The 144,179-nt window shown below is 37.3% G+C and overlaps 3 protein-coding genes and 6 long non-coding RNA genes across 9 annotated transcripts; 4 read left to right on the top strand and 5 right to left on the bottom strand.

Moving 5' to 3' along the window:
- Nucleotides 1–29,235: 29,235 nt before the first annotated feature.
- On the bottom strand, nucleotides 29,236–30,329 carry LOC131003363 (uncharacterized). The gene is made up of 2 exons (XR_009094609.1): nucleotides 29,981–30,329; nucleotides 29,236–29,466 (listed from the first exon to the last, which is right to left on the bottom strand). It is a non-coding gene; the product is annotated as an uncharacterized LOC131003363 (long non-coding RNA).
- An 18,033-nt stretch (nucleotides 30,330–48,362) lies between these two features.
- On the bottom strand, nucleotides 48,363–51,334 carry LOC131003364 (uncharacterized). The gene is made up of 3 exons (XR_009094610.1): nucleotides 51,065–51,334; nucleotides 49,207–49,288; nucleotides 48,363–48,609 (listed from the first exon to the last, which is right to left on the bottom strand). It is a non-coding gene; the product is annotated as an uncharacterized LOC131003364 (long non-coding RNA).
- A 5,515-nt stretch (nucleotides 51,335–56,849) lies between these two features.
- Nucleotides 56,850–58,076, top strand: LOC131003396 (uncharacterized). Its single transcript, XR_009094634.1, has 2 exons — nucleotides 56,850–57,135; nucleotides 57,729–58,076. It is a non-coding gene; the product is annotated as an uncharacterized LOC131003396 (long non-coding RNA).
- Nucleotides 58,077–67,876: 9,800 nt separating this feature from the next.
- LOC131003395 (uncharacterized) lies at nucleotides 67,877–69,102 on the top strand. The gene is made up of 2 exons (XR_009094633.1): nucleotides 67,877–68,162; nucleotides 68,755–69,102. It is a non-coding gene; the product is annotated as an uncharacterized LOC131003395 (long non-coding RNA).
- A 3,566-nt stretch (nucleotides 69,103–72,668) lies between these two features.
- LOC131003352 (vegetative cell wall protein gp1-like) lies at nucleotides 72,669–79,436 on the top strand. Its single transcript, XM_057929872.1, has 3 exons — nucleotides 72,669–72,836; nucleotides 77,909–78,509; nucleotides 78,778–79,436. The coding sequence occupies exons 1-3, from the start codon at nucleotides 72,669–72,671 to the stop codon at nucleotides 78,876–78,878; spliced, it is 870 nt and encodes a 289-aa protein (XP_057785855.1). The 3' UTR covers nucleotides 78,879–79,436.
- A 3,289-nt stretch (nucleotides 79,437–82,725) lies between these two features.
- On the top strand, nucleotides 82,726–88,151 carry LOC131003351 (uncharacterized). Its single transcript, XM_057929870.1, has 5 exons — nucleotides 82,726–82,908; nucleotides 83,042–83,258; nucleotides 83,607–83,647; nucleotides 86,624–87,224; nucleotides 87,493–88,151. The coding sequence occupies exons 1-5, from the start codon at nucleotides 82,726–82,728 to the stop codon at nucleotides 87,591–87,593; spliced, it is 1,143 nt and encodes a 380-aa protein (XP_057785853.1). The 3' UTR covers nucleotides 87,594–88,151.
- Nucleotides 88,152–99,317: 11,166 nt separating this feature from the next.
- On the bottom strand, nucleotides 99,318–101,866 carry LOC131003362 (endo-1,4-beta-xylanase 5-like). Its single transcript, XM_057929879.1, has 8 exons — nucleotides 101,730–101,866; nucleotides 101,596–101,642; nucleotides 101,260–101,485; nucleotides 101,015–101,178; nucleotides 100,839–100,937; nucleotides 100,559–100,761; nucleotides 99,886–100,471; nucleotides 99,318–99,770 (listed from the first exon to the last, which is right to left on the bottom strand). Exons 1-8 carry the CDS (start codon nucleotides 101,773–101,775, stop codon nucleotides 99,414–99,416), a joined length of 1,728 nt encoding a protein of 575 aa, XP_057785862.1. The 5' UTR covers nucleotides 101,776–101,866; the 3' UTR covers nucleotides 99,318–99,413.
- A 21,360-nt stretch (nucleotides 101,867–123,226) lies between these two features.
- On the bottom strand, nucleotides 123,227–125,920 carry LOC131003349 (uncharacterized). Its single transcript, XR_009094607.1, has 3 exons — nucleotides 125,783–125,920; nucleotides 123,863–123,929; nucleotides 123,227–123,351 (listed from the first exon to the last, which is right to left on the bottom strand). It is a non-coding gene; the product is annotated as an uncharacterized LOC131003349 (long non-coding RNA).
- A 6,974-nt stretch (nucleotides 125,921–132,894) lies between these two features.
- On the bottom strand, nucleotides 132,895–135,609 carry LOC131003394 (uncharacterized). Its single transcript, XR_009094632.1, has 3 exons — nucleotides 135,472–135,609; nucleotides 133,552–133,618; nucleotides 132,895–133,040 (listed from the first exon to the last, which is right to left on the bottom strand). It is a non-coding gene; the product is annotated as an uncharacterized LOC131003394 (long non-coding RNA).
- Between the last annotated feature and the right edge of the window lie 8,570 nt (nucleotides 135,610–144,179).

Genomic DNA, 144,179 nt, shown 5'->3' with positions numbered 1-144,179 from the left:
AGAGCAATTCTTTTGCTCTGAGTACTACTCATTCCTTCTAAGTTGAGTCTAGATTAAGTAAGTAAATACACTTTGAACTAGTTGACAAAAGCTTGGCACTACATCTCGTCACGCTCAACGGAGGTTATGGTAAGTACTTTCAAGTTCTAATTAAGTTAATTTCTTGAAATGTATGAAGCATGAATAAGTATGACTATGGTATGAATCACAAGAACTTAGAACTGTTAAGTTATATATGCTCACTCTCACGACGGAACATAGAAGAGAACTTAGGGAGATGCCTTAACTTTTTCTTCATGTTACGATGACATCGACAATGACGGTCGAAATAGAGAAAGAAGAATTACACGAAGGGTCGCATGATGAAACCACGAGCATGAAGATTGAGCAGCGTAACGAACGCCAATAGTACGTTGATGGCATGGGCATAACTTAAATATTCGAGTGTTTTTCTACGATGAGATCTCGAATTAGCTTGGCCTTTTGAACTTATTTTGTTGAAACTTTTAGTGCTCGTTGCTAGATTTAAGAAAATATCATCATCACATAACAAGCCCTAAGTTCGGGAAACAACGACACTAGAACAATATGATAGTCGAATTGGTAATCTGTGATTAAGTATTAAGAACCTGTATGGCTTGTGAAAATGCTAGATTTAGATGATGAGGTGTTTTTGCACGTTATGGTTATTGAACCAAACTTGTTTTCCGATTTTAGATATTTAGAACCTTATCGCCTTAAGTTACTTGTCGTGTGCTACTTTTGACGATAGAATTTCCTTTGTTAGATGGCGAGAACTGTTTTCACCCGACGACGACCACTGCCCCCATGGGCTAGTCCAGAGGAGGTCGAGCGGTCCTACCGCACCTATGCTCCATGTCACGGGGATAACCTCGGACAGTTCCTCGCAGGTTTTCACAGACACTGGGTCGAGGCGAGTGCACATGGAGTATCAGGGTATGACGGTATCCAGAGGTTGATCTTACTGTTACCTTTCGAGTGGCAAGGATGGGCTAGGCAGATCTCTGCCCATTACATCTTTCGCCGAGAAGATTACCACGACCTCATGGGAGACTTCCCTAGCTTTATTGCGGAGCTTCAGATCTGTTTCACTTTGTGGGGCCGCGCCCCTCTAGGGCCCTACATCCTTCCGGGAGACTACGTACAAGTGGGGACGCCTTTGCCAGCGGAGACACCCGCTACTGCCCCTGAGTCTCCGATGGCCTTGCCACGAGATTCTCCACCACGTGCCTCAGTTCTAGGGCGCCGTGGTAGGCACGATGACGAGACAGGCCCTTCTCGTCCACAGGCTCGTAGGGATTTCCCATCGCCTCCTGACTCAGCGATCCGAGCTACTGCTACTCCACCACCACTGATACCTACGATAGACGCAAGGTTTGAGGCTGCCATGGCAGATGTCGACAGGGTCATGGCCAACATGAGGGAGTTTCTAGATAGGGGCAAATACCCTATGCAGGAGGATGACGATACAACACAGTATGGTACGATGAGGATTATTCGTCCTGAACCCGTGCCACCTCCAGCTCCAACCGAGTCTCGTGCCACGGCCAGGATCAGCACCAGAGACGATCCGATCCGTGAGATTGTGGACGATATCTTCCGCTCAGCCCAGATCATGCAGGAGACAGGCGAGGGCCAGGGAGAGACTCCGTTGCCCAGCTGGGAGCCGGGCGAGGATGAGGAGGAGGACCCCGAGGAGGATGAGGAGGAGGACCCCGAGGAGGATCCAGAAGAGGACCCCCTGGCGTCACCGAGGAGCAGTCGTACCGCAACTCAGGATTCACAAATTTGATAGTTTTAGCTTGTGGATGTACTCCGGAAACGATAATTCGTTCCAATGACTATGTTTTTATTTATGTTGTTTCTAGCTAGCATTAGTACGGAAATGTTGGTCTCTAGGACATTCCGCGAATAAAAACCCTTTTGTGATTGCTTAACTAGTAAGCCGGTACATCATAGGGAGTACTAGATAGACTTTACTTACATTTTGGGTTGACGATGTAAAAGCCCTCGATGAGGCAATATTCCATGATATATATATGACCCTAGCATGGGCTTTCTGCGATGATCTCGTATATGTTTTATGTTTCTCTACGGGTTCTTATTCTTCACGAGTCAGTTAAGAATGTAGTAACTTTGAATAATGTGACTTGTGCATGCAACGGTTCCTGTTATATTTTAGTTTTGGAGTTATGATAAGTTAAATTTGACAAACAGTTCTTTATTAATTACCTTAGAGACTCCTGTATAGAATGCGTTAAAATGGGTGTTTGTATTGTACAGAATGCCGCCTAAACGAGGTCGCCCCGCTAGGAGGAACATTAACAACAATGGAAATCGTGATGAAATACCTGAGGGACGGCGAAACGACAGGGAACCTACCCCACCCCCTCCACCCCCTGCTAGAAGGACTGAAGAACTGTTTCTTCGACAGAATCCGCCCACATTTACTGGGACAGGCGACCCAGCCGAGGAGCGTATCTTCACCTTCCTACACTGCACAGAAGAAGAGCGACTCTCGTGTATGTCTTTCCAACTAGCCGGATCGGCTGACTTTTGGTGGGAAGCCCGCCGAAAGACTCTGACTCCCGAACAATGGGCAGCATACACTTGGGAAGACTTTAAGACGGGATTATATGATAAGTATATTCCCAAAAGCTACAGAAAGAAGAAGGAGGCTGAGTTCTATAGCCTGAAACAAGGGAAAAGGACGGTGACAGAGTATGACAGAGAGTTCTGCGATCTATCGCGTTATGCTCCACAACAGGTGGATACTGATGAGAAAATGGCGGAGAAATTTTGTGCTGGTCTGAGGCACGAGATTCGGATGACTCTAGCTAGCCATGGTGGACTCTCATACACTGAGTCTTTGAACAGGGCACTGGACATCGAAGCTGCGATGCCAGTAGAAAGGTTGGCTCCGCCACAGACCTCAGCGCCAGCCAACCCACCTGCACGCCCTCAGAACTTTAAAGGGAAGCGCAACTGGAACGACCATAGAGGAAATGAAAACCAGACTAACAAGAGGCCATGGCAAGGAAATGCGCCGTTGGGACAATATCAGCAACAAGGACAAGGGAAGCAACAGGGTCCTGCCCCGGCTGGAGGCAGCCAAAGACAAAATGAAGTTCCCCTTTGTCCAAAATGCCACAAACCACATCGTGGTGTCTGTAAGGCTGGAACTGACAGTTGCTACACGTGTGGCCAGAAGGGCCACTACTCCTCACAATGCCCCAACAAACAGCAGGGCGCGGCAATCAGGGCCACTTATGCCCAGCCCCTGCAAGCAGTTCAAGGGCAACACCAGCCCCGCCAACAACAGCCATACCAGCAGCAATACCAATACCAGCCCCGCCAACAACAGCCATACCAGCAGCAATACCAATACCAGCCCCGCCAACAATAGCCATACCAGCAGCAATACCAACACAAGAACCAACAGCGCCAACAGCAACAGAGGCGGCAACAACCATTGCCGCAGCAGGCGAGAGCCTTTGCTCTCACCCAAAACCAGCCCGAGAAAAACCAGGGAAACCTGGCAGGTATGGGCAAGCTTAAAGGTTTTTCCATAATGATTCTGTTCGATACTGGTGCCTCGCATTCTTTTATATCTGCCCCTTGCGTAGATACCGTAGAAATCGAATCAGAACGAGCTAAGTGTGCCTTAAGAATCACTACACCCTCAGGAGAAAGATCTACCACCACACATGTTTGCTCGAACGTAGAATTTGAAATAGGAGAACTTAAGATGGTAGCAAACAATCTTAATATTCTGCTCATGTGGGACGTAGATATGATCTTAGGAATGGACTGGCTAGCTGAGAATCACGCCACCATCCTTTGTAATGAACGAAAAATTTCTCTTCGACCACCTGGAAAGGAACCGACGGAATTTCACGGCATAGGTATGAAGAAAAGAGTACCAGTGATATCCGCATTACAAGCCAGAAAAGAGATGATGAAGGAAGGAAGCACAGCTTATCTCGTCTACCTAAACGGGGAAGCTAGTGAAGACAAGAAGGTGGAAGATGTGGCAATAGTACGAGACTTTCCAGAAGTTTTTCCTGAAATATTGCCAGGACTACCTCCAGACAGGCAACTAGATTTCACCATTGATCTAGAACCTGGATCTGCCCCAGTATCAAAGGCACCGTACAGGATGGCCCCAAAGGAACTACAAGAATTAAAGGTGCAACTACAGGAACTCTTGGACTTGGGTTTCATCAGACCCAGTGTCTCGCCTTGGGGAGCGCCTGTACTCTTTGTCAAAAAGAAAGATGGAACCATGAGAATGTGCATTGATTATCGAGAGTTGAACAAACTGACGCTTAAAAACAAATACCCTCTTCCAAGGATAGATGATTTGTTCGATCAACTCAAAGGAGCCAGTGTATTCTCAAAAATAGATTTAAGGTCTGGGTATCATCAACTGAAGATCAGACCAGAGGATATATCTAAGACCGCTTTCCGCACAAGATATGGTCACTATGAATTCGTTGTCATGCCATTTGGTCTAACCAATGCACCGGCAGTATTCATGGACCTCATGAATCGAGTTTTCCATCCATACTTAGACAAATTTGTCTTAGTGTTTATAGATGATATCCTCATCTATTCTAAGAATGACCAAGAACATGAAAATCATTTGAGAATCATCCTGGAGACATTAAAGACGGAGAAGTTGTTCGCCAAATTCAGCAAGTGCGAATTTTGGCTGAAAGAAGTAATGTTTCTAGGGCACATAGTATCAGCAGATGGAATCAAGGTGGACCCCGCCAAGGTGCAAGCAGTGCGCGAGTGGAAATCACCAACCACACCTAATGAAATCCGAAGTTTCTTAGGTTTGGCAGGATACTACCGGAGATTCATCGAAGGATTCTCTAAAATAGCGAGACCAATGACGCAATTACTTCGCAAAAGAATCAAGTATAAGTGGAACGAAGAGTGTGAAGCCAGCTTCCAAGAGCTGAAGAAGAAATTGACAACTGCACCAGTGCTAGCAGTTCCAGCAGCCGATAAAGAATACGTGATCTTCACGGACGCGTCCAAAAATGGGCTAGGTTATGTGTTGATGCAAGAAGGAAAGGTCATTGCCTACGCCTCGCGACAACTAAGGCCACATGAATTGAACTACCCCACTCATGATCTGGAACTGGCAGCAATTGTGCATGCTTTGAAAATTTGGAGACACCATCTATACGGAGTTAGATGTGAAATCTTCACTGATCACAAGAGCCTTAAGTATTTTTTCGAGCAGAAAGACTTGAATATGAGACAGAGGAGATGGCTCGAACTCGTAAAGGATTACGACTGCGGTATCAACTACCACCCGGGAAAAGCTAATGTAGTAGCTGATGCTTTAAGTCGTAAAACTCAATCCGAGTTAGGACTTCTTCTCACTCAAGAAGACACGCTTGTAAGGGATTTTGACAAATTGAAGATAGAAGTGGTTCAGCCACCGGCAACGACAAGAGCAATTATTGCAACTCTAGTAGCCGTCCCAGACCTCAGAGAAAGGATCGTCAGTGCCCAGAGAGCGGATGAGAGCTTGGAAAAAGTTCGTCTCAAGATCCGAACAGGCACGCCAGGAGGCTACCAAGAGGCAACGGATAACGCAGTTCTTTTTGAAGGAAGATTGTGTGTTCCCCATAACGAGGAACTGAGAAACGAGATCATGAGTGAAGCTCATGACACGCCCTATACCGCTCATCCCGGAAGTACCAAAATGTACCAAGATCTAAAACAGAAATTTTGGTGGGACGGGATGAAACGAGATATAGCCTCGTTTGTAGAGCGTTGCCTTGCATGCCAGCAAGTGAAAGCTTTACATCAACGACCATATGGGAAATTGCAGCCATTGGAAATCCCAGAATGGAAGTGGGAGCACATAGCGATGGATTTCGTGACGGGTTTACCCAAGACAAATAGGGGCAACACAGCTATTTGGGTAATAGTAGACAGTCTCACAAAGAGCGCTCATTTTATACCGATTCCAATTACCCATGGATCGGAGAAACTAGCCCAACTGTACATTCGTGAGATTGTACGGCTACATGGAATACCAATATCCATTACTTCAGATAGAGATTCAAAATTTACTTCTAGATTTTGGATCAGTTTGCAGAAAGAGTTGGGAACGAGATTAAACTTTAGCACCGCCTTTCACCCTCAAACAGATGGACAATCAGAAAGGACAATTCAGACCCTTGAAGATATGTTGAGGACAGTGGTGCTAGACCGAGGAGGAAGTTGGGAATCAGTGCTGCCGTTAATCGAATTCGCCTACAACAATAGTTACCAGGCAACCATTGATATGGCACCTTATGAGGCGCTGTATGGAAGAAAGTGTAGATCACCACTTTACTGGGATGAGGTAGGTGAAAGAAAAATCCTTGGGCCAGATGCAGTAAGCGAGATGATTGAGACCATCCGCCAAATTAGAGCAAGAATTAAAGAGGCTCAGGACAGACAGAAGTCTTATGCTGATACCCGACGAACTGAACTACAATTTCAGATTGGAGACAAGGTTTTCCTTAAAATATCACCCTCGAAAGGGATCATTAGATTCGGTGTTAAGGGTAAGTTGAGACCCCGTTTTGTAGGACCTTATGAGATCCTAGAAAGAATAGGTCCCGTAGCGTATAGGTTGGCACTGCCACCTAGCTTTGGAAACGTCCACAATGTGTTCCACGTGTCACAGCTGAGACGGTACGTGTTTGACCCCAAACACGTGATTCACCAAGATGAAATGATTCTTAACCCAGACTTGACGTACGAGGAAAAACCTGAAGCCATTTTGGACCGAAAGGTGCAAGAGTTGAGGAATAAATCAATCGCGTCAGTCAAAATACTGTGGAGACACCATGGACCGGAAGAAGCAACGTGGGAACTTGAGGACCAGATGAAAGAAAAATACCCAGAACTTTTCACATAGGTATGCAAATTTCGGGACGAAATTTTTGTTAAGAGGGGTAGTATGTAACAACCCGCTCTTTTATTATATTTAAATCCAGTAATACGATAATTATTATTTCATCTTTCAGTAAATCAGGCCCAGTAATTATTTATTATTTAAATTCAGCTTATGACACTAGATTATATTCTAATTAAGCAGGATTATTATTTTATTACCAAGTCAGTAATTTCGCGTAAATAAAATCGCAATGAAAATTATTGAGTAAGCCAATAATTATTTCAGATTCATAACTGACTTAGCGAAGTCATGTTATTTATTAATCACAATAGAATTATTTTTCTATTTTTATTATTATTTCTTGAGTCGTGAATTTATTCCGGTTTATGAAGAATTAAATCTACGGATTTAATTTAGAATTTATTCTAGCTAAGAAAGGAAGCAGATATCGAGTAGTTTCATAAACACGCGATATTAACAAAACCCGGTAGTTGGATTTTATTTAAAAAAAAAATGCAATACAATATTACAGATATAGAAATTCCAAGACAAGAATTATTGCTTCTGTTTATACTTCACTTTACAAACCCCTATTTTTCTATCTATCTACCAATACTTAAAAAAAAAGGAATAGTGTATGTGTGTGAAAAAAATCTGCAGCTATCCCTTAAGCGTATGCTCAGCCATCTATTCTGGACATTTTTTTACTCCAGCTCCACGCCTATGTAATATTCTTTGTTGACTCCAGCTCCAGCAGCATATTTGCAAAATTTTCACACCCGAACACCTTCATTTGGTTTCAGATTTCAGCAGCTATTAATCTTCATTTCATTCCCATTCCACACTGCACTGCTCTTCATTCGGTGCTCTGCCAAGTATCCTCAAGCCATTCCAGTAACACCTTAACACTTGAAGAAGTGAGAGAGAGATCGTTTATTCATTACTCTGCCAAACTGCCAGATTATCTCAGTTCATTCAACAACCAACACAAACATTCAAACATTCAAGGTATTGATTCTATCTCAAATATCCATTCCAGTAAAGCATTCATACCAAAGCATGATCAGTTTCACAATGATAGAAAACCATTGTAAGCATAATGAACTTAGCAAAGTTACACTCTTTATAGTGCAAACACCAATAACTCTTATGCAAAGCAAGAACAGGCTGCACTCTTTCACCACTAGGAAAATAAGAATTGTAGAAGATGTACCCCTAGACTGCCTTTGTTCGTATGTTGCTAAGACAAATACAGTAAAACCCCAAACTCCAAACCACACGCCATTTTCATAGTAGAGAAGAAACTACGCTAAGGATGAAGGAAGAAGAGAGAGCTTAGCTTATGAAGGAGGAAACGGCGGACTCCCCGGCTCGCCATTAACCGAACAGCAGCAACGGAGCCGAGAGGTCAAGGCTCGACCCTTGCCTTCGTCGTGTCGGCACAAACGTGTGCGTCAGAGCAGGGAGCGGCGATGGCCTCACTAATTTCAGAGGCGACAACAGCCAGGCTCGCCCGAGCTAATCGCATCGGATCGAGACCCCCGACTGTTCGCCGGCCTCCCTACAGCAGCAGCGCTCGGTGCTTGGCAGCAGGTTTCAGGCGAGAAGCTCGCCTTGGTGCTCCACGATCTGTTGAGTCGAGAGTGAGAGAGATGTTGATGGCTGAGCTCGTTGCCAGAACCGAGGAGCAAGACGCCAGAGCAGAGGTCGAGAAGACAGACCGATTTCAGGTATCCGAGCAACGACCACTAACCGGATTCTCAGAGACGACGGTGGTGAGTCGCCGGATTTACAGAACCCACGGCCACGGCGGGATTTTCTAGAAGAAGATGAACTAGGGCTAGGGCTCTCCACCGATGCTTCGAATCGAGAGAGAGGAGACGAAGGAGCAGACCGGCGTCGAGGTCCGGAGCGACGCCGACGACTGGAACGGCCAGGACGCGGGGCGGCGACGGCTGGATCGAGCGAGAGAGAGATGTTGGGCAGCAGATCGAGTGAAGAGAGGAAGGGGCGTGAGATTGGGAGAGCTTAGAGAGAGAGACCGAGATGTGAAGGAATGGAGGAATGGGCCTTTTCAATTTATTTTGCTATTGGGCCTGTATTATTAATAAATCCCTTTCATTTTTTTTAAGTGGGCTGAAACAATATATATTCTATCCCCTTGGGCTTTATTTAAATCTTTGGGCTGTAGTATAAACTTGTTGGATCCGGGATTAATTATTCAGTTGGGTTGCTATCTATTAATTTAAGCCCTCATTATTAATCCTAATTATATTTAATTAGTGATTAATTTTAAAACTTACTAATTATTAGGCGGTAAGTGAGTTAGACTAATTCAAGATGAGTGGATTATTAAGATTAATTATCCGATTTCATAAGACGAGCTTTAATCCAATAGTTGGATTAATAATTAAAGGAATATGAGTCATGCATAATCATTTCACGCATCCTCATTTATTGAGATTTTTTCGAGAATTAGAATCTTATTTTATTTTCTCGGATTAAAGGTCAAGCACCAGAGTTAGAGCTAAACCGTGAGTCTGCTATTCAGGTAGGCTTTCTACGTATAAACTAAAATTATATATTAGAATTGTTAAGACTTTATGCTTATGAATTTAAATGATATTGTCAATGCCTAAATGCTTTATGTTTTATTATTAATTGCCTATCTGATGTTAATCGAATTCGGATTCTGGATGGGACCGCAAATCCCTTCGGAATTAGTGTACACCTTGTGATCGTGAGTCATCTAGCGGGTTGGCCGATCATAGTGTCCGTAGAGGGAGGCCTCCCTCTCGGCACGAGTTACTGATATGGTGATTAATGATATAAAATACCTGCGCGGGTTATTGATGAAAGAAATGATATTATGTTTGGTAAATACGAGTCCTTAAAGGAAAACCCTCGTATCTTACTACTGTTGAAAGGCTTGACAATAAAATATTATGCATGTATGTAAATTTCGGCAAGTGTCCACTAAGTACTTTTGTACTTAGCCCTGCATGTATTTTTAAATGTGCAGGTTGAGCTGTGATCGAGGATGTAATGTGCAAGCGGAGCTTTTGTCAATTTAGGACGAGAACCTCAGAGTGGAGTATATGTCTTCATACATATACTCAAGTTATTGTTATTCCGCTGCGAACACTGATTATGTTAAGATATTATGTCATTTGTCAAACAATATGTATTATTTAATAATGTACTAAAACCATTGAGTACCCCGTTTTGGGATAATATTATGTACGGTCCCCTTGTGGCCTTCATTGATATCTAGATATTTCGATTGATTTCTTTATACAAGTCGAGTCATCAAGAAAACGAATATGCCCCTTTCTAACTCCCGCTCCTAAATTCCCTCCCTTAGTCGCGGTTTCCCCGAAATTGCTATCCTTAGCAAGTGCGGTCGTGACATGATTTCTGGTGCTTAATTTCTTGTGAATTATTTAGCCAATAATTTACATGTCTAGCTATTCAGTTTGAGTCTTGAATGCGATAATTGTTCAGCCGAGTCAGGAATGCATGATATAGTGTTAGCCTTGAGTCTTGAATGCGACAAGTGAAGCTATAGGGAGCTATTCTTTATGTGCTATTTGGAGTTAGTTTATTCCTTGGAATCTTGAATGTGAAGGGGGGTAAATTAATCTACTTTCATAGGTGTTCGTTAGAGAAGCTTGTGAATAATTTAGTGATCTTTCATCAGGGTTGGTTGATTAGTAAAAGTACATCCCTAGGGTCAGAGTTTTCCTTATATTTGAGTTAGTTATCATTATTTATATGCTTTAGTTTTTATTTGGTTAATCTTAGTTCGTGATTCACCCTTATTTTTATTTTACCTGCATACTGTGAGAGTCTGTTTAGGAAATAGCTAAAGTAATTTCGGTTTTACAGTCTCTGTGGATACGATACTCGATTGCTTATTATTTGCTACAATTGCCTGTGTTAGTTGCAGTTTTTGTTGCTATAAAAATAGTGATCACCCTCCCCTATATATATATATATATATATATATATATATATATATATATATATATATATATATATATATAGGGGGGGCCGCTCCAATGAGACCCCCTAATTTTAGTGAGATCTACGGCACGATCTGGTGCGTTTATTTTATCAATCATATGGCTGATATTGTATCTGGAGGGTGATTTTTTTTCGCAGGATTCGAATCCTGGAGGGAGCAGAATATTTTAAATTTTGTTATTCATCAGTATATACTGCATTGTTCATCAGTATATACGGCCCTGTTCATTAGTATATATGTCTTATTCATTACGAATTTTTTAAATTTTATTTTTCATCAGTATATACATCTTGTTCATTAGATATACGTTTTGTTCATTAGTATTATATGTCTTATTCATTGTCCTAGTGTTTCACGAAAAATATGGGGTCTCACTGGAGCGCGCCCCTATATATATATATATATATATATATATATATATATAGGCCAAGGTTCAATGAAGAAGGCCTAAATGTAAGAGAGAAGAGAGAAGTAATCTCATCTGTTGATCTTATCTAATCTAACGGACATGATTTATTCACGCCATGTTCAACAGATTTTTTCGTTGAACATATGGGGGGTCGAACCCCAGAACCCCCAAAAATATTGTATATGTTCAATATATTTGATGAATGTTCAACGAAAAAATCCGTTGAACATGGCGTGAATAAATCATGTCCGTTAGATTAGATAAGATCGACGAATGAGATTACTTCTCACTTCTCTCTTACATTTAGGCCTTCTTCATTGAACCTAACCCTATATATATATATATATATATATATATATATATATATATATATATATATATATATATATATATATATATTAATAGTACATATTAATATTGGGCCCAAATTTTGGGGCGCTGAGCCATTGCCCAACCTAATATACGCAAGGCCCGGTCGTGTATCTATCTCACGGCTCGTATTTATAGATAGAGAGCAGAAATATTGAATACCACCTTACTTGAACAATATCTCACTTCCTCTATCTACCAAAAAAATATATATATTTATTATCATTTTAATTTGTTCATAAAAAATATATTAATTTCATATTTTGTTTTCTAATAAGCATACCCCATTAATTATAGTTCTCCATAATATCATATCATTGATGGAACGGATATAACAGTATGTATCTAGCTAATGATTTACCAATTGTATTGTATCACAAACTCATAACTATTAATATCCGTATATATTATCGAACAATGCTACCAAAACTATTAATTCACAAATTATTGACCAATTGTATTGCATCACAAATTCCAACAATTAAAACCTAATCCAACAATGTATGAAAGTCGGCTACCAAAACTATAGATATATACATGTATTTTCACCTGAAAATTGATTATATTCCAATTCTTTTACGTTTTGAGATACGAGAGAGATAATTCTTTTACCTTTTGAGAAACGAGAGAAGATAAAACCAAAAGCAAATTAAAATATGAATACTATTCCGATAGGGTTCCGTTTCGAACCGACGGAAGAAGAGCTGGTTGGAAGTTTCTTGTATGCAAAGATAATGGGTTTTGAGTTACCTTGGGACGGAATCCTCGACAGAGACGTCTACGGCGACGGTGCGGAGCCGTGGAACGTATTCTCCGACGCGGACGACGCCTACTGGCACACCAAGAAAGAAGGCGGCGCCACCAAGAAAACTATCTACGTCTTCACCAAACTCACCAAGGCGACGTCCAAGTCCACCCGGAATTCCAGAATAGCCGGTTGCGGCACGTGGAGCGGCCAAACCGGCCCCAAAGACATCACGCATTCCGACACCGGCGAGATCATCGGATGCATGAGAATGCTGACGTTTAAATGTTCCAAGGCGGCGGACAAGGATTCAGGACATTGGAACATGCACGAGTACGCTCTTACCGACGCCGGATTGACGGCGACCGGGCTAACGAGCACCGATTTGGTGTTGTGCAAGATCACCAAGACTATCAAGAAGGCGTCTGAAGTTCCGGCGCCGTTTTGTTTCCCGTTGATCGACAGTGGAACTCCGACAACGACGGGGAAGAGAGGTGGCGGAGACATAGAGCAAGAAGGTTGCAAGAGACCTAAATGCAGTGGTGACGGGTTTCTAGAGGCAGCGATTATGGACGATTTCAACTTGGACGGCATAGACTTGGACAAGTTATATTTTGATTTTAGTTCAACTGGTTTTGAATCTTTGTTATGAGAGGAGTTTGTATATCATCATTATTTGATCAATCTAATGAGACAATGCGGTTTGATCATTGTATATCATCCACGAAAAATCATTCGAAAGTAGAAATATAATTTAATGTTATTTGGAATGTCGTGGCTGGAAAGAAATAAGAAACAATGGATCTATGAATATAGACGATGCGATTAACTATAGGGTGAAAAAATTCAAAGGCCAGCTAGATATAATGTTTTGATGAAGTTGTCACGAGGTTTGATCATTGTTTAGATTTCTAGGTGATGTAAGTTGCACGATATATATGAATTATATATATTATGCTAGGAGTATGCAAGCACAATTAAAAGAGAGTACTTAACAAATCTTTTATTAATAGACGACCCAACAAATATATTTATTATTACAACGGAATTAAAAAACCAAATTGGAATTGATGAAGAAAACCCTCACCTAGACTAGCTAGTTTAAATACCCTCAAATTAAATTTAGGATGTTAAAGTTGAAGTGGAAACAATTGGCGGCAGTATATAAATACCAACAATCTGATTACTCTCAGAGGTTGCGCCGCCAGGGGCAGAGCTGTTGTTGGACTGAGTGTAGAGTGGCGGAGCCATATGGAGGCTAGGAGGGGCTAAAGCCCACCCCCGAATTTTCATTTTCATTTTATTTTATTTTTAATTAAGAGAAGAAAGAAGAACATGACATAACCTATTTAGTCATGCACATTGAGAGTATATTTTCTCAACAATTGATAATGAAAAGATTTTGCAATATTTTCAATCAAACAGTACATATCGAAATTAAACGTCATTAGTTTCTCAAACAGAAACAATTAATTTTTCAAGTATTTACTCTTAAGTTATTTATAGTGTACTAGATTTATTTAATATGTGAAAATATTGTTTGTTTATATTACTTATATATATATATATTTATATATATATATATATATATATATATATATTTAATAATTATATGGGCTAACCAAAAATTTTGGCTCGAAGTCGAGCTCCCATACAAGTTCAGCCCCCTAACGAAATTTTCAAGCTCCACCACTATGTATCACTACAAGAATTCAGCTCATAGACAACATAATATAGACAACATGCTTCAAAACCAGTTGTCTAACATGACTATAGACAACGGTTTTTCAAAAGTTGTTGTCTATTTTTGGCGGTCATAGTCGTTGTCTATTATGACAATAGACAACGGTTTTCAGGGAAACGTTGTCTATTTAGGACGGTCAACGGTCTCGAAAATCGTTGTCTATTCTCTAATAGACAACGGTTTTCGAGAACGTTGTCTATGACCGTCCTAAATAGACAACGCTGCCCTGAAAACCGTTGTCTATTGTCATATTAGACAACGTGGATTTTTGAGCTTGTAAACTCGTTGTCTATGGGCTCAATAGACAACGTTATATTTGAGGTTGTGTAATTTGTTTTATTTTTATAATTTTTTTTTATTTCTAGCCCTAATCTAATTCCTCCTTTTTCGCTCCGTCACTTTCAAAATTTTCGCCCCAGCCACCATTCTCCCCAAGCCACCCACCGGCGGCCACCCCAGCCACCCCAGCCACCGTCGCCCCACGCCACCCACCGCCGACCAGCCCCATCCACCATCGCCCACTCTACCCAGTGGAAGAGATCGACATCCAGTGAGTGGCAAAATCTCTCGCCACCTACTGGAATCTATTTCGGGCACCGATTTCATCCCCTCGCCGTCGATTCCCGCCTTATTCCCTTGCCTCGCCGCCTGCTCCTCGTCACTGTTGAATCATTCCACTTCACCTTCGCCTTCATGGACCTCGACTCCGACTCCGACTCCGACTCCACCGCCGCCCGTCAATCCGACTTCGACCTCGACTTCGGCGAGGATGACGGCCATTCAAGCCTTCCTCCGCCTCGTTTCTTCCTCCATTCACATCCTCAGCTTCCAATCGAGAAGAAGAAGCTCCAGATTTTCTCCTGAATCGGCATCGCTAGGTTGAGCCCTAGCCATCAAAATCCTGCCGCCGCGGCTTCGATTCCCGGCGTGGTTCCAGTCCGATTCAAACACCAAGGTGGGCAGGGAGTCGAGCCCTGACTCTCCTCTTGCCGATGCAGTTCAGCCGCCATTCTGGCTTTGCTTTCGGAGTCGACGGATTTGCGTCGTACTGTTGTCGCTGTTCTCGAAGTCCGGCGAGCAGCAGAGCTCGGCTGCCGATGTGCGCCGTCTGTTCGGGATCTCTCGGTTCACAGAGTAGGGCAGTTGCCCATTTCTAAAGCTAAGTTCCATATCATTCCACTATTGTATCTATAAGCCGTGGGCTGTGGTTTTCCTAATTCCGTTTATAAGCCGTGGGGATTTTGCTACTGATATACAAATTCTCAATGCGTTTGACTAGAGTGGGAGCTTATAGGTTGTTGGTTGTGATGGGAGTAAACTAATTATGCATTTATCCCATTGAAATGAACATGCTATTCAATGAATCAAGCATTACTAAGGCTGTGTCTATGCCGATAAAAAGAGAAGCATGTAATTGGAATTTGGACTAACTGAGATAGCATGAATACCTTGGTTGTTTTGTATTGGTGGTTGTTGTGCTGTTGTCGAAATCAGAGAGTATGAACTGAAATTAATTGTATATCATTATCATACAGAATGCAGGCTGAATTTTGAAGAAGTGGAACACTAAAGCAAATCTTACCTCCTTGAATGCAGGTGGAGCTTTAAAATATGACACTACATTTTTCCTCAAGGTAAATATTGTTTTTTGTAGACCTCGTTATTTAATTTCATAACAACGGAATTGTTTAATTTGATTATTTCATGATAGTAAGAGTGGCTGTTGTTAAAAGATGGAATATAATCACTTAATGGTGTTCTATTTTGAGTTTGGCAGTTCTCTTGTTACTGAGGCATTTGAGATAAATTGAGATTTAAAGTTCATGTGACTGATTACCGTGTTTGAGAATTGAGAGAATTAAAAGAGGGATTTGGCGGCTTCTTTTCTCTTTATGCATGTTATGTGTGTTCATGGATGGTGTGAAATGCAAAGCTACAATCCGTTACGAGATTCTCAAGAATTTTATACATTGTTGTATGTGTTCCAATACTTTTTTCTTTCGCATTTTTGGAAGCTTTGCTGCTTTTCCATTTTCAATCTTCACTTTCTTACCATTACAACTTGGTTTTTACTAATACCATATTACAATTTCAAATTCAAGCCTGTAACTTATGCTTTGTCTTGTGTTGGATCATGACTTGTTTGTTTTTGGATATATGCGCGGTTTTTGATGACTGGTTTTTTGGTGCGACTGCAGATTGGTCAATAAAGAGGATGCTCGTTCCACTACTTCATCATACATTTTTCATCTTTTAAACCCCCATTTACACGTTTTTAATTAATTAAATGAATCAATGTGTGTGTTTAAGCAGGAATCTGATTCCCCAGATAAGGCTATTCTCCTTCAGTTCGGAAGAACGCGCCGAGAGATGAAAAAAGGTTCAAATTGATTAACTAGATCTTGAAAGTAAGTGGGAAATGGGTTTTAGTCTGTCACTATTAGTAGATTGATTTGAATTTCAGTCAACTAGTTTCTCTTTATCTAGAATGGATTGGATTTTACACAATATTATTGTTAGTATACGAGAATAATAGGCTAAAGTTTTAACATTGAATATTGTTCATTTCTTTGAATAATAGAGAACTATAACTCACTTATAGCATGATGTTGAATTAATTTCTAGAGCAGGCCAACTGTGTATTGCAGTACAACTGCAAAGTTTTTATGAGGCAGCAGCAAGATCTTTGAAGAAGCTGGTATGAATTTACATAGTTGAATTTCATTTTTCTAAGTTCCCATCTTCTTTTCCTGGTTGTGTGACAGATTGAAGTATTCATAGCTTGTAAAAGCAATGCAGATGGTATTATTGTCTACGATTTATTCGAGAGGCTTTGGTGGTGAATTCGTATTCTACATTCAAGTGTATTTTGTTGCTTTGTTCCACATTCATATGTAATAGGATGATGATTTTTGATTCTATTGATGTAGGATGATGATGTTTGATACTAATGGATGTAGGATGATGGTGTTTTATTCTAATGTATGAAATTTTATTATTAATTTATGTATTTTTGGCTTTTTATATTATGTTTTTAGATTAAATGAAATATAGATCGAAAAAATAGGAAATTTTAAATATATTTACAAAACAAAAACTGTGACATAAGAAATAGACAACGGTTATCCGATCCGTTGTCTATTAGAGAATAGACAACGGTTCGGAAACCGTTGTCTATCAGAGAATAGACAACGGTGGCATGTCCGTTGTCTATCTAAGAATACACAACGGTTCTCCGATCGTTGTCTATTAGCGCATAGACAACGGACACGTGACCGTTGTCTATGACCGCCCACCAATAGACAATACCTTCATTTATAACAGTCGTTTTTCTAATAGACAACGGTTTTCGTCCGTTGTCTATTAGCGTTTTTCTTGTAGTGTATAGTTCAAGGGAACACTGCTTATATGCTTTGCCGGAGGAATAACTTCCGTAACCAGAACATATGTTGTGATCGTGGTGGCCTGCGTTCCATTACAAAAGGGACGACTACTGATGGTGATTTTTTCCCTTCTGGACGTCGTATCAAGTCTTTCATGAAAAAATATCATAGATTAGGAGCCAAATATGGAACTACATATCCTAAATGATTATGAAAAATAATTTTCATAGAGGAACACTATATATAGTTCGTAAGTCTTCCTTAATTTTAATTGTGATTAATATATTCGAATTGAGAATTAATAAACTAGGAAAACGAATAGAAACAAAAATATCCATAGGCATGCATGGTGGAATATGGGTTAATGCATAAAAGAGGGAACATGCATACAACTACAAGCAAAAACACGAAGAGATATTATATCCAATAACTAAGTAGAAATTTCCCTAAAAAAAAACTAAGTACAAATACTATTTTAATATATTTTATGTAAAATATCGTGGTCGAAAAGTAATAGGAAAGAATGTATATATGAAAATAGAAAATGAGATTAGCATGAAAAAAGTATAAATATAATAAATTATAAACTAGTGAATAAGGCTTGTACTGCTGGGCTCATATTGGGCTACGAATCAAATTAGAATTCTCTTAGTGGAAATTTCAGTATTGGGCCTTTTATTCCCTTAATTAAATTTCATTATCCACTCAGCGAAAATAAATACTTTTTTTTTTATCAAGCGAAAATAAATAATTGAACGTTTTAGATCGAGTTGATAAAACGGATACTACAGTGTATATATATATTTTATTAACTTCTGGTATATTTTAATTATTATGACGTTATTATAATTATTAGATGTTGTTAATTAGGTAAGCAAGTTTAAGAAAAATAAGTTATCGGTAATATCGTATTAAGTTTTATCAATTTCAGTATATCGGTTGTTTTGATATACCGTGAAAGTGCGGTATATCAAAACACGGTACGTTATACCGAAACAAAGGTGCGATAATGTCACGACCGGCACTAATTAAGGATAATTAAGCCGGGGAAACCGTGACTAATGGAGGGAGATTAGAAGCGGGGTAGAAAGGGGAATAATCAAACAAGAAAGGATCGCATTTCATCATTATTAACAACATGGATATTTATAAAATAACGAAGTTTTAGTCGTATAGACTCAAATAACTAGTAAGTTCGGATAACTCCGACTTATCCAAAATAACATAAAACTTCTGAGTATGCAGCGGAATAAGGTTCTGATTACATGTATGAAGACATGTAACCCTAGAGTTCATTAATACATAATAAGACAAAAGAATCCCGCTCGTCACTTCATCACCATCGACAGCTACTCAACCTGCACATTTAGAAATATATGCAGGGCTGAGTACAAAAGTACTCAGTGGGCACATATGCCTACTATGAAATATAACATGCTTCGTAAAGATTTAAATTGTCATGCCATCATAAACAGTACAGCAAGGGGTTTTTCGCTAAAAAGGCCCAAGCTTACTAAATTCAGTTGTGATTCTTAAAGTTCGACTGCAGTCTAAGTTCTCTTGTAATCTATCATATCTGGAATTGTGTGCCGGAGAGGTGGCCACCTCTCACGGTCACTTGACCGGCCAACCCGCTAGATGACTCACGGTCACTGGTGTACACTAGCCCTGGCAGGATAGCTATCAACTGCTCAGGACCCGAATTCGATTGCATAATAATTGGCAAAGCCACATCAGATAGATATCATACCAAATATTGAAACATTTATGGCAAGACAACAGTTGAAATAATTTTCAGTTTAATGATTTTGCAATGAAATAACTGCTCAAATGTAACATTAAACTCATTTGATATATATGAAAATAACCCACCTGATAGCAAAGCTTTGCTACAGATTAATGACTCCTTGACGAGCTCTTATTCTTGCGCTCGACCTTTAATCCGAGAAAATAACGTAAGACTTTAAATCGAGGGAAAATTCTCAATTAAATGAGAATGCGTAATTTAACTATGCATGAATCTCGTATGCATGAACTATTATTCTGAGATAATAATCAGGGAATTTCTATTGTTAATCCAGATTATCGGATTTAAACAAAAGCTAAGTCTCGTCTCATGAAGCCGGATAATTAACAAAAATTAATCCGTTCTCTTCGGGGTGTTCTAATCCGTCAATTAAATAAACCCCGCTCCTCGTAGTCAATAGAATTTAAATAAATACTTCAGCTTATTCGCTTTATAACCTCATAATTAATCGGGCTTAATAAATGGAATAAGTAATGTTATAAGATTAAAAAGGCTCAACATAAGGCAGCCTAATAATTAATTAAGTAGAAGTGGGCTTGAATAATTAACATGAGAGGCCCAATTGAAATAATTCATCGGCTCAAGTAATTAAATAAATCTTGGCCCAATAAATAAATAATTTGATTAGATGGGCTCAATTAAATAAATCAAACGAGGCCCAACGAAGATACTATAACAAAGGCCCAATGAATTAAACTAAAGCCCAATTAAAATATAATGCAGTTGGGCTTTCATTAGTAAACTCGGCCCAAAGAGAAACAATAAAGGCCCACATGAAAATAAATACAACAAGACCCAAAGAAAATAAATAGGAGGTCCAATTTTCGAATTTAGATGTGAAGCCCAAGCCATTAAATAAAATCAAGCCCAAACTTTTTAAATAATATAGCTCAAATGAAATAAATCATCCAGCCCAACTCTTTTAAAAATTTAGAGCCCAATAGTAATTAAAATCGGCCCATATAAATAAAATCAGAGGCCCAATTCATAACTTAAAATCGGCCCATATAAATAAAATCAGAGGCCCAATTACAATAAAATAGAGAAAGCCCAAATAAAAGAGCCCAACTCCAAATAAAAATAAAGGCCCAATTCAACTCTCTCTCTCTTATTCAATCGAGCTCTCATTCTCTCTCTCTCAGAACAGACGCACGCTTCTTCTCCCTCTCACTCTCGACTTCTGCCGCCTCTGTCTCCGGCCGGCGTCGACTGCCGCCGCGACTAAGCCCGGCGTTCTCCTCCCTCTCGATCCGGCCTCAGCCGAGGCGGGTGTCGCCGCCGCTGCCGTCCGTGGAAAACCGGCGAGCGCCTCCTCCTCCTTCCAAGGTCAATCTCTCATCTGATCTCTCTCAGGCCGGCCGTTCTTCCTTCTTTTCTAGCCGAGGACTGCTCAGCCACTTTCGTCCGGAAGTCTCGCCGCCTTCTGCTCCGGTCGGCGTCTGCTGCTTCCGTCGAGCGGCCGCTGCTTCGCCTGGAGTCGCCGTGAGTCGCAGAGCTCCGACAGCCGCCTCTACCCTCTATCTCTCGTTCTCAGATCCGAAGACCCACTTCGTTTCTCCAACAGTGGAACCCAATCGAGCCATAAGATCTGGAACTCAAGGCCGCTGTTTCTTGGTTCGAAAATCGGCGATTGAGTCGGCGTTCTTTCATCCGGCAGTTGGGGTTCGCCGTTGCCTTGGGCAGCCGCTGCTCGGCTCGGTACCGGTCAAGGCAGTCAGCCTTCCTCCATTAAAGCTAAGTTTCAATCCTCGCCTCTATTTTGATCGGTTCTTAGCGTGAATTAGGCAAGGATAAGGTGTAATCTCTTCTTTGTTTTGCATAAACTCATGTGCTTGTTTAGACTACATATTAAGTGCTACTTGTTGATGAAAGCGTAGTTGGGTGCTTAATAAGTTCAAGATGCTTATATGCTCAACTATATGAACTCTGAATTCTAAAACTGAAGCATGCTTGATGGTGTGAATCATGGGTGAATTTGAATAAATGAGTTTAGAATTTACCTGCAAATATTTGGTGTTGGTGGCTGCTGTTATTGATATTGAATCAGTGGATAGATACACTCTAAAGTTTGGCAGAAGAGCAATGAATGGAGTTCCTCCTTCACGTGGGTTATTAGTGCAGAATGGAGAGAGTTGCTGCTGGTATAAGTGGGAAGTTTGGTGGAATGAAGTAAGTGGAAGATTGCTGCAGGTATAAGTGGGGAAGTTTGGTGGAGTGGGGTGGAATTGGTGGGGAGCAAAGGTGGTGGATTCCATTCCACTAGCTTTAATGATGTATATGATTGATTTACATCATTTGTTAAGTGGCTGAGTATGCCACGTCTGTAATATGTAAACTGTAAATAAATACTGGTTTCGATTTTCAATCATCACATTTCTGTATCCGTTTAGTATCTGTTTCCTTGTTTCCAATATTGAAAAACTATAATATGACTTAAATTAAATCCGTAGATTTAATCTATGTTGCAGTCAAAATAATTTCTCGACTTCAAGTAGCACTAATAAATATAACTGCTTCTGTTTTTCGATTAATAAATAACATGACTTTGCTAAGTCAGTTATAACTCTGAAATAATATCATTGACTGCTGTAATAATATAAATTCAGGATCATAAGCTGAATTCATATCAGGATAATAACCGTTTTCATTCACTGATGAACAAAAATAAACATTCATTACTGGATTTAAAATATATAAAAGAGCGGGTCACTACATACTACCCCTCTTAACAAAAATTTCGTCCCGAAATTTGCATATTTCTTCAAAAACAATTCGAGGTATTTCTCCTTCATTTTGTCTTCAAGCTCCCACGTGGCTTCCTCTTGTCCGTGGTGTCTCCATAAGACTTTCACTGATGTGATTGCCTTATTCCTGAGTTGTTGTACTTTTCGATCTAGAAGGACCTCTGGTCTCTCTTCATAGCTCAAGTCTGGGCAAATGATCATCTCTTCTTGGTGGATTATGTGCTTTGGATCGAAAACGTATTTTCTGAGTTGTGATACGTGGAAAACATTGTGAACGTTTCCAAAACTTGGCGGTAACGCCAACCTATAGGCTACTGAGCCTATTCTCTCCAAAATCTCATAAGGTCCTACGAATCGGGGCCTAAGTTTTCCCTTGACACCAAACCTAGTTATCCCCTTGGTAGGAGATACTTTTAGGAAGACCTTGTCTCCTATTTCAAAATGTAACTCAGTTCGACGTGCATCAACGTAAGATTTCTGTCTATCTTGTGCCTCTTTTATTCGCCCTCTGATCTGGCGGACTATCTCAACCATCTCATTGACCATGTCTGGTCCTAAAACTTTTCTCTCACCCACTTCATCCCAATAAAGCGGTGATCTACATTTTCTTCCATATAATGCCTCATATGGTGCCATATCGATAGTTGCCTGGTAACTGTTATTATAGGCAAATTCAATCAATGGCAGCACTACTTCCCAACTTTCACCTCTGCCTTGTACTACTTTTAACGTGTCTTCGAGAGTCTGAATTATTCTCTCAACCATCTATATGTTTGTGGGCAAAATGTGGTACTGAAATTTAACCTTGTGCCTAATTTCTTCTACAAGTTCATACATAATTTGGATGTAAACTTTGAATCTCAGTCCAAAGTGATTGACACGAGCATATCGTGGAACGCATAATTTCTCAAACATATAATTGGCCTAACTTGTCTGATCCGTATGTGATCGGTATTAATATAAAACGAGCTCATTTCGCAAGTCGTTCCACTATTACCCAGATGGCAGCACTCCCTCTTTTCGACTTCGTAAACTAGTCACGACATCTGTTGCAAAGTGCTCTAACTTCCATTATGAAATCTCCAATGGTTGTAATTTTTCATATGGTCTATGGTGCAAAGCCTTCACTCGTTGGCATGCTAGGCATCTCTCAACAAGTGTAGCTATATCTTTCCATCGGAATTCTTCTTTCAAGTCTTTGTACATTTTATACTTCCCGGGTGGCCAGTATATGGCGTGTCATGAGCTTTGCTCATTATCTCATCTCTGAATTGTTCATCGTGTGAACACACAATCTTTGATCAACATCAACGCATTATCCACGTCTCATGATACGTCTCCTGATCTTATTGCTAAACGTATTTTCTCTAAGGTCTCATTACCATTTTTTTTTTTTTTTTTTTTTTTTTTTTTTTTTGTACATTAACAGCTTTCCTATAAAGTTGGGTGTTATTACCATCGTGGCAATAATCCCTTCTACATATTCTAGTGGTTGAACCACTTCTAAATTCATTCTACTAAAATCTTTCATGGGTTCCTCTTCATGATTGAGGGGAGATCCCAACTTAAGTTGAGTCTTACGACTCAAGGAGTCGTCTACCTTGTTAGCTTTGCCTGAGTGGTAGTTAATACTACAGTCATGGTCCTGCGCTAGTTCGAGCCATCTTCTTTGTCTCATATTAAGGTCCTTTTGCTCGAAAAAGTATTTCAGGCTTTTGTGATCTGTGAATATTTCACACCTAACTCCATATAGGTGGTGTCTCCAAATCTTCAGCGCATGTACCACTGCAGCTAACTCCAGATCATGAGTCGGGTAATTCAGTTCATGTGGCCTAAGCTGTCGTGACGCATATGCTATCACTCTTCCTTCTTGCATTAGCACGCAGCCAAGTCCATTTTTGGACGCGTCTGTGTAGATCACGTATTCCTTGTCAGCTGTTGGGACGGCTAACACTGGTGCCGTAGTTAACTTCTCCTTAAGTTCTTGGAAGCTCTTCTCGCACTCTTCTGTCCAAGAGAATTTTATTCCCTTCCTGAGTAGTTGCGTCATTGGCTTTGCAATTTTGGAAAATCCTTCCATAAACCTCCGATAGTAATCTGCCAATCCTAAGAAACTTCTTATCTCATTAGGGTTAGTAGGCGATCTCCATTCGCGCACTGCTTGCACTTTTTCAGGGTCCACTTTAATCCCTTCTGATGACACAATATGTCCTAAAAACGTGACTTCGCTGAGCCAAAACTCGCACCTGCTAAATTTGGCATAAAGGCGCTCCGTCCTCAACGTTTCTAGGATAATTCTCAGATGTTCCTCATGGTCTTTCTCGTTCTTCGAGTAAATCAGGATGTCATCTATGAATACCAAGACAAATTTGTCTAAGTAAGGATGGAACACTCGATTCATGAGGTCCATGAACACGGCTGGCGCATTAGTTAGCCCGAATGGCACAACTACAAATTCGTAGTGGCCATACCTAGTTCGAAACGCCGTCTTAGGTACGTCTTCTGGTCGAATCTTCAGCTGGAAATAACCAGATCGCAAATCAATCTTCGAGAACACACTTGCTCCCTTGAGCTGGTCGAAGAGGTCATCTATCCTTGGTAAGGGATATTTGTTCTTGAGTGTCACTTTGTTCAGTTCCCTATAGTCTATGCACATTCGCAATGTGCCATCCTTTTTCTTCACAAAAAGTACGGGTGCACCCCAAGGTGATACACTTGGCCTAATGAATCCAAGATCCAAAAGTTCTTGCAGTTGTATCTTGAGTTCTTCCAACTCTTTAGGAGCCATTCGGTACGGTGCCTTTGAAATGGGAGCTGCCCCGAGCTCCAAATCAATGGTAAACTCAATTGGTCTGTCTGGTGGTGGCCCTGGTAGAATCTCTGGGAATACATCTGAAAAGTCCCGTACAATTGCTACATCTTCTATGCTCCTTTCGGTTCCAAGTTCTCCGTGTAAATACACGAGGTAGGCTGGGTGTCCTTTCTTCATCATTCTCGTTGCTTGCAGAGCGGAGATGATCATCTTTCTTCTCCCCATGCTAATTCTGTGGAAATGTGAAAGCTCTGTTCCTAGGGATCGGAATGATATCCGTCTTTCATTACATAGGATGGTGGCGTAATTCTCAGCCAGCCAGTCCATTCCTAGAATTATGTCCACGTCTCCCATCGGTATAACATATGAGTTGTGCACCACCATCTTGAGTGATCCTATGTTCAATTCTAAGTTCAAGCACACATGTTTGACTATCGTCATCCCTCCTATAGGTGATGATATACTCAACTCCTGGTCAGCTCTTTCCATTTTAAGTTTTAATGTGTCGACACATGTACTTGAAATGAAAGTATGCGATGCGCCCGTATCAAATAGAAGTATAACAGGAGTATTGAGTAGTATGCCCATACCTGTCAGGTTTCCCTGGTTGTTCTCGGGCTGCTTCTGCCTCATAGCATAGGCTCTAGCATGACGAGGCTTTTCATGTTGTTTCTGTTGTCGCTGCTGTTGTTGGCGGGCCTGTTGCTAATACGGTTGTTGAGGTTGTGGTTGGTACGGTAGCTGTTGGTGCTGCTGTGGCTGCTGATACTGTGGTTGCTGCCTTGAGTATGGTTGGGGCAGAGCTTGGATTGCTCACAGATGTGGAGCCTGGATAGGTGGGTTTAGCCTTGAACCAGTTCCGTGTCGCTTATTCGGGCACCGGTTTGCATAGTGCCCCTTCTGGTTACAGATATAGCAACTATCACTGCCGGCCTTACAGATTCCCACATGATTTTTGTTACATTTGGGGCAATGTGGGGCTCTCTGTTGGTTATTTCCCATCTGTTTCGGTGCACTCTGGCTTCCATAGCCCTGTGACATCTGTTTCGGTGCACTCTGGCTTCCATAGCCCTGTGACTGGAAGACCCGTCCCTGCCATGGCCTTTTCTCGCCTTGGTTCGGGTTACTGTTGTCCCATCTCCTCTTTCCTTTGAAATTCTGATTATGATTTTGATCATGTGGAGGTGCTGGCGCAGGTACAATTGCAAGTCTTTCTCCTGGCATGGCTACTTCAATGTCTAACGCTCGGCTGAGCGACTCAGTGTAAGATAATCCTTCGTGGCTTGCCAAAGCCATCCTAATCTCGTGCCTCAGACTGGCACAAAACTTTTCAGCCATCTTCTCATCTGTGTCAACTTGTTCCGGCGCATCTCTAGACATATCGCAGAATATCCTGTCGTATTGAGTTACCGACATCTTTCCTTGTTTCAGATTGTAAAATTCAGCCTCCTTTTTCTTGCGGTAACTCTTGGGTATATACTTGTCATATATACCGGCTTTAAATTATTCCCAAGTCAGGTTTTCTAACTGCTCTGCTGTCATCTTTTTCATCCTTGCTTCCCACCAGAAATCAGCTGACCCAGTCAACTGAAAAGGCACGCAAGTTAGGCGCTCTTGGTCAGTGCAGCGAAAAAAAAACTGAAAATGCGCTCCATCTTTCGTACATATGTCTCAGCTTGGCCGGATCTCTTGTCCCACTGAAGACAAGTGGATTTTGTCATAGGAATAGTTCTTCTATTCTATTTTCTAATTGTATAGGTGGTGAGGCCATGTTTTGTTCTAGCCCTGGTACTGGGCCTCTTCCATCATCTCAGGGAATTCTTTCCCCTTCTCTCGGACGCCTTTGCTTTGTTGGCATTCCGATGAGTCGACATATGTTCACCAATATAATACACATATGCATATCGTCGATTCTGTAAATCATTTTCTTGATTCTCAAATCTCGCTCATACTCTATCTCATGAAAGTATATAAATAACATAGCAGAAGTGACTTGCCGCAAAAGACTGATAGGGTCGCTACATAGACATGGGAAATTAGTATCAATGAGGACTATTTCATCAACATTTGAATATAGATATGGTAATCTATCCAAGCATTATACATGATGAACTGGCTATCTTGCAAGGTCATCATGAGAGGCTCAGTTCTGCAATGCCCTATGAACCAGCGTTTCCGTACTAATACTAGTCAAAATAGCTAAGCCAACATAGGGGCATACAAAAGTATCGAAATGATCGTCGTTTTCGAACTACACAAATAACGTCCTACTAAATGCACAAGAGATTGTCTGTATGCATTACGTGCTTGACCCTTGGGTTGAAGCATACGTTTTTGACTGATTTAATCTGATGAGTATCTGTTTATCCTTGGTCACAGAAAATCTACCAACAGCTAGTAGATCGCAATGATTCAAATCACAAATGGCAATTAGGCAAAGTGTTTCAATAATTTGCCAAACAATTGAAAATGAATAACCATAGGGTAGAAATGAATTGACTGAAAGGTCGAAACGAAATGACCTAATAGTCTGAACCCGTTTGGCTTTTCAGATGAAGGTTTAAAATATATAGGTTTAAAGACCCATATATGACGACTACTGAGATTTTGGCCATGTGGACTGGCCAGGTCCGACATAACTACTTCTCAGTCACTCGGAAATACTTTTCCGAACTTAGCAACTCTTATTCCTTGGCTGCAAAAGGTATATTTGGTCTAAAATCACCACTTTCTTCTTAACATCTTGAACATGTCCTTGACAATATTCTAGAGCTTCTCAAACTTAGAGTCTGCCTCCTAGTTTAATGCAATCCTTAAACATCTTCTATAGGTGAAATAAGGTAGGCTCGACCTTACTCAACAATGTTCCTCTATATGATCTTAATGTAGTACTTCTAGTACTTAGTGTTCCGTCACATAGCGCTTGAAATGCAACCATATAATTTGAAGCACTCTTCCGTATTATTGCAAAAGACCTTCTGAATCATTACGCATTCAATAAGGAAATAGCTTTTGCTCATCTGAGCACCTTTATAGGGTATGTGTCTCCATGTGTAATGCTAAGTCATGGAATGACCTTAGTCAATGCTCTCATTGCGGCTACCAGACTAAATGCATAATCCAAGACGTTCTAACTGAGGTGATGTCCTTGATAGGTTAAGGTATATATACTTATCTTGAGTATATCCTTAGGGTCTCATTAGAATCTTAATTCATTTGTTTCAGCATTGATCCACTGTCGGCGCTTCTAGCTATTATTAAACTCTAACCCATCTTCGAGAACTTCTCTCGTCTTACACACTTGCGTAAACTTTTATGATCAATCATAATGGTTGGTAACTGCTAGTACACATATCACATCTCGTCTTTTCAATTCGTAGTAGGTGATCTTAATCAATAGGGATTCTCAGTCATGTCCTTATATAATGCAATAGGTACTGTAAGTAGAATGATTCCGAATATCTGAAACTATAAGCTGATAGCTTTAATCGTAATATTATAACATCATATACAAAGCATTTTGACCCCTCGTAAGTCTAACTCTGAAGTTCATACATGAATCATGAAGGTTATCCTCAAGCCATAGCTAGTGATAATCGAGGCTAAAAGCGAGTCTCAGCTTATTAGGGATTAGCTAACTGATTACATAAGTCGCACTAAGCAATATTGTACTTAAACTATCATCGAAGGCAATAGTCTATTAGGTGCTCCGTCTCGCGTGAACAACCTGAATGAAGAACTATGTCTGCTTCTGTGATTCGTGCGTGGCACTCTGCTTGCACTGCTTTCATTGGATTCTCTTCCTCTTTCTTAGCTCTTCACCATGGCTATAGTGAAATATAACTGAGTTTCTAGCTTCTATTGTTCTTCTCGTAACAGTGATCATGCATTCTTAACACATCTAAGTTCATTGAGATATCTATTCAATCAATAAAGCATAAAACTTGAATGTAAGCATCAGTACATTCATATAGAACGTGAACTTCTCAATGTTTTAAAATCATTACCACCTTCTTTCTTGCTGAGCATGACGATGTGATGAAGTGCTGAGCTTTTGTCGACTGACTCTTTCATACTAGTGATCATACTAGAAAAATTGGTTAACTCTAGGGTTCAGAGCAAATAAACTGCTCTGATACCACTCTGTCACGACCGGCACTAATTAAGGATAATTAAGCCGGGGAAACCGTGACTAATGGAGGGAGATTAGAAGCGGGGTAGAAAGGGGAATAATCAAACAAGAAAGGATCGCATTTCATCATTATTAACAACATGGATATTTATAAAATAACGAAGTTTTAGTCGTATAGACTCAAATAACTAGTAAGTTCGGATAACTCCGACTTATCCAAAATAACATAAAACTTCTGAGTATGCAGCGGAATAAGGTTCTGATTACATGTATGAAGACATGTAACCCTAGAGTTCATTAATACATAATAAGACAAAAGAATCCCGCTCGTCACTTCATCACCATCGACAGCTACTCAACCTGCACATTTAGAAATATATGCAGGGCTGAGTACAAAAGTACTCAGTGGGCACATATGCCTACTATGAAATATAACATGCTTCGTAAAGATTTAAATTGTCATGCCATCATAAACAGTACAGCAAGGGGTTTTTCGCTAAAAAGGCCCAAGCTTACTAAATTCAGTTGTGATTCTTAAAGTTCGACTGCAGTCTAAGTTCTCTTGTAATCTATCATATCTGGAATTGTGTGCCGGAGAGGTGGCCACCTCTCACGGTCACTTGACCGGCCAACCCGCTAGATGACTCACGGTCACTGGTGTACACTAGCCCTGGCAGGATAGCTATCAACTGCTCAGGACCCGAATTCGATTGCATAATAATTGGCAAAGCCACATCAGATAGATATCATACCAAATATTGAAACATTTATGGCAAGACAACAGTTGAAATAATTTTCAGTTTAATGATTTTGCAATGAAATAACTGCTCAAATGTAACATTAAACTCATTTGATATATATGAAAATAACCCACCTGATAGCAAAGCTTTGCTACAGATTAATGACTCCTTGACGAGCTCTTATTCTTGCGCTCGACCTTTAATCCGAGAAAATAACGTAAGACTTTAAATCGAGGGAAAATTCTCAATTAAATGAGAATGCGTAATTTAACTATGCATGAATCTCGTATGCATGAACTATTATTCTGAGATAATAATCAGGGAATTTCTATTGTTAATCCAGATTATCGGATTTAAACAAAAGCTAAGTCTCGTCTCATGAAGCCGGATAATTAACAAAAATTAATCCGTTCTCTTCGGGGTGTTCTAATCCGTCAATTAAATAAACCCCGCTCCTCGTAGTCAATAGAATTTAAATAAATACTTCAGCTTATTCGCTTTATAACCTCATAATTAATCGGGCTTAATAAATGGAATAAGTAATGTTATAAGATTAAAAAGGCTCAACATAAGGCAGCCTAATAATTAATTAAGTAGAAGTGGGCTTGAATAATTAACATGAGAGGCCCAATTGAAATAATTCATCGGCTCAAGTAATTAAATAAATCTTGGCCCAATAAATAAATAATTTGATTAGATGGGCTCAATTAAATAAATCAAACGAGGCCCAACGAAGATACTATAACAAAGGCCCAATGAATTAAACTAAAGCCCAATTAAAATATAATGCAGTTGGGCTTTCATTAGTAAACTCGGCCCAAAGAGAAACAATAAAGGCCCACATGAAAATAAATACAACAAGACCCAAAGAAAATAAATAGGAGGTCCAATTTTCGAATTTAGATGTGAAGCCCAAGCCATTAAATAAAATCAAGCCCAAACTTTTTAAATAATATAGCTCAAATGAAATAAATCATCCAGCCCAACTCTTTTAAAAATTTAGAGCCCAATAGTAATTAAAATCGGCCCATATAAATAAAATCAGAGGCCCAATTCATAACTTAAAATCGGCCCATATAAATAAAATCAGAGGCCCAATTACAATAAAATAGAGAAAGCCCAAATAAAAGAGCCCAACTCCAAATAAAAATAAAGGCCCAATTCAACTCTCTCTCTCTTATTCAATCGAGCTCTCATTCTCTCTCTCTCAGAACAGACGCACGCTTCTTCTCCCTCTCACTCTCGACTTCTGCCGCCTCTGTCTCCGGCCGGCGTCGACTGCCGCCGCGACTAAGCCCGGCGTTCTCCTCCCTCTCGATCCGGCCTCAGCCGAGGCGGGTGTCGCCGCCGCTGCCGTCCGTGGAAAACCGGCGAGCGCCTCCTCCTCCTTCCAAGGTCAATCTCTCATCTGATCTCTCTCAGGCCGGCCGTTCTTCCTTCTTTTCTAGCCGAGGACTGCTCAGCCACTTTCGTCCGGAAGTCTCGCCGCCTTCTGCTCCGGTCGGCGTCTGCTGCTTCCGTCGAGCGGCCGCTGCTTCGCCTGGAGTCGCCGTGAGTCGCAGAGCTCCGACAGCCGCCTCTACCCTCTATCTCTCGTTCTCAGATCCGAAGACCCACTTCGTTTCTCCAACAGTGGAACCCAATCGAGCCATAAGATCTGGAACTCAAGGCCGCTGTTTCTTGGTTCGAAAATCGGCGATTGAGTCGGCGTTCTTTCATCCGGCAGTTGGGGTTCGCCGTTGCCTTGGGCAGCCGCTGCTCGGCTCGGTACCGGTCAAGGCAGTCAGCCTTCCTCCATTAAAGCTAAGTTTCAATCCTCGCCTCTATTTTGATCGGTTCTTAGCGTGAATTAGGCAAGGATAAGGTGTAATCTCTTCTTTGTTTTGCATAAACTCATGTGCTTGTTTAGACTACATATTAAGTGCTACTTGTTGATGAAAGCGTAGTTGGGTGCTTAATAAGTTCAAGATGCTTATATGCTCAACTATATGAACTCTGAATTCTAAAACTGAAGCATGCTTGATGGTGTGAATCATGGGTGAATTTGAATAAATGAGTTTAGAATTTACCTGCAAATATTTGGTGTTGGTGGCTGCTGTTATTGATATTGAATCAGTGGATAGATACACTCTAAAGTTTGGCAGAAGAGCAATAAATGGAGTTCCTCCTTCACGTGGGTTATTAGTGCAGAATGGAGAGAGTTGCTGCTGGTATAAGTGGGAAGTTTGGTGGAATGAAGTAAGTGGAAGATTGCTGCAGGTATAAGTGGGGAAGTTTGGTGGAGTGGGGTGGAATTGGTGGGGAGCAAAGGTGGTGGATTCCATTCCACTAGCTTTAATGATGTATATGATTGATTTACATCATTTGTTAAGTGGCTGAGTATGCCACGTCTGTAATATGTAAACTGTAAATAAATACTGGTTTCGATTTTCAATCATCACATTTCTGTATCCGTTTAGTATCTGTTTCCTTGTTTCCAATATTGAAAAACTATAATATGACTTAAATTAAATCCGTAGATTTAATCTATGTTGCAGTCAAAATAATTTCTCGACTTCAAGTAGCACTAATAAATATAACTGCTTCTGTTTTTCGATTAATAAATAACATGACTTTGCTAAGTCAGTTATAACTCTGAAATAATATCATTGACTGCTGTAATAATATAAATTCAGGATCATAAGCTGAATTCATATCAGGATAATAACCGTTTTCATTCACTGATGAACAAAAATAAACATTCATTACTGGATTTAAAATATATAAAAGAGCGGGTCACTACAGATAAATGTAATAGTATATTCTCCATACCGTAATTAAGGTATTACCTATAGGTATATCATAGGTAAAGGTAAGATAAAAATATGTGATTTCTCCATATTAGAGGTAAGGTATAAGGTATGACGAATTTAGTAAGATATATCGTATTGATATATATATATATATATATATATATATATATATATAGGGAGAGGTTCAAATAAGAACCACTAATAAAATAAGAACGGAGAACCATTTTAAGCCATTCGATCATCAAGATCTACGGTGGATGCATCTTCTTGGTGGATGGATGCAGGTGCTGGGTTCGAATCCTGAAGGGAGCAAAAAAATTATTTTTTTCGGATGCATTAAATTTAATAGCGGATGCATTAATTTGTATAGCAGATGCAATAATTTTATTGGTTCTTATGTTCTCACGATGATTGTGGTTCTCACTCGAATCCTGACAACATAGGGTGCGGTTATAGTGATTGAGGTATTACCATGGCATGCAAAATCCTATGCAATTTATTTACTCTGATTAAAACTATTTCGAGCCTATAGTAAATGTGTGTAGAGGAATATTCTACATCTTATTTATACTCATTAATACTATTATGAGCCTATAATATATAGGTTTCGAGAGTACCGAATCTTTTGTCATGAGTGTAGTATTTTAAATTATCCTATAACTTTTAATAATCGGATAAAACTGAATTAATTTCAAAAATAATTATATAAATAAGTTAAAACAAAAATTCAAACAACTAAATATAAACACTGTAGCTTGCTTCATAATTAACACAACACTGTACTAGTACAAACAATAAATTTTTGTGATTCGGTTTTTGAAGTAACATATATTGTAACAGTGTATTAGATGTAAAACTTGAGCCCAATCGTTCGAGTTCGAGCGAGTTTTCTTTCAAGTGGTTTGTAAAATCTGACTTAACTTATTTATACTCATTATATATTATATTGTTACTCGGAAACTATAATTAATTATGAGTTTACTAGATAAGTCTAAAGGATTCAAGTCGAGCTCAGTTGAGTGGAACTTGAGTCATAATCGTGATGAATTGTAGCGAGTTCTTTCTAAACACCATGGGTTATGTTGATGATGTTGGCCTTCTTTAATGTCTCGTTGATGAGATCCATCCTCCTCGATTTCTCCAACATAAGCTCAATGCAGTGTGAATTAGCGGCGGCGAGATCACCATCGGTAGTTTCCACCGGACGGTGGTGGCGCACACGCCGGAGTTGTTCATGGTATTACCGAGGGCAAAATGCCGTCGGTAATTACCGACGGCATTTGCCCTAGGTAATATTTTTTAATTTATTTATTTATTTATTTATTTTATTGTATATCCACAATTTATTTCGGTATTTATACAGTATTGCATAATTTAGACGAACTTCCCAGTCCATCTTAGTTGTGCTCTAAGTCAAGCACGCTTAACCTTGAAGTTCTTTTCGAATGGTCACCAGTACAGAACACTCGTATTATTGATATATATAGTATCTATTAATTCATTTAAAGTCTACTTCAATATACAATATCATATATATTCATAACCTTAGAATATGTCGAGATGATATACAAAAAATATTGTTAATTACGGATTGGGCTCGTTTCCGTTCTTATTTTTATGTCGGAAAAATATTTATTAATTAATTTATTATTAATTTTCGATTTTTTTTTATCAATCTAGTTTATACACCATTCATAACCTTAGTGTTGATTGATGAGTGAATCACTAATCAAATTAACATTCTTAAGTTATAATTATAAGTTACTTACTAAGAATCTTGAATTCTTAGTAATAATATTAGATTAGTGATGATTGATGAGTGAATCACTAATCAAATTAACATTCTTAAGTTATAATTACAAGATTTTTACTAAGAATCTTCAATTCTTAGTAATAATATTAGATTAGTGATGATTGATGAGTGAATCACTAATCAAATTAACATTATTAAGTTATAATTATATGTTTCTTAGATTCTTAGTAATAATCTTAGATTAGTGATGAGTGATGAGTAAATTACTAATCAAATTAACATTATTAAGTTATAATTATAAGTTTCTTACTAATAATCTTGAATGCTTAGTAATAATATTAGATTAGTGATGATTGATGAGTGGATCACTAATCAAATTAATTAACATTCTTAAGTTATAATTATAAGTTTCTTACTAAGAATCTTGAATTCTTAGTAATAATCTTAGATTAGTGATGAGTGATGAGTGATGAGTAAATCACTAATCAAATTAACATTCTTAAGTTATAATTACAAGATTTTTACTAAGAATCTTCAATTCTTAGTAATAATAGTATTAGATTAGTGATGATTGATGAGTGAATCACTAATCAAATTAACATTATTAAGTTATAATTATAAGTTTATTAGATTCTTAGTAATAATCTTAGATTAGTGATGAGTGATGAGTAAATTACTAATCAAATTAACATTATTAAGTTACAATTATAAGTTTCTTACTAATAATCTTGAATGCTTAGTAATAATATTAGATTAGTGATGATTGATGAGTGGATCACTAATCAAATTAACATTCTTAAGCTATAATTATAAGTTTCTTACTAAGAATCTTGAATTCTTAGTAATAATCTTAGATTAGTGATGAGTGATGAGTAAATCACTAATCAAATTAACATTATTAAGTTATAATTATAAGATTCTTCCTAACAATCTTGAATTCTAAGTAATAATATTAGAGTAGTGATGATTGATGAGTGAATTACTAATCAAATTAACATTATTAAGTTATAATTATAAGATTCTTCCTAACAATCTTGAATTATTAGTAATAATATTAGATTAGTGATGATTGATGAGTGAATCACTAATCAAATTAACATTCTTAAGTTATAATTATAAGTTACTTACTAAGAATCTTGAATTCTTAGTAATAATATTAGATTAGTGATGATTGATGAGTGAATCACTAATCAAATTAACATTCTTAAGTTATAATTACAAGATTTTTACTAAGAATCTTCAATTCTTAGTAATAATATTAGATTAGTGATGATTGATGAGTGAATCACTAATCAAATTAACATTCTTAAGTTATAATTATAAGTTTCTTACTAAGAATCTTGAATTCTTAGTAATAATGTTAGATTAGTGATGAGTGATGAGTAAATCACTAATGAAATTAACATTATTAAGTTATAATTATAAGTTTATTAGATTCTTAGTAATAATCTTTGAGTGATGAGTAAATCACTAATCAAATTAACATTATTAAGTTATAATTATAAGTTTCTCACTAACAATTTTGAATGCTTAGCAATAATATTAGAGTAGTGATGATTGATGAGTGAATCACTAATCAAATTAACATTCTTAAGTTATAATTATAAGATTCTTACTAAGATTCTTACTAAGAATCTTGAATTCTTAAGTAATATCTTACATTAGTGATGAGTGATGTGTGAATCACTAATCAAATTAACATTATTAAGTTATAATTATAAGTTTATTACTAATAATCTTGAATGCATAGTAATAATATTAGATTAGTGATGATTGATGAGTGGATCACTAATCAAGTGGATCACTAATCAAATTAACATTCTTAAGTTATAATTATAAGTTTCTTACTAGAAATCTTGAATTCTTAGTAATAATCTTAGATTAGTAATAATCAATGTTTAAATTTTCACTTGTATTTCAATATATATTTAATTTTAATGTTTTTGTATTTTTATCTTTGATCAATTTTTTAGATGATAAATGAAAAATAAAATAAAAAAATACAAAAAAAATACAAAAAAATAAAAATAAATAAAATTAATTACCGACGGCATTTGCCATCGGTAATTAGCATTTGCCGTCGGTAATTAGCGGCGGAAAAATGCCGTCGGTAATTTTGGCCGGACGGCGGTGGTGCTATCGCCGGATGTCACCGGCGGTGGTGATTAGCGGCGGCCTCTTGCCGCCGGTAAATAGTGACGGCAACGCAGTCGGTAATAAATAATTTGTATTTAAATTAACATATATTTAAATTAGTGACGGTTAGCGGCGGTTGTTGTGCCGTCGGTAATGCGTCGGTAATAGGCAAAAGGCGGGTCGCCGTTTTTGCCGCCGCCGTGCCGTCGGTAATTGCCGGCGGCGACTTCGCCGTCGCTAATTTTGGCCGCTATTTTCGCATTTTTTTGTAGTGTCAGACTTCATCGACTATTTTCTTCCAATAATTGTCACGACCGGACCTAATTAAGGATAATTAAGCCGGGGAAACCGTGACTAATGGAGGGAGATTAGAAGCGGGGTAGAAAGGGGAATAATCAAACAAGAAAGGATCGCATTTCATCATTGTTAACAACATGGATATTTATTATAATATAACGGAGTTTTAGTCGTATAGACTCAAATAACTAGTAAGTTCAGATAACTCTGACTTAGCCAAAATAACATAAAACTTTTGAGTACGCAGCGGAATAAGGTTCTGATTACATGTATGAAGACATGTAACCCTAGAGTTCATTAATACATAATAAGACAAAAGAATCCCGCTCGTCACTTCATCACCATCGGCAGCTGCTCAACCTGCACATTTAGAAATATATGCAGGGCTGAGTACAAAAGTACTCAGTGGGCACATATGCCTACTATGAAATATAACATGCTTCGTAAAGTTGTAAATTGTCATGCCATCATAAACAGTACATCAAGGGAGTTTTTCGCTAAAAAGGCCCAAGCTTACTAAATTCATTTGTGATTCTTAAAGTTCGTCTGCAGACTAAGTTCTCTTGTAATCTATCATATCTGGAACTGTGTGCCGGAGAGGTGGCCACCTCTCACGGACACTTGACCGGCCAACCCGCTAGATGACTCACGGTCACTGGTGTACACTAGCCCTGGCAGGATAGCTATCAACTGCTCAGGACCCGAATTCGATTTCATAATAACTGGCAAAGCCACATCAGATAGATATCATACCAAACATTGAAACATTTATGGCAAGACAACAGTTGAAATAATTTTCAGTTCAAAGATTTTGCAATGAAATAACTGTTCAAACATAACATTAAACTCATTTGATATATATGAAAGTAACCCACCTGATAGCAACTTTTGCTTTGGTAAAGTAGCTCCTTGACTGGCTATTATTACTCTCGCGCTTTACCTTTATTGCGATGATATAAAGTAAGATATTTGCTCAAATAAAATCCTCAAATGAGAATGCGTACTTAACTATGCATGAACCTCATATGCATGAACTACTATACTGGGATAATAATCAGGGAATTTCTATTGTTAATCCTGGCTATCGGATTTAACAAAAGCTAAGTTTCGTCTCATGAAACCGGATAATTAATTAAAATTAATCTATTCTCTTCAGGATGTTCTAATCCGTCGATTAAATAAATCCCGCTCCTCGTAGTCGATAGAAAATAATTAAATACTTCAGCTTATTCGCTTTATAAACTCATAATCAACCGGGCTTAATAATGAGAATTTGAAATGTTATGAGTTCGAATAATTAAAAGGCTCAACATAAGGTAGCCCAATAATTAATTAAGTAGAAATGGGTCTGGATAGCTAAAATGAAAGGTCCAATTGAAATAATTCATTGGGCTTAGTATTTAAATAAATCTTGGCCCAAATGATTAAATAATGAATAGTTGGGCTCAATTAAATAAATCATGTAAGGCCCAACTAAATAAAATTTCAATCCATAATTTAAAATTAGCCCAAGAATAGAATGAATTATTCTGAGCTTAAAATTAAATAAAACTCGGCTCAGTTGATATGATACAGCAGCCCAAAGAATTAAAAGACAAAGCCCAATTCCTTAAATTAATTCAAGCTCAATAAAAATAATGAGAAGAGCCAATTAAATAAAAGACTGGCCCAATTCGAATTTAAATATGAAAGCCCAAGCAATTAAAATTGGAAGCCCAATTTCATTAAAAATAAGCTCAAAATTTCGGCCCACATAAATTAGAGGAAAGCCCAAACAATTAAAATTAATCAAGCCCAAAGAATTAAATGAAAAGGCCCAAATCAAGCCCACTCTATTTCTTTTCTCTCACAACTCTCGGTCCTCCCTTTTCTCTCTCCCACACAATCCAATCTCGCCTCTCTCTCTTTCACTCCCAGATCAGTCGAGCCCCTTTTCTCTCAAATCAGTCGAAAACTCTCTCTCTTTCTCATATCAGTCGAGCTCTCTCTCCCTTCGGTTCTCTCTCTCTCTCGATCCATCTCCAGCCGAGGCGCCCGTCGTCGTCGCTCCACAATCCGGCGAGTCAGCTTCTACCTCGCCAAAGTCCGACACCCCCTCCTCTCTTCAATTCCTTAATTTCATATCTCTCTCTATCTTTTCCTTGGTTCTCGTCGAGAACTCGTCCCCAGCCCACCAAATCCGGCCAGCACGACGTCACCACCTCCATCGTTTCCTCCGGCGGTGACACAACCGCTAGCTGCCTCTCCATCTCCCTCTGCTGGCAACGGCGAGGCGCTGCCGCCATGGTTCTGCCGCCGTCTCACCGTCTGTGGAAGACCGGCGATTCAGCGCCGTTGCCCCATTCACGATGCTGCCGCCGCTGTCACCCGATTTCCGCCGAGCCCCGACGCCGCTGCTGCTACTGGAAGGCCGGCTTCACCGTGCCGCTGCACTCCAGAATCGGCGAGATTCGCCGCTGAGGTCGGGAGTCTTCTACCCTTCACCGCTCGACGCCGCCGCCTGGGAGCGCCGCCAGCCGCTGTTGTTAACAGCAAGAGTCCGGCAGTCGCCTCTTCCGGAGCCGCTGTCGCCGTGAGTCGCAGAGCTCCGATAGTCCAGTACCACTCATCCTAAAGCTAAGTTCTCTAGTCATTCTTCCTTTTTATCGATTCGAAAACGTGAACTAGACAAGGTGAAATCTTCTTGTTTTGCATAACTCAAATTATGCTCGTTTACTCCTATGTAATCTGTCACTTGTTCATGATCGCATAGTTGGGTGTTTACTAAGTTCAAGATGCTTATAACTTGCTATTCTAGAGTGCATCAGATTGTGAAACTTATGATCTCTCTACTGTAAGACATATCTTCCCTATTTGATGTTGATGCAGATGAACTGTGATATGTAAGATATGGATGTGAACTGGATTGAATATTAGGATAGCATGATTACCTTGAATGTTTGTGCTTTTGGTTGGCTGCGGTGATGTTGAGTTCAATGAGAAAATAGCTGAAAACAAATTGTGTATTTTGTTTGCTTAACAGTGCAGGAGGAACTTAGGAAGAAACTGGAGAGGATCAGGTCAATCTTACCTCTCGAATCTTGCAGCAACTATGACAACTTCCTCAAGCTGTTGATGCGTAAAGAGAGAAGGATTTTTGGTGGATGATATAATAAGGAGTGAAGTTGGTGGCTGTAAAGGGAGGAAAGCATGGCTTTTGGTGGTTGAAGAGGTGGGGATCAAAGGATGGTGGCAGCACACTTATTTCTTTCCACTAACCTTAATGATTTTCCTTTATTGCTTTAATGATTTTCCTTTATTGATTCCTTGTCGGCTGATGGTATTAAACAAGGAATGGTGTTGCATTTGATGTGTAGTAATGTGGGATATGGCTGAAGTAAAGCTCTTGCCTCTTGGGAATTATAACTTGTAGTACAGTAATGCGCTTAATGAAATACTAATCTTGAATTCTTACTAATGTAGCGTATATATATATACTCGCACGATATTTGATTTCTTGCTTGCTAGCATCGATGGACTGTAAAATAAATCTAAATTAAATCCGTAGATTTAATTCTCCTCACAAGCCGGAAATAATCCACGACTTAAGTAATTATAAATAATAGAATCGATAGTCTCATCTCGCTTAATTAATTAACGTGACTTTGCTAAGTCAGTTATAACTCTGAAATAATATCATTGACTGCTTTAATAATATGAATTCAGGATCATAAGCTGAATTCATATCAGGATAATAACCGTTTTCATTCACTGATGAACAAAAATAAACACTCATTACTGGATTTAAAATATATAAAAGAGCGGGTCACTACATACTACCCCTCTTAACAAAAATTTCGTCCCGAAATTTGCATATTTCTTCTAAAACAGTTCGGGGTATTTCTCCTTCATTTTGTCTTCAAGCTCCCACGTGGCTTCCTCTTGTCCGTGGTGTCTCCATAAGACTTTTACTGATGTGATTGCCTTATTCCTGAGTTGTTGTACTTTTCGATCTAGAATGGCCTCTGGTCTCTCTTCATAGCTCAAGTCTGGGCAAAGGATCATCTCTTCTTGGTGGATTATGTGCTTTGGATCGAAAATGTATTTTCTGAGTTGTGATACGTGGAAAACATTGTGAACGTTTCCAAAGCTTGGCGGTAACGCCAACCTATAGGCTACTGGGCCTATTCTCTCCAAAATCTCATAAGGTCCTACGAATCGGGGCCTAAGTTTTCCCTTGACACCAAACCTAGTTATCCCCTTGGTAGGAGATACCTTTAGGAAGACCTTGTCTCCTATTTCAAACTGTAATTCGGTTCGGCGTGCATCAGCGTAAGATTTCTGTCTATCTTGCGCCTCCTTTATTCGCCCTCTGATTTGACGGACTATCTCAATCATCTCGCTGACCGTGTCCGGTCCTAGGATTTTTCTCTCACCCACTTTATCCCAGTAAAGTGGTGATCTGCATTTTCTTCCATACAACGCCTCGTAAGGTGCCATGTCAATGGTCGCCTGGTAGCTATTGTTGTAGGCAAACTCAATCAGCGGCAACACTGATTCCCAACTTCCACCTCTGTCTAACACCACTGTTCTCAACATGTCTTCGAGAGTCTGAATTGTCATTTCCGACTGCCCATCTGTCTGCGGGTGGAAAGCGGTGCTGAAATTTAGCCTCGTGCCTAACTCCTTTTGTAAGCTCATCCAAAATCTAGAAGTAAATTTTGAGTCTCGGTCTGAAGTGATCGACACGGGCACGCCGTGTAAGCGTACAATCTCTCGAACATACAACTGAGCTAGCTTGTCTGACCCGTGTGTGATCGGAATTGGTATAAAATGAGCACACTTTGTGAGTCGATCCACTATTACCCAAATGGCAGTGTTTCCTTTCCTTGTCTTGGGCAAACTGGTCACAAAATCCATTGCTATGTGCTCCCACTTCCATTCTGGGATTTCCAATGGTTGTAGCTTTCCATATGGCCTTTGGTGTAGGGCCTTCACTTGTTGGCAAGCTAAGCATCTCTCTACAAAGGATGCTATGTCTCTTTTCATGCCTTCCCACCAAAAATGCTTCTTTAGATCTTGATACATCTTAGTGCTCCCCGGGTGGGCAGTATAAGGGGTATCGTGAGCTTCGCTCATGATTTTATCCTTAAGTTCATCATCTTGGGGGATGCATATCCTTCCCTCAAATAGGATAGCATTATCTGATGCTTCTTGATAATTCTTGACGCCTCCTTTCCTTACCGCTTCTCGTAGCTTCTCCATTTTCTCGTCCTTTCTTTGTGCTTCTACGATCATCTTTCTCAAGCTAGGTATCGTTGCAACAACGCTTGCTATCGTTCCTGGTGGTTTGACCACTTCTATGCTCATTTTACCAAATTCTCTTATGAGCTTCTTCTCTCGAGTGATGAGAGATCCCAATTTAGATTGAGTCTTACGACTCAATGCATCAGCCACTACGTTGGCCTTGCCTGGGTGGTAGTTAATACCGCAGTCATAATCTTTTACTAGTTCGAGCCACCTCCTTTGTCTCATATTAAGGTCCTTTTGCTCGAAAAAGTATTTCAGGCTTTTGTGGTCCGTGAATATCTCGCACCTAACTCCATATAGGTGATGTCTCCAAATCTTCAATGCGTGTACCACTGCAGCCAATTCTAGATCATGGGTCGGATAGTTCAGTTCATGTGGTCTAAGCTGTCGCGACGCATATGCTATCACTCTTCCTTCTTGCATCAGCACGCAACCAAGTCCATTTTTGGACGCGTCTGTGTAGATCACGTATTCCTTGTCAGCTGTTGGAACGGCTAACACTGGTGCCGTAGTTAACTTTTCCTTGAGTTCTTGGAAGCTCTTCTCGCACTCATCTGTCCAAGAAAATTTTACCCCCTTCCTGAGTAGTTGCGTCATTGGCCTTGCGATTTTGGAAAATCCCTCTATGAACCTCCGGTAGTAACCTGCCAATCCTAAGAAACTTCTTATCTCATTAGGGTTAGTAGGTGGTCTCCATTCGCGCACTGCTTGCACTTTCTCAGGGTCCACTTTAATCCCTTCTGACGACACAATATGGCCTAAAAATGTGACTTCGCTGAGCCAAAACTCGCACTTGCTGAATTTGGCATAAAGGCGCTCCGTCCTCAACGTTTCTAGGACAATTCTCAGATGTTCCTCATGGTCTTTCTCGTTCTTCGAGTAGATCAGGATGTCATCTATGAATACCAAGACAAATTTGTCTAAGTACGGATGGAACACTCGATTCATGAGGTCCATGAACACGGCTGGCGCGTTGGTTAGCCCGAATGGCACAACTACAAATTCGTAGTGGCCATACCTAGTTCGAAACGCCGTCTTAGGTACGTCTTCTGGTCGAATCTTCAGCTGGTGATAACCAGACCGCAAATCAATCTTCGAGAACACGCTTGCTCCCTTGAGCTGGTCGAAGAGGTCATCTATCCTTGGTAAAGGATATTTGTTCTTGAGTGTCACTTTGTTCAGTTCTCTATAGTCTATGCACATTCGCAATGTGCCATCCTTTTTCTTCACGAAAAGTACGGGTGCACCCCAAGGTGATACACTTGGCCTAATGAATCCAAGATCCAAAAGTTCTTGCAGTTGTATCTTGAGTTCTTCCAACTCTTTAGGAGCCATTCGGTATGGTGCCTTCGAAATGGGAGCTGCCCCGGGCTCCAAATCAATGGTAAACTCAATTGGTCTGTCCGGTGGTGGCCCTGGCAGAATCTCTGGAAATACATCTGAAAAGTCCCGTACAATTGCTACATCTTCTATGCTCCTTTCAGTTCCCAGTTCTCCGTGCAAGTATACGAGGTAAGCTGGGTATCCCTTATTCATCATTTTCGTTGCTTGGAGGGCGGAGATGATCATCTTTCTTCTTCCCATACTAATTCCGTGGAAATGTGACGGCTCCCTTCCTGGGGATCGGAATGATATCCGTCTTTCGTTACAAAGGATGGTGACATAGTTCTCGGCTAGCCAGTCCATTCCTAGGATTATGTCCACATCTCCCATCGGTATAACATACGAGCTGTTCACTACAATCTTGAGTGACCCTATGTTCAGTTCTAGGTTCAAGCACACATGATCTACTGTCGTCATCCCTCCTATAGGTGATGATATACTCAACTCCTGATCAGCTTTTTCCATTTTAAGTTTTAAGGTGTCGACACATGTACTTGAAATGAAAGTATGCGATGCGCCCGTATCAAATAGAAGTACAACAGGAGTATTGAGTAGCATGCCCATACCTGCCAGGTTTCCCTGGTTGTTTTCGGGCTGCTTCTGCCTCATAGCATAGGCTCTAGCATGACGAGGCTCTTCATGTTGTTTCTGTTGTTGGCGAGCCTGTTGCTGATACGGTTGTTGAGGTTGTGGTTGGTACGGTAGCTGTTGGTGCTGCTGATACTGTGTTTGCTGCCCTGGGTATGGTTGGGACAGAGCTTGGATTGCTCGCAGATGCGGAGCCTGGATAGGTAGGTTCGGCCTTGAACCCGTCCCGTGTTGCTTATTCGGGCACCGGTTTGCATAGTGCCCCTTCTGGTTACAGATATAGCAACTATCACTGCCGGCCTTACAGATTCCCCCATGACTTTTGTTACATTTGGGGCAATGTGGGGCTCTCTGTTGGTTATTTCCCATCTGTTTCGGTGCACTCTGGCCTCCATAGCCCTGTGACTGGAAGACCCGTCCCTGCCATGGCCTCTTCTCGCCTTGGTTCGGTTTACTGTTGTCCCATCTCCTTTTTCCGTTAAAATTCTGATTATGATTTTGATCCTGTGGAGGTGCTGGCGCAGGTACAATTGCAAGTCTTTCTCCAGGCATGGCTGCCTCAATGTCTAACGCTCGGCTGAGCGACTCAGTGTAAGACAATCCTCCGTGGCTTGCCAAAGCCATCCTAATCTCGTGCCTCAGTCCGGCACAAAACTTTTCAGCCATCTTCTCATCTGTGTCAACTTGTTCCGGCGCATATCTAGACATATCGCAGAACGTCCTGTCGTATTGAGTTACCGACATCTTCCCTTGTTTTAGATTGTAAAATTCAGCCTCCTTTTTCTTGCGGTAGCTCTTGGGTATATACTTGTCATATATACCGGCTTTGAATTGTTCCCAAGTCAGGTTTTCTAACTGCTCTGCTGTCATCGTTTTCATCCTTGCTTCCCACCAGAAATCAGCTGACCCAGTCAACTGAAAGGACATACAAGTCAGACGTTCTTGGTCGGTGCAACGCAGGAAGTTGAAAATGCGTTCAATAGCGCGAACCCAAGTTTCAGCTTCTGCCGGGTCTCCTGTCCCGTTGAAGGTAGGTGGGTTATGTCGTAAGAATAATTCTTCAATCCGTCGTTCTGGCTGAACAGGTGGTTGTACTATTTCAGGTTCTAGTCTTGCTTCTGGGCCTCTCTCATCATTCCGGGGAATCCTTCTCCCTCCTCTCGGACGCCCTCGTTTCGGTGGCATTCTAATGAGTCAAAACACAAGTTGTCAGCGCATTAAAACGCAATAAGGACATACTATCATTTTTATAGTTACTCCTTAACTCATCGAGTTCTGCTCCTGCTAAAACTTAAGCGAACATATAAATAGAACATAGCGGAACGACTTGCCGCGAAAGACCAATAAGGTCACTATATATTCATGGGAAATTAGTATCAATGAGGACTATGTCATAAGAATAGTTCTTCTATTCTATGTTCTGGTTGTATGGGTGGTGAGGCCATGTTTTGTTCTAGCCCTGGTACTGTAAGTAGAATGGTTTCGAATATCTGAAACTATAAGCTGATAGCTTTAATCGTAATATTATAACATTATATACAAAGCATTTTGACCCCTCGTAAGTCTAACTCTGAAGTTCATACATGAATCATGAAGGTTATCCTTAAGCCATAGCTAGTGATAATCGAGGCTAGAAGCGAGTCTCAGCTTATTAGGGATTAGCTAACTGATTACATAAGTCGCACTCATCGCTATAAGCAATATCATACTTAAACTATCATCGAATAAGGCAATAGTCGATTAGGTGCTTCGTCTCGCGTGAACAACCTGAATGAAGAACTATGCCTGCATCAGTGATTCGTGCGTGGCACTCCGCTTGCACTGCTTTCATTGGATTCTCTTCCTCTTTCTTAGCTATTCACCATGGCTATAGTGAAATATAACTGAGTTTCTAGCTTCTATTGTTTTTCTCGTAACAGTGATCATGCATTCTTAACGCATCTAAGTTCATTGAGATATCTAATCAATCAATAAAGCATACAACTTGAATGTAAGCATCAGTACATTCATATAAAACGTGAACTTCTCAATGTTTTAAAATCATTACCACCTTCTTTCTTGCTGAGCATGACGATGTGATGAAGTGATGAGCTTTGGTTGACTGACTCATATATATTAGTGATCATACTAGAAAAATGGCTAACTCTAGGGTTCAGAGCAAATGAACTGCTCTGATACCACTCTGTCACGACCGGACCTAATTAAGGATAATTAAGCCGGGGAAACCGTGACTAATGGAGGGAGATTAGAAGCGGGGTAGAAAGGGGAATAATCAAACAAGAAAGGATCGCATTTCATCATTGTTAACAACATGGATATTTATTATAATATAACGGAGTTTTAGTCGTATAGACTCAAATAACTAGTAAGTTCAGATAACTCTGACTTAGCCAAAATAACATAAAACTTTTGAGTACGCAGCGGAATAAGGTTCTGATTACATGTATGAAGACATGTAACCCTAGAGTTCATTAATACATAATAAGACAAAAGAATCCCGCTCGTCACTTCATCACCATCGGCAGCTGCTCAACCTGCACATTTAGAAATATATACAGGGCTGAGTACAAAAGTACTCAGTGGGCACATATGCCTACTATGAAATATAACATGCTTCGTAAAGTTGTAAATTGTCATGCCATCATAAACAGTACAGCAAGGGAGTTTTTCGCTAAAAAGGCCCAAGCTTACTAAATTCATTTGTGATTCTTAAAGTTCGTCTGCAGACTAAGTTCTCTTGTAATCTATCATATCTGGAACTGTGTGCCGGAGAGGTGGCCACCTCTCACGGACACTTGACCGGCCAACCCGCTAGATGACTCACGGTCACTGGTGTACACTAGCCCTGGCAGGATAGCTATCAACTGCTCAGGACCCGAATTCGATTTCATAATAACTGGCAAAGCCACATCAGATAGATATCATACCAAACATTGAAACATTTATGGCAAGACAACAGTTGAAATAATTTTCAGTTCAAAGATTTTGCAATGAAATAACTGTTCAAACATAACATTAAACTCATTTGATATATATGAAAGTAACCCACCTGATAGCAACTTTTGCTTTGGTAAAGTAGCTCCTTGACTGGCTATTATTACTCTCGCGCTTTACCTTTATTGCGATGATATAAAGTAAGATATTTGCTCAAATAAAATCCTCAAATGAGAATGCGTACTTAACTATGCATGAACCTCATATGCATGAACTACTATACTGGGATAATAATCAGGGAATTTCTATTGTTAATCCTGGCTATCGGATTTAACAAAAGCTAAGTTTCGTCTCATGAAACCGGATAATTAATTAAAATTAATCTATTCTCTTCAGGATGTTCTAATCCGTCGATTAAATAAATCCCGCTCCTCGTAGTCGATAGAAAATAATTAAATACTTCAGCTTATTCGCTTTATAAACTCATAATCAACCGGGCTTAATAATGAGAATTTGAAATGTTATGAGTTCGAATAATTAAAAGGCTCAACATAAGGTAGCCCAATAATTAATTAAGTAGAAATGGGCCTGGATAGCTAAAATGAAAGGTCCAATTGAAATAATTCATTGGGCTTAGTATTTAAATAAATCTTGGCCCAAATGATTAAATAATGAATAGTTGGGCTCAATTAAATAAATCATGTAAGGCCCAACTAAATAAAATTTCAATCCATAATTTAAAATTAGCCCAAGAATAGAATGAATTATTCTGAGCTTAAAATTAAATAAAACTCGGCTCAGTTGATATGATACAGCAGCCCAAAGAATTAAAAGACAAAGCCCAATTCCTTAAATTAATTCAAGCTCAATAAAAATAATTAGAAGAGCCAATTAAATAAAAGACTGGCCCAATTCGAATTTAAATATGAAAGCCCAAGCAATTAAAATTGGAAGCCCAATTTCATTAAAAATAAGCTCAAAATTTCGGCCCACATAAATTAGAGGAAAGCCCAAACAATTAAAATTAATCAAGCCCAAAGAATTAAATGAAAAGGCCCAAATCAAGCCCACTCTATTTCTTTTCTCTCACAACTCTCGGTCCTCCCTTTTCTCTCTCCCACACAATCCAATCTCGCCTCTCTCTCTTTCACTCCCAGATCAGTCGAGCCCCTTTTCTCTCAAATCAGTCGAAAACTCTCTCTCTTTCTCATATCAGTCGAGCTCTCTCTCCCTTCGGTTCTCTCTCTCTCTCGATCCATCTCCAGCCGAGGCTGTCACACCCCAATTCTTGAAGGAATAAATATAATCGAGGTGTGAATAATTCATAGAAATAAACAAGGGAAATACCTCGTTAAAACCCAAAATAGGATAGAAAGTCGGGCTATGCCCCTTTGGATCACAAGTTTTGTTTCATGTTTCTGACAACCAACATTCATTAGCATAAAACTAGAATTTCAAATTTAAGCTCGACATGAAGTCATCTTAAGTTGAGAAAACAAAAGATGTATAAGAGTAATTGCTACAGCGGAAGTCTAACATATGAATTTTAACTCTAGCCTCAGCTCCGTCCCGTCAGCACCAGCCAGCCAACCTGAAAACATTTGAAAGTATTTTTGGGCTAAGTACTAATGTACTTAGTGGGCATGCATTTTCATAAACGTTTCATATTTTCGTAAGAGCAGTTTATCCAATTATACTTGACATGACTTAGAAGGTTTTAAAATGAAATAACTTCTAAGCATGTTAAAACATTTTTCATTTGTGCGCACATGTCACACTCCCTTTCTGTTACTCGCTGTGATCCCGGACCTTTTAGCCACCGACGGATCCATATCTCCCGCTTTACTTGATCTGAGGGCGTAACCCAGTCAAGTTCCCATTTGGGACCCAATGCTCCGGAACACATCCCGTCGAGCACCCTTATAACGCCTCATACATGATTAGTGCTCGAATGGAGATCAACCCACCGAGTCAGCTAATAGGTGTACACAATTCTCAAACAACGTGTTAGGTCATAAGAGAACCTCGATCGATTAACTTATGCGAGCCTTAAACAGAGCAGAGTGCACAAAATATTTTATTGGATAAACAGTTTTCATTACATTAAATAAACAATTTGCATTTCATTGAAAACATTTAGAGCTTAATAACTCAATCATACTTTGTACATTTGGAAAGTAATGCCCACCTGGATAGGCAAAGCCTGAAGATCATACACATATAAACCTGTCTTGGAAAAGTAGCGCTAATCCTCCTGGTCATCACAAAGCCTACAAGAAATTCTATCCTTAATAGGTCTCATGAAACTAATCTTAATGTATTTGTGGATGTACTAAACATACTTGATTCATCACGCCGGGTTTTCAAATTTAATGAATAAATACTTGAAAACTAAATTTCTTGAGTTAAGGACACCAACAATATCCTTACTCGATTTTCTTTTAGTGTTTTAGGGTTCTAGCATCCATAATTCGTTCCATTAAAGACAATCGAAAACCAACATAACCTCGTGACTAACCACATAATATCACGTAATCACGTAAACAATAAACAGAAAGAAATAAAATCCTCAAGTTTAGTATCATTAAAAATCACAAGTTCACATGAACATAAAAGAAATCATGCACCGTTTTTATAACATTCTATACATTTCATTTTTTTTTTATGTAAATAAATAAGAAATTCCATTATTCATTTATAAATAATAAAACATTTTAAAATCCATTGAGATGAAATAAAACATTTTAACCATTTAAAATCCATACTCAAAAAGCCTTGAAATATTATAAAAATTAGGGTTTAATCCCAAAATTTGTTTTCATTTTTAAAGTCCATCAATAAATTAAATAAAAGAACGGACCTCATTTAAAATAAATAGTCCCAACCTTAAATATTAAAATTTAAATCAAGAGATTTAAATTCACTAAAATAATTTAGTGAAAATTCAAACACATAGGCAACACAATCACATAAGGCACATAAGAATCACAATCAAACATCATTAAAACATGCTCTGTTTTTACACTGGTTCAACTTCAAAATTTAATCTGTTCTGACTCTGACATCTCCTGGACTCGAGACTCATACCAAAAGAAAGATCTTCGAGTCTAGTTTCATATAAAAAAAAAAGTAGAGGCGAAAACTCCAAGTGGTTTGAGAGATATGACGTTTTACCACGATCTACCATATTCGGCAGTTTTGAGCAATCGAAAACTTTGATTTTTGAAAATAGTAAACGTTGTCAAACTGGGCTCAAATTTGGTGGATATCTAGATAACACAATAAGGTTAATACCAAAAAAATTTGGAAATCTATATCACACAGGAAGCTACTGAAATGAATGACTCTTTCCACTGTTCTCTGAAATTCTCGGTGGTAATGTGCAGTTTAGGTTTTGCATTTTAAAGAAATATCAAACGAAATTGAAATAGCTTGAAATTTTACCAGGGTACTCAATACTCATGTAGAAACTTGCTATAAAATTTTCAAAGCTATTAGACATCGACAAACCATCGATCACAGTAGGTCAGTAGGCCTACGAAATTCTCCAATTTGTATTTAAAACTTATATATCTTAATAATATCTCTAACTTGAATATAACATCATAATTCTCAACAACAACTCATCCCAAAACTCATTTCATCACTTCTAATCATCAATCTAAACCATCACTTAACATCATAGCATGCTCAAGAAATCATATACCCACTCAAATCTTCAAATCAACATCATATAACAAAATCACATATAGAAACACATATATATCATCTTCTTCCTCAAACTAACATTTTTCATTTTTCACTTCTCAACCTCAAGCTTCAATCTCATCCATCATTAATCATCTAGATCATCTCATAAACTCAAATCCATCATCATATAACTCAAGCCAAGTCAAGAAAATAAACAACAAAATTCGTAGGGTTTCAAGCTCCTAATTTTCGAAAGTTTCATAAAAATAAGTTGGGTGATTTCCTTGCTCAATCATGATCATATACTCACTCACATATCATTAATATGATCAAATAAATAATCTAAGATCACTTACTCAAGGATTTAAAAGGTGATCAAGACTTTGCTCCAACTTTGATCTTAGCTCTAGCTTCTTGAATTTGATGAGATATGATAGTATTTGATTGGATTGGATGGTGGATTATCTCATAGTAGTGTTTGATGAAGCTTCTCTAAGCTTTCTTCAATGGACATCAATGGAGGAAAAGAGAGTATAGAGAGAGATTTAGTGAGAGCCGAGAGTGAAGTGTAAAGTGGGTGGAAAGAGTGGGTGTAGGTGGATGTAGTGGGAGTAGTGGGAGTAGTGGTGGAGGAAAAAGAGTGTAGTGGTGGAAGAGTAGGTGGATGTGGAAGAGTGGGTGGAGAAATTAGGTGATTGAATAAAATAAAAAGTCTTCCGGGTTGTACTATGAAAACTGTAATAATCGTTCAGTGTTTGCTTAAATAAATAGCTCGTGTAGATGCTAAATGCTTAATATAAATAAATATGCAATGCATATAAATTTAATAACTAAATTTACAAATGTTTTTGTAAATCATTTTTGTTGGAATTAAAATAAATTCATTTTCTTTATATCCGGCGTGAATCATCATGACTTCTAAGTTCAAAATTACTCTAAATTTAGCGAGGAAAAAGCGGGGTGTTACAGAGGCGCCCGCCGTCGTCGCTCCACAATCCGGCGAGTCAGCTTCTACCTCGCCAAAGTCCGACACCCCCTCCTCTCTTCAATTCCTTAATTTCAGATCTCTCTCTATCTTTTCCTTGGTTCTCGTCGAGAACTCGTCCCCAGCCCACCAAATCCGGCCAGCACGACGTCACCACCTCCATCGTTTCCTCCAGCGGTGACACAACCGCTAGCTGCCTCTCCATCTCCCTCTGCTGGCAACGGCGAGGCGCTGCCGCCATGGTTCTGCCGCCGTCTCACCGTCTGTGGAAGACCGGCGATTCAGCGCCGTTGCCCCATTCACGATGCTGCCGCCGCTGTCACCCGATTTCCGCCGAGCCCCGACGCCGCTGCTGCTACTGGAAGGCCGGCTTCGCCGTGCCGCTGCACTCCAGAATCGGCGAGATTCGCCGCTGAGGTCGGGAGTCTTCTACCCTTCACCGCTCGACGCCGCCGCCTGGGAGCGCCGCCAGCCGCTGTTGTTAACAGCAAGAGTCCGGCAGTCGCCTCTTCCGGAGCCGCTGTCGCCGTGAGTCGCAGAGCTCCGACAGTCCAGTACCACTCATCCTAAAGCTAAGTTCTCTAGTCATTCTTCCTTTTTATCGATTCGAAAACGTGAACTAGACAAGGTGAAATCTTCTTGTTTTGCATAACTCAAATTATGCTCGTTTACTCCTATGTAATCTGTCACTTGTTCATGATCGCATAGTTGGGTGTTTACTAAGTTCAAGATGCTTATAACTTGCTATTCTAGAGTGCATCAGATTGTGAAACTTATGATCTCTCTACTGTAAGACATATCTTCCCTATTTGATGTTGATGCAGATGAACTGTGATATGTAAGATATGGATGTGAACTGGATTGAATATTAGGATAGCATGATTACCTTGAATGTTTGTGCTTTTGGTTGGCTGCGGTGATGTTGAGTTCAATGAGAAAATAGCTGAAAACAAATTGTGTATTTTGTTTGCTTAACAGTGCAGGAGGAACTTAGGAAGAAACTGGAGAGGATCAGGTCAATCTTACCTCTCGAATCTTGCAGCAACTATGACAACTTCCTCAAGCTGTTGATGCGTAAAGAGAGAAGGATTTTTGGTGGATGATATAATAAGGAGTGAAGTTGGTGGCTGTAAAGGGAGGAAAGCATGGCTTTTGGTGGTTGAAGAGGTGGGGATCAAAGGATGGTGGCAGCACACTTATTTCTTTCCACTAACCTTAATGATTTTCCTTTATTGCTTTAATGATTTTCCTTTATTGATTCCTTGTCGGCTGATGGTATTAAACAAGGAATGGTGTTGCATTTGATGTGTAGTAATGTGGGATATGGCTGAAGTAATGCTCTTGCCTCTTGGGAATTATAACTTGTAGTACAGTAATGCGCTTAATGAAATACTAATCTTGAATTCTTACTAATGTAGCGTATATATATATACTCGCACGATATTTGATTTCTTGCTTGCTAGCATCGATGGACTGTAAAATAAATCTAAATTAAATCCGTAGATTTAATTCTCCTCACAAGCCGGAAATAATCCACGACTTAAGTAATTATAAATAATAGAATCGATAGTCTCATCTCGCTTAATTAATTAACGTGACTTTGCTAAGTCAGTTATAACTCTGAAATAATATCATTGACTGCTTTAATAATATGAATTCAGGATCATAAGCTGAATTCATATCAGGATAATAACCGTTTTCATTCACTGATGAACAAAAATAAACACTCATTACTGGATTTAAAATATATAAAAGAGCGGGTCACTACAATAATTGAGCTTGGTGTAAATTTTATTGCAATAAAAAGATAATGACAATTAATATACAGATTCAAATAAAAATCATTGAATACAAATAATTTTTATTTTATCCCGAGATCATTTTCCGACGTCAGAAAACGACATTGAGAATTAGGTTCGAAAACTCGAGGTATGAAGTTTAGGGTGTTTATCTTCGTTTCCCAATTGTGTTTCTTGGCACTGAAAAGTGATATCGGGATAAAGTTTAAAAATATTTCATTATTGGATATAAAATTGTTTCTCTAGGATATAACTGACATTGAGCCCTAGCTATTTTTCGGACAACACAATATCCTTTTTAAAGCTCTATAGCCATTAAGCAGTGGTTCTAGCCATTAATCACCATATATATATATATATATATATATATATATATATATATATATATCAGTGGTTCTACTAAAGCTTATGTCTACATCAACCCTAATATTTTGGTTTGGAATTAGATTTAAATTAAGACTCGAACCTTATTAGAACAGATTTTTGTTGGGTTCCTTTAGTTAGATCAGATTTTTGTTTGGGTTCCTTTAGTTAGATCAGATTTTAGTTTGGGTTCCTTTAATTAGATATTTAACTTATTTTTATGTGATCCTATATACTATAACTAATTTTTTTTATCAGTGGCGCGCGGTGATTTGAATAGGTAGGTTTTCAGAAAAGTTACAGCTTTAATTCTGTCACGACCGGTCCTAATTAAGGATAATTAAGCCGGGGAAATCGTGACTATTGGAGGGAGATTAGAAGCGGGGTAGAAAGGGGATAATCAAACAAGGAAGGATCGCAATTCATCATTTAACAAAAGGGATATTTATAATATAACAGAAGTTTAGTCATATAGACTCAAATAACTAGTAAGTTCAGATATCTCTGACTTAGCCAAATAAACATAAAACTTCTGAGTACGCAGCGGAATATGATTCTGATTACATGTATGAAGACATGTAACCCTAGAGTTCATTAATACATAATAAGACAAAAGAATCCCGCTCGTCACTTCATCACCATCGGCAGCTGCTCAACCTGCACATTTAGAAATATATGCAGGGCTTGAGTACAAAAGTACTCAGTGGGCACGTATGCCTAAGTATAAAATACATGCTTCAAAACTGTAAATTGTCATGCCATAATAAACAGTACAGCAAGGGAGTTTTTCGCTAAAAGGCCCAAGCTTACTAAATTCATTTGTGATTCTTAAAGTTCGACTGCAGTCTAAGTTCTCTTGTAATCTATCATATCTGGAACTTTGTGCCGGAGAGGTGGCCACCTCTCACGGTCACTTGACCGGCCAACCCGCTAGATGACTCACGGTCACCGGTGTACACTAGCCCTGGCAGGATAGCTATCAACTGCTCAAGACCCGAATTCGATTACATGATAAAAGTCACATCAGATAGATATCATACTGAAATTTAAATATTTTATGGCAAGACAATATTTGAAATAACTTCAATTAATTTAGTCATGAAATAACTTGCTTGAACGTAACATTTAAACTCATTTGATATATATGAAAGTAATGCCCACCTGTTAGAAACTTTTTGTGGTACAGTAGCTCCTTGACTGATTATTAATCTCGTGCTTGACCTTTATTACGAGAATATAAATAAGATATTGCTCGAGTAAAATCCTCAAATAATTAGAATACAGAATTAATTATGCATGATCTTTATGCATGATTTATTACTCCGAGATGATATTAGAGAATTACTACTATTAATCCTCACTATCAGATCAAATAAATACCAACTAGGTTTCATCTTGCGTGGTTGAGTAATTAACTAAAATAATCCGTTCGCTTCAGGTGTTCTAATCCGCCAATTAAATAAACCCCATTCCTCGTAGTCAATAGAAAATAAATAATACTTCAACTTATTCGCTTTATAACCTCATAATTAATCGGGCTTAATAAATAGGAACAAGTAATGTTATAAGATTAAATAATTAAAAGGCTCAACATAAGGCAGCCTAATAATTAATTAAACAAATATGGCTTGATTTAAATAAATCGTGGCATTCCAATAATTAAATTGAAAAGTTTAGTTGGAGTAATTCATGGACTCAAGTAATTAAAAAAAATTTAGGGCCCAGTTGAATAAATAACCAAGGCCTAAAGAAAATAATTAGGAGGCCCAATCGGAATAAAATAACAAAGCCCAATGAATTAATTAAATTAGGCCCAATGAATTAAACTAAAGCCCAAACAAAATAATTGAATTAGGCCCAATTATAATAAATACAACAAGGCCCAAAAATAAATAATTATGAAGCCCAAAGAAAATAAAATAAAGGCCCAAATTTTCGGCCCAACTCAAGCCCACTGTAATTTAAAATAAAATCGGCCCACTGAAACGAAGCCCAAATAAGGAGTCCAACATAATTAAATAAACTCCGGCCCAATGAAATGGCCCAATTATTAAAATAAATAAAGTCCAACTCAATTAAATGAAGCCCATACAAATCAAAACAACAATTAAATCAAAGCCCATATAAATAAAATCGGAGGCCCAATCAGTAATTAAAATCGGCCATTTAAATAAAATCAGAAGCCCAATATTAATAAATATGCCAGCCCAACTCAAGCCCATAAAAAAATAAATCAACAAGGCCCAAAGAATTAATTAAATTAGCCCAATTAAAATAAATAAGCCCAACTTTAATTAAAATAGGAAAAGCCCAAAATTTCCCCCCCCCCAACATCTCGGTTCTCTCTCTCTATATTCCAAAAATTCAAGCTCTCTCTCTCCCTTCGGTTCTCTCTCTCTCTCTCAAAATCAGTCGAGAACTCTCCTCACTCACGCCTCTCTCCATCTCGCTCTATATTCAGCCGAGGCGCCGCCGTCGCCTCTCCGAGCCGGCAAGATCGACGGCGAGACTTATCTTCTCTTCTCTCTCTCGCTTCCTCCTCACTTCACCATATCAGCCAATTTAATCGAGCCCTAATTTTCCATGAATTCGAAATCGTCTCTGTCGCCGCTGCTACTTCCGGCGAACAGCCGGGGTCTCACTCGATCTCCTGCGTCGGCTCTTCTTCCCAATTCGCTGAAGGAAAGTAGAAGCCTTAATCTTCCCCGCGGATTTTGAACCGCTGCTGCTACACGATTTCCGGCGAACAGGGGAGAGTCCGCCGTTGTTGTCGCTGTTCCCGGCGAAGGGTGTCGCCTCGTCTCCTCCTCAGAGTAGTTCAGTCCCGATTCAGACGTCAAGGCAGGGAGTCGAGCCCTGGTTCTCCTCTACTTTTGCTTCTGGTTTTCGATCCTCCGCCTCCGCCATGGAACCGGCGAACGGCGCCGCTGCTGCTATGCATCTCCGTCAGACTCTGATGGCTGGTAGCCGTTCTATTGCTGCTACGGCCTGGAGTCGGTCGGCCTCGCTCATCTTCTGCTCTAGCCGTGCAGTGGCCGTCGGCTCTGGTAGTTGCTTGGGCAGTCGTCCCTTCTCGGTTCAGCCACACTGCTGCTGGTCCAGAATCGGCGAGGGTCGTTGGGAGTCGTCGTGCCCTTGGCTCTTCCCTGCACCTCTGCCTTGGCAACGAGGCGACAACCACCGTCTCTCGGCCATCCATACTTCCTCATGGTTCACCCATCGGTTCTTGGCTCAACGCTCATACAAAAACCGAGTTCTCCCAGCTCGGCCCCACACTAAGGTACTAAACGCAGTTAAGCAAGATAGGATTTTTTTTTTTTGTGCTTTTCAATTATCAATGCACGTAACTCAATTCATTGTGAAACTATGGTGTTCTGTACTAGTCTTTGTTTCACTAGTTCTTGCGTGAAGTCTATAAGTATAAACTGAATGAGCTATTCATCAGCAACATAACATGGTTTATGCTGGATTATGGAAAGTATGACTTGGCTAAGTCTATACGCATATATACTTGTCTGTATAGTCTATATCCATTTAATAAAACATGTTTTGATGCTATGAAGTATAGATTTGAATAATTGAGATAGTATAATACCTTGAGGTATAGGTGTTGGTTGGCTGCTGTGGGTGGATTGTGTTGGTTGGCTGCTGTGGGTGGATTAAATGGGAGGATTCTGAAATAAATGATATAAATCATACTTGTTTCTTTCAATAAATGCAGGTTGCAAATGTAAGAAGATGAGGGATAAATGCCAAGGTTTACCTTAGAGCTTATGGCAGTGTATCAATGTTCTTTCTTACTCTTGGATCTTTGGGTATTATCTGCACTGGAATGGCTGGAACAAATTTGCGTTGTTACTTTTGTAATTGCAGGTGAATAATGAAGGAAGGTGGATGAATGAAAGCCAAATCTCACCTTGGAGTTTCTGGCAGCAGCTTAGACTATTTACTTCCCTTGGTTTGCTGGTGATTAAGGGAGTGTTTTGGCTGAACTTGTAGGCTAGGAAGGCAAAGGGACGATGGAGTGCACTTGAGTGATGAGTGGTAGGAAAAATGATGAGTGATGGGGGAAAGTGATTGGGAAAGAGTGAATGGTTGGGGTGAAAAATGAGTGGTCAAAGATTGATGGAAATAAAAAGAAAAAAAAATAGAGAAGAATTAATGATGTATTTTCTATGTCTCGGTGATTCCGTAACTGAAATAAAATACTGGCTTCGATTCTGCTTGATACTGTATTTACATAAATCTCGATTTCGACATGTGATATCTCGCTAAAATCGATAAGTTATATAATGAATATAAATTAAATCCGCAGATTTAATTAATTCACGAGTCGGAAATAATCCACAACTTGAGTAAAAATAAAATCTAATTCCATCTCGCTTAAATAAATAACGTGACTTTGCTAAGTCAGTTATAACTCTGAAATAATATCATTGACTGCTTAAACAATATAAATTCAGGATCATAAGCTGAATTCATATCAGAATAATAACCATTTTCATTCACTGATGAACATAAATAAACACTCATTACTGGATTTAATATTTATAAAAGAGCGGGTCACTACATACTACCCCTCTTAACAAAAATTTCGTCCCGAAATTTGCATATTTCTTCTAAAACAGTTCGGGGTATTTATCCTTCATTTTGTCTTCAAGCTCCCACGTGGCTTCCTCTTGTCCGTGGTGTCTCCATAAGACTTTCACTGATGTGATTGCCTTATTCCTGAGTTGTTGTACTTTTCGATCTAGAATGGCCTCTGGTCTTTCTTCATAGCTCAAGTCTGGACAAAGGATCATCTCTTCTTGGTGGATTATGTGCTTTGGATCGAAAACGTATTTCCTGAGTTGTGATACGTGGAAAACATTGTGAACGTTTCCAAAGCTTGGCGGTAACGCCAACCTATAGGCTACTGGGCCTATTCTCTCCAAAATCTCATAAGGTCCTACGAATCGGGGCCTAAGTTTTCCCTTGACACCAAACCTAGTTATCCCCTTGGTAGGAGATACCTTTAGGAAGACCTTGTCTCCTATTTCAAAACATAACTCAGTTCGACGTGCATCAGCGTAAGATTTCTGTCTATCTTGTGCCTCTTTTATTCGCCCTCTGATCTGGCGGACTATCTCAACCATCTCGTTTACCATGTCTGGTCCTAAAACTTTTCTCTCACCCACTTCATCCCAATAAAGCGGTGATCTACATTTTCTTCCATATAATGCCTCATATGGTGCCATATCAATAGTCGCCTGATAACTGTTATTATAGGCAAATTCAATCAACGGCAGCACTGCTTCCCAACTTCCACCCCTGTCTAGGACCACTGTTCTCAACATATCTTCGAGGGTCTGAATTGTCCTTTCAGACTGCCCATCTGTCTGCGGGTGGAAGGCGGTGCTGAAATTTAACCTCGTGCCTAACTCCTTCTGTAAGCTCATCCAAAATCTAGAAGTAAATTTTGAGTCTCGGTCTGAAGTGATCGACACGGGTACACCGTGTAAACGTACAATCTCTCGAACATACAACTGAGCTAGCTTGTCTGACCCATGTGTGATCGGTATTGGTATAAAATGAGCACATTTTGTGAGTCGATCCACTATTACCCAAATGGCAGTGTTCCCTCTCTTTGTTTTGGGCAAACTGGTCACAAAATCCATTGCGATGTGCTCCCACTTCCATTTTGGAATTTCCAACGGTTGTAGTTTTCCATATGGCCTTTGATGTAAGGCCTTCACCTGTTGGCATGCTAGGCATTTCTCCACAAATGACGCTATGTCTCTCTTCATTCCTTCCCACCAAAAGTGTTTCTTTAGGTCCTGATACATCTTAGTACTGCCTGGGTGAGCAGTATAAGGGGTATCGTGAGCCTCACTCATGATTCTATCCTTAAGCTCATCATCGTGGGGGATGCATATTCTTCCTTCAAAGAGGATAACATTATCTGATGCTTCTTGATAATTCTTGACGCCTCCTTTTCTTACTGCTTCCCGTAGTTTTTCCATCTTCCCGTCTTTTCTTTGTGCTTCTACGATCATCTTCCTCAAGTTAGGTACTGTTGCCACAACGCTTGCTATCGTCCCTGGTGGTTTAACCACTTCTATGCTCATTTTGCTAAATTCCCTTATGAGCACCGTCTCTCGAGTGATGAGAGCTCCCAATTTAGATTGGGTCTTACGACTCAATGCATCAGCCACTACGTTGGCCTTGCCTGGGTGGTAGTTAATACCGCAGTCATAGTCTTTCACTAGTTCGAGCCATCTCCTTTGTCTCATGTTGAGGTCCTTTTGCTCGAAAAAGTATTTCAGGCTTTTATGATCTGTGAATATTTCACACCTAACTCCATATAGGTGGTGCCTCCAAATCTTCAGCGCATGCACCACTGCAGCTAATTCCAGATCATGAGTCGGGTAATTCAGTTCATGTGGCCTAAGCTGTCGTGACGCATATGCTATCACTCTTCCTTCTTGCATCAGCACGCAACCAAGTCCATTTTTGGACGCGTCTGTGTAGATCATGTATTCCTTATCAGCTGTTGGGACGGCTAACACTGGTGCCGTAGTTAACTTCTCCTTAAGTTCTTGGAAGCTCTTCTCGCACTCCTCTGTCCAAGAAAATTTTATTCCCTTCCTGAGTAGTTGCGTCATTGGCCTTGCAATTTTGGAAAATCCTTCCATAAACCTCCTATAGTAACCTGCCAATCCTAAGAAACTTCTTATCTCATTAGGGTTAGTAGGCGATTTCCATTCGCGCACTGCTTGCACTTTTTCAGGGTCCACTTTAATCCCTTCTGATGATACAATATGTCCTAAAAACGTGACTTCGCTGAGCCAAAACTCACACTTGCTGAATTTGGCATAAAGGCGCTCTGTCCTCAACGTTTCTAGAACAATTCTCAGATGTTCCTCATGGTCTTTATCGTTCTTCGAGTAGATCAGGATGTCATCTATGAATACCAAGACAAATTTGTCTAAATACGGATGGAATACTCGATTCATGAGGTCCATGAACACGGCTGGCGCATTAGTTAGCCCGAATGGCACAACTACAAATTCGTAGTGGCCATACCTAGTTCGAAATGCCGTCTTAGGTACGTCTTCTGGTCGAATCTTCAGCTGGTGATAACCAGACCGCAAATCAATCTTCGAGAACACGCTTGCTCCCTTGAGCTGGTCGAAGAGGTCATCTATCCTTGGTAGAGGATATTTGTTCTTCAGTGTCACTTTATTCAGTTCCCTATAGTCTATGCACATTCTCAATGTGCCATCCTTTTTCTTCACAAAAAGTACAGGTGCACCCCAAGGTGATACACTTGGCCTAATGAATCCAAGTTCCAAAAGTTCTTGCAGTTGTATTTTGAGTTCTTCCAACTCTTTAGGAGCCATCCGGTATGGTGCCTTCGAAATGGGAGCTGCCCCGGGCTCCAAATCAATGGTAAACTCAATTGGTCTGTCCGGTGGTGGCCCTGGCAGAATCTCTGGAAATACATCTGAAAAGTCCCGTACAATTGCTACATCTTCTATACTCTTTTCAGTACCCAGTTCTCCGTGCAAGTATACGAGGTAAGCTGGGTATCCCTTCTTCATCATTTTCGTTGCTTGTAGGGCGGAGATGATCATCTTTCTTCTTCCCATACTAATTCCGTGGAAATGTGACGGCTCCCTTCCTGGGGGTCGAAACGATATCCGTCTTTCGTTACAAAGGATGGTGGCATAGTTCTCGGCTAGCCAGTCCATTCCTAGGATTATGTCCACATCTCCCATCGGTATAACATAGGAGTTGTTCACTACAATCTTGAGTGACCCTATGTTCAGTTCTAGGTTCAAGCACACATGATCTACTGTCGTCATTCCTCCTATAGGTGATGATATACTCAACTCCTGGTCAGCTCTTTCCATTTTAAGTTTTAATGTATCAACACATGTACTTGAAATGAAAGTATGCGATGCGCCCGTATCAAATAGAAGTACAACAGGAGTATTGAGTAGCATGCCCATACCTGCCAGGTTTCCCTGGTTGTTCTCGGGCTGCTTCTGCCTCATAGCATAGGCTCTAGCATGACGAGGTTTTTCATGTTGTTTCTGTTGTCGCTGCTGTTGTTGGCGGGCCTGTTGCTGATATGGTTGTTGAGGTTGTGGTTGGTACTGTAGCTGTTGGTGCTGCTGTGGCTGCTGATACTGTGGTTGCTGCCTTGGGTATGGTTGGGGCAAAGCTTGAATTGCTCGAAGATGCGGAGCCTGGATAGGTGGGTTTGGCCTTGAACTCGTTCCATGTTGCTTATTCGGGCACCGGTTTGCATAGTGCCCTTTCTGGTTACAGATATAGCAACTATCACTGCCGGCCTTACAGATTCCCACATGATTTTTGTTACATTTGGGACAATGTGGGGCCCTCTGTTGGTTATTTCCCATCTGTTTCGGTGCACTCTGGCCTCCATAGCCCTGTGACTGGAAAACCCGTCCCTGCCATGGCCTCTTCTCACCTTGGTTCGGGTTACTGTTGTCCCATCTCCTCTTTCCTCTAAAATTTTGATTATGATTCTGATCATGTGAAGGTGCTGGCGTAGGTACAGTTGCAGGTCTTTCTCCTGGCATGGCTGCTTCAATGTCTAATGCTCGGCTGAGCGACTCAGTGTAAGACAATCCTCCGTGGCTTGCCAAAGCCATCCTAATTTCGTGCCTCAGACCGGCACAAAACTTTTCAGCCATCTTCTCATCTGTGTCAACTTGTTCCGGTGCATATCTAGACATATCGCAGAACATCCTGTCGTATTGAGTTACCGACATCTTCCCTTGTTTCAGATTGTAAAATTCAGCTTCCTTTTTCTTGCGGTAGCTCTTGGGAATATACTTGTCATATATACCGGCTTTGAATTGTTCCCAGGTCAGATTTTCTAACTGCTCTGCTGTCATCGTTTTCATCCTTGCTTCCCACCAGAAATCAGCTGACCCAGTCAACTGAAAGGACATACAAGTCAGGCGTTCTTGGTCGGTGCAACGCAGGAAGTTGAAAATACGTTCAATAGCGCGAACCCAAGTTTCAGCTTCTGCCGGGTCTCCTGTCCCGTTGAAAGTAGGTGGGTTCTGTCGCAAAAATAATTCTTCAATCCGTCGTTCTGGCTGAACAGGTGGTTGAACTATTTCGGGTTCTGGTTCTGGCACTGTTTCTGGGTCTCTTCTTTCATTTCGGGGAATCCTGCCCCCTCCTCTTGGTCGTCCTCGTTTTGGCGGCATTCTATTAGGTCAAAACATAAGTTGTCAACGCATTAAAATATAATAAGGACATACTATCATTTCTATAGTTACTCTTTAACTCATCGAGTTCTGCTCCTGTTAAAACTTAAGCGAACATATAAATAAAACATAGCGGAATGACTTGCCACGAAAGACCAATAAGGTCACCATATATAACATAGGAAAATTGCTTCAATGAGGACTTTACATCATCATAAAAATCTAGGTTCAAAGATCTATGTAAGTACCACACATGATGAACTGGCTATCCAGCGAAGCCATTACAAAAAGTACTCAATCACAGAGCGCCCCAAGGTTTCGCGTATCCGTACTAATACTAGTCAAAAGACTATGCCGGCATATGGCATACAAAAAGCATTAAAATTATCTATGTTTCTGGAATATTTAAATAACATCATACTAGACATATATATAAACCGGTCTAAGAAGATAGGGTACAAGATCCCTGGGTCGGGGCATGGCTGTCTTCCTCTGGATCCTCTTCCGGATCTTCCTCTGGATCCTCTTCCGGATCTTCCTCTGGATCCTCATCTGTTTCTCCGCCCGATGGGTGCGACTCACCCCCTCCTTCACCTGCTGCCTGGTCAATGATGGCTGAGCGAATCATCTTCAAGGTGACTCGAAGAGTTGGGCGGTCGTCCATGGCCGGGGCTTTTCCCTTATTGAGGAAATCAATGGTATCGGCTAAGACTCTGTCAACGTCGGCCATAGCGGCTGCTATCTCTGCCTTGCTCAACTGCCTCGATGACAATGGTGGCTCACAGACTAATGGCACTGAACCCGTGCCAGGTGGAAAATCTCTGTAGGCTTGAGGCCTAGAGGGGCCTGCCTCAGCGTCGTGCCTCCTGGGTTGCCTTAAGATAGGGGCTGCTGGTGGAGTCGGCTCCGGAAGTGGGTCCAGTAGTTCGTCGGGCGAAGGTACTCCGACTCGAGCAAGGTCTCCCGGATGTATATACGGCCCTCGAGGAGCATTTCCCCAACGAGTGAATTGTGCCTGGATCTCAGCAGTAAATCCAGAGAAGTCATAATGCAAGTCATAGGACCTGCCAAAACGAGTGATGTAGTGAGCGGAAATCATCCTCGCCCATCCCTGCCATTCTGATGGCAGCAAATCCATTAGCCGCTCCATTCCGTCATAGTCCGATATCCCATGGTCTCTTGCAGCGACCCAGTGTCGATGGAAGCCGGCCAAGAATTGGCCTAAGTCATCACCGTGGCATCGGCGATAAGTAAAATATGAGTTCCTGATAGCATCCGGACTAGCATCTCGACGCAACGGCCGTCGTCTGGTAAAGCGCATCCTTGCCATCTATACATGAAGGTTGCATAATCAAACTCACGAATATCAAAATAGGTGGCAAAAACAGTAGGGTTCAAACATATCTATAACAGTAAGGTAATAATTCTACTTGAGGTCTCGAAATTCTAACCACGGTATTATAATCATAATAGCCTAACACTAGACTCGAATATAATTCGTGAAGTCTTAAATATGCTGCAACTAGTACTAACTAGGTTTTTGAAAAGAGATAACTCCGCTATGTTGCAGTTTCCAAACTATGTAGGGTATTCTTATTACTATGAAAAGTGTTCCCACTATACTCTGATTAAGGCGATAGTTGATTCGGTATCCGCCTCGCGTGAATAATCCGAACGAAGATCTATGCCCGTGTCACTATCTCATGTGTGACACTTTTCTTTACTCCCCATTGTATTTTGTTTGTTGATTTCTCGTCTGGTTCACTAACTTTGTAACTTACTCATCGCCTCAATTTACAGAGAAAAGCAAAAATGTTCTTGCTAAATTCCTTCTATTGTTGTGTTCATAACAGTGATCATGCATCCTTAGCGCATCTAAGTTCATTGAGTAACATCTCCATAAAAAGGCATAAGTAAAATCAACATTTGCATCAAGGCGAAATATAAACTTCAACATTCAAAACTTTCTGTTGCATTCCTTTCTGTTGAACACAGCGATGTGATGAAGTGCTGAGCTTTTGCCGACTGACTCTTTCATACTAGTGATCATACTAGAAAAATTTATTAACTCTAGGGTTCAGAGCAGGTCATTGGCTCTGATACCACTCTGTCACGACCGGTCCTAATTAAGGATAATTAAGCCGGGGAAATCGTGACTATTGGAGGGAGATTAGAAGCGGGGTAGAAAGGGGATAATCAAACAAGGAAGGATCGCAATTCATCATTTAACAAAAGGGATATTTATAATATAACAGAAGTTTAGTCATATAGACTCAAATAACTAGTAAGTTCAGATATCTCTGACTTAGCCAAATAAACATAAAACTTCTGAGTACGCAGCGGAATATGATTCTGATTACATGTATGAAGACATGTAACCCTAGAGTTCATTAATACATAATAAGACAAAAGAATCCCGCTCGTCACTTCATCACCATCGGCAGCTGCTCAACCTGCACATTTAGAAATATATGCAGGGCTTGAGTACAAAAGTACTCAGTGGGCACGTATGCCTAAGTATAAAATACATGCTTCAAAACTGTAAATTGTCATGCCATAATAAACAGTACAGCAAGGGAGTTTTTCGCTAAAAGGCCCAAGCTTACTAAATTCATTTGTGATTCTTAAAGTTCGACTGCAGTCTAAGTTCTCTTGTAATCTATCATATCTGGAACTTTGTGCCGGAGAGGTGGCCACCTCTCACGGTCACTTGACCGGCCAACCCGCTAGATGACTCACGGTCACCGGTGTACACTAGCCCTGGCAGGATAGCTATCAACTGCTCAAGACCCGAATTCGATTACATGATAAAAGTCACATCAGATAGATATCATACTGAAATTTAAATATTTTATGGCAAGACAATATTTGAAATAACTTCAATTAATTTAGTCATGAAATAACTTGCTTGAACGTAACATTTAAACTCATTTGATATATATGAAAGTAATGCCCACCTGTTAGAAACTTTTTGTGGTACAGTAGCTCCTTGACTGATTATTAATCTCGTGCTTGACCTTTATTACGAGAATATAAATAAGATATTGCTCGAGTAAAATCCTCAAATAATTAGAATACAGAATTAATTATGCATGATCTTTATGCATGATTTATTACTCCGAGATGATATTAGAGAATTACTACTATTAATCCTCACTATCAGATCAAATAAATACCAACTAGGTTTCATCTTGCGTGGTTGAGTAATTAACTAAAATAATCCGTTCGCTTCAGGTGTTCTAATCCGCCAATTAAATAAACCCCATTCCTCGTAGTCAATAGAAAATAAATAATACTTCAACTTATTCGCTTTATAACCTCATAATTAATCGGGCTTAATAAATAGGAACAAGTAATGTTATAAGATTAAATAATTAAAAGGCTCAACATAAGGCAGCCTAATAATTAATTAAACAAATATGGCTTGATTTAAATAAATCGTGGCATTCCAATAATTAAATTGAAAAGTTTAGTTGGAGTAATTCATGGACTCAAGTAATTAAAAAAAATTTAGGGCCCAGTTGAATAAATAACCAAGGCCTAAAGAAAATAATTAGGAGGCCCAATCGGAATAAAATAACAAAGCCCAATGAATTAATTAAATTAGGCCCAATGAATTAAACTAAAGCCCAAACAAAATAATTGAATTAGGCCCAATTATAATAAATACAACAAGGCCCAAAAATAAATAATTATGAAGCCCAAAGAAAATAAAATAAAGGCCCAAATTTTCGGCCCAACTCAAGCCCACTGTAATTTAAAATAAAATCGGCCCACTGAAACGAAGCCCAAATAAGGAGTCCAACATAATTAAATAAACTCCGGCCCAATGAAATGGCCCAATTATTAAAATAAATAAAGTCCAACTCAATTAAATGAAGCCCATACAAATCAAAACAACAATTAAATCAAAGCCCATATAAATAAAATCGGAGGCCCAATCAGTAATTAAAATCGGCCATTTAAATAAAATCAGAAGCCCAATATTAATAAATATGCCAGCCCAACTCAAGCCCATAAAAAAATAAATCAACAAGGCCCAAAGAATTAATTAAATTAGCCCAATTAAAATAAATAAGCCCAACTTTAATTAAAATAGGAAAAGCCCAAAATTTCCCCCCCCCCCAACATCTCGGTTCTCTCTCTCTATATTCCAAAAATTCAAGCTCTCTCTCTCCCTTCGGTTCTCTCTCTCTCTCTCAAAATCAGTCGAGAACTCTCCTCACTCACGCCTCTCTCCATCTCGCTCTATATTCAGCCGAGGCGCCGCCGTCGCCTCTCCGAGCCGGCAAGATCGACGGCGAGACTTATCTTCTCTTCTCTCTCTCGCTTCCTCCTCACTTCACCATATCAGCCAATTTAATCGAGCCCTAATTTTCCATGAATTCGAAATCGTCTCTGTCGCCGCTGCTACTTCCGGCGAACAGCCGGGGTCTCACTCGATCTCCTGCGTCGGCTCTTCTTCCCAATTCGCTGAAGGAAAGTAGAAGCCTTAATCTTCCCCGCGGATTTTGAACCGCTGCTGCTACACGATTTCCGGCGAACAGGGGAGAGTCCGCCGTTGTTGTCGCTGTTCCCGGCGAAGGGTGTCGCCTCGTCTCCTCCTCAGAGTAGTTCAGTCCCGATTCAGACGTCAAGGCAGGGAGTCGAGCCCTGGTTCTCCTCTACTTTTGCTTCTGGTTTTCGATCCTCCGCCTCCGCCATGGAACCGGCGAACGGCGCCGCTGCTGCTATGCATCTCCGTCAGACTCTGATGGCTGGTAGCCGTTCTATTGCTGCTACGGCCTGGAGTCGGTCGGCCTCGCTCATCTTCTGCTCTAGCCGTGCAGTGGCCGTCGGCTCTGGTAGTTGCTTGGGCAGTCGTCCCTTCTCGGTTCAGCCACACTGCTGCTGGTCCAGAATCGGCGAGGGTCGTTGGGAGTCGTCGTGCCCTTGGCTCTTCCCTGCACCTCTGCCTTGGCAACGAGGCGACAACCACCGTCTCTCGGCCATCCATACTTCCTCATGGTTCACCCATCGGTTCTTGGCTCAACGCTCATACAAAAACCGAGTTCTCCCAGCTCGGCCCCACACTAAGGTACTAAACGCAGTTAAGCAAGATAGGATTTTTTTTTTTGTGCTTTTCAATTATCAATGCACGTAACTCAATTCATTGTGAAACTATGGTGTTCTGTACTAGTCTTTGTTTCACTAGTTCTTGCGTGAAGTCTATAAGTATAAACTGAATGAGCTATTCATCAGCAACATAACATGGTTTATGCTGGATTATGGAAAGTATGACTTGGCTAAGTCTATACGCATATATACTTGTCTGTATAGTCTATATCCATTTAATAAAACATGTTTTGATGCTATGAAGTATAGATTTGAATAATTGAGATAGTATAATACCTTGAGGTATAGGTGTTGGTTGGCTGCTGTGGGTGGATTGTGTTGGTTGGCTGCTGTGGGTGGATTAAATGGGAGGATTCTGAAATAAATGATATAAATCATACTTGTTTCTTTCAATAAATGCAGGTTGCAAATGTAAGAAGATGAGGGATAAATGCCAAGGTTTACCTTAGAGCTTATGGCAGTGTATCAATGTTCTTTCTTACTCTTGGATCTTTGGGTATTATCTGCACTGGAATGGCTGGAACAAATTTGCGTTGTTACTTTTGTAATTGCAGGTGAATAATGAAGGAAGGTGGATGAATGAAAGCCAAATCTCACCTTGGAGTTTCTGGCAGCAGCTTAGACTATTTACTTCCCTTGGTTTGCTGGTGATTAAGGGAGTGTTTTGGCTGAACTTGTAGGCTAGGAAGGCAAAGGGACGATGGAGTGCACTTGAGTGATGAGTGGTAGGAAAAATGATGAGTGATGGGGGAAAGTGATTGGGAAAGAGTGAATGGTTGGGGTGAAAAATGAGTGGTCAAAGATTGATGGAAATAAAAAGAAAAAAAAATAGAGAAGAATTAATGATGTATTTTCTATGTCTCGGTGATTCCGTAACTGAAATAAAATACTGGCTTCGATTCTGCTTGATACTGTATTTACATAAATCTCGATTTCGACATGTGATATCTCGCTAAAATCGATAAGTTATATAATGAATATAAATTAAATCCGCAGATTTAATTAATTCACGAGTCGGAAATAATCCACAACTTGAGTAAAAATAAAATCTAATTCCATCTCGCTTAAATAAATAACGTGACTTTGCTAAGTCAGTTATAACTCTGAAATAATATCATTGACTGCTTAAACAATATAAATTCAGGATCATAAGCTGAATTCATATCAGAATAATAACCATTTTCATTCACTGATGAACATAAATAAACACTCATTACTGGATTTAATATTTATAAAAGAGCGGGTCACTACAAATTCATTGAATATTTTGCTAATAATTCTAATGAACATAATAAAAAATATAACGAACAAAGGAATCGCTCATTACTTTGTGATATATACATGCTCAATAAAAATCAGATAATGATCGTTATATAATTTTAACGAACATATTAAAAATATAACGAATAAAGGGAGTTGTTCGTTACTTTGTGGTGCATGTTCAATAAAAATCAGATAATATTCATTATATAATCTTAACGAACGTATTAAAAAATTTAACTGATAACTGAATTGTTCGTTACTTTGTGATACTCGTTCAATATAATCAGATAACGTTCATTAGGTAAAAAACGTAATACATAAGAAATAATTACTTATGAATTCCTAGCGTACGTATCTTCCATAAATGTATCTTCCAAAAATATGTTGATATGGTTAAGATATGATATGGTAATTTACGTTATATGGAAATTAGTATTTTTACAATCCTTATTTATCCTGGAAAAAAAAAATCGTAAAACACATGTTCGCTATCTTCTCCCTTTAAAAGTCACCACACCGACACCATATTCATAAGCACTCGTGATACCAATTTTATTTTCGTGATTACAATGAGCTACGGATCGAACTTGGACTGAAAGTGAGAATCCTAATTAATTTGACTCGTAGCTTATTTTAAAGTCCAGTACTGCAAGCTTAAATTTGAATTAATAGTTTTTTTAGTTAATAAAAAAATTGTTTTCATTTTTTTAGGTGAAAATTTGTTTATGTTAAAATTGATGGTAGTAATTAATATGAAAGCGTGTTGGTTTAACTAAAGATCTAAAAGTACAAGACTTCTATAAATGTAAAAATGGTGGTTATAAGTCAATTCGTGAAATTATTGTTTTGCCGTTTTAGTGATTCCCTTTTCAAAGTAATAAGGAAATGTATTCTCCTATCCAATGCAATGAAAGAATCATCGAAGTTATCACAAGCTTCAATTAATTTTTGTATTGGATAATTTCAGAATGGCTTTAATATATGTGTGGATGTTTGCAGGTCGTGGACAATTCACATAATGTTATAATAATTGTAGTGTTTTATTAAAGTATGTCAATGATTTGCACCGTACGATCATCTACACAAAATAATTTTATAGATGCAACAAAAATTTGATGCGCGACTATATATGTAATTTCCTATTTTTATTTCTTTTCTCTCCACATATAAATACGAGCCTCTTGTGTTATGTAGTAAGACTTAGAGCATATGTTTTATATGTTTTAAATTGATTAATTCATCTAATTATTCGTTTCTTTGGAGATCCTAACAATGATTTGATTTTATAGTTAATTTAGCTAGTATTATTTAATACTATATATATGTGGCCAAATTTATTTTACGTAAATTATTATGTGCAGACACCCGAATAGCATGCGGCCAGGTCGGGTCCGTATTGACCCGACCCGAACCGAATAGTTATATTAATATTTTCACGATTGAAATCAAAATTTAGGCAAGTGTGTTATTAGTGAATAAGGGGCCCACTTTTAGTAGTGAAAGAAAATATCCAAAAAAAGAATTAAAGTGTACACTTTTGTGTGACGTCCTAAAATGACAAAAAGTGCACACTCTTATGGGACGAAGGGAGTAATAATAATACTCGTAAAATTACAACGACCAAATAAATTATTCCTAATTAATTACTTTATGATAACGAATGCAACTCCATGAATTTATTTTGTTTAATTCAAGAACAATGTATTGTAGAAATGCACGTTGGTTAGTTAGTTAACGACTGAAAAAAATAGTCGGTAATAGTAGCCTCTTGTCGTAAAAATTCGACCAATTCCTAAGTTCAATGATAGAAATAACGGTCGTAAATATATCAAAAATGATCATTAATTTGACAATCATTTTTTCGGTCTTTATTAATGTTGTAGACGACGATGCAAATGGAGACGCCATTGAACAGTCGCTAACGACCATTTTTTTGTAATTTGCGACTATTTATTCAGTCTTTAAGACCGCATTTTCTTGTAGTGTTGGTAAAATATTACTTCGTTTTGCATCTAATAAATACAACTCAACTTGTTATGAATTTATTAAATGATATGAGTCGAAACCTACATAAGTATTTATCATCATCATCATTATAAATTCATACACTGTTCATTAAAAGTTAATAAATAGGTTAGCTTATAAAAAATTATCTTTGAATTTTGTTAAGCCAACACGATACCATATTAGCCTATTTAATAAAAAACTATATTTAATCTTTGCATTTTATTATATATTTAAATATATATTTATTTATTATACTATTGTGTACTGTTTTGGATTCATATTAATTTTTCCCTTGCCATTTCTGTTTGTAAATTTTAAATGTATGTGATTGTAAATTAAAGTATTTATTGCATAAATTAAAAAGTCAAACATCTAGGTATAAAATTGTATTTTTCGTTTTTATGCTTTTAATTCACCAACGCACCTAAAAAATATACTCCCTCCGTCCACAATTCAGTGCCCCATTTGGGTGTGGGCACGGAGCTTAAGAAAGCTGAAAAAGGTGTTGTGGTGAAATATAAGGGTAGTTGACTAAAGTGATAAAGGTAGTTGACTAAAGTGATAAAGTGATAAAGTGTAGTAAATATAGAATATAAAAGTGAAAAAGGTGTTTGAAGGTGGGTCCATTAGTGGCAAAGGGTAGTAAATATAGAAAAAGTAGGAGAGTAAAATGGTACAAAAAGCAAAACATGGCATTCAATTGTGGACACTTTTTAAAGGCCAAACAGGGCACTGAATCATGGACGGAGGGAGTATCACCTAATAAAAATACATAAATTCTACTGCATGTACATCAGTGCGCTGGTCTAGTGCATTTCGATTTTTTTAATGAAAAAGTATCATATACGTAACGTAGTATATCGAGTCAATTAATGGATTGAAAAAAGGAACATGTTTTCGATTAATGCATGGCTTCTTCATTAATCTTTTCTCTAAAGCAATTAATCAACCTATATATCATTAATTTATAGATCAATTAATATCATATGTTATAAGTCAACCTATTATTAACTTTTAATGAGCATAGTGTGAATTTCTAGATTAATGTAGGTTTCGACTCCTATAATTTAATAAAGTCTTAATAAGCTGGGTTGTATTTATAGAAGCAAAACGACGTAATATTTCATCAAAAAGACAAGGATTGAAAAGAAAAAAGAAAAATCATATCAGCATGACTACACCAAAATCAAATACGGTGATGTGGATTATAGCTTTGGTGGTAATACTAATTGTATCAAAGGAAATTGAGGCGTTTGAAAGTTGGCCGATTAAAGACCTGAAAAGATGCTACAAAAATTGGCGGCCGGAATGCAAGTCTCGACTTTTGGATGACATATGCACAAGACCTGTGCCTTCTTTAAAGGGCGTTTGTTGCGATGTGATACTTAATAAAAAGATTAGTGAAGATTGCTACTATACTATTGTTGAAGACTTGAGAACTCATAACCCTTGCCAACAAGACTCAACTAGTATGATTTACGCCACGGCTGCTTCGCTTTGGCAAAGTTGTTTCCAAGGAATATATTGAGATCTTCCATCTACTATGATTCCACCTTTACATTTTATTATTTTCATTTGTAAAAAATGGTTGTAATAATAAAATATCATATTCTACTATTGTCCGTAAGTTTAATGCTATATTTACTCATGAATAGTATCCATGAGGACCTGACTGCGCTCGATTCTTTTTCTTTTTATTGCAGAGTTTTTTTAGCTAATCATTTTCTGTTTCCCTCTTCTGTCATGACCTATTGAATGTAAGAAACATTAATGTATTGTTGTCAATTTTTGTATTGTTTATGTCACCATTGGAGCTTTTACTATTTGCTTTTTTTGTAGGTACTTTAGCGTTAGACCTGTTGTCAACTTTGAACTTTTCTTTCTTTAAAATGAAAAATCTCTAATTAAGATATCCATTACCCACAAGCTGACGAATTAATGGTGTGGTATTTGGTGAAGCAATATGGCTTTCAATATTAATTAAATGCATTGCGCTACATATCACCAAAGAAAATTCATTCTTAGTAGTACAACAATTTTTTATTAATGAAAAATAATAAAATTTAAAAGTGGAATCATAGGATATGAAAAATCTCAATATATTCCTTGGAAACAACTTTGCCAAATCGCAGAAGCCGTGGCGTAAATCATACTAGTTGAGTCTTGTTGGCAAGGGTTATGAGTTCTCATGAAGTTTTCAACAATTGTATAGTAGAAATCTTCACTCATCTTTTTATTAAGTATCACATCGCAACAAACGCCCTTTAGAGAAGGTACATGTCTTGTGCATATGTCATCCAAAAGTCGAGACTTGCATTCCGGCCGCCAATACTTGTAGCACCTTTTCAAGTCCTTAATCGGCTAACTTTCTGTCACGACCGAACTTAACTAAGGATAGGTAAGTCGGGAAACCGTGACTAGGGAAGGGAAATTAGGAGAGGGGACAGAAAGAGGTGATAAATAATTATAAAGGAATTAAATTAAGATTAAGATGTAATATGAGATAAGTCACACATATATAGATAAGAGCGAGTAATCGGTCAAGAGTATCCGATTTAAGTGTTTATACAATAACTTGATTTGACAATCCAACATAATAGGATAATCTGCATCATAACTGAGTGTTCGCAACGGAAATGAGAACGTGATACATGTATGAAGACATGTATCGCCAAGAGTTTATTTAGTAAATATGACAAAGCTCCGTACGACACCTCATCATCACTCATCACTGCTCAACCTGCACATTTAGAAATACATGCAGGGCTGAGTACAAAGTACTCAGTAGACATATGCTGAAAATCATATACATACTTAATAACTGTAAATTGTCATGCCATTTCAATAGTATAACCAAGGGTTTTTACTTAAAAAGGCCCAAGCATACTAAATTCATTTGTGATTCTAAAGTTCGTCTGATCAGACTAAGTTCTTTTGTAATCTATCATATCTGAAGCTGTGTGCCGGAGAGGTGGCCACCTCTCATGGACACTTGACCGGCCAACCCGCTCGATGACTCACAGTCACTGTGTACACTAATCCCGGCAGGATAGCTATCCGCTCAGGATCCGAATTCGATTATAAACTGGCAGATAGATATCATACTAAAATCTAAAACATTTATGGCAAGACAATAGTTGAAATAATTTCAATTCAAATATTTCTGAAATTAATAACTTGCTCGAATGTAAACATTTACTTTGCTGGATATATATATATATATATGAAAGTAATGCCTACCTGATTGCAGTTTTTTGCTACTTAAGAAAATGATTCTCTTTCCTTAGCGCGATAGGTTACTCAGGCGCTTTTGTTTATTTGAACCTTTGATAACACGAAAACATGTGTTCGAGTGAATAATAGAAAAGATAACAACAAATGCAGTGAATCAATATTCACTCATTTCTCTAACTACCCATATTTCCTTAAACGACCGTATCTAACTCATATACAATCGTTCTTCCTTTATCGAAATACTTCATGTACCTTTGAGGATGTAGGAAATCCCATTTTATAATGCCAATCACCAATGTATATTGCTACTATTAAAAGAACTACTAAGTCATTAATAAATTCTAAATCTTAAGTCCTAATGAAAATTTCACTGTGAGATTTTAGGAAAAATAATAAAAGAAGTTAACTATAAAAAGAAATTTTCGAGAAGATCTAATAATTTCAATATTTTAACCATTTAACAATTAATAAATCTTCAATAATTCATTTATCAACTTTTCCATCTACTATAATTCTACCAACAAATTCTCATGAAATCCTTCTCAAAATATTTATATATGTCAATAGCTCATTTATAAATTAAAAGTGATATTTTATCAACAATAAAACTTTAAAATCCTTAATATGAATTATTTTGAATCATTTCAATCTCAACAAAGCTGTATAGACTCAACTTCAACTAATAAACTGCTTTTACTCCGAACTCGTATGGAGTCGAATTTTATATCAATAGAAACCTCTTTGAGTCTAGTTTAATTGAAAAAACAGTATGCTGAAAAACTCCAAGTAGTTTAAGAGATATAGCGATTTGCCCATCGCCTACCAGATTCGGCATTTTCTGCCAACTGAAAGTCCAGATTTTTGAAAAATAGCAAACGTTACCGGAATGACCTCAAATTTTATATGCAGATAACTAACACATATATATTCATAAAATAAAAATTGTGAGAGCTAAATATCATCATATGGTTACTGAAATAATTAACCTAATCATCTGCCTCACGACAGTTTCAGCATATACTGGCAGTAGACTTCTTGAATTTTAAAAGGGGTAGTAAACAAAGTTCAAATGACATGAAACTTTGCACAAATATTCACCACACTCCCATATATACCCCAGAAATTTCCCATAATACAATAGAAACGGGAACACATCGAAACAAGGGCGTCAACTTACCCCTGTCCAAGTGAGCACTAATGGAAGTTGTTCGTCGGGGGTTTTCTGGTCGTCGTTCCCCGATGGTGTTTAGCTGCGAAGGTCTACGACTTAGTTTTCCTCGTGCGAGGTAGATCAGGCTACACAACGGTGGTTTCTCGATCCTTTTTCGTCGTAAGGATAGTGAGAAACGAAGGCCGTAAGTTGGCCGGTGGCTAAGTCGGGAATTCGACGTTGGCCGCCGAAGGATATTGCGGCCTTTGGTCAGGAAAATACAGAGAAGGCTTCGGCCTTTCGATTGTTGGATTTGGTAGCCTAATGTCACACCCCAATTCTTGAAGGAATAAACTATAATCGAGGTACGACTAAAATCATAGAAATAATCAAGGAAAGAACCTTGTGAAATTCAGATAATAGAATAAAAAGGTTGGGCAATGCTCTTTGAATGAAGAAAGATAGAAATCAAGTGATACTAATCAATCAACAACATTCTAAGCCTTAGGATCACAAGTTCGGTTTCAAGCTTCCGATAACCAACGTTAAATAACATAGAGCTAGAAATTTAGAGTTTAAGCTCGATAAAAACATAATTCAGAATTTAACATAACAGTCTTAAGTTGGAGAAACAAAAGACAAATAAAAGCTAGTGCAATAGCGGAAGACAAAATACGGAGTTGAACCCTAGCCTCAGCTCTGCCCCGTCATCACCAGCCATTAACCTGAAAACATTTGAAAGTAATTTTGGGCTAAGTACTAATGTACTTAGTGGGCTGCAACTTTTAAAGCATTTCATAATCTGAAGAACAGTTTATCCAATCTTACTGACATGACATAGAAGGTTTTAAAAAGAAATAACTTCTATGCATGTTAAAACATTTTCATATATATATACTTAATTATTTTGCGCGCGTTTGCACACTCCATTCTGTTACTCGCTGTGATCCCGGACCTCTAGCCACCGACGGATCTCTGTCTCCCGCTGACTTGAACTGAGGGCGTAACCCAGCCAAGTATAATAAACCTCGGAAATTAATCCAGACAGGCCTATCATTACCATGCTCCGGAACACATCCCGTCGAGCACCCTTATAACGCCTCTGGTTAGTGCCCGATGGAGATCAACCCACCGAGTCAGCTAACAAGTGTACACAATTCTCAAACAACGTGTTAGGTCATAAGAGAACCTCAATTGATTAACTGTACGAGCCTTAAACATGGTAGAGTGCACAAAAATATTTTATTGGATAAACAGTTTATATTACACGAATATTTAAGCTCAATAGCTAAATCATACATTTGAAAAATAAGCCCACCTGTCTAGGCAAAGCCTGTCGTTTAACTTTATTTCTGAATCGGAATAGCAGTGCTAATCCTCCTGATGCTCAAAGCCTACAAGAAATCTATTCTCAATAGGTCTCCTTGAATTCTAATCTTAAGTCATGGTGTAGTGCTTAATATTCTATGATTCACTTAGCCGGGTTTTCAAAATTTAATGAATAAATAATTGAAAACATTTCTTTTGAGTTAAGAACACCAACAATATTCTTACTCATATTTTTTTAATAATTGGAATTATAATAAAACCAATTAAATCATAAATATTCTTATTACAAAATATAATGCAAATCATGTCATGCTTATCATATAATAAGTAATTACTTAAAATATGCACATAATAATAATAATATAATATTATTATGAAAATTATCCTTTAAATAAATTAATCAAACTAATAATAGTTCAATTAATTAAAAATAAGAAAGCCCAATTTAATTAATTGAAGGCAATTCAAAATCCTTAAATAAAATAAAGCCCAACAAATTTATTAATTAATAGCCCAACTGAAACAAAAATAAATAAAATCTCGGCCCAAATACTCATAAAAATCGGCCCATGACTCGAGCCCACTCTAATTAAAATCGGCCCACAACTCGAGCCCACTCTAATTAAAATCGGCCCACAACTCGAGCCCACTCTAATTAAAATCGGCCCACTACCAAGCCCATCACTCAAACCCAACCCCAAAGCCCAACCCCCACCAAGCCCTAGCCCACACTCCTTCCCCCCTTCTTCTCCCCCCCTTCAGCCGCTCACACACACACGCCTCTCTTGCCTCTCTCTTCTCTCCCTCTTCACGCCAAACCCGCCCCTTCTCTCCCCCGAATCTCCTCCGGCGGACAACGGCAGCCACCGCCGAATACGCCGCCACCCTTGACTCTCCTCTCCCTCAACTGCTCCATCTTGCCCTCGACTGCTCCATCTTGCCCGGCGACAAGCGCCGCCCGGAACTTCTCCCTCGTCTCCTGTCACTCCCGCCGCCGCAGCTACGCCGCCTGTTGCTACCCGACACCACCATCACCTTCTCCTTCTTCAGCCGACAGCGTGGCCGCCCTCGCTGCCCCGAGACAGAGAGCAGCGGTTGGTCGGACCGCCTGCCACCATCCCAGAGCCGGCGCTGCTGTTGTTGTACATCTTCTCCATCGCCGGCTGCCATCCCAGCCTCTCTCCGCCGCCGCGGCTCGGCCACCAACGAAGGACCACCCACCTCATCTCCCTCTGTACCCCCTGTTCTCTCTCCTCCTTGGCAACGACGGAACGCCGCTGCCTCCCTCGGTCTCTCTCTCTCGACCTTCCGGCGACTGCAGCAGCGGTAAGCCGCCTCGCCGTTCTCCCTCACTGAACTCCGGCTGCCACGACCAGCAGCTGGTCGCCGCCGTCCACCCCAAGACTCACGCACACACATCACACCAAGTTTGTTTTTGGTTGAAATCGCAATAGTTCGTTAAAAAAAATATGAACTTTATGATCTGCCATTTTATATATATATATACAGATTGTATGCTTATGAATAAAGTTTGCATCTTTAGAAATTCTTGCAAAAGCTTATACATGTATGTTGGTTTATTGGATTGGCACAGATGGTATGCTTGAAATGTTTTGCTGTGTAAATCGTGAGGTTTATTTGTGGTTTCTGCTAAACCAATTTGGAGCTAGAGGCGTAATGTATAAACAGAGGTAGGCGAAAAAGTCAAGTGGTTACCTTGGCGAGGATTTCAGTTGGTATTTTGATTTCTGCTTGTTTGCTCAATACTTGATTTCTGGTGAAATGAGCTTGGGGCCGATGAAAATAATTTGGTGGATTAAGTGAGTGAAGGAGAACTTGGCTGATTTGTTAGGTGGAATTTGACAGCATAAAACAAAAGAAAGTGGAAAACAAAAGAGAGATTTGGCTGTCGGATTAGTAGGAGAAGGGGGTATGGTGGGAGGAAAGAAAGTGGAAAAAATTGAAAGTGGACGGCTAATGCAAAAGAAAGTGATTAGATAGGAGATGATTTAATAATCTGCATAATTACATGTATGCTAAAAATAATCATGATATAGGGTGGCTATTAGGAACATAAATAATATATCGGGACTGTAATAAATACTTCAGGGTTTGCTAAATAAATATTTCGTGAAGAATACTTGAATGCTAAATTAAATAAATATGCAATGCATATAAATTCAATAATTAAATTTACAAATATTTTTGTAAATCATTTTTGTTGGAATTACAAATAAATTCTTTTTCTTTATATCCGGCGTGAATCAACTTAATATCTAAGTTTAAAAAAAAAAAAAAAATTATTCTAAACTTAGCAAAAAGGAACGGGGTATTACATCCCTCCCTCCTTAAAAAAAAATTTCGTCCCCGAAATTACATACCTTGGTAATCTAGCTGGGGATACTTGACTTTCATTGAATCTTCAAGTTCCCATGTGGCCTCTTCCATCCCGTGATGGTTCCACTTCACTTTAACAAGAACGATGTTCTTGTTACGTAAAACTTGAACCTTGCGATCAAGTATCTGGACTGGTTTTTCTTCATAACTTAAGTCCTGAGCTAGGACCACTTCATCATGCTTAATCACATGTTTTGGATCAAACACATACTTTCTTAACTGAGAGACATGAAACACATTGTGTACGTCTCCAATACTGGGCGGCAATGCCAACCTATAGGCTACAGGGCCTATCTTATCTAGGATCTCAAAAGGTCCTATAAAACGGGGTCGTAACTTGCCCCTCTTTCCAAAACGTATAACTCCCTTTGAGGGAGAAACTTTGAGGAAAACTCGATCCCCAACATTGAATTCTAACTCCGATCGACGTTTATCGGCGTAAGACTTTTGTCTATCTTGAGCTTCTTTGATTCTTTGCTTGATGTGGTCGACCTTCTCAACCATCTGTTGGACCAATTCAGGACCTAACAACTTTCTCTCGCCCACTTCATCCCAGTAAAGTGGTGATCGACATTTTCGGCCATACAAAGCCTCATATGGAGCCATTCCAATTGTTGCTTGATAACTGTTGTTATAAGCAAATTCTACAAGAGGTAACAAATCCTCCCAACTTCCACCTTTGTCTGCGACAATCGTTCGCAGCATATCTTCTAGGATCTGAATCGTTCTTTCTGACTGCCCGTCAGTCTGAGGGTGGTATGCTGTGCTGAAATTCAGCTGAGTGCCCATTGCTTCTTGTAAACTTTTCCAGAAACGCGATGTGAATCTGGTGTCACGATCTGACGTGATAGATACAGGTACACCATGAAGGCGTACTATCTCTCTGACATATAACTTTGCAAGTTTCTCCAATCCAAAAGTCATTTGAATTGGCAGAAAGTGCGCCGACTTTGATAATCGGTCCACTATGACCCAAATAGCAGTGTTTCCACGTGCCGACCTCGGTAGGCTCACTACGAAGTCCATGTTAATGTGCTCCCACTTCCACTCAGGGATAGGTAGTGGTTGCAGCATTCCATATGGCCTCTGATGCATGGCCTTCACTTGTTGACAAGCGAGACATCGCTCCACAAACAAAGCTACATCTCTTTTCATTCCTTTCCACCAGAAAATTTTCTTCAAATCCTGATACATCTTTGTGCTGCCTGGATGTGCAGTGTAAGGAGTATCATGAGCCTCGCTCATAATCTCATTCTTTAATTCTTCTTTATGTGGCACACACAATCTTTCACCAACCATAAGTGCATTATCCTTTGCTTCAGTGAATCCTTTTGTTTCATTCGTTCTTGCAGCTAGACGCATCTTCTCCAAGAACCAATCTTCTCTTTGTGCTTGCACAATTCTTTCCCTCAAATCAGGTTTAGCTATCAATGCAGCAACACAACCCGATACTGTGTCTGGAGGATGAACAATTTCTAAACTGAGTGAGGCGAAGTCACGAATAAGTTCCTTCTGCTGGGTGATGAAATACCCTAGCTTAGCCTTCGTCTTTCGACTCAGTGCGTCAGCTACTACATTCGCTTTTCCTGGATGATAACTGATGGTGCAATCGTAATCCTTTACTAATTCGAGCCATCTTCGTTGTCTCATGTTCAAATCCTTTTGTTCGAAGAAGTATTTCAAACTCTTATGATCTGTAAAGATCTCACACTTTACTCCATAGAGGTAGTGTCTCCAAATCTTCAGCGCGTGCACGACGGCTGCTAGTTCTAAATCATGAGTAGGGTACTTCAGCTCATGGGGCTTCAATTGACGAGACGCGTATGCTATCACTTTCTGATTTTGCATCAACACGCAACCCAATCCTAATTTCGAGGCATCAGTATACACCACGAATTCTTCATTCTCTTCTGGTATTGCTAACACTGGTGCAGTAGTCAGCCTAGTCTTCAGCTCCTTAAAACTTTGTTCGCACGCTTCAGACCAAACGTATTTAGTCCCCTTTTTCAAAAGCTGAGTCATTGGCCTAGCCAGTTTCGAGAATCCTTCGATGAATCTTCTGTAGTAACCTGCTAGACCGAGGAAACTCCTGATCTCATTGACATTTGATGGTGCCTTCCATTCCTTGACTGCTTCAACCTTGGCGGGGTCTACTTTGATTCCTTCAGTCGACACGATGTGACCGAGAAACATCACTTCTCTCAACCAAAACTCGCATTTGCTGAATTTAGCAAACAATTTCTCATTACGCAAGGTTTCGAGTACGATGCGCAAGTGCTCCTCGTGTTGTTCTTCAGTCTTAGAGTAGATGAGAATGTCGTCAATAAACACTAAGACAAAACTATCGAGATATTGATGGAACACTCGGTTCATCAAATCCATGAAAACGGCTGGGGCATTCGTTAATCCAAAGGGCATCACTGTGAACTCGTAATGTCCGTAACGCGTTCGAAATGCTGTCTTTGGAATGTCTTCTCTTTTCATCTTGAGTTGATGGTAACCAGATCTTAGATCAATCTTGGAAAACACACCGGCTCCTTTCAACTGATCAAACAAGTCGTCTATCCTTGGAAGAGGATATCTATTCTTTATCGTGAGCTTGTTTAATTCTCTATAATCGATACACATCCTTAGTGAACCATCTTTCTTCTTGACGAATAAGACTGGTGCTCCCCACGGTGACACGCTAGGCTGTATGAAACCTAGATCCAACAGTTCTTGTAGTTGCACTTTCAATTCTTGTAACTCTGGCGGGGCCATTCTGTATGGTGCCTTTGACACTGGTGCTGCCCCGGGTTCTAGATCAATCGTGAATTCTAGTTGTCTGTTCGGTGGCATACCGGTCAATTCTTCGGGAAAAACATCTTTGAATTCTCGCACCACTGGAACTTCTTCGATCGTTTTCTTTACTTCATGTTCTCCTGTCAAACTGACCAGAAAAGCCTGACATTCTCCCGTTCTCATTATCTTTGTGGCCTTCATCGCCGAAATTACTGGTACTCTTCCTCCCATTCTTATGCCATGAAAACTTGCCTTCTCCTTTCCAGCGGATTGGAAAGAGATCTTTCTCTCGCTACACAGTATCGTGGCACCGACTTGAGTAAGCCAGTCCATCCCTAGGATTATGTCAAACTCTATCATAGTGATGACATACAAATCTGCCTTAAATGTTTCAGCACCTATGTTCAGCTCTAAGTTCGAGATAATGTCCTTAGCAGTCAATCTTCCATTACCAGGGGTGTTAACTTCTAAAGTTATCTCAGCCAATTGTGGAGCCAGTTCTAATCTCTTACAAGCAGCATGTGAAATGAAAGAGTGGGACGCTCCAGTATCAAACAAAGCTATAATCGGCACGTCGAAAGCATTAATCATACCTGCCAAGTTTCCTTGGTTTCCTGCTGCTTGATTTTGGTTAAGGGCATAGGCCCTAGCATTCTGTGGCTGTCCCCGTTGTCCTCCAGGGCCCTGATTTTGTCGCTGTTGATTTTTGGGGTTTTGCTGTTGAGGTGCTCCTCCGTTCTTCTTCGGACATACTGAAGCATAGTGCCCAGTTTCCCCACATCTATAGCATATATTCATTCCTTTCAGGCATTCCCCTGAATGAGGTCGCTGACACTTTGGGCAGAGTGGTCGTCCCATTGCTTGCGGCTGTTGATTTTGACGTTGATTCTGATTTTGGTTAGCAGCCCACGGCTTCTTTCCATTTCCATTCCCGGGGTTTCCTCCAGTTCCCTCGTTCCACTTTCTTTTTCCTTTACCACCATCTTGAGGTGGTACGAATCCAGACTGTCCCGGAGCTTTCCCTTTTTCCTTTGGTAGCAATGACTCAATGGTGAGAGCCCTGCTCAAAGTTTGTGCGTAGGTGAGACCTCCCTGGCTTGCTAGGGAGATTGATATCTCGTGGCGCAGTCCATTCCTGAATTTTTCTGCACGCTTCTCATCAGTGTCCACCAGCGTCGGAGCATATCTTGATAGCTGATTGAAGGCTCTATCGTACTCAGTAACTGTCCCAGCCCTCTGCTTCAGATTCCAGAACTCATTCTGCTTCTTCTGTCTATAGCATCCCGGTATGTATTTCTCATATAATTCAGTCTTGAAATCTTCCCAAGTGAAATTTTCCCACTGTTCCTCAGTCATTGTGCGCCTCACCGATTCCCACCAGAAGTCGGCTTCGTCCACCAGTTGGTAGGTTGCACAAGTTACTTTGTCTTCTTCATCGCAACGGATGTAGTTAAAGATACGCTCTATGGCCCTAACCCACTTTTCGGCGTCTGTTGGATCGCCCAGCCCGTCAAATGTTGGAGGTTTTTCCTTGCGAAACTTCTCTTCAGCAGTACGATTTGGTGCTACTTGTTGGATTGGCTCTTCAGGGATGAATCCCCTGCCGCGTCCACGACCACGACCACGTCCTCGTCCCCTACCGCGTCTTCTTGGTGCGTCTTCCATTCTGATTTACGAACGAAAATAACACAAAAGTGAGACTTATTCTGCATGCATGCATACATATATACATACATAGATATACTTAAGGTATATTACTTCTATAGTGTAACCCTATGTAAGGCTAACTCTATGGGGAAACTGATCTATCTGGGTGGAATACTCAAGTGAATCCTTAATCTTATCTCATTGCTTCTACGTTATAACATATCTATGTTAAACGTTTCTATCTTACCAGTCCTTACTTAAATCGATCAAGCGGGGCTATCACGACTAACATTCCCAAGACATTCGTGGGTGGTACTCAAACAGTTGTAAGAGTTCTTATTATTCTGATCGTATAGGCAGTGAACCTAAAACAATAACATAACTTTCTTATTCGTTCATTCTCTTTGAAACCTGAAACATGTGGACATTTAATGTCACATGAAACTTTTGTATTGCCGGAAAGATTCAAAGAATCTAACTCGACCATACATCTGGTATTCGTGAAAAGCTCGATAGTCCTAAACACGACTTTACTTCATTTTATCGTTAAGGGCTCGGGTTGTCCCAAACACGATACTTAGCTGGTTATATGAGTCGGAGACTCAAAATAACAATATGAAAGCGATTAGCAATTCATAACTTATAGCATATGGAAAGCGTTAAGCAATTCACATAGCATCTTTTACTGAAGCGCGCACTTCTTAAACTCTAAAACATTTAATAACTTTGAAACTTTTAAATCGTACCTTTTTCTTGCGGCAGTGTGACGGCGAGCTGAGGTTCAACAACTTTCTTAGAAGTCTAGAGGTACTATTCTAGACTCGACATTTAAAAACTTATGGTTATCAGAAACATGAAAGAAAACTCATGCTCTGATACCATTCTGTCACACCCCAATTCTTGAAGGAATAAACTATAATCGAGGTACGACTAAAATCATAGAAATAATCAAGGAAAGAACCTTGTGAAATTCAGATAATAGAATAAAAAGGTTGGGCAATGCTCTTTGAATGAAGAAAGATAGAAATCAAGTGATACTAATCAATCAACAACATTCTAAGCCTTAGGATCACAAGTTCGGTTTCAAGCTTCCGATAACCAACGTTAAATAACATAGAGCTAGAAATTTAGAGTTTAAGCTCGATAAAAACATAATTCAGAATTTAACATAACAGTCTTAAGTTGGAGAAACAAAAGACAAATAAAAGCTAGTGCAATAGCGGAAGACAAAATACGGAGTTGAACCCTAGCCTCAGCTCTGCCCCGTCATCACCAGCCATTAACCTGAAAACATTTGAAAGTAATTTTGGGCTAAGTACTAATGTACTTAGTGGGCTGCAACTTTTAAAGCATTTCATAATCTGAAGAACAGTTTATCCAATCTTACTGACATGACATAGAAGGTTTTAAAAAGAAATAACTTCTATGCATGTTAAAACATTTTCATATATATATATACTTAATTATTTTGCGCGCGTTTGCACACTCCATTCTGTTACTCGCTGTGATCCCGGACCTCTAGCCACCGACGGATCTCTGTCTCCCGCTGACTTGAACTGAGGGCGTAACCCAGCCAAGTATAATAAACCTCGGAAATTAATCCAGACAGGCCTATCATTACCATGCTCCGGAACACATCCCGTCGAGCACCCTTATAACGCCTCTGGTTAGTGCCCGATGGAGATCAACCCACCGAGTCAGCTAACAAGTGTACACAATTCTCAAACAACGTGTTAGGTCATAAGAGAACCTCAATTGATTAACTGTACGAGCCTTAAACATGGTAGAGTGCACAAAAATATTTTATTGGATAAACAGTTTATATTACACGAATATTTAAGCTCAATAGCTAAATCATACATTTGAAAAATAAGCCCACCTGTCTAGGCAAAGCCTGTCGTTTAACTTTATTTCTGAATCGGAATAGCAGTGCTAATCCTCCTGATGCTCAAAGCCTACAAGAAATCTATTCTCAATAGGTCTCCTTGAATTCTAATCTTAAGTCATGGTGTAGTGCTTAATATTCTATGATTCACTTAGCCGGGTTTTCAAAATTTAATGAATAAATAATTGAAAACATTTCTTTTGAGTTAAGAACACCAACAATATTCTTACTCATATTTTTTTAATAATTGGAATTATAATAAAACCAATTAAATCATAAATATTCTTATTACAAAATATAATGCAAATCATGTCATGCTTATCATATAATAAGTAATTACTTAAAATATGCACATAATAATAATAATATAATATTATTATGAAAATTATCCTTTAAATAAATTAATCAAACTAATAATAGTTCAATTAATTAAAAATAAGAAAGCCCAATTTAATTAATTGAAGGCAATTCAAAATCCTTAAATAAAATAAAGCCCAACAAATTTATTAATTAATAGCCCAACTGAAACAAAAATAAATAAAATCTCGGCCCAAATACTCATAAAAATCGGCCCATGACTCGAGCCCACTCTAATTAAAATCGGCCCACAACTCGAGCCCACTCTAATTAAAATCGGCCCACAACTCGAGCCCACTCTAATTAAAATCGGCCCACTACCAAGCCCATCACTCAAACCCAACCCCAAAGCCCAACCCCCACCAAGCCCTAGCCCACACTCCTTCCCCCCTTCTTCTCCCCCCCTTCAGCCGCTCACACACACACGCCTCTCTTGCCTCTCTCTTCTCTCCCTCTTCACGCCAAACCCGCCCCTTCTCTCCCCCGAATCTCCTCCGGCGGACAACGGCAGCCACCGCCGAATACGCCGCCACCCTTGACTCTCCTCTCCCTCAACTGCTCCATCTTGCCCTCGACTGCTCCATCTTGCCCGGCGACAAGCGCCGCCCGGAACTTCTCCCTCGTCTCCTGTCACTCCCGCCGCCGCAGCTACGCCGCCTGTTGCTACCCGACACCACCATCACCTTCTCCTTCTTCAGCCGACAGCGTGGCCGCCCTCGCTGCCCCGAGACAGAGAGCAGCGGTTGGTCGGACCGCCTGCCACCATCCCAGAGCCGGCGCTGCTGTTGTTGTACATCTTCTCCATCGCCGGCTGCCATCCCAGCCTCTCTCCGCCGCCGCGGCTCGGCCACCAACGAAGGACCACCCACCTCATCTCCCTCTGTACCCCCTGTTCTCTCTCCTCCTTGGCAACGACGGAACGCCGCTGCCTCCCTCGGTCTCTCTCTCTCGACCTTCCGGCGACTGCAGCAGCGGTAAGCCGCCTCGCCGTTCTCCCTCACTGAACTCCGGCTGCCACGACCAGCAGCTGGTCGCCGCCGTCCACCCCAAGACTCACGCACACACATCACACCAAGTTTGTTTTTGGTTGAAATCGCAATAGTTCGTTAAAAAAAATATGAACTTTATGATCTGCCATTTTATATATATATATACAGATTGTATGCTTATGAATAAAGTTTGCATCTTTAGAAATTCTTGCAAAAGCTTATACATGTATGTTGGTTTATTGGATTGGCACAGATGGTATGCTTGAAATGTTTTGCTGTGTAAATCGTGAGGTTTATTTGTGGTTTCTGCTAAACCAATTTGGAGCTAGAGGCGTAATGTATAAACAGAGGTAGGCGAAAAAGTCAAGTGGTTACCTTGGCGAGGATTTCAGTTGGTATTTTGATTTCTGCTTGTTTGCTCAATACTTGATTTCTGGTGAAATGAGCTTGGGGCCGATGAAAATAATTTGGTGGATTAAGTGAGTGAAGGAGAACTTGGCTGATTTGTTAGGTGGAATTTGACAGCATAAAACAAAAGAAAGTGGAAAACAAAAGAGAGATTTGGCTGTCGGATTAGTAGGAGAAGGGGGTATGGTGGGAGGAAAGAAAGTGGAAAAAATTGAAAGTGGACGGCTAATGCAAAAGAAAGTGATTAGATAGGAGATGATTTAATAATCTGCATAATTACATGTATGCTAAAAATAATCATGATATAGGGTGGCTATTAGGAACATAAATAATATATCGGGACTGTAATAAATACTTCAGGGTTTGCTAAATAAATATTTCGTGAAGAATACTTGAATGCTAAATTAAATAAATATGCAATGCATATAAATTCAATAATTAAATTTACAAATATTTTTGTAAATCATTTTTGTTGGAATTACAAATAAATTCTTTTTCTTTATATCCGGCGTGAATCAACTTAATATCTAAGTTTAAAAAAAAAAAAAAAATTATTCTAAACTTAGCAAAAAGGAACGGGGTATTACACCTAAAGATGGAGGAATGAGTACACGTTTCCGGTTCACAGCCTAGTGGCCGGTCGGCGAAGAAACAGGGAGCTCACTTGAGCTCTTGCAAGTAAGAAATTTAAAATTTTCACTACAGTGGAGTATTGCTTTTGCGGGAGTGATATAGGTGTAGTGATGAGCTGATAATTGAAGTTTATTGATTTGAAGCTGAATCAATCGGGTGAATTTATAGATGAATTTATGCGACAATGGGAGTAATGATAATGGAATTTTTGGTGTAGGGAGTTGGAGAATTTAAATGCAGCTTTGAAAATTTGTAGATTGCTGAAGATTTTCTTCAGCCGCCTTTGAAAACTTTGCTCTCGGCGTGATCATTTTCTCCTGAAATTGGGCCTTTTTGGGTGTGATGGATTGCATGGAAGATATTGCAGCTGTGAAAAGAAATGCTGCAGTAATGATGTGTTGGAGGAAAAATCGAGACATACGTGTAGTAGGATTTTGATTTGCCGTGATCTAGTTTCTCAGCTCCTAGTTCTTATTCGTTTCTGTAATAATTCTCCAATTCTTGCTAATTAAATATTTGTCGTATTTATATAAATTAAATCCTCAAACTTGGGATTTAATACGTGAAAGTCGAAATTAATTCACGACTTAATACTAAACACACATAATGTGAAATAATAAAATTATTATTCACATAAGCTCAAGTTATAATTCTATCAATTTGATTTAAATAACACAATTTATGAAATCGGTTATAAATCTAAAATTTCTAATACTATTGATTGAATCAATCAACTGGTAATGCAAAGTCTCAAACGTGTAGCTAATCCAATAATTTAATTATTGGTTTGATTCATGACTGAATATTAAGTCGCAGCTCTGTATCTCTTATACCGACTTTTGCTGAAATAATATTATTTTAACAAAATAGTCACAATAAATAATTAAAAGAATTTTATAACTAATGCACATATTTAATCTAATATGTATTTAAAAGAGCGGGGCATCACACTTTCAAACGCCTCAATTTTTCCAATCTCTTCACATATAGTATTAGAGCACCCGCAACGCGCCTACTCGATGTCTTACTCGAGTAGGGCGTTGCGGAGGGGCCTTACTCGAGGCGTGCTCGAGCCTTCGAGTATGCACGAGTGAGAGAGAGATATGGCGCTTGCATTGCACGCGCCTTAATTAAATATATATATAAACTTTAAATTTGAAGTAGTGCAACGACTATTTTCCTTTTTTTTTTAACCAACGGCTAAAATAGCTGTTTGGCCTTTTTTCCTTTTTTTTCTCTCTCTCTTTTATCTCTATAAATACTACCTCCTTCCCTCATTCATCACACATTACAATCCACTCCTTCTACCTCCTTCTTCCTCCTTCATTTTTTGTTAAAAGATCCCATCTTTGTTCTTCTAAAAATGGCGGAACCCCAGCATGATTCTTCGCCTGATTCCGACGATGTAGCTGAAAGGTTCATGGAGTGGGTAGAGTTGCTGAAGCAAGTGCTTGCTCCATACTCCTCCCAACCGGCGCCAGAGCCGGCGCGTGACAAACGTCCCCGATCATACGTACATCGTGATCGTGAGGAGGCCCATTTACGTCTTATGCAAGACTACTTCAACGACAATCCGACGTATGGTCCTACTTTTTTCCGACGTCGTTTTTGAATGCAGATTGAGCTGTTCTTGCGCATCGTCGATGTTGTTCAAGGTGAAGATACTTTATTCCATATGAGCACTGATGCACTCGGTCGAGACTCTCTCTCTCCTTTGCAGAAATGCACATCGGCTATCCGTCAATTAGCCACCGGGGTTAGTGCGGATGTATTCGACGAGTATCTCAAAGTCGCCGACTCCACCGGGCATGTATGCCTCAAGAAGTTCTACAGGGCAGTCATCCGGGCTTTCGGAGCCTATTACCTGCGCCGGCCAACACCCACGGACGTCCAACGTCTCCTTCATATGCACGAGGCGCGACACAGTTTTTTCGGGATGCACGGGAGCTTAGACTGTATGCATTGGGCGTGGAAGAATTGCCCAAAGGCGTGGCACGGTGCCTACACACGCGGTGATCAGGGAGAGCCCACCTTGATATTCGAGGCCGTTGCATTCCACGATTTGTGGATTTGGCACGCCTTCTTCGGCGTCGCTGGTTCGAACAACGATATCAATATGCTGAATCAGTCGCCTCTCTTCTCCGACGTGTTAGGAGGAACGACGGCGCCGGTGCTCTTCCATGCCAACCAGCACGAATACCGGATGGGCTACTACTTGTGTGACGGCATATATCCGGAGTGGCGTTACTTCGTCAAGAGTCCACCAATGGCGACCAATCCGAAGGAGGCGAGGTTCAAGAAGATGCAAGAATCGGCACAGAAGGATGTCGAACGCGCCTTCGGAGTCCTTCAGGCCCGGTGGGGAATCATTCGTAGTCCGACGCGCAACTGGTACGTACAGCACCTCAAGGACATCATGTTGTGTTGCATCATTCTCCACAATATGATTGTGGAGCACGAAGGTGAAGTGACTCTCAATTGGAGAGATGACGACGGGGCGTCTAGCAGCACTTCGACGGAGAGTGCTCAACAAACACTGGTGTCCTTCGAGGACTACGTGCGAAGAGATTCAATTCTTCGAGATAGACATCACTACAAGAATTAAGCACATAGACAACACAAAATAGACAACATATGTTAGTAAATATGTTGTCAATTATTATATTGACAACGAATATAGTCAAATATGTTGTCTATAACCACAAAAAAATATGGTCATAGACAACATATTTCGAAAACTGTTGTTTATGACCGCTATTAGACAACATAGTTTAATTTATGTTGTTTATTAACACAATAGACAAGGGATCTTCATGCGTTGTTGTCTTTATGAACGACTATAGACAAGTATTTCAAAAACTCTGTTGTCTATTAAATCATCAAACAACAATTTTTTAAAACATTTGTGTATTTTAATAATAAAAAAAGAAATACTCTCTCCCATTCTTTTTCAAACGTCTTCCACTCTAATTTTCGTTCCCAACTCTCTCTTTCTCTTCCCTCACTCGGCCACCCCTCTCACCTCTTTCTCCTCCGGCGAATTTTCCGTTCATCATCGCCACCGGCACGACGAACGCCACTGGTTGTTGTCCTCTCGATCCAGTCAAAATCTATGAATCACAATTAAAATCCCTAATTTCATCTAGGGTTCCAGCCTCTCAATTTCCCAGCCCCCCAGCGAGCATCGCCGCAATCGTCGTGCCTTCATCTCGCCTGAGCCGCGACGCAGCTGCAGGTACGTCCTTCATCTCTCTCTCTCTCTCTCTCCATGGCAGCTGCCGCGGATCGCCGCTGTTGTGCACCACGGTCGCTCACCGCCGCGGCGTGTTGCTGCTGCTGCCCTCTCTTATTTATCTCAGTTTTTTTAGTTTATTTCTATGGGTTGTTGTTCTACTCTACATAGAATGAAGGAAAAGTGTAAATATTTATTTATAAATAATTTCAGCTCTCCATTCTCTCTTGAGTTTATGTACTGCTTATTTGTTATTGAGTGAATAGATTTTGTAGCTGTTCTCGCGCTTTCAATTAATTCCTTCAGATTGTTGGATCATTACCTTGTTTTGTTTCGGTAGGGAGAATGTGATTTTGGTGGGATTTAGGTTTTATGAGAAATGTATAATGTTTGATTTTGAAATATTGTGATGCATTTGGGAGCTTAGGTTACTTAAAGTCTTGATCCCAAGTAAGTTTTCTTTGCTGTATAAATAGTAGAGGTGAAATTGAGTATGTTTGAAAGTTGTTTACAGAACTGGCCTATCGATACAAAGATAGAGCAGGTGGATACACAAGAATGCTTCGAACTCGTATACGAGTTGGTGATGCTGCACTAATGGCGTACATTGAGTTTATAGATAGGGAAAACGAACTTAGACTAGCCAAGCCACCGACCTCACCACCACCACAGAGGGCAGCTGTGGATCCGTGGGCGAGGTCGCGTCTCACCAGACAATATGCGCCACCTAAAGCAGAGAAGACCTCCGACTCCGATAGTTGAGTTATGTCCTTCTCGAATTGCAGTTAAAATTCTGTAATTTTTCATTAACTTGAAATAGTTTTGACCTGCTAAAGTTTTTGGTGAGAGCCAATAAAACAGATTATCTTTCTCATTGCCAATTCATGTCAAAATGAGGAAAACAAGAAATGTTTATTGATTTGGTATTGAAATGAATTGGTTCAGAGTGGGTGGTTGAATTTTTTAAAAAAGTTATTAATGTTTGGACTGCAGATGTTTGGCTTAGACTTTGCCCTAGTATGATGAGTTGCTGCCTTTGCTTGCTAATTCTTTTAACATATATCATTATTTATCAATTATGTCTGCATGAATAGGTTGAAGGAGTTACCCCTAATGATGGCTGATGATAAGGGTCGCAGCTGCCGTTGCAGTATCTGAGGCAAACTGGAGCTCAACGGTATAGAGGTCTGACCTCCATTGCGCAAAAAATCAGGGGCTTATAAGGTAGAACAACTTGCCTGCTGGATTGTCTCTCACCTCAGCTCTCAAAATGGTATATTTTTTATAAGTGATTTTTGTTAAATTCATTTGTTTATTTTCTTCAAATTTTTGTTATTTTTGTTGGAGATCAATCAATTTGTAAATATGATTGTGTAGATGAGAAGTGAGGAGGTATTATTGGTCAATTTTTATCTTTGATGAATTTATATTTGTTTCATCCTTTTTAAATAACATATATAATTGCATCTGCAGACAGCTTTAATGCAAGCATGTTGATATGGGCACTGGGAAGTTGTTCAAACTCTTATTCTATGTTTGATTTAATGTAAGTCTTCACATTGATAAACTTATTCCATTTTCTCTCGTTTCTATATTAAACAAATCTTGTATATAAGCAGTTCATTATTTGATCTTCACATTCTAGATTTTGATATGGGATCTTTTATCTGATAAACTTCACGTATTATAGATGGCAAACTTTTGAGCATAAAATTTGTCAAATTCTATGAGCTCTCAGTATTGGTCTCAACATACTTGTGACCTGATAAAGGCCAATTAAACAATAGGATTGGAACAAGTCATTTTATCTGTATCTGAGCCCGTCCTAGAATAAATGTGGATAGATGCTTGTTGATTGTAGTAGCATGCTAGTTTAGGAGATACGTACTGTAAGATTATTATATCATGGGAAAGTTTAGTTTTCTTCAGAATGCAGTCACACTCTAGCTATATGTCACATGGTCATTGCTTATCAAATTCATGATTAGTTATTTAAAATATTTGGCACATTGCTTACTATCTTATTTTTATTTTGATCATGTAGATTCAAGCAATTGGACGGTTGATTTGGTGGACGATTGGTGGTGAATAAAGGCGTAATTAGTTGGAGATTGTATTAGAGGTTTTTTTAGAAGATAAATGAAGGTGTAATTCGAGAAGATACAATTGTTGATGTAATGGATTTTGATGAAGTATCAAATAAAATGTTTGACTTTTATGGTATTAATCTAGAATTTATTAGTGGTTTATGAGTATTGTTTGGTTATTTGATGTTTAAGTATTTTAATTTTGTCATATATATTGATATTATAAAACAGGGAATTAAATATATTTATAATTTTTTTTTATTTTGTCATATAGAATAGACAACAGATATTACTTGTTGTCTATCATTATATAGACAACATACACTAATTGTTTGTTGTCTATAACCAGTAGGTATGTTGTCTATATTATTAAAGACAACATATAATATGTGTTGTCTATTACCTTTCGTCTATTGTCTATGTTTAAATAGACAACATATAAAATCTGTTGTCTATGAGCACCCCAGAATAGACAACACGGATCTCAACAACAAAGGTTTCCCATATAGACAACATATAAAATCTGTTGTCTATGTGCTAAATTCTTGTAGTGCATCTACATGCTCAGCTTCGAAATGATTTGGTGGAGCACCTTTGGGCACGTTTCGGACCTCTAGGGCCAGAGAGTTAATTTTTAGGAATTGTTTTTATTTTATTAAAGTTTTATGTAATATTTAGGATTTTATAATTAATGCAATTTAAATTTGAAATAAATTGTGTTATTTAAATTTGAGCAATTAAATTTAAATGAAAAGCATAAAAATCAAAACTAAAAAAATCAAGTAGGCTATCAAGTAACCCCAATGCAGCACTACTTACTCAATGTGGTCCCCCACTATCAAGTAGGCTATAAAGTAAGCCCATTGTGTATGCTCTTACCAGCAAAGCTATGATCGGAATCATGGAATTTGTTTTTGCTGTAGCCATGCTTATAAGATTTTTTTATTCTTTTTTTCAATTTTTGTTTCTTTGATGAAATATTATTTCGTTTTGCTTACAACGCAACATATTAAGACTTTATTAAATAATACGAGTCGAAACCTACATATAATTACCTACTATTTATCATCATAAATACACACTTTGTTCAGTAAAAGTTAATTAATAGGTTAACTTATAAAATAGAATAAATATTACTTTAAATCTTAAAGGAGGCGTTTCATTTGATTCACATCATATTCTCCATAAAATTTATACTCTCTGCGTCCACGAAAGAACTTCCTATCTTTCTTTTTTGGGACGTCCACAAAAAAACTTCCTTCCTATTTTTGGACTATACCCCACCACTTATAATTACTTACTTTTCACTTTTTCACAACTCTCAATATTAATTATAACACTTTTTCACCACTCTCAATACACTCAACAACTTTTTCTCTACTTTCAATACACTTAACAACTTTTTTCTTAAAACCCGTATCACTCACTCCCAGGAAGTTCTTTCATGGACGGAGGGAGTATATTTTTTCTAAAATCTTCAATCTCACATTCTTCTTTTATAAAACTTCATCAAATACAAGTTTATACGAAATGATACTTCTATTATATCAACTAAATTTTGACCTTTAATTGGCAAAAATAATTTTGTCACATCAAATTAAATTAATTTAAATTATGACACAAAATAATTTCCCTCGAATTTCAACGGGTTACACCACTAGTTAACTTTGTACCTATTCGTAGCGTTTTCCTATTTTTGGAAAACCATAATGCAGAGGTTAAATTAAATACGTAATGTGACACCTAACCAACCCTATGATCAAATATTCACATCAACTAATTTCTCGTTTCTAGTTATGGGAATTATTTTATAGTAAGTTTCTTTCAATCGCTGAGATGGTTATAATTACTTTATCTTATTTGTTAGAATTTTTATTCGATAATTTATTAACATGCCGCAAGCGCACGAGTGCTATTTGTGTATAACAATAAGCAGGATCGTATTTCATAGAGATTGATTCCTAATGATTATTGCTTTAAATAATTATTTTCTATCTGAATAACAAAAAATAAGGTATGATTTTTAACAATTAAAATAAATAAATAAAAAATGAATAAAATCACTCAAGTAGGAAGAAAGAAAACTATGAAGAATAAATATCTCAGAGCTATGGTTTCAACGGATTCAAAAAAATTAGACAAATTCAATTCAATAATCAATGACATGTTCTTCCTAAGACAATCTCAAAATTAGTCTATACAACCGTGGATTACATGCAAAGCTACCATTCCCAGATCATATATACTTAAACATATAACTCTTAGAAGTTCCTAGGATTAAAGTCCTCACACAAGTCTCAAGTTCCTTTGACTAATATTATATAAAGGTGAATTTTTTTTATTTTTTTAGATTTTAGGTTCTTTATTGAGTAATTGATATGGATTATTTTATTTTTAAAAAAGTAATAATTTGTATCTTTTAGTATTTTGATTACTTTTAATATTTATATATATTTATTTAATATGTCGCTTAATTTCGATATTCGCCGTGCATTGCACGGATGGGGTACTAGTTATGTTATATGCAGTATTGTCCCACTTTCAATTTCATATAAATCATTTGTAAATAATTGCGCTATATATATAGCTAGAGAAAATACAATCATTCATATTTCAATAATTTTTATTAATAAAATAATAAAATGATAAAGACAAAATGGGAGATCTCAATATATTCCTTGGAAACAACTTTGCCAAAGCGAAACAGCCAAGGCGTAAACGTTACTTGATCCTCCTTGGCAAGAGTTGTGAGTTCTTAAGTCTTCAACAATTGTATAGTAGCAATCTTCACTAATCTTTTTACTGAGTATCACATCACAACAAATGCCTTTGAGAGGGAAAGTGCCTGTACACACTTTAAATAAAAGTTGAGACTTGCATTCTGGCCGCCAATACTTGTAGCATCCTTTCAAGTCCTTAATCGGCCAACTTTCCCACGCTTCTATTTCTTGTGATACACTTAGCATTACCACCACCAAAATTATGATTTGCATCACAATATTTGATTTTGGTGTACTCATGCTTATATATTATGATCTTTTTCTTCTTTTTCCAATCTTTGTCTTTGATGTAATATTACTTCGTTTTGCATCTATAAATACAACTCAACTCATTAAGACTTTATTAATTGATGATACGAGTCGAAACCTACATAAGTATTTATCATCATCATCATAAATTCACACATTGTTCATTAAAAGTCAATAAATAGGTTAATAAAAGCTATATATTCTTGAATTTTGTTAAACCAACGTGATACCATATTACCCTATTTAATAAAAAAATATATTTAATCTTTTCATTTATTATATATTAAAATATATATTTATTTATTATACTGTTGTGTACTGTTATGGATTTATTAATTTTCCCTTGTCATTTCTATTTGTAAATATTAAATGTGATCGTAAAATATTTATTACATAAAAAGTCAATTAAATATCTAGGTATAAAATTGTATTTTCTGTTTTTTGCTTTTAATTCACCAACGCACCTAAAAAATATCACCTAATAAACCAATATGCGCTCAACTAAACCATCAAACACACAAAATCCCCACAACTAAGCAACAAATATATATGACACGCCAAGAGGCAAAAATGCATGTTTATCAATTTTCTATCACTTTATTTATTCTACGCATGTAATTTTTGTTAACAAAATATAAATAATATTTCAAAGAAGAACAATATACTATTATTTTATTAGATTCATATCACTGCAGGTCTAGCAGTGATGGTGGGTCTGTTTTTGTCAACAACAACAATAACAAAAGAAAAGAAAGAAAGAAAGACAGTTATGCTAGGTATATGCGCCCTAGAATTAATGCCATGACTTAGTGGTTAGTGTTTCTTTTTATCAATTAATAATAAAATAAATGAATTTAAAAATCGTATCACAGTGAACTCGAACCCAAAAATATTTGATGTTAGGCATTAAGCATCCTATCACTAGACCGCCATTAGGCACACTATAGTTTCTTTCTTATTAATTTCCTTGTATCTTGTACGTAGTATATCGAGTCAACTAATGAAAAAGAGAACAAGTTTTCGATTAATGCATGGCTTCTTAATTAATATTTTCTCTAGAGCAATTGATCAACCAAAATATCATTAATTTCTAGATCAAGTAATTATATCATATGTTATAAGTTAACCTATTTATTAACTTGTAATGAACATAATATGAATTTAAGATGATGATAAATACTTATTTAATTTATGTAGGTTTCGAGTCCTACAATTTAACAAAGTCTTAATAATTTGGGTTGTATTTATAGAAGCAAAACGAAGTAATATTTCATCAAAAAGACAAGGATTGAAAAGAAAAAAGAAAAATCATATCAGCATGACTACACCAAAATCAAATACGGTGATGTGGATTATAGCTTTGGTGGTAATGCTAATTGTATCAAAGAAAATTGAGGCGTTTGAAAGTTGGCCGATTAAAGACCTGAAAAGATGCTACAAAAATTGGCGGCCGGAATGCAAGTCTCGACTTTTGGATGACATATGCACAAGACCTGTGCCTTCTCTAAAGGGCGTCTGTTGCGATGTGATACTTAATAAAAAGATCAGTGAAGATTGCTACTATACAATTGTTGAAGACTTGAGAACTCATAGCCCTTGCCAAGAAGACTCAACTAGTATGATTTATGCCACGGCTTCTGCGATTTGGCACAATTGTTTCAAAGGAATATATTGAGATTTTCCATCTTCTACGATTCCACCTTTACATTTTATTATTTCATTAATAAAAAAATGATTGTACTAAGAATGATTGTGTTTTCTGCAAGGACCAATGGTGAATTATAGCACAATCTTTTACCAATAATTTAACATGTCAAAAAGAACATTGCAGTCACTAATATGTTTTAAATAAAAGTATCCAAATATGCCATTAATTAGTAATATATAATCACAATTTTGAACAATTTTAGATACTAAATGATTCTTATTGTAATCAAACTTTAATAGACAATGCACACTTTAATAATAATAATAATAATAATAATAATAATAATAATAATAATAATAATAATAATAATAATAATAATAATAATAATAATAATTTATCATATTTTACAATTGTCCTTAAGTTTAATGCTATATAAGAAAACTATAACTGGCAAACAAAAAAAGTTTGTAAATCATTTTCATGTGTTCTGAATTTCTTTAATTCTCAAACGGATCTGATCGAGGGGAAGGTGTTTTGAGATAATTCAGAGAGCGCAGGGCTGCGAGTGCACAACAGGTATTCGAGGAAATGCTATGCGTTAACGGGCGAAACCCGTTTGTAATTTTCTTGTTGATAGAGCTTAGAATTCGATTACCAATAGTAGGTTTACTTTTGTGTCATTGTTTATTTTGGTAAATTTCCTTATTTCAACCTAGGTAACTCTGTAGATAGTTTAAATACAACCTGATTAATATTTTCAAAATAAAAGTATTGATGTTATAGTATTGAATTGACTATATATAATAAAAAGATGTTAAACAAATAACATGGCAAGTTGTTATAAGATTTAATAATATATGCATTCATCTTCTAGTATCAAAGAATTAATGTAATGTTAGAAATTTATTATATTTAATATTAAAATTTTGTGGTACTTTAAGGCCACCGAAACTGATTAGGCAAAGGTTACTGTGACAAGGATTGATTAAATCGCATGAAATAAATAAATAAACAAATAAGGCCATTAAATTAAGACAATGCCATTTGATTTAAGAAACTAGAACATCATTTTCCTGCTAATGAAAAGTCTTGAAGTTAATGGGAAGCAAATTAAGTTAGTAATACAATATATTCACATCATGGAGTCTTGAACTTAACGACCGTCACATCTCCGTGAGGCACAAGATTAAAGCTCAGTGGAGCGGGAGGTTGAGCTCCGTCAGGGAGAGTAACGGTGGCCTCGTATTCCCCGTGGAAGAGCGAAGCTTCAAAGGTGCCACTGCCGTCAGTTTTCCCATTAGTATCCGGCACCGTGATGAACTTGCTCATGAACTTGTCGATGGCGTCGCCGGCCGGCAAGCTATTGTAGTTGGTGTCGGTCCAACACATGTCGAAGCACTGGCTGTTATTGGAGCCCACGGCCCCCCACACTAGAATGCCTTTGACGTAGGGGTGCGCGTGAAGCTCGTGCAGCAGCGGTTCCACATATTGAACCTGCCCAAAGTAATACAAATAATTAGAAACATAGTGTTAAGGAACTAAAAACGAAAATTTAGTGATCCTAATCATTTCATTTGCATCAAACGTTGAGGAAAAAAAGAAAAATTACCAGCCACGGGTTTTTTATTGCATTAACACCAAACTCCGTGATCCAAATGCGCAATCCGGTGGCATGAAGCATATCAATCGACGCCCGGATGAAGGGGAAATTCGGCTCAAGATTGAAATGGCCCTGGAGGCCGATCCCTAGAGGGCCACGGTAGCCTTCTTTCCTGAGCTGGTCGATCTTCTCAAGATACTGCCACGGGTTGGCTTTGGATTGGATACTGCAGTCCTCAATGACATTGAATTCATTGAGGAAGGGGATGGGATGGGGGTCGAGCTGCCGTAGTAGCCTGAAGGCGTCGGTCCCGTTGTTGGTGAGGTCGCTGAACAAGCTGTAGTGCATGTTCTCGTTGATGACATCCCAGTGGATGAATTGCCCCTTGTACTTGTTCACCACCGACTTCACTCTCTGCAGGACAGCCTCACGCTGCTCGACCGGCGACAGCGTTCCCAGCCACGACGGCTCGTAGTCGGGATCATCCCACAGGATGTTGTGGCCCCGGAGCGTGATCCGATGCTTTTTCGCGAACTTCAGCATCGCATCCGGGACCGTGTAGTTGACCACACCCCGGGTGATTTCGGTGGCCCCCCTGAATATTTGAGTTTACACAAAGAAAACAACATTGTGTTAGTGTGAGATAGAACTAATAAGAAAACAACAGTGTGTAATTAATTACCATTTGAGCTCGTTTTCGAAAACGGAATATTTGAATCGCTTCTCCAAGAACCATCTCTGGTATGCTTGGTTATCCACGATCAACCCGTTCATGTCGCAGCCGAAGGGGAAATGAGGCTCGTGTTGTTTGATCAACACAGTCGCATCTGCCACTGGATTTTCCAATGGATCTACAACTTCAAATCTCACTTTCCCCTTGCGCACCTGCACATCATCATACCATATTATATCATCATATCATCTCATAGATAAGTAAATTCCACATTAATTATTAATTATACCTTTTCGAGGCTCTGAGCTTGGTGGCTAGTCCACTCTTCTTGAGTGAACGGCTGCACCGAGACGCTATCAACCCACATATCAAATCCAGTGACGTTGGTCTAGACACACGAAGAAAATAAGTTAATAGTGAGAGATAGAGAGACTATAGAGAAATCGAAGAGAGAGAGATCGAGACCTCAAAATGGAGCTCAGCCGTTTCAGTAACGTTGACATGGAAGCCACCTTTGAGCATGGTCCAGCAGCCGGCTTTTGCCGTAATCCAGTTAGCGGTTTGGTTGCCGGTGCTCGTTACTATCTTAACTTGCACCGGCACTTCTCCCACGCTAACTTGGAACCATGCTGCAAATTAATGTTCATTAGTATTCTTTTTCAATTAATAAATTAGTGATAGCAACAAAAAGTAACTAATTAATGAACTACCTGAAACGGTGTACAGTATGTCTCTGTCAACGTTGAAGGCCTGAGAAAGGCCGTCGGAGCGTGGCGTGTGAATGTTGGAAACGACGGCGTAGCTATTGCCGTACGCCGACTTGGCAGTAGCTATTGTAGCGTTTCCAACTGCCGCCCATCCCGTAAGTTCGTCGTTGAATTCTGAATTCACGGCGATTCCTCCATAGTATTGCGGCGGCTTGGGCTTCGCCACACACTGACAATATTTCATTCATTTTTTTAATTGCGATTGCGAGTAATGGAAGAAGATCATGCATGTAAAGGAACAGATTGGTAGTAACAAAATGCATTAAGTTAGCTATTTACCCCAAGTGTGTATGAGTAATCATAGGGCACCGCATACACTTCAAAACCTGACCAACAACAAAAATTAAAATAGATGTCAGTTTATATATATGATCAGGAAAAACACAAAGAGAGAGAGAGAGAATAATATGTACCAAAGAATAGAGAGAATAGAGTGAAAACAGTGATCAGAAAAGCCATTTTGGACGATCGAAGTTCAATTTCTTCTTCGGCGGAATCTCAAGGCAAGAGAGAGAGAGAGAGAGAGAGAGAGAGCTTGAGGATTGTGTTTAAGAAAACTTGAAGGGGTGAGGTTGAATATGCTAAGAATGAGGCCTCTTTATAGAAAGGGAAGGCTGAAACATTTCACATATACGTGTCTGTTAAAGAGAGAGAGAGAGATCATAAGAATGAAGAAGATGGAGTCGGTGTGTGTGTGAGAGAGAGAGAGAGAGAAGGAGTTTGTGTGGTGCAAATCAAAGTGATTGATGAGCAGTCTCGTCCTTCCCAATTTAATTTTGCTCTGTGCTCGCCTCCACAAAGGAATGAAGGAGACTGTTTCTTCAAGTTTCAAGTCGTGTTTGTTTACATTTACATTTTATATTTTATATCTGATATTAAATTTTATTTATTCAGGTATTTAAGTGTTTCCTTACATTTACAAATTATTTTATTTTGTCCAGATTCGGAATCAATGTGGCAAGACAAGTGTGACTCTTAGTTGACGGTGATATTCTAGAAAATAAAAAATTAAAAAAAATTGATGATACGAATATTGTTAAAGTTGGTAGGAGATAATATTAGAGGTTGATTCTGAAAAAGAAAAAAAAATGAAAGGCTTTGTTTCTTATTTCTTAGTGCATTGAATATTCTTTACAATATGAAGCAATTTGGACTACATTTTGCTCTATGGCTGCAGTGCAAGAACAATATGTCTTTTTTGATGTTTATAAACATTAAAAAAAACAAAATGCATATTGTAATCTTGTATTTGTTGAAAAATCTAGTACTATTTGTTATTGAGAAATTAGTACATATATGTTCATAAAGAATGTTCTGGCTCATATTTTTCATACATGATTTTTGGCATCCAAGCTATCTAGATTATGTCTTTCTTTATATGACTTAAAAAAAAATCCCATAACTAGAAACTAGAAATAATTAAATTGATGTGAATGTTTGATCATAGAGTTGGTTAGGTGTCACATTAAGTATCTAATTTAACCCATCCATTATGCTTACCAAAAATAGGAAAATGCTAAGAATATGTTCAAAGTAAGCCGGTTCTTCAATTGAAGCACAAGAAATCTTTAGATTTAATCTCTTATTTATACAAACTTGTACAGATAAAATGTTTAATAAATTATTTAACATGTCGTAAATTATTAATATACTATTACTATAAAAGGGTATTATTTCATACAAATTTTGTTAAGCTTTTATCATATTTCTCATTAGTACGTAATTCATTTAATAAGAAAAATTTTGCAATTTTCCAAAATTCATAATTTGATTTTATAATTAAAATTCATAGTATTTGTTTAATAATCTTATAAAAAATAACATCATTTTAGAATCCCCAAGAAATTACAATGTTAATAATGCATTAACATTAATTCAAACCAGACGATTATGTGTCATTATTCTTATTAGTATCTCTTCTTGAGATGATTTTTCATTTTTGTGATGTGACTTTTAACCGTAGCATTTAATTAAAATTTTTACTCTCTCTAAAATGTGTGTATGTGTGGTGCGAATCAGAGTGATTGATGAATAATTCTCGTCCTTCCCCTTCCCATTTTAATTTTGCTGTGTCTGTTGTGCTCGCCTCTAAAATTAAGTGTGAAGTCTTTGTTCGTTTACATTTACATTTTATATATTTTTCTGATATTAAATTTTATTTATCTAGGGGCTTAAGTGTTAAGTGTTTGTTCACATTTGCATAAAATTTTGTTTTATCGAGATTCGGAATAAATATGGCAAGTAGAAACTGATACAACAGAAAATAAAAGATGAAAAAAATAGATACGAAGATCCGATTAAATACTAGTAGCTTGTTAAAGTTGGTAGGAGAAATTAGAGGTTCATTCTGGAGAAAATTGAAAGGCTTTATTTCTCAGTGCCTCGAATATTCTTTACAATACATCGAGATAGATTTTGATATGAAGCAATTTGGAAACTAGGTTTTGCTTTATGGTTGCAGTGCAAGAACAATTATACTCCCTTCGTCCACGTACGATACCGTTTCCACATTGTGGACAGCGCGGGTTTTAAGAAAAATGGTGAATAATAGTGGATATTGTAGTGAGTGGAGTTTGTGGACCCTACTTCTATAAATGGAAGTGGAAACGATATCGCGGACGGACCGAAATGACAAATGTGGAAACGATATCGCGGATAAGGGAGTATGTCTTTTTATATGTTTATAAACATAAAAAAAGACATTGATTTAAGAAAAATCTAGCATGAATAAAATTGAGCCACTCTCCCGTGCAACCAGTTGCACTGGTTTCTGGATCTTCAAATGTCATTTGTATGTTGAAGTAGTGTCATTCGAAAATGTTCAAGTGTCATTTCTCGAATAAAGTAGGAGTCAGAGGGTTTTTTAAGACAATAATTTAGGTTAATTTGGAAATTAGGACAATAACTTTCGGACTTGTAAAAATATGACACTGATTAATAAGCATTGCACCCGCAAGACATTTATAGGCCAATTATCGAATTTTGAGACTTTTTCGCACAGACCAAGCACATGACAACCCGCACGGAGGGGTTGATTATGTGGCAAGCACGTCATTTTTACGGCTCCATATGAAATGTCATGTGCTTGGTCCATGCGGGAAAGTTCGAAAAATCGACAATTGGCCGAGAAATGTCCTGCGAGTGCAACACTTATTAATTAGTGTCTTATTTTTACAAGTCCGAAAGTTATTGTCCTAATTTTCAAATCAACCTAAGCCACTGTCCTAAAAAACCCTCCGACTCAATAAAGTAGTGTCATTCTGAAAACCAATTACACGGTGCAATCGGTTGCACATGAGTATTTGTGAATAAAATTTAATGTTATAAAAATGTAGTATATATATGTTGAGAAATCTAGCTAGTATCATTATTGAGAAATTAGTATATACGTTCATGAAGATTTGTTCTGGCTCAGATTTTTATAACATACATATGCATGGCATCCTAACTATAGAATTATATGACATTCGTTAAAGTCACTTATCAAAAAATTCCCATATCTAGAAACGATGAATGAATAGATATGTGAATGTTTGATCATCGGGTGGTTAGGTGTCACATTCAGTATTTAATTTAACCCATCCATTATAGCTTTCCAAAAATAGGAAAATGCTAAGAATAGATACAACTTTGGCCGGTTCTCAATTGAATTGCTCAAGAAATCTTTAGATTACATCTCTTATTTGTATAAACTTATACATATAAAATGTTTAATAAATTATTTAGCATGTCGTAAATTATTAATATACTATTATTATAAAAGTGTATTATTTTAAATTTTTTGTTAAGCTTTATCATATTTCTCATTAGTACGTATTTCATTTAATAAGACAATTTTTAAAATTTTCCCAAAAATTATAATTTGATTTTATAATTACAATTCATAGTATTTATTTAATAGTTAGAAATAACATCATTAATTTTCGAACCCCCAAGAAATTACAATTTTATAATTAATTAATAATGCATTAACATTAATTCAAATTAACCAGACACAAATTATGAATCAACATTAAACCTAAAACAATGTCTTGCGTGCTATTATTCTTATGAGTATCCTCTTCATTGTGAGATAATTTCAAAGAATCTTTGTGATGTGACTTTTAACCGTAGCATTTAATTAAAAAAAATCACAGTCTCCAAACCTTAAATATAGAAATTTTCGATCAATGTCAAACACCATGTATTGTATTTATGTTACCTTCCAATTTTCAATGCAAGCATGTGAAATGTTTTCCTATTTCAGTCTACCCATCCTGATGTGTTTTTCATTATATATGAAGAATTAAACTATCGTGTGGGATTATTTTTTGAAGAATACACTAATTTTGACTCAATTTTGGTGTTAGATAAATTTATAAAATGTTTCTACAATAATTCCCGTAACAAAATACACTTTTGTGCAATTTTTTACTATTTTTTTTACTTGGGGGAGTTGGGGAGGGGGAACAGTGGGGTTTGAACCCGAGACCTCACTGTTCACACACAGAAGGTCGCACCGCTTGCACCCTTGGGGACTGCAATTTTTTACTATTAGGAAAACTGTATCACGTGTTTTTTTTTTTTTTTGTTTTTGGTTCAGCACGTCAATAAAATTGGTGTCATGCATTATGCACTAGCTATAGAGTCAATCAATGAAATAGCAAAGCAAACTTTATTTTCTTAATTACCATAACTTCTGTTCGAATACTTTATTTGGTCTCACTACATGCTATATATACCATGTCTAGATTATAACAAATTAAGCAAAAAAGGGAACCTAAAAAAACTAATAATAACAATGTGTGAATTTATGATGATGATAAATACTTGTGTAGGTTACGACTCATATCATTTAATAAAGTCTTAATAAGTTGAGTTATATTTATAGATGCGGGACGAAGTAATATCATCAAAGAAACGAAGATTGGAAAAAGAATAAAAGAAAAAGATCATATAAGCATGAGTACACCAAAATCAAATATTGTGATGCAGATCATAATTTTGGTGGTGGTGATACTAAGTGTATCACAAGAAATTGAGGCGTGGGAAAGTTGGCCAGTTAAGGACTTAAAAGGATGCTACAAGTATTGGCGGCCAGAATGCAAGGCTCAACTTTTGGATAAAGTATGCAGAGGCAATTTCCCTCGAAAAGGCGTTTGTTGTGATGTGATACTTAGCAAGAAGATTAGTGGAGATTGTTATTATACAATTGTTGAAGACTTAAGAATCCATAACACTTGCGAAGGAGGATCAAGTAACGTTTACAACATTGCTGGTGTGCTTTGGCAAAGTTGTTTCCAAGGAATATATTGAGATCTCTCCCATTTCGTCTTTACATTTTATTATTTTTATTAATAAATTTGTTGAAATATGAATGATATCATTTACGAAAGATTTATATAAAATTGAGAGTGGCACAGTACTCCGTATAACATGATATGCATTCATCTACTAATATCAAAGATTGTAACGCTAGAAAATTTATTTTAATCTGTGCTACTGGAGGCACTGAAATTACTATGAAAAAGATTGATTTAATCGCATAGATATACAACATCATTTAGCCGGTAAATACTCGAACTTTTCTCATTTTCTAGTTTTGCATCTCAATTTTCAAATTTGCCTATAAATACTTGAATTTTGTATTTTTTATAATTTTGCACCCGACGAATTTTTATCCCCAAATCGTTGATGACATGGCAGCCAAAATGACATCCCAAATCCTGCAATTACATGTTCTAGATCCCAAATTAACAACAAACTAATCTACTTCATTATGCATTTCAAACTTCTCTCTCAATTCAGTAGTTATGTCATTAACGATTTGGGGGCAAAAATTCGCCCGGTGCAAAATATATATATATATATATATATATATATATATATATATATATATATACAAAATTCAAGTATTTATCGGCAGAGTTTAAAATTGAAGTGCAAAATCAAAAGATGGGAAAAATTTGAGTATTTACAGGCCAATATACATAATTATAAAATTAAATTATTGGCAGGATCTCCAAAAATTACTATATATGTTATAAATTAGAGTGCAAGAAAATTAAGGGGCCACATCGCTTAGCCGTTAACACGAAGTTAATGAATATGATTCTTTCATTGCATTGATAGAAGAATAATTTATATATTCCTTTGAAATAGAATCACTAAAATGGAAAAGCAATAATTTCACGAATCGACCCATAACCACCTTTTTACATTTACAAAAACAGCTGGTCTCTGATGCGACCGTCGCAAGGGACGAATCCATAAAATTTTTATTGTGATGGCATAAAATATAAACATATTATAAATATAAAATACGTTTAAAAAAATACTATATAACAATTCAAATCTATTAGAATTAAAATTTACTAATTTTTATTGACTGAATGCAATCAAATTATAAATTATTCATTTATCTCTCATCTAACCGGGTAGACGATTCTTTATGATATTCATGACAGAAAACACTCTTTTAAATTAAGTATATATTTATTGAAGATTAAAAATTAATTTAAAGATTTACTTATTTATTATATTTTTTAATTATATATATATATATATAGTAAAAGTATTGTGGGGGCACGTGCCCCCATGACGTCTAAGGTAGATCCGTCTCTGAGTCCGTCGCATAGCGTGCGACGGGTCCGCCCCTGACTGTATCCTAAATCATTACATTTATTTATAATAATTGTTACTTTTAATAAGCATGAGATATACATTTGTTCGCACAAATGTATACTTATATAAATTAGGGCTGTCAAACCTTGCGGGCCGGGCCGGATCGGCCCAACCCAGCGGGCCTAGGAAATTTTTTGGGCCGGGTCGGGCCTCGAACAACGAAGCCCAGCCCGGCCCTATACGGGCTGCCGAGCGGGCCGGGCCAAAACGGGCCAAAAATTGATAAATTAATATATGTATATATTTAAAGAAAAAAATTGAAGACAAATTCGATGAAATAAAAATGGCCTTAAACAATCTACATCTAAATTACGTAATTGACTAAAATTAAATGTAAACAAATATGACTAAAACTAAATGTAAACAATATGAATCTTTATATATATAAAAAGCAAAGTAAATGACAATAAATTTAATTTGAAGGGTAATTTTGGAATTGGAAAAATAAGTAGTTATAAAACAAAATTCAAATTCAATTTTTTTACTCCACTTAAAAATGAAAACAAGAAAACTGCCGACTAGAATACAAACCGCCAATTAAGTTGTATAATATACTACTATTATTTAAATTTTTATTTATTTTGTTTTCTTATTTTATAGATAGAATGTGTTTTTCTCATTTTCAAGTAGTTATGTACTAGATAAAATATGTAATCTACATCTTCAATGAAAGCTAATGAAATGGCCTTTAATTTGATACGTAAAATGTAAAAAATGGCTTTAAAATAAACAGGTTATGATAATTTAAAATTATAATACACAAATTAAAATAATCTATATTTATAAAGAATAATATTTTCCTTCAAAATTAAAGAATTAAAATGTTATTTTCCTTGAAACTAGAAACATATTAATACTTTTTCTAATTTATTTTTTCTTAAGCATAAGATTTCGATTTTTTTATTTTTATGTTTTTAATTAATTTTCTTTTGATACTACTTACACGCTTTATGTTCTTTTTTTCTTCCTAATTTTTTATTTATATCATTTCAATTTTCATAGTATGTAATCCCATTTATTTTACATTGAAAATTCGTTAATGGCACACAATGTCACTATTATAAGAAGATAATATAATATTATAATTTATGTCAAGAAGGAAACCATAAAGTTGTCACCTTCTAAAAGAATGTTTGCGATTTTTTAAGATAATAATTCATAGATCTATTTTTGTTGAATTGATTAATATTTGTTTAAATCAATAAATATTAAAATAATTATAAATTAATTATTTAATAAAAATAATTAGGAGCAATTAGATTTTAAAAAATAAAGGGTATTGATCAATTATTTAGTAGTTAATTTGTCAAAATAAGTTGAAAATGAGTGAAGTTTAAAGTGAAATAAATAAGATTATGTGTAAGATTATTTACATAAAAAATTATAAAAATGAGTTATCAAATATTATATTATTTTTTTAATTTTGATTTTAATTTTCAATATTTATGTCATCATCAAATGAAAGAAAATTAAATTCAAGTTAAATAATCCAATTTTTATGGAATCAAAAGTTATAAGATATAAAGAAAATCATTACATGATTGAATTTGTTCAAAATTATTGTTGCTTTCTAATTATGATTTATTTTTCATTTTTTTTTTCTATCCATACAATTATCTTTGATATGTATATTAAATTAAGTTTGGATATCTGTATATATCTAATAATATTTTAAAAAATATGTGTTTAGATATGATATGTGAGGGATCAATATGCTTAATAGCAATTGTTTTCATCGCTTGAATTCTGAAGATCTTTAATTGAATCGTATTTATTTTCGGGCCGTACCAATGAAGTTGAGTCGTTCTTAAAAAAAATTAAAATTAAAGCTACTTTTTCATTCACTCTATTTTTCATTTTACTTTTTCATTCATTTCTTCACTAAATATTAGCTCCTTAAATCTTGGGCCAAAAGAAACGTCTCACCTTCGATGGGACGAATGAAGTATTATTAATAATCATAAAGTATATGGATAATTTATGTAATGTAAAATCACAATCATCGCGCATCGCGCGGGAGGTACACTAGTACAAGTAAAAAACAAAAACTAATTGCAAAAACATCAAAAACTGAAAACGATTTATTCACAAATGAATTAATACAGTAATCAAATAAATTGGAATCAAATAACAACCACCAAAAATAATCAAAAATAAATAAATCTTTCAAGTAAAAATAATTTAATATTGATTGTTGATTGCTAATTTAAATCCTAAGTTAGACTTTGACTCGTCATTGTCGTCAATTGAATAAATGGACTTAGATTGGGTTGGGTCCATTGGAATTTGGGAGGAGATATAAATTTTTGAAATTTTCACTCTCTCTACTGACGGGCCGATTTGGGCCCGAAAGCCCGGCGGGCTTTTTGGCCCGCGGGCCGCGTGACCCGGTGGGCCGCATGGGCCGGGCCAGGGAGGCCCGGATTTTTTTGGGCCTTGAAAATCCTAGCCCAGCCCGGCCAAAACTACGGGCGGGCCGGGCGGGCCCATCGGGCCGGGCCATTCTCGGCCCATTTTGACACCCCTATAAATATAACTATTTACCTTCATTTAATATGAAGTATTATGTTTTCTAAACCCTAAACTTTGTAAACTAAACCCTAAACCTGAACACTAAACCCTAATAGGAGTATTTACTTTTAATAAGCATAAGATATACATTTGGTAGCACAAATGTGTACTAATGTTAATATAAATATTTACCTTCATTCAATATAAAGCACTATACATATCAATAATTACTTTTTCTTACGATAATAATTATATGATCAAATAATAATGTAATTATTTATGCTTATTAAAAGTAATCATTGTTATAATAAAAAGTAATATTTGATATGGAGAAATGTAATGTTTCAAAAATATTATATTAATTGTAATTATTGTTGTACTAAAAATTAATTATTGTTATAATAAAAAATAACAATTATTATTATTATAAAGAAAGATAATGTTTTTAAAACATTACATTTTTCACAATATTGATATTAACTACTTTTATTAACATAAATATACATTTATGCTAACAAATGTATATATTATACTATTAAAAGTAATAATTATTATAAACAAATGTAATAATTGAGAGCGCGAATCAAATCCACGCGAGTCAGAATTCCGGAATCTGAAGCACGAATTTGGGGCGCGGGCTATGATGCACGGATTCTTCAAAAATGAGCAAGTACGGCGAATCGGATTCTTTTAGGGTGCGATTCTCTCGGATTCTCATCGGATTCCGCACCCGATTCGCCACGTGGTGTATCTTTTAAAACAATTTATAAAAATAAACCGGATTCGCAAATTCCATAGGCGAAATTCACGTATCTCGTGCACGAAAGACCTACACAAGGTTATTTTGATAATTTTATTTTCAGTTATGACTTATATATTAGACTAATAATATTTGAATCGTTATATTGTTGCCCAATTAACTTTTATAATTGAAAATGCTTAACTTTTGGGTAAAATAAAATGTAAATTACATATAATTAATTTAAGAAAATTTAAATTGTATATATTTTATAAGCATTATATATCATAAAATTTTAATAATTAGATGTATCATTGCCGAATCGCACCCTATAATTTTTAAAAACCCGTATCCCCGTACTCGTATCGTATCGCCCCCGCATCCGCACCCCCCGTACTATGCAACATAGGGCGCGGGTCAACCCATCGACTGCTGCACCCAATAATTGGTGTTACACCCATATTGTACTTTAGGATCTTTAGTCAAACCAACGCTCTTCCATATTAATTACTACCATCAATTTTAACATAAAACATTACCATCAATTTTAATATAAAACATTTTTTTTACCTAAACAAATAAAAACAATTGTTTATTTTATTTACCAAAACAATTATTGATTCAAATTAGTGCTTACAGTGCTAGACTTAAAAAGGCCACAAGTCATATTAGGATTCTCACTTTCAGTCCAAGTTCGATCCATAGGTATCACGAGTGCTTATGAAAATGGTGTGGCGACTTTTAATTAAAGGAATAAGATTGAGAACATTTGTTTTAATTTACGATTTATTTTCTTTTTTCTTAGAGCATCCCTAGACCCTAGTGAGGGGGCTCGGCATGCGGTGCGCATCGAACCCTTTTTTCTTAGAACATTTGTTAAAAATTATTGTAATATTTTTTAATTAATATTTTTTTAATTAATATAATATTAATTTTTAATTTTAATTAACAGTATATTAAAAAATGAAAAAAAAAAGTTAAAAGTCTAATCGAGTGCAGAGAGCCCCTATACTAAGGGGAAGAGACTCTTAGATGGTGGGGACTACTTTTAAGAGTTCATATGAGTCCTCCACTACGAATGCTCTGAATATGAACAATATTAAATTAGTAGTTAAGGATTAAAATAATACATATATTAATATTTTATTGATTTAAATAAGGAGCTATAATAATAATAATAATAATAATATAAGCTATAATAATAAAAATCTAATTAAAGGAGCCCAAACCAAAATCTTCTCTAATGAGGATCGAGTTTAAATGCTGATGTAGACATCGAGCTTCTTCTTCTTCTTCTAGCTGCTTTTTTTTATTTTTAATTTAGTTGACTAAGATGTAGACATAGAGCTTTAGTAGAACCACTGCTTAATCAATTGACAATCGAATATGAACACCCCAAAGTTCATACCTCGACCTTTCGAACAAGTTAACACCACAATTCTCATTGTCAACTGACTCAACTATGTTTTCTGATGGAAAATAATCTTGGGATAAAACAAAAAATATTTTGCATTCATTGATTTTTATTCTCTCTCTCTCTTAATAATATTAGACCTACTCTCAAAAGAAAATACTCTAGATTATGTTTTTATTTTACGTATGCTGGAATAAATTATAGATATTGGAGTTTGCGTACATCAACACTAAAATGACAAATTAAAGTAATAATTTTATGAAATTAATCTTTGAAGTTAAAGAAATTTTCACCAATAAAACATATACACTACTTCACATTGGACAGATGTGTCATCACAAAAAAGGAAGAAAGGAAGGTATGGGCACCACTTTATAGGATTTCTTGAAGGCATAATTCATTGTCAGGTTCTCCAAGAAATACATATGAATCAACTTCAATAAAATTATAATCAATAGAAAAATAAATAATAAAAATAAGGGTGGTTATTAAGCACCTAAATACACCAACTTTGGGGGTAGTTTGATTTTGCACATAAATTTTGAAAGGTGTAAAAAAATACATGAACTTTAATGTTATAGCAATTTTTTCACAAATTCAAATATAAGATATTCGAACTCCATAAAAATCTTACGATTTACGAGTTTAGTGATGTATTATACGATATCTTTTAAAGGTGTCCAATACGATGTCACAAATTAAATTTATACTCAAATTAAAGCTAACGTGACAAATCGAACGTTTTAAAAAATGACACCGTATAGAACATCTCTAAAAGATAACATATAAGACATCTCTAAATTCGTAAATCGTAAGATTTTTATGGAGATTGAATATCTAATATTTGAATTTGTGATAAAATTGCTACAACATTAAAGTTCATTTATTTTTTTACACCTTTCAAAGTTCATGTGCAAAACCAAACTACCCCCAAAGTTGGTGTATTTAGGCGCCAATAACCCTAAAAATAACGGCCCAATTTGCTTAGCATAAAATTAATGGATAGGTGACAAACATGGTTTCCGTACCTCAATTCCACATGATTTGTTGTCATTTTCCTTCATGTTTTGCTTGTGAATGCTTGTTTGTGCCCGAATGTTGAGTTTTATGAAGATTTGATTCCTTAGTGTAGTTTTGGAGTGATTTCAGGAAAAATCAAGGATTAATTGGAGGATTTTGAAGACATGAGATTGAAGTACATCTCGAGAGGAATCCGTAAGCGCAAATGGCGACCAAATCCGAGTCTGGACGAGGGAGAACGGAGCAAAACAAGCAGACTGCGCACAGAGCCCAGTACCCCGCGGTCCGGGCCGCGGTCACGGGCCCGACCGCGGGCCTCTGCTCCAAAATCGTCCAGAACGCCAGACGGCACCCGCGGTCCGGTCCACGGCCGCGGGCCTGACTGCGGGCCCCCTCCAAAAGCTCTCCCACGGTCCTGTACCGCGGTCACGGCCGTGACCGCGGTCAAAATGCGGAATTGTGCATTTTTGTGGGCCCAGATGAGATTTTTAGCCCCAAAACTCCTTTTCCCCCCTATTTTCTCATATCATTCACCATTCTCAGACATTTTTCATCTTCCCCAACACTCTAATTCCAAACCCTAGCCTCCATTTCTACCATTTTCTCTCTTCCACACATTAGAACAACACCAAAATCAAATAAAGAAGGGGAAGACTTGGAAAGGAGCTCATCAAGACTACATGATTGAAGATCAAGATTATAGGATTTGTCTATGAATCTCTATCTCTCTATATCTTTATTTATGTTTTCTTATGACTTGAGATTTGCTTTTATTATGAGTATGCTTGGCTAAAATCTCTTATCTTAGGGATTAGATTAGATGGATTATATTTGTAATGGATTGATTTCTTTGTTCAATATAAATCTTGATTGTGCTTATTATTATCTTTTCAATTCCTAGATTTATCTCTTGTATGATTGGTTGGCCACCTTTTGTGCATTTCTAATTTGTGATTTGAATCGGGAGAGGATAATTACAATAGATTAGGGGTTTGATACATATCATCTCAATAAACCGGGAGGTTGAGAGGTGAGTGAGGGCTTATTGATCTTTTGTGCTATTGGGAGTTATAGGTTAGAAATTGACCGGGGACGGCAATTATGACCTGTAATCTACTGTTTTAGTCGGCCGGGAGGGGGCTAAAACTAGTGGGGAGATCGCCCTAGAAAATTAGGCCATATCAAGATTTATATTGATTTAGATTGAAGTTCATTGCGATCCATCGAAATCTAGTCCTTAGGATAACTTTCCTTCGAGTCATTCCCCAATTTATTAACTAAGTTTATATTATTGTTATTTAGTTTGCTTGCTTTAATTTAAATTTGATTTAACCTTCAATATCTCTTCATCTTTCGTTGTCTAAATAGATTGAAAACAACTTATTAATAGTATTTAGAAGTTTGAATTCACCAATCCTTGTGGGATACGACCTTGCTTCCCTTATATTGCAACTACACCGTACACTTGCGGCGTAGCTAAAATATCAGCGAACAAGCGAACAATAGGTGGAGATTGATTAATTAAAACAAATAAAAAGTTAATTTTTCAAAGGAAATTGATATTTGGAGTATTTATATATGTCAAATCATGCATTAAAAATTCCTCGTTTGGGGAGACTATTTGTCACAGCCCGCCCTAACTAAGGATAGTTAAGCCGAGTGATCTACGACTAGGGATGGGGTTAAAGAAGAAGGGGAAGAAAAGGGGCGTCATTTATAGCCGTAAAACTTACTCATCTTAATAAAACTCGTCATTTTTATTCATGAATACTCAATTGAAAATAGTCTATGAAAGACAGCATAAAACTTAATTAATATCATTAATCAAGTTATACATCATATGAAACCATTCTCTTAAGACTCAAAGTATGACATAACATACTATAACATCAACAACATCTTGCAGCGGAAAGTAGCTAGACATATGTATGAAGACATATTCTAGACAGGTTAACTATTTATTAACAACCCTGGAGCATCCGCTCATTGCAGCACCATCATCACATCAGCTCAACCTGCACATTTAGAAAACATATGCAGGGCTGAGTACAAAAGCACTCAGTGGGCACGTATGCCTAGGTATAAAAATACATGCTTCAAAACTGTAAATTGTCATGCCATCATAAACAGTACAGCAAGGGAGTTTTTCGCTAAAAAGGCCCAAGCTTACTAAGTTCATTTGTGATTCTTAAAGTTCGTCTGCAGACTAAGTTCTCTTGTAATCTATCATATCTGGAACTGTGTGCCGGAGAGGTGGCCACCTCTCACGGTCACTTGACCGGCCAACCCGCTAGATGACTCACGGTCACTGGTGTACACTAGCCCTGGCAGGATAGCTATCAACTGCTCAGGACCCGAATTCGATTGCATCATTGGCAAAGCCAAAGCAGATAGATATCATACTAAAATTTAAACATTTTATGGCAAGACAATACTTGAAATAACTTTAACTCAAATATTTTGTAACGAAATAACTTGCTCAAATGTAACATTAAACTCATTTGATAGATATATAAAACTGAAATTAACAGTTAAATCATCTCATGCATTCATTCGTATAAGAGGCCTACGACACGCAGGGGATCTCTATATACGTATAGTAAAAGTAATGCCCACCTGATTGCAGTGTTTTGCTACTTAAGACAACGATTCTCTTTCCTTAGCGCGATAGGTTACTCAGACGCTTTTGTTTATTTGAACCTTTGATAACACGAAAACATGTGTTCGAGTGAATAATAGAAAAGATAACAACAAATGCAGTGAATCACTATTCACTCATTTATCTAACTACCCATATTTCCTTAAACGACTATATCTAACTCATATACAATCGTTCTTCCTTTATCAAAATACTTCATGTACCTTTGAGGATGTAGGAAATTCCATTTTATTCATTTATTTATCTATTATAAATAAAGAATAATTCTATAAACATAAAACGTTTTCCTTTTCCCCATTTAATAATGCCAATCTCCAATATATATACATACACATCAATAGCTCATTTATAAACTAAAAGTGATATTTTATCAACAATAAAACTTTAAAATCCTTAATAGGAATTATTTTGAATCATTTCCATCTCAACAAAACTGTATAGATTCAACTTCAACTAATAAACTGCTTTTACTCCGAACTCGTATGGAGTCGAATTTTATTTCAATAGAAACCTCTTTGAGTCTAGTTTAATTGAAAAAAAAGTGTGTTGAAAAACTCCAAGTAGTTTAAGAGATATAGCGATTTTCCCATCGCCTACCAGATTCGGCAGTTTCTGCCAACTGAAAGTCCAGATCTTTGAAAAATAGCAAACGTTTCCGGAATGACCCCAAATTTTATATGCAGATAGATAACGCATATAAATTTATACCATAAAAATTTGAGAGCTAAATATCAACATATGGTTACTGAAATAGTTAACTTAATCATCTGCCTCACGACAGTTTCAACAGATACGGGCAGTAGACTTCTCAAATTTTAAAAGGGTAGTAAACGAAGTTCAAATAACATGAAACTTTGTACAAATATTCACCACACTCCCATCTATACCCCAGAAATTTCCCATAATATAATAGAAACGGGAATGCATCGAAATAAGGGCGTCAACTTACCCTTGTCCAAGTGAGTACTAATGGAAGTTGTTCGTCGGGGGTTTTCTGGTCGTCGTTCCGCTATGGTGTTTAGCCGCGAAGGTCTACGACTTAGTCTACCTCGTGCGAGGTAGATCAGGCTACACAACGGTGGTTTCTCGATCCTTTTTCGTCGTAAGGATAGTGAGAAACGAAAGCCGTAAGTTGGCCGGTGGCTAAGTCGGGAATTCGACGTTGGCCGCCGAAGGATATTGCGGTCTTTGGTCAGGGAAAAACAGAGAAGGCTTCGGCCTTTCGATTGTTGGATTTGGTAGCCTGAAGATGGAGGAACGAGTACACGTTCTCGGTTCAGAGCCTAGTGGCCGGTCGGCGAAGAAACAGCCCGGCGACACGCAGGGGATCTAAATATCTTTTCTTGCAAATAAAACTCTATGGAATTACAGTTCATATGTTAATACGTGTAAACTTTTCTTTTGGATCATTCACTTGGTGGTTCTCTGATATTGAATAAAAAGGGAATACCTTGAATAGGTGTATGGTATTAGTCTTTGCAGATTTTATATATGGCATAGATTAGAAGCCAATTGTGAAGAAGAATTGAATGAGATGAATAATCTTCACTCTATTACTTTATAAAACTTGCTGCAGAGGTGGGAATGGGTGAGTTGAGATAGTGGAATAGGTTTTAAAGAAGCAAAATTCTATTTGGAGATTGACTTCAGAGGTGAAGAAAATTGTGAAGTAGTAGGTGAAGAAAATTGTGAACGTATTGGTGAAGAAAATTGTGAAGTAGTAGGTGAAGAAAATTGTGAACGTATTGGTGATTGGTTTAATAGAAGAATGAGAGGGATGTGGATGAATGAGAACCATATGTGCTTAATCTCATATAAACACATTAAGATATATAAGCCTAATTCTCATTGAAGCATAAAATTCACTTGAGCTTGCCTCTAACATAAATTAAATTACTCATGGGCTTAAGTAAACAATCGATAAAAGATTCATATTTAACACTTCAGTGTTAAATTCTCCACAATAAATTAATGGACTCAAAATATATTTTGAGTGCATCATCTATTGAAAATAAAAAAAATAAATCATCACATATATAAATTATCAAATTCATATAAGTTCGTATTTTATTAATGGATGCTGATCCCTAATTACCATAATCAATCCTTAAATCAGTAATTTAAAAGTATATAATCCTTAATAAAAAGTCGGGTCATTACACTATTCGTTGATAGAAGGGATAGATTATTTTCCTATTAAGACATGATATTATTACAAAGGTGTAGAAGAAATCTATTAGGCGATACCGAAATCTGACACATCATGCATTAATATTGGAGCAGTACATATGCAGTTCTGTAAATTTATCATTATTGAGTCTAATTAATCCTAATTTTCCATTTCAATTTGAGCTTGTTTTCGTAATAATTACCAGGCTCAGACAAAAAACAAAAAAGTTCTACTTTATACACAAATGCTGTAAAAGTAATATCATCAAAGAAACAAAGATTGGAAAAAGAAAAAACAAAGAAAAAGATCATATATATAAGCATGAGTACATCAAAATCAAATATTGTGATGCAGATCATAATTTTGGTGGTGGTAATACTAAGTGGGTATCACAAGAAATAGAAGCGTGGGAAAGTTGGCCGGTTAAGGACTTGAAAGGATGCTACAAGTATTGGCGGCCAGAATGCAAGTCTCAACTTTTATTTAAAGTGTGCACAGACACTTTCTTTCTAAAAGGCATTTGTTGTGATGTGATACTCAGTAAAAAAGATTAGTGAAGATTGCTACTATACAATTGTTGAAGACTTAAGAACTCATAACTCTTGCCAAGGATCAAGTAACGTTTACTCCTTGGCTTCTTCGCTTTGGGATAGTTGTTTATAAAGTAGAACTTCTTTGTTTTTTGTTCGAGCTTGGTAATTATTCCGAAAACAAGCTCAAATTGAAATGGAAAATTAGGATTAATTAGACTCAATAATGATAAATTTACAGAACTGCATATGTACTGCACCAATATTAATGCATGCATGATGTGTCAGATTTCGGTATCGCCTAATAGATTTCTTCTACACCTTTGTAATAATATCATGTCTTAATAGGGAAATAATCTATCCCTTCTATCAACGAATAGTCTCCCCTAACGAGGAATTTTTAATTCAAATTAACCAGGCACAAATTATGAATATTCAACATTAAACCTAAAACAATGTCTTGCGTGCTATTATTCTTATGAGTATCCTCTTCATTGTGAGATAATTTCATCTTTGTGATGTGACTTTTAACCGTAGCATTTAATTAAAAAAAAAATCACATGCAGTCTCCAAACCTTAAATATAGAAATTTTCGATCAATGTCAAACACCATGTATTGTATTTATGTTACCTTCCAATTTTCAATGCAAGCATGTGAAATGTTTTCATATTTCAGTCTACCCATCCTGATGTGTTTTTCATTATATATGAAGAATTCAACTATCGTGTGGGATTATTTTTTGAAGAATACACTAATTTTGACTCAATTTTGGTGTTAGATAAATTTATAAAATGTTTCTACAATAATTCCCGTAACAAAATACACTTTTGTGCAATTTTTTACTATTAGGAAAACTGTATCACGTGTTTTTTTTTTTTTTTTTCAGCACGTCAATAAAATTGGTGTCATGAATTGTATGCACTAGCTATAGAGTCAATCAATGAAATAGCAAAGCAAACTTTATTTTCTTAATTACCATAACTTCTGTTCGAATACTTTATTTGGTCTCACTACATGCTATATATACCATGTCTAGATTATAACAAATTAAGCAAAAAAGGGACCCTAAAAAAACTAATAATAACAATGTGTGAATTTATGATGATGATAAATACTTGTGTAGGTTACTACTCATATCATTTAATAAAATCTTAATAAGTTGAGTTATATTTATAGATGCAGGACGAAGTAATATCATCAAAGAAACGAAGATTGGAAAAAGAAAAAAAAATCATACAAGCATGAGTACATCAAAATAAAATATTGTGATGCAGATCATAATTTTGGTGTTGGTGGTGGTAATGCTAAGTGTATCACAAGAAATAGAGGCGTGGAAAAGTTGGCCGGTTAAGGACTTGAAAGATGCTACAAGTATTGGCGGCCAGAATGCAAGGCTCAGCTTTTGGATAAAGTATGCACAGGCACTTTTCCTCTCAAAGGCATTTGTTGTGACGTGATACTTAGCAAGAAGATTAGTGGAGATTGTTATTATACAATTGTTGAAGACTTAAGAACCCACAACTCTTGCGAAGGAGGATCAAGTAACGTTTACAACACTGCTGGTGCGCTTTGGCAAAGTTGTTTCCAAGGAATATATTGAGATCTCTGATCCCATCTCGTCTTTACATTTTATTATTTTTATTAATTAATTTGTTGAAATATGAATGATATCATTTACGGAAGATTTATATAAAATTGAGAGTGGGACAGTACTGCGTATAACATGATATGCATTCATCTACTAATATCAAAGATTGTAACGCTAGAAAATTTATTTTATTCAATAGTGAATTTTAATTTGTGCTACTTGAGGCACCGAAAGTGATTACTATGAAAAAGATTGATTTAATCGCATAGAAATAAATAAATAAACAAGGCCATGAAAGACATTGGCATTTGATTAAGAAGCTACAGCATCATTTAATTTCCATCTACGCACACCAAAGTCCTATATATATAATCTGTATTCTGATCTTTATGCGTGGTGTGACTTTTAACAGTAGCATTTAATTAGAATTTTCACTGTCTCTAAACCTTAAATGTAGAATTTTCCAAGCATGTGAAATGTTTTCCTATTTCATATCTGCCCAAAATGATGTGTTTTCATTATGAATAAATAATTAACAAATATTGACTCGTGAATATTGGTGTTGGGCAAATTTATAAAACGTTTCTACAATGATTTCCTTAACAAAATAGTTTGTTGTACAATTTTCTCTAACGATTAGGAAACCTGTGTGACGTTATTTTTTTCTCAGCACATCAAAAAAATTGGTGTACTTGTACGTTCTAGCTATAGCTAGAGTCAATATATTAATGAAAATGTAATTAAAGAAAACTTTATTTTCTTTACCATATGTTTTGTTTGAATACTCTACTTTGGTATCACTAATACTATGTCTAGATAACAAATTTAGCAAAAAAAAGGGATCCTAAATAAAAATAACAAAAGAAAGATACAAGTGTATTTTATTATTATTATTATTATTATTATTATTATTATTATTATTATTATTATTATTATTATTATTATTATTATTATTATTATTATTTGATGCATTGATTTTCAAGATATCATGTGTTTATCAACAAAAGCAACGGTGCATTTCTACGATACAATGTCCTAGAAAACTACATGAATTCACGGATCTTTATCATTGATAAAAGTAATTAGTTAGAAAATAATTTTATTTTGCCCTAATAATAATAATAATAATAATAATAATAATAATAATAATAATAATAATAATAATAATTGATATTATTACAAAGGTGTAGAAGAAATATATTAGGCGATACCGAAATCTGACACATCATGCATTAATATTGGAGCAGACTAGCAGTACATATGCAGTTCTGTAAATTTATCATTATTGAGTCTAATTAATCCTAATTTTCCATTTCAATTTGAACTTGTTTTTGGAATAATTACCAATCTCGGACAAAAAACAAAGAAGTTCTACTTTATACACAAATGCTATAAAAGTAGGATGTCAAATGCAGTTTTTGAAGTTTTGTGGCAAGACAACGAAATATTACTCAATTAATAATATGTTTTCCCTTTAATTTGATTATTAAATCGGGGTTCAAGCATCACACGAGATCAAATGGGGAATCAACATGACAAACAATAACAACGATCAAATAAGCAAATAAAATTAATTGTGATGGACGTCAGAATCAATATTAGAAGACGGAGATGGTGATACGGGCTTGTTCGATCTGTTGGGAAGGGAAAGTCTATGGCGTGAGGCCTTGAGAGCGTTTGGAGACAATAAAGAATGGGTAGGGTGGTTTAGTTTGCCTTGTCAAAATGAATTTGCCAAAATTAGTTGATTGACAATTATTAATGCATGTGATGTGATTGGCAAAAGAATTATACAGTCCCATGAAATGAACAATACAATGAATTAATGATCCCCTTTACTAAAAGAAAAAAAAAAGAAAAAAGAAAAGTAACAAATGAATAACTGGTGGTCGTCGTTTTCAACCAAATAATTCCTGCAGAATTATCAAAATAAATTAGTATGATGATAAGCAGACCCTACATAGAGCAGGTAAAATCATTCAGATCCCTAAAATCTAGTATAATTTTTGGTGTAGCCACCACGCCTTAATTTTGAGAAGAATTAATTAAAACTAAGAATGCAATAAATCAAATAAAATAACACTAGAAAATAATCAATAGAAGGGTAATTCGGCTCAAATAAATTCACACTAATTCAAAGCTCTGATCATCGACGCAATAATTAATTAATCCCTATTAACCAACTAGTTATAGGATACCGTGATACGCACTAGATACGCTAGTCTTGCCTATTTCCCTTATTAAAATATAACTTAGCTGGATACGCCAGTCTTAGATTTAATATTCTAATAGCATTAAGATGAAGGAACCTAATTTAGACCAATTATCCTAGATACGCTAGTAATAATTATGTCACAGCCCGCCTTAACTAAGGATAGTTAAGCCGAGTGATCTACGACTAGGGATGGGGTTAAAGAATAAGGGAAAGAAAGGGGCATCATTTGAAACTGTAAATCTTACTTAACTTAAGAAAAATCATCGTATTTACTCATTAATACTCTTTTGAACAGTCTATGAAAGACAACATAAAACTTAATTAATATCGTTAATCAAGTTATACATCATATGAAACCATTCTCTTAAGACTCAAAGTATGACATAACATACTATAACATCAACAACATCTTGCAGCGGAAAGTAGCTAGACATACGTATGAAGACATATTCTAGACATGTTAACTATTTATTAACAACCCTGGAGACTCCGCTCATTGCAGCACCATCATCACATCAGCTCAACCTGCACATTTAGAAAACATATGCAGGGCTGAGTACAAAAGCACTCAGTGGGCACGTATGCCTAGGTATAAAAATACATGCTTCAAAACTGTAAATTGTCATGCCATCATAAACAGTACAGCAAGGGAGTTTTAGCTAAAAGGCCCAAGCTTACTAAATTCATTTGTGATTCTTAAAGTTCGTCTGCAGACCAAGTTCTCTTGTAATCTATCATATCTGGAACTTTGTGCCGGAGAGGTGGCCACCTCTCACGGTCACTTGACCGGCCAACCCGCTCGATGACTCACGGTCACTGGTGTACACTAGCCCTGGCAGGATAGCTATCAACTGCTCAGGACCCGAATTCGATTGCATCATTGGCAAAGCCAAAGCAGATAGATATCATACTAAAATTTAAACATTTTATGGCAAGACAATACTTGAAATAACTTTAACTCAAAGATTTTATCATGAAATAACTTGCTTGAACGTAACATTTAAACTCATTTGATATATATGAAAGTAATGCCCACCTCGTTGTGTCTCTGTATCAATGAGTAACGTCACTCTCTCCCTCAAGTCGTTACTTCCCAAAAGGACCTTCATCGTTATGAAGAATTGGTGAGAAGTTATAAAAGAAACCTCGATTAATAATCTAATCTTTTTTATGAAACATTAGTATCTCTAATGTTCATCTCTCTTGATTGTTAATCAATATAACAATTATTATCTCTCGTCATTACTCATTAATTATAACATCCTTATGTTATAATTAGCAGCGCTTCAATTAAAAGAAATATTTAACACATCGAAAAGTCCACTTTCTTAGCAGATCTATTCGCTCTCATCTCGTCTAATTAACCAATTAGAAAGTTAAACTTTCCATTAGGCATGTATTTGAGTCACGGGTCAACAAGAATTGACTATGCTCAAATTCTAATTTCACTAAAAATTTCGGCATGACCTATTCATATATAATGTCAGCCACGAGATTTCAACGCGTGAATCTCACTACGTGAACTCGTCTCTCGACTCAAAACTTAACATCTTGACTTCTTTTCAACGCAAACCAAACAATTCAAAATCATCAAAACTCTTTATCAGTAAACTATCATTTATACTCGACACCAATTGTTCGAGTGTCAGATACCAACATTTATGTGCGTTAATCATAACTCTCACAACTCACACCATTTAGTCATATCGTATCATCCATCAAAACAAATATAATCAAGTTGTTTTCTAGAAAGTTTTGCTGTTTTTGTGTCATCTTTAAAAATTCATAACAACCAACTCAATCATCATAAACTCTCATACCAATTGATCTCAAAAACTTCATGAAGTGTAGTTCACTCTAAAAATGGTAGTTAACCAAAAAGGTTAAAGGTTTTTGGAGATATTGCTCTTTTAGTGCAGGCTGTCAAAGATTGACAGTTTCTGCCAATTTTGTTTAGGCCATTAGAAACCAAGGCAAACCTTAATAAAATTCCATCAAATTTAATCATCCAAAACTAAAGGTATCCTTGAAGATTTGGTTAAAATTTCACAAGAGAAAACGTTCATATGATCTGCCAAATAAACAATGAAACTCATACACTTTTACTGTTGGACAAATATGACAGCAGAACAGGGCATTTTTGAAATAATAAACTGCTCTGTTTCAGAGGTCATAAAAATCGAAATCTTATGTTTTTAGAAAAGTATTGAAGTCTAGTTTCGTTTAAAAAAAACGGTGATGCAAAATCCTTCATGGATTAATAGATATAAACGTTTTTGTGAAGTCTACCAATAGTTGACAGATTCTGTCAAGGATTTTTCAAAATATCTTTAAAATAGCAAACATCATCCAAAAGACATGAAATTTTGCAGCAACGAAATACACATATCATAGATAAACATACTAAAATTTCAGAGCCATCAAGCAATGAAAACTCATCGAAACATAAGCTTGAAACTGCTGTAAAATTTTGACAGAATTCCAGTTTTAATTTCGTTCAACAATTATCATCCATAAATTGTAAATCAATTAGCATGCTCATGTGATATCGTAGAACACATATACGCAATAATATTCATTATGCAACGTCTCAAACTTCACGAATTTAAATAATCACACTCTAAAAATTTATACAATTTTCGTGCTTGGAAAAATACGAATTTAATATATATCGATTCTAGCATACCCCTAAGCACAAATATCAAGTCAAAACGATCAAACAAAAATCGAAAGACAAGCTAATATGTGAAAAACGGGGCTGCCCTCATGGGTTTCATAGCTACGGTTCGTTCCGTTCTTACTCCCTTCATTAAACATGCTCAACATCTACCCAAGAACAACATACTAAAATTTCACGACGATCCGACGTCGTTTCAAAATAAAGTCGAGAATCGACGTTTTTCGACGTCGACGAAAATCGAAAAGAAAACCATCAAAACGTAGGTAGAGATCTTACCTACTTAGATACGTGATCGAAAAGATGATCGGTGCTCGTCTCGGTGCTCAAATCGGAGGTCAAAAGCTCCGTCCAAGCTTAAATGGAAAATGGCGTGTGTAGTGTGTGTTTTAGGTGTTGTGTGTGTGAATATGTGAGTTGTGTGTGTGGTGTGGGCTGATATAGCGTGAGTTAGTGAGGGGAAAGGGGTTTTGGGAGGTTTGGGGGGTGGTTTTGGTGGGGTAGCCTTAGATATTTAAGATATTAACCCGTTAGTCGTTAAATATCCCGTTTCGTCTCGTTTTAACGACTAATTACCCACATTCTTCGTTACTCACCCTCTTAACTCCTACTCACTTTCATTACACTCGTAATTCTATATAAATATAGAAAACGCAAGCTCGTTCTCGAAATTCTGATAAACGAGCTCGGTTCGTTTATCGAGAAATCCCGATTTACTATTCACTCGTCATCCAAAAATAAAAACTTTCATTATTGGACTCGTATCGAAAAATTAAGAATATTTCTCGACGACGTGCACGTAAGATTTTGAAAGTCGACAAAAAGACGAAATAGCAGTATTTTACTATTCATCGTCAAAAAGTCAAAATTTTCAAAACGTCTTAACGGACTCAGATCTCACTTCTGAGTTCATCGTTCTCATTCAAATAATTATCTCGAATTATTCAAATACTCAAACTCAAATACGGATATAAAATCCCACATCATTCTCACATCATCGAAAGAACATCTCAACATCTTAAAAAAAATAACAAGAAAACTTCATATAACTCCTCATCTATTTACAAAGTAAATCAAACAAGGGATCTAAACCCTAATTACTCAAACTCAAGCAATTAAACACGTCATCAAAAGTCCGGGTATTACATACCCTCCCCCTTAAAATAAATTTCGTCCCGAAATTTGTACCTCCTGTAAATGTTTCGGGTACTTCTCTCACATCTTATCCTCAAGCTCTCTTTCCACTTCTTTCTAACTATCATATCTCCATTGAACCTTATCCAATGCAATCGACTTATTACTCAATTGCCGAATTTTATGATTTAGCATCATCTGAGGTCTCTCTTCATAACTCAAGTCTGGTTCTAAGATCATTTCTTCTTAGTAAACCACATGGTTTGGGTCAAAAATATGTATCCTCTCAATTGTGACACGTGAAACACGTTATGCACATTTCCAAAGCTAGGTGGCAAAGCCAACCTATACGCTATTGGACCTATCTTTTGCAATATCTCGTAAGGACTTATAACTCTGGGTCTAAGCTGTCCTTTAACTCCAAATCTATTCATCCCCTTTTGAGGGTGAAACCTTCAAGAAAACTTTGTCTCCAATCTCGAAACTTTGTCTCACATCTTATAGGCAAACTCAATTAGTGACAACACATTCTCCCGATGTACTCCTCTATCAAGGATAGTAGTTCTTATCATATCTTCTATCGTTTGCTATGCTAAAATTCATCCTTGTACCCAACTCTTTCTGTAACTCATCCATAAACGTGATGATTTTTTTTTTTGGATCTCTCTCTGAGGTGATCTACACCGGTACTCAAAGCAATCTTATAATCTCATGAACGTACAATTGTGCTAACTTATCTGGTCCATACGCGATTAGGATCGGTATGAAATGTGCAGATTTTGTTAGTCGATCTACAATCACCCAAATTGCTGTATTTTCTCTTTGACTTTTGGGTAAAGCTGTCACAAAATCCATCGTTATGTGATCCCATTTCTACTCGGGAATCTCCAACGGTTTTAACTTCCCATAGGGTCGTTGGTGTAATGCTTTCACTTGCTGACAAGCTAAGCATCGCTCTACAAACAAAGCTATGTCTCGTTTCATTCCGTCCCACAAAATCTCTTTTTTTTTTCCACAACCTGATACATCTGTGTGCCTCCTGGGTGGGCGGTGTAAGGCGTGTCATGAGTCTCACTCATGGTCGTATTCTTAAGTTCATCATCGCGGGGAATGCATCTTCTCCCCTCAAATAAGATAGCATTGTCTGATTTTTTTTTTTTTTTTTTTTTTTTTTTTGTAACTCTTGAGATCTCCTGCTCTTATCCTTTCTCGTAACTTGTTCATTGTCTCATCTTTCCTTGTGCTTCAATCACCATTTTCCTCAAACTAGGCATCGTCTCAACAATACTCGCTATCGTCCCTGGTGGTTTTATCATCTCTATCCTCATCTTGTCAAAGTCCTTTATAAGCTCATCCTCTCTCGTGAGAAGACATCCTAACTTTGACGAGACTTTTCGGCTCAATGCATCGGCTACTACATTGGCCTTGCTAGGGTGATAATTAATGTCGCAGTTAACATCCTTTACTAATTCGAGCCATCTCATTTGCCTCATGTTAATATCCTTATGCTTGAAAAAGTATTTCAAAGTTTTGTGGTCCGTGAAAATCTCACATCTAACTCCGTAGAGATGATGTCTCCAATTTTTTTTTTTTTTTTTTTTTTTTTTGGGCATGCACAACGGCTGCAAGCTCTAAATCATGCATTGGATAATTTATCTCGTGGGATCTAAGTTGTCGTGATGCATAGACTATAACTCTTCCTTCTTGCATCAAAACACATCCTAGCCCATTCTTTGACGCATCTGTGTAGATGGTATACTCTTTATCCATTTCCGGGACTAGCAGCACTGGTGCTGTAGTCAATTTCCTTTAAGCTCTTAAAAACTCTCTTTACACTCCTCTTTCCAATTGTACTTAACTTCTTTTCTCGGTCTTGCTATCATGGAAAATCCTTTAATAAACCTCTGATAGTATCCTGCTAAACCTAAAAAGTTGCGAATCTCGTTAGGCGTAGTTGGTGATCTCCACTCATGTACAACTTGTACCTTGACGGGGTCAACTTTAATTCTTTCGGATGATACAATATGTCCTAGAAAAGTTACTTCGTTCAACCAAAACTCGCACTTGGTGAATTTGGCAAAAAAACTTCTCAACTCTTAGCGTTTCCAACATCGTTCTCAAATGTTTTGGCGCTCCTGCTCATTCTTCGAATAGATGAGAATATCATCTATGAAAACTAGGATAAATTTATCCAGTTATTGATGGAACACTCGATTCATGTGATCCATGAAAACTACTGGTGCCTTCGTCAAACCGAATGGCATAACTATGAACTCATAGTGCTCATACCTCATTTGAAAAGCTGTCTTAGGTGTATCCTCCTGTCAAAATTTGAACTAGTGGTATTATGATCTCAAGTCAACTTTCAAGAAAAACTCGCTCCTCGTAATTGATCAAACAAGTCATCTATCCTCGGCAAAGGATATTTGTTCTTGAGTGTCAATTTATTCAGCTCTCGATAATCTATGCACATTCTCAACGTGTCATCCTTCTTTTTTGACAAAAAAGACTGGTGCTCCCCACGGGGATACACTACGTCTAATAAAACCTAACTCGAGCAATTCTTGTAGCTGAATCTTCAGCTCTTGTAGCTCCTTAGGCGCCATTCTATAGGGTGCCTTCGACACTAGTGCTGATCCAGGTTCTAGGTCGATAGTGAACTCCAACTATCTTGTTGGTGGCAATCCTGGTAAGACCTCGGGAAATACATCTCTATATTCCCTTACCACTACTACATCCTCAAAGTTTTTACTTGATTCTCCTTCATCATTCAAGTAAACTAGGTAAGCTTGTGCTCCTTTCTTCTTTACCAATTTCGACGCCTGAAGTGCCGAAATGATTGGAATTCTCTTCTTTCTATCAATGTCGTGAAAACATGTCTGTTCCTTCCCAGGTGGTTGGAAAGTTATCTGTCTCTTCTAACAATCAATCGGGGCAAAGTTCTCTGCTAACCAGTCCATCCTTAGAATAATGTCTACGTTCCACATAGGCATTAAGTGCAAGGTTCTTGTTTTCATCTTTAGTGATCCTAACTCAAACTCTAATTTAGAAATCATGTGAGAAACTGTAGAAGCTCTTCCTACAGGAGTGATTACTCTCAACTTGGGACTAGCTCGTTTTGGTTCGAGTTTGAAGGTAACATGCTTCAAACACTTAAAGAATGCGAGGCTCCTGTAATAAACAGGATTCTAACTAGTGCATCCAATAACTTGCCCATACTACCTTAAAGTCCTGCCTTAAACCGGCACATAAAACTCAGACATCTCTTCATCAGTATCCATCTTCTGATGAGCGAACGTGTTAGCTCACAGAATTCTCGATTATACTCTACAACCGATTTATTTCCTTGCATCAAACTTCGATAATCAGCCTCTCGCTGCTTACTGTACTCCTCTGTACATACTTCTCAAGAGTAGTCTTCAATTGTTCTCAAGTGTAGTTTGCCAGTTGCTCAGGTGTTAAAGTCCTCTGACGTGCCTCTCACTAGTCTTATACATCAAAAGAATCTACTAGGATAACTCAGAAGTTGTAAGGGTTCAACCCTAGAACGACATCAAAACAAATTGTTCAAGAGACTCAAATGAATGACCAGAGGGTAGAATGAAGTAACTACCAGGTCGAACAAAAATGACCTAGAGTAAGAACCCATCTGGCTTTTCAACCGAAAGTTGAAACACATGGGTTTATAAACCCAAAACACGTCTACTGAGATTTGGATCATGCGGACTGGCCAGGTCCAACATAATCACTCCCCAGTCACACGGGATATACTATCCCGAACTTGGAAATTCTGTGTCTTCTAAACCCTCAACATACTATACATAACAAAACTTAAGTTCACACCAGCAAGCTAAAAGCTTAAACTCAGGGTCCTATGTTCTAGACTCTTGTTTCGAAAGTTCAATATTTTTTTACTCTCCTCTCATGTTGCGGTGGTGGTGGCGGAGTATTATCCCGCCTATCCTTCACATCACACTCTTGATGACATCTTTGAGGCATTTTTGAAATCACAAAAAGGAAAACTCAACTCAACCAACGCTCTAAGCATCCTCAAAACTCAAGTTCAATTTACTAACTCAACTTTAAGGAAACCCTCACGGTCACCTTAACATTCATCTGTAAGGCAATAAGCACTCACGAAATGCTAACAAAAAGACCACTCTGGTCAACCTAATATATCCATCAGTAGAATGCCTCTTTTTAGAGGGCTTACATAAAGGGGTTATTTAAACCCTATAAAAACCATACTATCTATCGTAATGTCCCTTCTAAACCGACACCATTAATAGTACTATGTCTCGGTCTGGACCTCCTACGGTAATTGCTACCAGTTAACTCATCCAGTTGCTACTTTAGCACACTAGGAACATCCATCTACTTAACATCAGTAGGGTACTATATTCGCATGCTTATCTATCATCATGTCAAAATCTCAAGTACCAGTATCTCCTAAGTAAGTTATATACATCGCAATGTAATTGCAACTAATCAAAAACGAGGGTGTACCGCGCATACTCTCAAGATCATCCTTAGCTCTAGCCTACATCGACTTCTCTTCTCATCCTCATCAACTCTAGCCCTCCTCGGCTACTTCTCATCCTCATTATCGTTTATCATTTTATCATCTTTGGTAACTGATACTCAAGGATCAACTCGATATCTACTACACTCTTCTAGAGTCCCTGGTAGAAAACAAGCATCCGGTCAATAGATCCGCATAGAAAATCTGGGTATCTGTAACAAATCTCATCTCCTGTGGGTCCAATGCTCAAGACAACATGTCCCATCATATTGAGTGGCTTTCTTCCTTGCTCAATCCTACCACTCGATTGGTAGCACGGGGACTAGGTGCACGATGCCATCCAGTCTAGTAACAACCATAAGGCGTTCATCCTTTCATAGTCTATGAACATGTGTTTGAAAATCTGCTAGGGTATCTCTGTACCACATACTGTACGCCTCGTCCTCGTATCCGATCTTTCCTGAGTTCGATCTCACAACAGTCCACTTTCGTGCAGTGCCAACAGTCCTGGCCAACCTATAAGGAGAACTTAAAGGTGACTATAGGAACTAACTCTACTTGGCTCCAGCAACAGAAATAAACAAAACATAACTTAGCAAAACTCCTACTAAGTAGTACTGTTATCTTAAAACTCAAGCTCAAAACATCTAAATTCTCATCTCGTCCCATCTTTACTTAGTAGGGAATCTCTCTAAACAATGATATTAGATCCCTTAATCTAAATCATCGTGACTCAGTAAGACAACTCAAACAATTCTCTCTCAAAGCCATCTCCAAATACTATGGCTCATGATACCTTCTCAAGTACCATTCAGGTTGCGTGAGCAAAACTCGCGTCACAAAACATCTCAAACATATCGTACAATATCTCATTGCAGCATGCTAATAACTCATCATTAATCATGCTATTATACTCAAGCTCATAACTCAAACTCATAACTCATACCAACAAGTAGTTAAAGCAATTGCTAATTCTCTCAAGCTTTAGCTCTAAGTTCTCATTTCATCCTTCTACTTAGTAAAAAAAAAATCTCTCTTAACAATGACATTAGATTCCTTCATCTAAATCATCGTGACTTATCACAACTGCTCAAACAATTCTCATCACAAAACATCTCAAATACATCACATCATAACTCATAATTATGCATCCTCAATCATATAACATCATATGATATAAACGCTCTCATGATTCATCATGTAACATCAACATATGCTCTTACAACATAATAACTCATTATTAATCATGTTGTCATCCTCAAACTCAAACTATGCACCTTTAAAGTGTAACATCATAACTCATCATATAACCTCAACATCATGCTCTTCAAAATTTAACGTCAAATAAACTTTGAAATTTTACATACCTCGTTGAGCCTGGTGTGATGGTGCGCTGAGCTCACGGTTGTTAATAACTATTAGTCTAGTGACTCATTCTAGACTAAACTCAAGACTTCTAATTCAGAGCTTTCCTTCGCTCTGATACCACTCTGTCACAGCCCGCCTTAACTAAGGATAGTTAAGCCGAGTGATCTACGACTAGGGATGGGGTTAAAGAATAAGGGAAAGAAAGGGGCATCATTTGAAACTGTAAATCTTACTTAACTTAAGAAAAATCATCGTATTTACTCATTAATACTCTTTTGAACAGTCTATGAAAGACAACATAAAACTTAATTAATATCGTTAATCAAGTTATACATCATATGAAACCATTCTCTTAAGACTCAAAGTATGACATAACATACTATAACATCAACAACATCTTGCAGCGGAAAGTAGCTAGACATACGTATGAAGACATATTCTAGACATGTTAACTATTTATTAACAACCCTGGAGACTCCGCTCATTGCAGCACCATCATCACATCAGCTCAACCTGCACATTTAGAAAACATATGCAGGGCTGAGTACAAAAGCACTCAGTGGGCACGTATGCCTAGGTATAAAAATACATGCTTCAAAACTGTAAATTGTCATGCCATCATAAACAGTACAGCAAGGGAGTTTTAGCTAAAAGGCCCAAGCTTACTAAATTCATTTGTGATTCTTAAAGTTCGTCTGCAGACTAAGTTCTCTTGTAATCTATCATATCTGGAACTTTGTGCCGGAGAGGTGGCCACCTCTCACGGTCACTTGACCGGCCAACCCGCTCGATGACTCACGGTCACTGGTGTACACTAGCCCTGGCAGGATAGCTATCAACTGCTCAGGACCCGAATTCGATTGCATCATTGGCAAAGCCAAAGCAGATAGATATCATACTAAAATTTAAACATTTTATGGCAAGACAATACTTGAAATAACTTTAACTCAAAGATTTTATCATGAAATAACTTGCTTGAACGTAACATTTAAACTCATTTGATATATATGAAAGTAATGCCCACCTCGTTGTGTCTCTGTATCAATGAGTAACGTCACTCTCTCCCTCAAGTCGTTACTTCCCAAAAGGACCTTCATCGTTATGAAGAATTGGTGAGAAGTTATAAAAGAAACCTCGATTAATAATCTAATCTTTTTTATGAAACATTAGTATCTCTAATGTTCATCTCTCTTGATTGTTAATCAATATAACAATTATTATCTCTCGTCATTACTCATTAATTATAACATCCTTATGTTATAATTAGCAGCGCTTCAATTAAAAGAAATATTTAACACATCGAAAAGTCCACTTTCTTAGCAGATCTATTCGCTCTCATCTCGTCTAATTAACCAATTAGAAAGTTAAACTTTCCATTAGGCATGTATTTGAGTCACGGGTCAACAAGAATTGACTATGCTCAAATTCTAATTTCACTAAAAATTTCGGCATGACCTATTCATATATAATGTCAGCCACGAGATTTCAACGCGTGAATCTCACTACGTGAACTCGTCTCTCGACTCAAAACTTAACATCTTGACTTCTTTTCAACGCAAACCAAACAATTCAAAATCATCAAAACTCTTTATCAGTAAACTATCATTTATACTCGACACCAATTGTTCGAGTGTCAGATACCAACATTTATGTGCGTTAATCATAACTCTCACAACTCACACCATTTAGTCATATCGTATCATCCATCAAAACAAATATAATCAAGTTGTTTTCTAGAAAGTTTTGCTGTTTTTGTGTCATCTTTAAAAATTCATAACAACCAACTCAATCATCATAAACTCTCATACCAATTGATCTCAAAAACTTCATGAAGTGTAGTTCACTCTAAAAATGGTAGTTAACCAAAAAGGTTAAAGGTTTTTGGAGATATTGCTCTTTTAGTGCAGGCTGTCAAAGATTGACAGTTTCTGCCAATTTTGTTTAGGCCATTAGAAACCAAGGCAAACCTTAATAAAATTCCATCAAATTTAATCATCCAAAACTAAAGGTATCCTTGAAGATTTGGTTAAAATTTCACAAGAGAAAACGTTCATATGATCTGCCAAATAAACAATGAAACTCATACACTTTTACTGTTGGACAAATATGACAGCAGAACAGGGCATTTTTGAAATAATAAACTGCTCTGTTTCAGAGGTCATAAAAATCGAAATCTTATGTTTTTAGAAAAGTATTGAAGTCTAGTTTCGTTTAAAAAAAACGGTGATGCAAAATCCTTCATGGATTAATAGATATAAACGTTTTTGTGAAGTCTACCAATAGTTGACAGATTCTGTCAAGGATTTTTCAAAATATCTTTAAAATAGTAAACATCATCCAAAAGACATGAAATTTTGCAGCAACGAAATACACATATCATAGATAAACATACTAAAATTTCAGAGCCATCAAGCAATGAAAACTCATCGAAACATAAGCTTGAAACTGCTGTAAAATTTTGACAGAATTCCAGTTTTAATTTCGTTCAACAATTATCATCCATAAATTGTAAATCAATTAGCATGCTCATGTGATATCGTAGAACACATATACGCAATAATATTCATTATGCAACGTCTCAAACTTCACGAATTTAAATAATCATACTCTAAAAATTTATACAATTTTCGTGCTTGGAAAAATACGAATTTAATATATATCGATTCTAGCATACCCCTAAGCACAAATATCAAGTCAAAACGATCAAACAAAAATCGAAAGACAAGCTAATATGTGAAAAACGGGGCTGCCCTCATGGGTTTCATAGCTACGGTTCGTTCCGTTCTTACTCCCTTCATTAAACATGCTCAACATCTACCCAAGAACAACATACTAAAATTTCACGACGATCCGACGTCGTTTCAAAATAAAGTCGAGAATCGACGTTTTTCGACGTCGACGAAAATCGAAAAGAAAACCATCAAAACGTAGGTAGAGATCTTACCTACTTAGATACGTGATCGAAAAGATGATCGGTGCTCGTCTCGGTGCTCAAATCGGAGGTCAAAAGCTCCGTCCAAGCTTAAATGGAAAATGGCGTGTGTAGTGTGTGTTTTAGGTGTTGTGTGTGTGAATATGTGAGTTGTGTGTGTGGTGTGGGCTGATATAGCGTGAGTTAGTGAGGGGAAAGGGGTTTTGGGAGGTTTGGGGGGTGGTTTTGGTGGGGTAGCCTTAGATATTTAAGATATTAACCCGTTAGTCGTTAAATATCCCGTTTCGTCTCGTTTTAACGACTAATTACCCACATTCTTCGTTACTCACCCTCTTAACTCCTACTCACTTTCATTACACTCGTAATTCTATATAAATATAGAAAACGCAAGCTCGTTCTCGAAATTCTGATAAACGAGCTCGGTTCGTTTATCGAGAAATCCCGATTTACTATTCACTCGTCATCCAAAAATAAAAAACTTTCATTATTGGACTCGTATCGAAAAATTAAGAATATTTCTCGACGACGTGCACGTAAGATTTTGAAAGTCGACAAAAAGACGAAATAGCAGTATTTTACTATTCATCGTCAAAAAGTCAAAAATTTCAAAACGTCTTAACGGACTCAGATCTCACTTCTGAGTTCATCGTTCTCATTCAAATAATTATCTCGAATTATTCAAATACTCAAACTCAAATACGGATATAAAATCCCACATCATTCTCACATCATCGAAAGAACATCTCAACATCTTAAAAAAAATAACAAGAAAACTTCATATAACTCCTCATCTATTTACAAAGTAAATCAAACAAGGGATCTAAACCCTAATTACTCAAACTCAAGCAATTAAACACGTCATCAAAAGTCCGGGTATTACAAATTAATCCACCAATTTATTCCTACTACGAACACGGTAGCTTTATCACTAATCAGCCCTATTCCAATAATTACGGATTGAAGGTGTTAATTGACTGTAATCCAATTTAATCTAAGTTGATCAGGCTTAAATAAAATCAGAATTATCTTTAAACCCTAGGAATAAATCGAAATCAATAGGAATCAATTTTATGCTCAATTTGGTCTCACAGATTAATAAATTAGTATTTCATTATTTTCGCCGAATTAAGAGTTTAGCTACTCATGATCAAACTAAAAACAAACAAATAAATAAAATCAAACATGAAAATAACAAACAGAAATTTAACGAAATAAATTGCAACTAAATTAAACTAACAAAAAACCAACTAAACAATTTAATTGGAATTGAATAAAAGTAACCACAATTGAAAACAAAGGAAATTGTCTGCCACTAGTCTTCAACCCAACCGCAAGCTCCAAAGTAAAAGCAAGGAAAAATTAAGAATTCTAAAACTCTAACTTGGGGTCTAAAAAACGTGTCCCCCAATTAACAAATCTACACCTATATATAACTACTAAGTTTGCGGCTATGAAGTAATTACAAAACAAGGAAATTAACAAAAACATAAGTGACCGATCCCTAGTCCAAAACCTTATGGGCCTTGCCCTTAACATAATACTCCCTCTGTCCACGAAAAAGTGCCCTACTTACCCCTTTTTTTCTGTCCACGAAAAAGTGCCCTGTTTACCTTTTTGTACATTCATACCCTTTACTTTTCAATTTATTTACAACTTATGTCATTAATAAATCCACACTTTTATTTAATCTATGCAATTAACCCACACAATTAACTCACTAATTAAAACTACGAAACCAACTCCCCCACGCCTAATCAATCCCATTTATTTATTGATTTTCTTAATTTTCAGTTTATTTATTTATTTTCTTAATTTTTAGTTTATTTATTTATTTTCTGAATTTCAAGTTTCTTTATTTATTTATTTTTGAATTTTTAGTTTATTTATTTCCAGTTTATTTATTTATTTATTTATTTCCAGTTTATTTATTTATTTTCTGAATTTTCAGTTTATTTATTTATTTATTTATTTCCAGTTTATTTATTTTCCATTTTATTTATATATTTATTTTCTGAATTTTCAGTTTATTTATTTATTTATTTTCTGAATTTCAAGTTTATTTATTTATTTATTTTTGAATTTTCAGTTTATTTATTTTCCAGTTTATTTATTTCCAGTTTATTTACTTACTTATTTATTTATTTATTTATTTATTTATTTCCAGTTTATTTATTTTCCAGATTATTTATTTATTTATTTTCTGAATTTTCAGTTTATTTATTTATTTATTTTCTGAATTTCAAGTTTATTTATTTTTGAATTTTCAGTTTATTTATTTATTTATTTTCGAATTTTCAGTTTATTTATTTTCCAGTTTATTTATTTTTTTTTTCTGAATTTTCAGTTAATTTATTTGCAGTTTACTTATTTATTTCCATTTTATTTATTTATTTTCTGAATTTCAAATTTAGTTATTTATTTATTTTTGAATTTTCAGTTTATTTATTTTCCAGTTTATTTACTTATTTATTTCCAGTTTATTTATTTATTTTCTCAATTTTCAGTTTATTTATTTATTTATTTTCGAATTTTTAGTTTATTTATTTCCACTTTATTTATTTATTTCCAGTTTATTTATTTATTTTCTGAATTTTCAGTTTATTTATTTATTTATTTATTTCCAGTTTATTTATTTTCCATTTTTTTATATATTTATTTTCTGAATTTTCAGTTTATTTATTTATTTATTTTCTGAATTTCAAGTTTATTTATTTATTTATTTTCGAATTTTTAGTTTATTTATTTCCAGTTTATTTATTTATTTCCAGTTTATTTATTTTCCATTTTTTTATATATTTATTTTCTGAATTTTCAGTTTATTTATTTATTTATTTTCTGAATTTCAAGTTTATTTATTTATTTATTTTTGAATTTTCAGTTTATTTATTTCCAGTTTATTTACTTATTTATTTATTTATTTCCAGTTTATTTATTTATTTATTTTCTGAATTTTTAGTTTATTTATTTATTTATTTTCTGAATTTCAAGTTTATTTATTTTTGAATTTTCAGTTTATTTATTTATTTATTTATTTTCTTATTTTCAGTTTATTTATTTTCCAGTTTATTTATTTATTTTTTTTCTGAATTTTTCAGTTAATTTATTTCCAGTTTATTTATTTATTTATTTATTTCCATTTTATTTATTTATTTTCTGAATTTCAAGTTTAGTTATTTATTTATGTTTGAATTTTCAGTTTATTTATTTTCCAGTTTATTTATTTATTTCCATTTTATTTATTTATTTTCTGTATTTCAAGTTTAGTTATTTATTTATTTTTGAATTTTCAATTTATTTATTTTCCAGTTTATTTACTTATTTATTTATTTATTTATTTATTTCCAGTTTATTGAATCGGCACTTTTGTTTAATGTTTTCTCATTTAAATGCTTTCATTTAATTCACCTAATAAAATAATGCCAAATAGTTAGTGCAAGATTAGTAAAAGTAACCACAATACATTAACACTACCCTTTTAGTCTTTTACACCACCTTTACACCACCTTTTTCAGCTTTCTTAAAACCCGTGCCAGCACCCAAATGGGGCACTTTTTCGTGGACGGAGGGAGTATTAAACCCAAAATTAAATAAAATAAAAGTTTTGGGCACAATTAAATCTAGAATAATTAATCGAAGCCCAATCTCTAACCTTCTCCAAAATTCATGCAATTCTTCCTCAAAAGCTCAATTTCCACCAACTTCTTCCATCCACAAGACCATCTTCCAATTTCGCTCAATTCCTACATCCAAAATACCACAAATCATGTAAAAGCATATAAAATCATAACAAACACACACTAAACTAGGTAACTAAAATACACACATCAATAACTGATTTCTTGTGATTGTAAAAATGTTGTGTTTTTTTTTAGTGAGAGAAAGGATGACGATGAGGACTGAATCTTAAATGATCTTCTAAGTGTGCTAAATATGGTGCGAGTGGATTGTAACTCAAAAAATTATGTTGTGGTTTTTTTTTTGGGGGGGGGGGGTGGCAAATAAAATCACGAACTGTTTTGAATTTGCAACTTTAACTTGATTTTTAAAGTGTGGCGAATTAAATCACTATCATTTCAATTTTTACAATTTCGTCCCCCCAAATTTTTTTGATGGTCGGAGTGTTAAATTGAAGCTTACGTGGATTAATGTCATTTTTGTGAGGCCTAAACGACGTCGTTCGTACAATTTCAATTAAAAAATTCTCCAAATTATAAAGAAATTGTATAATGTATTTGCACCATAATTTCCAATATTAAGCAATTTTATGGAAAGCAACGTCGTAATTTGAATATTATGTGACGAACTAATCCACGTAAACTTTAACTCAACAATTCGACAACCGAAAAAAATTTGGGGGGGGGGGAGGAAGACGAAAATGCAAAAATTGAAAAGGTGATGATTTAGTATGCCAAATTTCAAAATTCACGTTAAATTGCAAATTCAAAATAGTTCGTGATTTTATTTGCTAAAACTTTTTTTTGGGGGGGGGGATTGTACTTTGGCTTGATTCGCCCAATTTTTAGTTAAATCTGAATTGGTACCTTGTTCTTTTTTAAATGACGATTTTATATAAAAAAAAATGAAAGAAAAAACCTAAAAAAAACCCTTGAAAGCACAGAAGGAGCAGACTAAGGGCCGAACCTCATTAAAACCTTTTCACTGAAAACCCAGAGGGAAAAACCGTGAAAAGGAAAAAGAGTACTCGTCTAAACACAAAACGAAAGTAGGGAAGAGCGGAAGGGAAAGTTTTCGGAACTCCGGCCTAACCATCGTCCCCAAACTATCCCGGCTCTCACCCCACGAAAAAAAACTAAACGGGCGGTTAGAACCAAACAGCCACCCATCAGCCCCAACTACCGTTTCTGACGCAGATGGCTATGCGAAGCCATGTCAAGACGAACCGCAGCCCTAATCTCCTCAATCTCGTGCGGCCACCACCCTTCCGAACGTTGTTGGTTAGCCATTAAATCGGCCGCCTTGTTTCCTTCTCTAAAGATGTGAGAAACCTGCAGCGAGAAATCATCTAACATCTTTAAAATCCTATTCCACGCCGCCTTAAAACGCCAAGGCACATTCAAAGAACGAGAATTAAGAATGAGTATCACGTAGGTGGAATCGGCTTCAATCCAAAGTCTGTGCCATCCACGATTGTGAGCAATTTGAATCGCCGAGATAACTGCCAGTAGCTCTGCTTCAAAGGCAAAACCCGAGCCACCTTTGAAGTGAAAACAACCACGCACCACATTCCAGTTATCTCTAAACACCCCACCTGCAGCAATAGTGCCTGGAGTTCCCGTCGCTGAACCATCAGTATTCACTTTGATCCACGGCGCCACCGGTGGCCACCAATGTACCTCCACAAACTCCGGAGGAGGAGCACTCCTGGTATTAACACCCACTGCCCGGAGAATCAGATAATCCGACCAAGAATTCCACATGTAGCCTAATTTAGCAAAGTTATTATCAATCTCTTTGAAAGCAACTTTCACAGTGTGGATGACACGACGTGCTTCGAACTTTTGATTATCAAAGATACAATTGTTTCTCTGCATCCAAATGGCCCAGATGACCGTGATGATACCTGCTTTCCAGAATTTACCGATGAGGGGACTAAGTTTATACTGCCAAGCTACCACCAAAAAACTATGAATATCACTCTCTTGCAACCCTTGCGTGAAATTGAACCACCCAAGGAACGTAACCCAAATATTCTTCACACGCTCACAATTCCAGAAAAGGTGATCCTGTCACAGCCCGCCCTAACTAAGGATAGTTAAGCCGAGTGATCTACGACTAGGGATGGGGTTAAAGAAGAAGGGGAAGAAAAGGGGCGTCATTTATAGCCGTAACACTTACTCATCTTAATAAAACTCGTCATTTTTATTCATGAATACTCAATTGAAAATAGTCTATGAAAGACAGCATAAAACTTAATTAATATCATTAATCAAGTTATACATCATATGAAACCATTCTCTTAAGACTCAAAGTATGACATAACATACTATAACATCAACAACATCTTGCAGCGGAAAGTAGCTAGACATATGTATGAAGACATATTCTAGACAGGTTAACTATTTATTAACAACCCTGGAGACTCCGCTCATTGCAGCACCATCATCACATCAGCTCAACCTGCACATTTAGAAAACATATGCAGGGCTGAGTACAAAAGCACTCAGTGGGCACGTATGCCTAGGTATAAAAATACATGCTTCAAAACTGTAAATTGTCATGCCATCATAAACAGTACAGCAAGGGAGTTTTTCGCTAAAAGGCCCAAGCTTACTAAGTTCATTTGTGATTCTTAAAGTTCGTCTGCAGACTAAGTTCTCTTGTAATCTATCATATCTGAAACTGTGTGCCGGAGAGGTGGCCACCTCTCACGGTCACTTGACCGGCCAACCCGCTAGATGACTCACGGTCACTGGTGTACACTAGTCCTGGCAGGATAGCTATCAACTGCTCAGGACCCGAATTCGATTGCATCATTGGCAAAGCCAAAGCAGATAGATATCATACTAAAATTTAAACATTTTATGGCAAGACAATACTTGAAATAACTTTAACTCAAAGATTTTGTCATGAAATAACTTGCTTGAATGTAACATTTAAACTCATTTGATATATATATGAAACTGAAATTAACAATTAGATCATCTCATGCATTCATTCGTATAAGAGGCCTACGACACGCAGGGGATCTCTATATACGTATAGTAAAAGTAATGCCCACCTGATTGCAGTGTTTTGCTACTTAAGACAATGATTCTCTTTCCTTAGCGCGATAGGTTACTCAGACGCTTTTGTTTATTTGAACCTTTAATAACACGAAAACATGTGTTCGAGTGAATAATAGAAAAGATAACAACAAATGCAGTGAATCACTATTCACTCATTTCTCTAACTACCCATATTTCCTTAAACGACTATATCTAACTCATATACAATCGTTCTTCCTTTATCAAAATACTTCATGTACCTTTGAGGATGTAGGAAATTCCATTTTATATTATTCATTTATTTATCTATTATAAATAAAGAATAATTCTATAAACATAAAACGTTTTCCTTTTCCCCATTTAATAATGTCAATCACCAATATATATATATATATATATATATATGTATATATATATATACACACACATCAATAGCTCATTTATAAACTAAAAGTGATATTTTATCAACAATAAAACTTTAAAATTCTTAATAGGAATTTTTTTGAATCATTTCCATCTCAACAAAACTGTATAGATTCAACTTCAACTAATAAACTGCTTTTACTCCGAACTCGTATGGAGTCGAATTTTATATCAATAGAAACCTCCTTGAGTCTAGTTTAATTGAAAAAAAAGTGTGTTGAAAAACTCCAAGTAGTTTAAGAGATATAGCGATTTTCCCATCGCCTACCAGATTCGGCAGTTTCTGCCAACTGAAAGTCCAGATTTTTGAAAAAATAGCAAACGTTACCGGAATAACCTCAACTTTTATATGCAGATATCTAACACATATATCTTCATACAATAAAAATTTGAGAGTTAAATATCAACATATGGTTACTGAAATAATTAACCTAATCATCTGCCTCACGACAGTTTCAGCAGATACTGACAGTAGACTTCTCAAATTTTAAAAGGGTAGTAAACGAAGTTCAAATAACATGAAACTTTGTAAAAATATTCACCACACTCCCATCTATACCCCAGAAATTTCCCATAATATAATAGAAACGGGAATGCATTGAAATAAGGGCGTCAACTTACCCTTGTCCAAGTGAGCACTAATGGAAGTTGTTCGCCGGGGGTTTTTCTGGTCGTCGTTCCGCTATGGTGTTTAGCCGCGAAGGTCTACGACTTAGTCTTCCTCGTGCGAGGTAGATCAGGCTACACAACGGTGGTTTCTCGATCCTTTTTCGTCGTAAGGATAGTGAGAAACGAAAGCCGTAAGTTGGCCGGTGGCTAAGTCGGGAATTCGACGTTGGCCTCCGAAGGATATTGTGGCCTTTGGTCGGGAAAATATAGAGAAGGTTTCGGCCTTTCGATTGTTGGGTTTGGTAGCCTGAAGATGGAGGAACGAGTACACGTTCTCGGTTCAGAGCCTAGTGACCGGTCGGCGAATAAACGGTCCAGCGAAGGGAGCTCACTTGAGCTTAAAAGTATGAAGCTTGGTTCTTGAATCTAAAATATGGAATCTGAGTTTTTTTTCTTGGCGAGAGAGTGTTGTGTGGGATGAAGGAGGACTTTGGCTGATGAGATAAAGAGTGAACCTTCTACTTCTTGCGAGAATGGGGTGAGTGAAATTGTGGGAGAGGTGGTGAATAACGAAATGTTGCTGCAAGCTCAATTTATAGGCAAACTTAGCCGTAATAGTTGAAGACAATGGCAGTAATAGTTGAAAACAATGCATCAACTTTTGACAATGAGATTATTAGTTGAAAACAATGCATCAACTTTTGACAATGAGATTATTTGCCGTAAATGCATGGAAATGGCAAGAGCTGTGAATAGTAGCCTATGTGCTAGCCCATTTGACCAACAGCAAGAATAGATTTGCTGTCGTGTAGTTCAGTTTGGAGGGAAGTTGGAAGGAAAGTCAGCTGCAAATCTACACTTTTGAAAAAAAATAAGATTTGCTAGAAATCTGCAAATCTTTGAAGTCAGAAATCTTGAATTGGAGGGGAAGGTTGAGCATGCAATCTTTGAAAATTTTGTTTC

The sequence above is a fragment of the Salvia miltiorrhiza genome, unplaced genomic scaffold, assembly GCF_028751815.1.
Source record: "Salvia miltiorrhiza cultivar Shanhuang (shh) unplaced genomic scaffold, IMPLAD_Smil_shh original_scaffold_209, whole genome shotgun sequence".
NCBI classification, from domain to species: domain Eukaryota; kingdom Viridiplantae; phylum Streptophyta; class Magnoliopsida; order Lamiales; family Lamiaceae; genus Salvia; species Salvia miltiorrhiza.
Note: the sequence above shows the minus strand (reverse complement) of the source record. Positions and strands in the feature narration are given on the sequence as shown.

Excerpts from the sequence above, each read along its gene's own strand:
- LOC131003352 (XM_057929872.1), top strand. The coding sequence starts at position 72,669 with ATGTGGATTATAGCTTTGGTGGTAATACTAATTGTATCAAAGGAAATT. Across the intron at positions 72,837-77,908 it reads CTGTGCCTTCTTTAAAGGGC|CCCACACTCCTTCCCCCCTT; the intron begins GTTTGTTGCGAT and ends ACCAAGCCCTAG. Across the intron at positions 78,510-78,777 it reads TTCCGGCGACTGCAGCAGCG|ATGGTATGCTTGAAATGTTT; the intron begins GTAAGCCGCCTC and ends GGATTGGCACAG.
- LOC131003351 (XM_057929870.1), top strand. The coding sequence starts at position 82,726 with ATGACATACAAATCTGCCTTAAATGTTTCAGCACCTATGTTCAGCTCT. Across the intron at positions 83,259-83,606 it reads TGACGTTGATTCTGATTTTG|ATTCCAGAACTCATTCTGCT; the intron begins GTTAGCAGCCCA and ends CCTCTGCTTCAG. Across the intron at positions 83,648-86,623 it reads CTTCTGTCTATAGCATCCCG|CCCACACTCCTTCCCCCCTT; the intron begins GTATGTATTTCT and ends ACCAAGCCCTAG.
- LOC131003362 (XM_057929879.1), bottom strand. The coding sequence starts at position 101,775 with ATGGCTTTTCTGATCACTGTTTTCACTCTATTCTCTCTATTCTTTG. Across the intron at positions 100,472-100,558 it reads TTCGAAAACGAGCTCAAATG|GGGGGCCACCGAAATCACCC; the intron begins GTAATTAATTAC and ends TCAAATATTCAG. Across the intron at positions 99,771-99,885 it reads CAATAAAAAACCCGTGGCTG|GTTCAATATGTGGAACCGCT; the intron begins GTAATTTTTCTT and ends TACTTTGGGCAG.